This window comes from Harpegnathos saltator, unplaced genomic scaffold (genome assembly GCF_003227715.2).
Source record: "Harpegnathos saltator strain DR-91 unplaced genomic scaffold, Hsal_v8.6 scaffold491, whole genome shotgun sequence".
NCBI classification, from domain to species: domain Eukaryota; kingdom Metazoa; phylum Arthropoda; class Insecta; order Hymenoptera; family Formicidae; genus Harpegnathos; species Harpegnathos saltator.
Window position 1 is genome coordinate 836807 of NW_020230306.1, and position 105758 is coordinate 942564.

A 105758-nucleotide genomic window follows, 5' to 3' on the forward strand; every position below is an offset into this window, starting at 1 on the left:
AGAAGACGAAAGCTGATGGCCCGAGGAACGAAGGCAGCGCGGCGAGGAGAACCCGAAGGATGCAGCGAGGATGATAGCGAACGAGACGAACGAGACGAATAAGAGAGCGCGATCGCGCAAGCGGCAGGGGAAGAGGAGGAGGTGGACGAGAAGAAGGCAGAAGGTGAAGAGGGAGATCGAGCGAGCGAAGGATCGTGGGGTCGTCGTTCCTGCGGATGATGAAGTGGCCCTCTTGTTATCCCTAAATACCACGCGCGGCTCATGAGCAAACAGCGACCGCAGTGAGACTGCCCGCCGGTTAACACCGCCGGTCACTATGGGGGCCCATAAGACCCGCGCCTTAGGGGGGCCGGAGCCCCCACTGGCTTCTAGCACCCTTGTTCAACCCATTATAAACAAGGCCTGTCTGGACCCCAATGCATTATCCCGATATTCCTGCTTCAGCGCCGGATTCGGGACTCGCGCGGCGCCCATCGTCTCCCTCTTCCTCTCTTCCTTTCTCCCTTTCTTTTTCTCTCTATCTCTCACCCTTTCTGCTATCTCTCACTCGCTCTCGCTCTCTCTCTCTCTCTCTCTCTCTCTCTCCCTCTCTCTCTCTCTCTCTCTCTCTCTCTCTCTCTCTCTCTCTCTCTCTCTCTCTCTCTCTCTCTCTCTCTCTCTCTCTCTCTCTCTCTCTCTCTCTCCTTTCTCTCTCTCTCTCTCTCTCTCTCTCTTTCTCTCTCTCTGTTTCTCGTGGCACGTTTCTGCCTTTGACGGGCCAGCTCGTCGAGGAAACTACGCGGAATAATCGACGTCCCGATCACTCTCAAGGCACGGCCTTAATTCGCGATTAAGCGCGGCCACTCGGCGGGATGCAATCGCGATGATTAACACGGGGATATTACAACGAGGTTAATTGACGATTCGTTTTCATATTCGGGTTTAAACGTTTGATTGTACATCATGTTATTATCACTTCACCCGTCATTCATGCAGCAGTCGCACACCAAGAGTACTACGTGCTCTTTCTAAGTTACATATGACGAGTATCAAACGATATTCAACGATATTCAACGATATCCAGTCAAGCGGGAGAAATATGTCAAAAAGGGAAAACGATGATAACGGAGGGGCAAAATAATTTTTTTAAATTTATTATACGTATATGACGTCCTTTGTTTTTATTCACAATTAACGTCATTATTATTATTGTCATTATTATTATTATCATTAATATTTATTAAATGTACTATTTATTTTCCTCGATATCGAGAGAAAGCGGCGAATACGCGCAAAATAGAGGATGAAGATCAGTCGCTCGTAATCCTTTGTCAAAATATGTACAGGGAAAGGTATAATCACGTTAGAGGGATACTTCGACGGCTAAAACGACGACGAATCGATTGCGGTAACTGCTTACAGGAAGACGAGACGATAGAGAAGAAACATCGGACCTGCTAACGTCTCGCTGCAGAGCGAAGCTATCTTTTTCACGTACTCAACTGGCCCCGCGTTAGCAGCCCCGACTAATCGTTGACCTCTCCTGACCCACAATATAGAGAGAGAGAGAGAGAGAGAGAGAAGGGGGGGGGGAAAGAGGCCTGTCCGATATTCACGGAGGGCGCGCGAAGAGCGTTGATTAAATACCGTACTAATTAAATAATTTATTACGGACGCCCGCGCGCCTACGCCCAGTTGATAAACGACGGCCCATTCTTCGAGCCGTGACAGGCCCACGGAATACTCCGCGAGCCTCCAAATGGGATTTTCTTTTTCCTCGACGCGGCAGACAGTGGTTATATCGACGTTTAAGGGATAAGAGATCATCAGCTGGTGGAATTAATTCTTCTCGGGCCGAGACGCGCCTGTTTCAGCCGCGTGCGACTCGATATGACCTTTGTCAGCGAGCCGAGTGTAAAAAATGGACTCGCTTGCGAAAGTCGAATTCCGTTTAGCATCGGAAGCTTTAGCACGAGAATTATTTGCCATTTTTACTTCAAAGCTTGTCTGCATAACGCACGAGCGATCTTTTTAAGTTAACCCGGCTCTTAGGATATTATTAACTATTGACGATGTGTTCATGAGACTCGGCCAAATTGTCTGTCAATCCTTTTTTCAGTGTCGACAAGCAGATGCGACGGGCATGTCGGCTCATTTTTGTCATGTCGATCTTTGATTCGGCTTTGAGCCCAGCTTAGAAACATCGCCCGCAGCGATGTGACAAACAGTGGCTCAGCGAAGAGAAGGATCTTTAAGCAGATGTCTCCTGCTCGAATTGTTCACAAATAAAAGGTAATCGACGATCGAAGGCTTCAGAGAACGAACTCGCGCAGTAACAACGGCAGAAAACGCATTTATTGCACGGAAGTAATAGCTAACTGGCTACTACGATATAAAACCCTTACGTTGTGAATATTTTTTATTTCGAAAATTTAAACTGTTAAAATTAAAAAATCAAGACTTTGTCAATAAGGAATAAAATTTAAAATTGAAATCCAGACTTTTCGCCAGACGGACATGATCTTGTAAAAAGAATGAATATTCGCTCGTGTTATTAACAAAACGACTAAGCAATTTGTCGCGGCTCGACGTTACGCGTGTTCATTGCTCTCGCTTCGCTACAATATAAGCTGCGTCATTTATCGAACAATAAATTAACAATAACGGTGGAGGGAGATCCCGTTTCTGGATTGAATCGTTTCCGGTCGACGCGTGTTTCTCCCCCGTCATATTACCGAGCCATTACTTCTCCATGGGCGACCCAGCGTCCTGAATCACCCCGAGTCGCCAAAGGAGTTACCCTTCGAAGATCACGCGAGAACAAAGTGCACGACAAAAATCACTGATAAATCCACAAGGGAAGAGGCACTTGCTAATAACTGAAAATATCTAAAGCAAAACTGGCAGCGACATATTTTTTTCAAATATCAAAGTCAATCTTTTCTCTGGTAGAGAAATTTCCTTCTGTGATTTAAAAATCATTCGAGTCAAGTTTTCAGGATCCACTGCAAATGTTACAGCACATGCGATATTTCTCATATTTTTGCACATCTTTAGCAGATTTAGAGGTTAGACGAAAGTTTAACAAATCATTAAGATACAAATCGCCCACATACTCGTGACTTTTCGCGTGATTATGTTATCTATGACGTCAGCGAAAAACACAAGGAACACTTTCGCAGGCGGCGCTCGAGAGTCCGCTCACCACCCCGACCGAAAGTCACCCCCGTTGGCGTACGATCCATCCAACGAAACGGGACTCCGCTGGCGATGAAACGGAAGCAGCCTCTGAAGGGGGGCCACACCGGATCAGAACGAATCATTAGTGCCGTCGCGACACAATAGTGCGGCCACGTGGACCCCCAGGAAGTTTAGCACTGCTGCGGAGATTGCGAGACGCGCCGGCGGAGTCCTGCGCTCTCTCCCTGCTTTCCTCTTCTTTTTTTTTTCTTTTCTCCTACGGCGCGTACACGTGATGTCTAAATCCAAGTACCAGCGACCCCGGAACGAAAGCGGATCCGCGACGTTACCGGCAATAATTTACGATTTGTTATTCCGTCCTGACGCTCCTCCACCCTCGGCGCCGCCCTCGCGCCGGATGCGTTCCAGGCTTTTTAGCTGACAAAGAGACGGTGCGTTAAGCATCGCGGAACAGTGTCGTGGAACAAGATCGTGTAGAATTCTCTTGGAGCGATATTCCAAGCTTTCCGAAGCAAAGCAGAGAATTTCCCAAAGCGAAGCACACGGAAGCTCCGAAACGAATCCGAAAATAAATGTTTCAGCCGCATCGATGTAGACTTATCGCGGTAGCGAGGGCGCTTCGAGCGAACAGAGTCGTGAAATAGAATTTTCAGAAACGACTTTCCCGGGAACGGGGCAACCTTCGTAATTTTCTCCATATTAACGGCCGCGATGCCGCCGACAGTGCGTAAACAGCACTTTCCCCGGTGCGCCTCCGTGCTTCTTGACTCCGATCGCGCCCGCGCATCACAGCTTCTAATTCTATTCAGCGCGCCGGTATTCAGCGTCCTGGCGCTACGAAATTCTATGTGCGCGATCATCCCGAGCGCTCACCGAAATAGGAGCGCATTCAGAGGCAGCGTTGGACCGTGAAGGTGGCCGCGCTCGGTGCCTCCATCGCTGGCACCTCGCTCGAGGACGAGACCACCTCGGGGGAGGCTGCTGTGTGGCCAGAAAATATTTTGGTGTCCCATCGACGACGGTGGTTTCGCAACCCCCTGCTCCTGCATCGGCCTCTCCGCCTGCCCCTTGTCCGAGCTTTCCTTCGCGACGCGTCGTCAACGGACAAAAGGGAAAAGAAAGAAAATAAAACACGCTGCGGAAACGCACAATAGCGCGTCGGAGAGTAATCCTCGGATCCTCCACGGTATTGTGGCCGTGCCACTCTGGGAACGATCCCCCCCTTCTTCTCTTGCTCCTCCCTCCCTCCCCCTCCTTCTCTTCCATGCAGCAACCCGCGGAGCTGCATCGCTGGGACAAATTTCACCCCTAAACGCGCAAATAAAGGATAAAGGACGCCAAATTAGTACGGCGAAAGCGGCATAAATCAAAATATTAGAAAGCAGCCGCGTGGATGGAAGCGGTCGGTGCTGGATGAAGGATTTATGGGGTTGGTCCAGTATATACCAGGTCGACGCAAAAGCGAGGGTGCGCCCCTCTACTGCCCAACCTGCCTAACCCCCTCTCTGTCTTTCTCTCTTTCTCACTGCTTCTTTCCCCTCCCTCCCTCTCTCTCTCTCTCTCTCTTTTTCTCTCCTCTCGGTCTCTCCCGCTCGCACTCTCCGGTCCTCCGCACCCTCTGATGCATTCTGCAGCGCGGATCAGCGCGACTTTTGTTTAAAACATGATCTATCGCTTAAATACCTAAAACCGGACTATTTATGGGTCTGCCACCTAGGGAGGTGGGACGTCACCCCGGCAGGACAGTGGCAGGATCCTCCTCTCCTTTTTTACTCCCCTTTTTCGCCAAGAGCGACGCGTCTATGCAGGTGGAATCCCACGCCTTTGAATTCTCTCTCACTAACATGAAACGCTCGTCCTCTCTTTACCTTTCTCTCTCTCTCTCTCTCTCTCTCTCTCTCTCTCTCTCTCTCTCTCTCTCTCTCTCCCTCTCCCTCTTTCTCTCCCTTTCTCTCCACGTTCTCCACCCCCCTCCGATCTCTTTCATCAACGGAGGACTTGGCCGCTTCTCTCCCCCTCGCCCCTCGATCCAACGAAATTTGACACGTTCCCTTTATAACGCCAAATATTCTTTTATCATTTGGACACACTTTCCTGCCGGCGGGACCCTTTCTCTCTCCTTCTCTCTCTTTCCTCGTTTATTCTTCCATCATGGAATCCTTACAAAGGATAGTATCTGCAGTGATAGCAATGACAATATGGATCCTCGATCGGCACAAAGCGGCCAAAGCGTGAATAGATATAATATTTCCTTGGACATGCAAATGTATCGCGCGCAATTACGCGCTTCTGCGCGTTCGCACAATCGGCCCGGCTAATACCGTCCGAATTCGTGGGCCGTGTGTCAATAAAGACGACATTACAATGTAGCACGATCGATAATTCTCCTCGCGACGGAAGAGACGATTTGCTGTGTCCTTAGATTCATCGGTTGAATATTCCCGTTATTCTAATCCGATACACTTGATCGATCGACGAGAATTTTTATTTTTTAATTTTTCTAGCACCGCGTGGTAAACCGGTCGCCGCACTTTGTACGCGTCAGCGTTCGAAGGCAAAAGAGCGGGAAAGAAGGACGCTTGCTCGGACCGGGAACCAGACGCACCTACATTCGTCATTTTCCCGTTTTTCCACGGTCAGATTTTCCGGAGCGATATATGCTCGATTCTCGCGATGCGATAAACACACGAGATGACGAGGGACCGTTGTTTCTGCGCCAAGAAGTGCACGACACGTATATCCTCCTCTCTCTCTCTCTCTCTCTTTGTCTCTCTCTCCCCTTTGCACTTCTCCTCCGTCTCACCTCGAGCGAGACGGGTGAAAAGCGCGCACTTTAGATGGACACGTCGATAGATCCACGGACGGAAGAGAAGGAGCGAGGGAGAGAAGGAGAAAAAGCAGATGAGGATCCACCGCTGAGGTTGTGGCAGCGGGACAAAAAGCCGCGGAGATTCGCAGCGGAGATTCTGTCAACCGCTGGCCGCGGAAACCATGTCCCGAGGAGCATAACTTTCGGCGCACTTAAGTGCTTCCTCGCGCCGGCCTCTTTCCCCGGACGTCGCACCGTGCGTCAAATTACGTTACTCGCTCGCAATTAGTCGATTAATACTAACTGTTTGGTCTCTTTCTCTCTTTCTCTCCTCGCGCGCGTGACACCAGCAAGGTCCAGCGGGAAATGGAACGACGGGGCTCTTTATTTGCCGAAAGAAAATCGCGAACGCGCGGCTCATTGAAATTACACATAGCGAATCGCCGACGACAGGGCTTAGCGTACGTCGATTCGTCGGTATCGCCGAGCAAACGTCGTAAATTAATATCAATTAGACGAAGTTAATTGACGCCCAACAACAGTCTCTTCGGCTCTTCGTCGAAACTCAATTTCAAAGTTTTTCGCGAGATTTTTCGCGAGAGAAGCGACGTGACGAAAGTTCCTAGAGTCGAAATTCTGGCCCCATCCTCGAACTGAACTGTCCAAATCTATGGATTATGAAGAACCATGGAGATTTAACATATATAGAATCTGAAATCCTGCTCGACGCTTCGAAATGATAGAAGACGCGCAATTTGTCATTTGTAAGATTTCAAGAGGGACTCTCTCGGCAAAACTGCAGATTGAACACAGTCAAGATCAGTTGATGGAAGTAGGCTTGGAGAATATGAGATTAGCGTTAAGTGGAACAATGAGGTCAAAAACAGAATGAAAATTTCGAGTCGAATCCTGATGGTTATTTAGACAGAATATTGTTTAAAATAACAGCAGAACTTCGAATCGCCGTTGCCGAGGTGAAACCTTTTTCAGGGAAACGACTAAGATCGCTCTCTTTCACAGATCTTTTCCCGCTTGACGTATCACAAATGCGAATTACGAGAAAAAATTCGCCGGTGTTCGTCGACTGGAAATCGCGATGCTGACGTATCCTCCCCCCGCGCGCGATACCGGAGCGTTCCGGAGTTGGCGGGCGCGCGCGAAAAACAGATCGCGAACAGCAGATTTCGCGACGAATCGTTCGATCATCGCGGTGCAATCGCCGGCGGATCTCGTTTTCAGCCGGCCACCAAGTTCCCGGGCGGGCGAGCGACAACAACAAGCGACGTTTTAGCCGTCGCCGGGGCCCTTACGTAAAGGTACCAGCCGGCGCGCGATACGACGACGCCGATAAGACGTCGGACCACGCATTGTCGCCGGTACGTAATATGCGCGAGCGCGGCGTACTCCGTGAATAATGTATGTAGCTCGCCGTTATCTACGTGGTGACCGGTCGCCATCGACGCGGGATATATAGCGCGATAACAAACGACAGAATCGGACAGCGGCCCGATGTCCTGGGCCACCGTGGAGATAAGCCGCGGAATAGAAAAGATTGGGAGAGAGAGAGAGAGAGAGGAAACGGCGGCGCGAGTGAAAAAAGCGACGAAGGAAAGTGAGAAAGAAGCGAGGAGAGGTGGAGGAAGAGAGACAAAAGTCAGGGAGAAGAAGTCGTGAATGCATTTATGTATCTCGCACGATCGTGATCCATCGATGCTCGTCTCTGTTTTCTACGCTTCTGCTGGAATATGTCTCATCCAGGGCCGCTTCGGCCGAGACTTACTAGAGGCATCGGTCAGTCGTCACAGACGTGCAGCGAGTCGCGACGGAATCGTTAATATTCGGGGATTAATCGCGCACTAGGAAAAATGTATTGTTACGTGAACCAAAATTCTGTTGTAACAACAAAATAATTTGGTTAAAATATGCCCAACAAAACTGTTTAGTTCCTGTAAACAAATATCTTGTTTGATTACGGTTTGTTCGTATAACGTAATACTTTTGTTATAGCAACCAAAAAGCTTTAACTAAATGAATTTTGTTAAAAATACTATAATTCTTTCTTAATATATAAAATCTAAATTTTAGTGCACAGAAAGACAAAATAAGTATCCATTGGGCATTATTTTAGTTTATGTAAAATAATATTTCGTTATTATGTAATTTTTATAGATAAAATAACTAAAATGCTTAATTTTTATATATGAAGTATAAGAACAAAATCATTCGGTCCAGAGAACAAAGCAGAAAAATATATTTAATTGAGACAACTAAATATTTTGTTATATGAAACAAGATATTTGGTTGCTGTTAAAAAATGCCTCAACTAAACAGTTTTGTTAGAGATACTAAATTTTTTTTCCTAGTGCGGTTAACTGGATTTTCTCACTCCGTCGAGATCGCGCGCGCGAGTTGAGACTGTGATCCAGGGAGAACGAGGGGGAGCGCGAATCGAAAGTGATTCTTCGTAGGACTGTGAATAAAAAAATGTAATATTTTGTTGTAGATGGAGAAAAATATAGTCTTATAATTCTGCTACTCCTGTATAAATAGATCGACGTGGCGAATTGTCAGATTTGAAAAATAAGTTCCGACCGCACACACGAGCATTAGAAATCGATCCTGCTCTCTCTCTCTCTCTCTCTCTCTCTCTCTCTCTCTCTCTCTCTCTCTCTCTCTCTCTCTGTGTGTCTTCGTCCTTTTCTTCTCCCCCTTCGTGTTCTTCCCTCCCCTGACCAATATCACGAGTTATCTTCCTCAATCTCTCGCGACTCGGCTTTTTTCCCCGTTCCCATCGCGACGTGCAATCGCGTTTACAAGCCGTGTCGAGGAACCGCGGCATCGATCCGCCCGAGATGTATTCACGAAGACTCGTTTTACGGCGTTGTATAGCCGATCGGCACGAATCTACATTGCGTATCGTCACGCGGACCGTAGAGAGGACAGATCGATTTGGGCGATCGATCGAAAAAAAATTCAGAGCACCGTTCGCGCGAGTCATGCAAGCGGCACTCCGATAAAGATCTGTCGGAACATTATTCGCAACGCCAGCACTACACCGCCACCTCGAAACAGAGGACACCCGAAGGCAGCCGAAGGAAGAAAGAAGAGCGATATATGACGGAAAGAGTGGGCCTCGAAAAGTCCCGGGGAGGGGGTGAATTTCAATTTAATTTCTTCCCGGCCCATTCAAGCTCATTGAAGATAAGCTCAAGTCAACGACTATTTTAGCCCCCCCCCCCCAGCGACCAGCAAATTATTTCATAAGTCATAAAATAAGATGACGTTCCTCACGATCAGAGGACTCTTGGTTTGCGCGAATGACATAAAACGTAAATCGCATTACGCAAGCAAAAAAGTCGAGAACGCGAACGTCGTCGCGCGAAATTAAAACATCCTACGACACCACCCGGACGCACGTCCGAGCCAAAATTGTCCGTAACCGAGTTTCGAGCTCGCGACACGTACGACCGAGCGTATCTTGGTCGTGGCAAAAATCCATTTTTCATCGGACCGGGTGAGCCGACGGGGGAGAGAGGAGGCGCGGAGGCGACGGAGATTATGGGAGAACGTGGTGTTGTTTTACCTGATTCTGACAGAGAGCAGGCGAGAGACAAAAGCGGACAGGTTGATCGCAGACGCGCTGTTCTCGCTTTCCGGTACCGGGAATCCGCCGGCTGCGAGCCGGCGAGTCGGAATGTTTTTTCTTTCTTCCTTTTTTTCTCTCCTTCTGACGGCCGACCGTCCGCCACCCCCTGGCCGCATTATCTGATGCTTGCTCTCATCGCCGAAAGAACAAAACGCAAGTGGTCCTATCCGGCCACCATCGCGATCGTGGTACATGATCTACGCGTCGCTCCCGTTATCTTCCGCCGATCGAGGATACTTACTTATTGCTGGCTCGAGAGAGGGAGAGAGGAAGAAAGAGAGAAGCCTCTTCCACCCCTCGGGACCACGGCTACCATCTTGCCAAGATCGTACAGGCCGACCTTCGTATCACGTCGGGGCTGCGAACCAGCGACAGATATAATGGATGTCGTGCTCGCACGCGACCCGTTGTTCTACATGTGCCGCCATGTTAATCGTTCCGGAGGAAAAAACATCCGTTATTGTAGGCGGCCCTGCTCTTCGTCGGGCCTTATCTCGCCGTACGTCGCGAAAGTCCGAGGAGGGTGGGAAGGACGAGGGACATTTCGTCCGCGTCCTGCATCGTGCAGGAAGACCAAGAAGAAGCAGTTCGCCCGATTTTTCCGCTTGGTATAAATAAAATTATTTGTCGCTCGGTTGGCCCCACCCCCCCCCCCGCCGCTCGACGTAACCGAACATAACGAGGCCGCGAGAACGGCGAACGTTCCTCGCGGCCTCGCGAGCGTTTGATATTTTAATGGTCTGTCTCTCGGAGCGGTGAGATTCGATTAATTTTAATAACACGTCTCGCTCGCGCGCGCGCGCGCGCGCGCGATACCTGCCCCGGACGGTTTTAGCGCGATCGGCACGACGGTGCGACAGGTTGTCTTTCGTGCTTTCCGTCCGCGTCCGCGGATAAAGCAGCGTCACGGCGTGACGCGTGAAACCGGAAAAGCCCGGCTCACGTTGTTACACCCCCCGCTGGAAGAAAAACGATCGTACAGGTGCGACGCTGTGCGTCGGAAATCGCACCTACCACAGAGACCGTGCGCGCCCACGTCGGGGGGGATGCCGTGTGATAACGGTCGTGATAAACGCTTTCTTCGTCCCATTAGCGGATCCGGCTCTCGCTCCGCGATGCATGCGATGCGCGTGCGCGCTCGGGATATTTAGTGCACGCACATTCCTCCTGGCGCGACGCAGGTTGAAGTCGCCCGTCTTCGGATCCGAATATGGCGAATTATATATGTTATTATCCGCAAAGTTTCACGCGTCTTTTATCGTTCCTATCGACTTCGACAGCTGCGACTTCGCCGCGATCGCGGGGACATTCTGACCGAAAAGCGGTCTGATACGTGAAATGTACGATACGACTGATACGTCGTATCACACGTCAGGTGAGAAGTGGGCTGCTTAAAACGCTCGTGTCAGTCCCGCGGCGATCCGGTACCGTTAATAAAATAAATTGAAGCGAATCGCCGGAGGTGGACGTCTGGCGATTAAGTGCATTTCGGCGTGAGGCTGCTCGTGCCTCAGAGCGAGCACGTTTCGAGCCACGACATGACACACGTCGGCTAGGCTGACGACACCGATACGACACCGATACGATCGGGGAAACCGATCCTGCGGCGGCGCCGCCGCGCTGCCGATTGCGATGACAAAAGTGGATTGCCCATTGCCGGCTGGATTCGGGGACGACGGGGGACGACGTCTAATCTTCTCCGTGGGTCAAGCCCCGTGGATCACCGAGGGATCGTGAGAAATCGCGAGGACACCGCGGCGTAGCGAGGGAGGGAGGAAGGGAGATCCACGAGCGAAATGAAGCCCAACGGGATCGGACGAACGCTCCGTCGAATTCCGCGGGCTCGCCATTCTGAGGCGAAACGCTCCGCTTCGCTTCGAGCGGCTGCTGCAGGGGAATTTAACGTGTATACCCGGCTAGTCGCTGGTTTCCGCGAGCCGACAGGTCCGAGAACGGCAGCCTGCCCGGCAACGAAGTAATCTCTCTCTCTCTCTCTCTCTCTCTCTCTCTCTCTCTCTCTCTCGTCTCTAACGATTATTCGTCCGGTGCCGTGCGATCGCGCGGCCAGCGAACGGGACGATCGAGGGAGCACCGTTGCTTCGAACGCGGCGGTTTGTCGCGTTTCAGGCGAGCTAAAGGTCAATCGCGATCGAGTGTCGTTGTCTGAACGCCGTAAATAATTATTCCCGCGACTCGCGCGTTCAGATCGGCTCGAATCGGTCGCGTCGATTTTATCGTGGCGCGACCAGCTGAAATTCCCGCGTCTGACTCCCGTGAGCCCTTTATCCTGATCTGATTGAGTGAGATTATAAATATCTGCTGTTAATCTCACAGACAATTGTCATCCTGAAACTGTTTGCGGCGGTCGGAAGATTGAGAGAAAGAGAGAGGAGAAAGGTCAGGATTTTTTAACAGAAGATATCTCGAAACGCATGTCGAGCGACGCGTGAAATTGTGCGAATTATAACACGCGTGCGTTACTTCGAAAGAATAAACGAGTCGAGCCGACCAAAAAACGAGCGCAGTCGAACGACGGAAAATGTCACTTTCCGCGGAATATCAATCTCCGTTTAAGCGAGCGTACATCGTACGTCAGTCACGACTTTATTTAGCGACCGTTATCTGTCGGGCATTATCTACCGGTCTATTTCAGTGCGACGCGACTTTGCATTCAGTGAGCTTTTCCAGAGCTATTTTTCGTTTGGAAATTTGTGTATTTGTGTAATATTATTTTTCATCCTCATTGCGAGCGGCCAGGTAATCGCGGGAAAGCAAAGATCTTTCGGAATCGAGCGCAGAATGCTCTCCTCCACTTCGGGGTGGCCGGCGAGTCCTCTCGATGTCTTTAAACATGGTGTTGCGGCGACCAGGGTGAAATTTCCGAAATCGGTCTAGGGCTTTTCGTGAGTCTCCACTTGCGGCTAAACGATATTTTACTGGCGCCATGAGGTGCCTTTTAGGATCTTGAAGAGGGACGCGCCTAACCACACCTTAGCCCGGCGAAAGCGTGTTTCGTGTGAAAACGGCGGGCGAGAGATTTAAAAAGCCATCGTATTTGCGTAATCGCAAGTGCAATCACTACGCGTCAATAATCAATTATCAATTGTTACACATAAGCAGTGTGAGTCAGACGCACGTGAAATACAGAAGCGCGTATTCCGAACACGGAAAAATTTTCAAGTTAAAATATGTTAGGAGAAAGTTCTACACGATTATTCTCAAAGCTACCGCTTGCTCGCGAACTGTGTTTACAGAAGATATAAGATTGTTCTATGCAAACGAGTAACGTAAGTCCTAATGATTATTTAAGAAGCTGACGCATTACTAAACATACATTTCGCTAAACAGCGCTTCTTCGGCATAGATAAGATTGATTAATCGGTAAGCGAACGAAGAATATCCCGAAGCGTAAAAAAGGGGTAAAAAGATATATAATTTCTAAGAGTAAATAGATGGTTAAATAATTAGTAGTAAATATATATGCTAAATATATAGTTTGGAGAATAAAAGAAAATATATAGTTTCTAAGTTAAACGTCGCGCGTACAAATATTCACATTCCCAGCACAGTCGCGTTTCTGAAATCGGCCGGCCAGAGGAACCGGATCTCCCGCGGACATTAGAGTGCGTCATACTTTGCGCCATTAATCGGCCACGCCGGATTTCCTCGGTAATAATTCCGTCTCGTTGGCGGGCAACGTCTTAAGCCGAGATTTCATTCGCTTAAGCGCGGCGCCGGAGATCCCCTTAGCCCTTAAACAATAGCCGCGTGTCGCGTCAACTTTCTCATAAATTTCGCCACCCGCCCCGTTCGAACTCCCAGCCGGTGATCCCCACCGGGGTTGTCAAAATCACGTCGACCGGGAGCGGAATTTTCCGCTCGCGGCGAATACCGCGGCGACGTTCAACCGGCGTCGTAGAACCGCGTAGAAGAGCGACACCTCGTTACTACGATTTTCCTGCATCACCTGGCGTCATCGACAGCTCACATTCGTTTTGACCGCGGGAAAATCACGCTGTCTCAAGGTAATGATGAATATTTTGCGAATTCCGCCGCGCTGACCTTTCGTGCCGCTGCGGCATCGCTGCGAGAGAGCGAGTTGATCTTTCACGTTCCTTGCAGGGCGTACTCGAAATGTTGCCGCGGCGCCATGAAAGCACGAGGGAGAACGAAACGCGGAAGAATCGTGAGTGGAGATGCGTTAAGACGAGCCTTACATTACAGCACGCTTCCGACGATGAAGAAAAAGAAAAAAGGGAAAGGGGAGAGATAGAGGAGGACTAAAGTGTTGGTACCGAGAGCGCGGAAAGTGAGAAAAAGGTGGAGAAGGAGGAGAAGGAAGGAGAAGGAAGGAGAAGAAGAAGGTGAAGAAGAAAGAAAAGAAAGAGGAAGAATAGAGGCCCATGAAGAAGATCCAGGTAGATGCTAATGGGCGCCCATTGTTTTTTCCCCACTGTTTTCCTGCTCCAGCATTGTTCTTACAACGGGTCCAGCTCCCCGCTCATCAGTTAACATTGTCCGGGGCATTAGATCGTCCTTGTTCCAAATTCGAGCTGGAGTCGCGCGACCTACCGCTCTCGTGGAATGCAACGGTTCGCCCTCCTCGAAGGATCGCACGATCCTTCAGGAGAGGGAGAGAAAGAGAGAGAAGGAAACATACAGGAGGGAGACTACTGCGGCACGGGGAGAGAACGGGGGGAGTAGGGTTGGTGCATGCGAGACAAAGGTGGAGGGCTCGTGGAACTCGTGTAAACGAGATCACGCGGGTGGCGAACACGGTCGCGGCGAAGACGAGGGGGAGGACACACTTCCGTCTCGTTTGCTCGATCTGTTCGGTCTGTTTAGCTACGCGTGAACAATCGGCCGCGACGCGTAAAACACGCGCAAACGGGCTCGTTTCCATCGCGTGAAAATATTGGGCGTGTTGCTATGCAAATGCGGCCCCATGGACCGACTCGTCGGACTGTCTTGCCGACAAGCGCGCAAACCGAGCGGCGACGACGACGACGACGACGACGACGGCGAGGGTTCGTGAATGTTTCGATTTCGTGCGAGATGTCACGGAATACATATATTGAAATCAAACGCGAAGACGCAGGCGAAAGGAGCTTCTGCTCGCGATGCTCGTAAATGCCCGTTCTTAATACTCGGCCGTTCGTCGCTAGTTGCTCCCGCCCAATTGTGATTTATACAAGAGAAATCCCGTTGGGGATACATATAAGCGATAAATTTCCTCCTCGATTGCTTCATTATTTCGTATATAACGTCCTACCTCTATATCGTATATTTCACCGTCATAGTATTTTTTAACCGTGCCTACGAAATCAGGGAATGTGTTTGATCTCTTCTCTCTTTCTCATGTGCCGTCGGACAAACGCGCGAGCGACAAGCCGGATCGCAATCCCGTTAGCCCCGTGAATAGCGCGAAACGCGATAATCGCGGCCAGCGCTAATTCGCAACGCGCAAGATTGATGCCTTATCTCGAGTCGGACGAGATGAGACTGCCAAAGAAGACGAAGTGGGTTAAGAGGAAGAATGAGAGACCTGAAGGATGGCGAACGCGCCCCGGGCAGCTCCGGACAGCGGGAGGAGAGGACGGTGTAGTTGTCTTTTAAACGGAGCAACGTTACGTTACCCCTGACGAATGGACAGGAGGAGGTGCCGATATCTCAACCGTAATTTATCACCCTGCTAGACCAGCTAGAAAACCGGCGGGCCCCGCCGTTCGTACCCTAACGTGGGCACGGGCCCATAAGGGAGGGAGAACGAGAACGGAAAATAGAGAAAGAGGAGAGACACGAAAAAGGGACCACACGAATGTGCGCTCTCTCTTTCTTTCTTTCTCTCTCGGGCCTCCAAGAGGGCCCCGGGCCAACCCTCATTACCACGCCTCCAGACTTCCTAGTCATTATCTGGTGGTTCCAATACCGAGATCGAATTTCATCAGGAATCTCGACACTGACATTCCACAAAGATAATCACACCCGTTCTCCTCCTCCTCCTCCTCCTCCTCCTCCTCTGCTCGTACGCGCGCGGTCTTTCACGGGACGGAATTTTTTTGCTGCTCGAACAATGCACGAACTTTGCATAATTTCACGGAATTACACGCGTTTTACGCAGCGGCGCGTTCATTAGCGCTCAATCAATCGCCCGTCGCGAGACGTCGAATGGAAAATTAGAGATTTCGTCGCCGATGTACATAGGTGCGACGCTCGTTACTTCCACCTTTCTCCGGTCTGCAGCAGCGTACCGATAAGGACAATATCGCGGTTGTAAAAGCGAGAATAAATGTAAAACATAATGGATAATAATAAATGAAAAATGAGATTCTCATGTTTGTGAAATGCGACATTTGCGACGACATAGCAGTTACCGAGGGAGACAGTGATTCATAGCGGTTTGGCGAACACGTAACGCGCTTTTACACGAACTCTTTTGTGCCGTAGAACGTAGCGGGTCGTCTTCATCATGCGTTACAAAACAGGCCGCTCGCGACCGAACGATGAAAACTTAATCAGCGGTTAGCGCGCGACCTCAATTTTCGGCCGAAAATCCTCGAACGCGCCGATGAAAATTTTCCCCGGGGTGAGTCCCGGAAGGTTCCGCTCGGGGTTGCTTGTAAATAATTAAGGTCCGGCAAAAACAAATATATCGTTTCGCGCAGTGTGATAGATGATGTTGCTTATTCAGCATCCTGGATGAAGAGAAAGAAGAGACCGAGTAGAAGCGGAGACGGCAGTGAGAGATAGGAGAAGAAGAACAGGTAGAGAGAGAAGAGAGAGAAAGGGAGATAGAGACGGAGAAAGAGGTGTGGAAGAGGTCCGTGGCTCGATGGGTTTTTAGGGGCCTTACGCGGACCCATGAGAGGGTTCAAGGGCGTGCTGAACGTGGATGTAGCCGAGGCAAGGAAGGCGAGGCAATTAGGAGGCGCAGCAGGGTGCCAAAATCTCTGCCCTTTTCCTCCTCTTCTCCTAAATCGAACCACCACCTACGCTCAGACTTCCTCCTTCTCTTCGTCCACTTCTTCGACAGGCTGCGCCTACTCGCCGGCTTCGTCCTCGCCGTCGAGGTGTGAATTTCGTCCTGACGACCGTGTCTTTGGCAATTCAAATCATGTTCAGTGACAATTCGTCACATTGATCTCGTGCTTTTGCATTCAATGGGAAATTCAAATTTTTTATAAGATCAGCGCGTCATGAATTATTAGCATTAATTAGGAGAAGCTGGAAACTGCTCTTTTACCGAGCAACTTAATATTATACGATCCGTTATTATTTTATTCTTCTTTCGACTGTGTGATCAATCTTTCACGCGTCGAACATTTTTACAACTGTCAGACTGATTGGCAGGAAACGATTATTTGGAAAAACGAAGGTATTAACGACGAATTGTGCATCGTAAGCATCTAACTTGTTACGCCACTATCGGCGACACGAGCAACCTAAAGTCCAACTCGGTATAGTAGGAAACTATAAGTTTCACCCGGTATAAGTATTGATTTAGCAGACGTTCAGATAGAGTTTGCTCTTTCCTAGCATGGCTAAATTTACTCCGACGGTCAGTAAAATATTTTTCTAAGTTACATAAATTTTTCAGTACGTCCTTTTAGTAATTAAGTAAAAATAACGTTAGATTTATCAAACTGCAATATTGTAATTTTTTATTTAAACTGATCGCCAAATTAAAATGCTGCAGCGTTAATTTTATATCAAAAGACAACAGATTCTGTGTACGAATGTAAGAAGTAAAAAAATATTATAAGAAACATTATTCTTGTCTAAACGATAAATCTAATTTAGATGGCACGAGTCAGAATAAAGTTACGACTTGGTATCTTAGATACGAAAAACTGCGAAGTCGCTGTGTCAATAGCTGGGATTCCAGAGTTGATGCGTTTCTATAACAACAGGTAAAGAGAGTCCGCTAATAAACAGGATCCGCCCTGGAAGGCCGGCTTGTTTCTGTAAAAGAGGCTAGAAGCGCGCTAGAGAGGCGCTAACTCGAACGCGATTTCGGGGATAAAATTTCTACGCGACTAAATCCGGCCGAAAGAACGATGAAAGCAACGATGACTACGAGAACAACGGAACAGTGTCGGATGTGCAATCGGGGTTTGCAGTTTTACAATATACCTTCCGACGTATCTGACGGGATGGAAAGCTACACTTTCGTGAAGAGCCCGAGGGCGATATTGCATATACAGAAGAAATACAGACATCCTTCCGTGTAAGTACAATCTACCAATGATGTATATCGTTGGAAACGAGTGATATCGCTGACGTGACAACGTTATTTGCAAGAGACCTAGCAAGCATCGACAAATTTAATTTTCCATCGTACGCGAAAGATCTCGTCGATACAAATGATATGATTTTTTCAATGAGGGAAAACAAAAGAGATATCAGCAAAGAGAACTCGCCGTACGAATACACTCCTTCATCTCGAGATAATTCTCTTCTCACTCACGAGATAATTCATCTCGTGCAATAACAAAGACACGAAAATCGTCATTGCGCGGAATAGGACGATAAGATTGTGAGTCCATATGCGTGATTAGGTAACCGCGTTTCTTTTTTCACACGTATGCATACATCTCTACGTTATTATTGACGCAACAAGTGCACGATATTCTTGTAAACTTGCTTTGTTTAACGATCTTGCGCAAGCACATCTAACCCTAATCATATCCTGAATTAATGATCCCGAACATCGCACACATGTATATGATACAAATAGCACGTATCGTGTGTATCTCTTTACACGAAGCATGTTTTGCATATTTAATATTGTACCGAGCTCGTAGGAAGGTGTGAACTTTCAACTTTGCCGGTATATGTACGGGATGGTAAAATTAGTCTCATCTTTTCTCCCCCGAATTCTCACCAGTGTGTTCTTTTACATTGTACTTTTAGCAACGTTTCATGTTTCGTATCGGTTTCGTGCGTATCGGTGTTACGAAAATTCGTACAGAAAAGTCGAGGAATTTCGACGCGAACGTAATCTTCAACATGACAACTTCAGCAACGTCCGTCGCTCTCAGTGCCGATATTTTCAAATTCACCAATTCCGTTCCACAATGAGCAACAGCGTTTCGTCGAAGTGTTCGTTTATACATGAAATTGCCAAGACTGGGCTTTAGCAGCGAAGAAAAAAGTATTAATAACTAGAAAAGCGTGTGGTCGCATCGATATTGCAACATCGTCGCTTATTGTCGGTCTATAGATCGCGCTGCTTATAGACGACAAAAGGGAATGACCGCAACGGTTGATTTTATCGCGGACTGTTGTACACGAAAGAGTACAGAGTGTGTGATGCTATGCATTCGGTTCACGCGATTTCCGCTCCTATTGAGGGGGAATACTCGCAACACCAAAGTACCGTACAGTATCGTCAGTTGGAACAACCATTCCATGAAAACACAGCTCGACAACACCCCCGGAGTAATTCTCTCGTGAAGAAATTCCATGGAAATCTGGAATAGCGGCAAATGCGGAGGACGAGACGCCGTGCGAAAAGAAGTAGAAAGAGAGAGAGAGAGAGAGAGAGAGAGAGAGAGAGAGAGAGAGAGAGAACACTCGTGTTGTCCGGAAATCAAGCTAACACGGCGCGGTTGGCTGATTTTGTTACGAAGTGTTACGTCGAGGAATTTTCCAACGAATGAACAGCACCTCTGTGGATGCTTTTCCGCCGTAATTCGCCATGACAATAAGTTCAGCGACATAAAAGTGGCAAATGTCGTGAGAAATGTACACAAAGACGACCTACATGCGCACTATTCACCGTTCTATAAAATCGACACACGGCGCAACCTTGTTAAAGTAACTTTCTGATTGCTCGCTCTTATTTTTAGCATTGACTCCCCTTCTCTCTCCTTCTTTCTCGCGTACTTCATAATACAATAAACCGTGAAAGTTATCGATTAGAATAAAACGACGTAAGAGTTTTATTCGAACGGGTCAATCGATCGTGCATATTAATATTAATAACCGTCCCCACACGTGCGCGCGTGACTACCTCAAATGAGAACGTCAATTCCTTATAAAACAATTCAGAGAGATCGATCACGATGAATCCGCGCGTCATTCGAGGGAATCGCGACGCCGCGCAAAACCGCCCTCGATCTCAGCCGACGAACGAGGGGTAGGAAAAAAAAAAGAAACAGCCGACAAATTCATGCGTATAGGTGTCCCACTTACTTTATCGCACCACCGACAGCGGGAATTCACGTCTTACTGACGTATATAATCGCACGCGACGTTCGACGCGAGACACGTGAAGCCGGGGGAGAATTCTCTCAAGGCTACTCGCACAGCGCATTAATATTAATAATACAAAATCCAGCTACGACTCGACCAACTCGGATTTCTCGAGCAAGCGCGGTCAGCTTGATTGCGCGTACGATTACATTAAAGTAAAAATTAAGTACGTTTCTCGTCAATTCGACGTGGGATCAGTTGAAGCCGCGGGCAGGCGAGCGAGAATCTTTTCCTTCCGTCAGAGAGTCTTCGGGAAAGTATGCGGGCGATCGATTGTACGCAAAAAGCCAACGGCGAGATAACGCACCACGGTAGCATGGGCTACTATTGGCGATCGTAAGCCCGCGGTTTTACGACGGTGTGCTCGCGTAAAAATCGGCCAATCGCGCAATTATGATCATGCAAGGACAAAAAACTGCTTCCTCGCTGGTTATAAATTCGCGCTTGTTATATTTGCCGCGTTTATCATATTTTCGATCTCGACCGGTCGACTCGTTACGAATCAATACTTTCTCGGAATGTATTAAGACAAACTCGACCAATAACAACATCAGCTGGATTTTAACGACAGAGTCTAGTTTGTATATCACACACACTCGTTGACACCGGAGTTGTGCAACCGTGTCGCCTGTGTGAAATTCGTGTAAACGGCAGTCTTTGCGGGATCTTTCTCGAGAACGCCGCGACTCCGCGTCGGCCATTTCCGCTGGCTGGGAATAGAATTTACAGCTGGTTTAATAAACGCTATGCGCGTAAATGTCGGGCGTGATGGTATCAGCGGGTAACACGAGATCACTCTCGCGGATGATCGCGATACTCGTATGACCTCGCGTAAAGTGCGCTGAAGTCACGTCTCTCTCGGAAGTCGACGCGCGATAATACGACGCTACAGTTGTAAATTGATAGAGTTCTATTCGGGGTAAACGATCGCGACGAAGTGTTGCTACATGGAAAACAACAAGCGACACACTCTCTCTCTCTCTCTCTCTCTCTCTCTCTCTCTCTCTCTCTCTCTCTCTCTCTCTCTCTCTCTCTCTCTCTCTCTCTCTCTCTCTCTCTCTCCCCTACCCTCTCGTGCAGTCGCATTTCAAAGTCGAATTTCCATGCGCGATATTTGCATAAGTCGTACACCAACAAAATGCCTTACTCATCTCATAATTCATTTCCCACCTACGTTCTATCGCGTGCGCATACTTACATTAATAAACAACTAACCCGCATACATATCTGCTACCAGACCAAAGCGACCGCCTATGTCCTCGAGAGGGTTAGCATGCCGAGGGATAAGGAACAACAACACGATTGCTCGAGCAACTTTAACCTTTTCCGCCGCTCGTCCGCTACAATTAATTAAGGAGAAGAAAAGAGAGAGAGAGAGAGAGAGAGAGAGAGAGAGAAAGCGAAGAACACACAACGAAGGAGCAAAAAGTCCGAGCACTCACGGTTCGATTCGCGCTTCATTATCAGAAGCGTGAATCAAACCGTGCGGGCGTCGAGCCGAGCCTTCGCAGCGATCCGGCGCGATCAAATGTGTCGTTTCACCTTGAAGGTGTTGCTAAGGTTGGAAGTTCCCCAGGCTGGTTGCTCCCTAGGCGGGTGGCACAGAGAAAGAGAAGGAGAGAGAGACAGAGAGAGAGAGAGAGAGAGAGACAGAGAGAGAGAGACAGAGAGAGAGAGAGAGAGAGAGAGAGGGGGAGGGAAAGAGAGAAAAAGAGAGGAGAGCCCAACACTACACTCACCCTCTGCCAGTGGACTTAGGCATGCGCAACATTCGCGGTGGTCAGCGTTATTGAGTGGCCGGGCGAAAATATACGTGCAACATGACTGCGCTCTATATCGGTCGATTCTAAGGACATTGTCCAGTCTCTGAACCACCCCGCGAGCCGGTCAGTAATGCCGCGGCGACACTCAGCGACGTATCATCACGACGTTTTCCATCCACGAGCTTCCGCGGCCAGCAGAACCGCCGCTTTCGCGCCAATTTCGTACAGTACGTATTTAAGAAGATCGAACAGAGTCGAGCAGTTTTCCGATCGCCGATCGCCGTTGGACGCGCGAGCGAACTCTCGGTGTTTACGCTGCCGCTTGTGTTTTCGCGACAGTTGCTGCGCTTGAGATGCATTTTGCATTAGGCGACAGCTGTGTTATCCACACCGAGCTGTGTCATCCGAAAATCGAGATTGTCAAACTTGTCGAAAAAAAGAGCCGACTATTTTCGCGTCGAATAGACGATTGCAAAAACACTCTTTATGTTGCACCGCACCGTTAACTCGAGCGTCGTGCATTCGAATTTTCCGTCATTCTTGATATTTTGCTACATATTATTGATACTAATCTTTTTTTTATCGGAGTATATCTCCGCAAGCGTGCAGAGAGTATCGCGAGATTGTTGTCCATGTTCCGTAATTGAGCGAGTTTACTCACAATCTGGTCTCGTGACTCCGGTCGGCGAATGAATAATTAAATAAATAATTACGGGCGCTACGCTGTGCGTCTCGGCGGCTCCGCTGCCATATCGACTGTTCTCACTTTGCGAGCGATCGATAAGCGATGACTAGGCGGCAATTACTTCTCCTGTGATTGGCGCAATTATCCGCTTTTGCATAATGTGTGCTGACTTATATACGATCGACGCAAAGTCGGATTAAAGAGAGGACGAAGGAGAGCGAGAATAAGAAAGGTTGAAATTTTAAAGGGTCACCACGCTCGAAAGGCTAAACACGTGCAATCGGGATCGCCAGCGATCGATTCGCCATGTCCGCCATAAGATCGTGCGCCTGAAGAAATCGGGAGGATGCCGGCCGGCATTTCCACTCTGGCGCCGCCGACGGACGTGGGGTCTTTCGACCATGAGGCGAAGAATCCTCCGGCCTTCACGATTCTGCAGAAGGATGGACTGGATTCAAGCCTGCCGCTCCTCCACATCAATGAGGAGGACGAAACGAGCGCGACGCGGCTCACGAAGCTCGAGAACATGAGGAACGATCTCTACAGTCGCCACAGGCGCATCAGCAAATCGAACGATCACCTGGTCCTCGCTAGTCTGCAGTCGAACCAAACGAATCCGCTGCGGAGGAAACATCAGAGCAAGAGCCAGGACAGCCTGAGCGCCGAGGAGAGACCGGCCACGACTAAGAGCAGCATCGCCTTGTCGACGGAGGACTTCAACGAGGTGCTGAATGCCAAACTGAAGAAGATCCAAGAGCAAGCCGAGGCCGATCAGAGCCGCAGGTCTCCGAGGAAATTGATGTCGCAGAAGAAGCCGTTCATCACGACCGTGAAGACCGGTGAATTCCTAATGCCGCCGCCGGAAGTGGCAGCCCTCCTCGGCATCGCGCCCATTGGAAACGACGAGGAAGCGACGACGACGACGACGACGGCGGCGGCGGCGGCGGACGGATGTCCGCTGAAGAGCAAGTTCAAGTCGCTGGTGTCACTGGCCAAAAGGCCGGAAGTACGTCACAGCAGCCACAACGCGAGATGCCCGGCCGCCCTCAAGGCCACCGTGGACTTCTCCCTCGGCATGATGAACGCCACCGCCATCGCCGCCTCGACCTTGGACGAGCGGGTGAGGAGGTTCAAGAGGAGCGAGCCGGCGTAAGTGACGCTGCGTGACGTAGCACGATCACGTTATAGACGGTTGTCCCGCTGTTCAATCGGCATGTCGGTGTCGTGTTGCTTCTTACAGTCGGGGGCAGATCTACTGGCTGACCGATGACGTGGATATATGTATTGTTATATGTTGAATATGTCATATATAACAATATGTTAGGTATGATGGACAGACATGTTACGTGTGTATGAAAAATAAAATAGACGTTATATATAACAATATGTAACATAAGCAACATATAACGTCAATGGGTCCCACGCGCGCGGGACGCGAGCCACGCGGTAATGAGCGACACGGTGGCTAATCCACCACCTTGTTACGCGTCCATTGTTTCCGGAAGACAGGAACGTTCATCTCCTGTACCGCGTGCCTATCCATAGCACTAATTATCCTGTGGGAATGGGAATCCTCTGATTGCTCATTGCTTTCACTGCGTTCGCGGGATTTCGGGTTTGATTGTTATTAATCAAACTCGCTCCCAAGAAGCAGAAATTCTGTCACCTTCCATTGAAACGCCTTCGGGGCTCGCTCATCGTCACGTTAATTCGACCGATTAACGTTCCTCCCCGTGCGTGGAGAAAAGAGAAAGAAACGAAAAACTTCTGTCGTCCTTATTCGTACTTTGAATGCGTTCTTGCCCGTCCGCGAGTCCGCGAATGTGCTCGCGAGATTAAAAGCGCGCGAATAAAGAGGACGAGGCGAGGCACTCGAGGGGAGGACAAGGGCGTATAAGAAGAGCGGGAATTGTTTTTCTAGCAGATTCCCGCAGGCGCCGCGAGCTTTACCGAAAAAGTTGGAACCGATCGAGGGCATGACGAATTCGCTGCCGAAGCTCCGCGGGTAACGAAAACACCTTACAAGTGGCATCACACTTATCACTGGTCCTTAGTTGATAGCAGCTGCTTTCTCCGCTTTTCTCTTTCTTTTTTTCTCTGTTACTTTTTTTCTCGCCGACCCGATTTATTCTCGCGCGCGTGAGGTCGCAGTCGAGTCCCTCCGTGGGCCGTTGTCGCTCCTGGTGCACCGCGTCCACGAATGTCCACGGAAAATTTGGCCGGAGCGGTTTCATATCCTCATACGATAATCTAACTCTCTCTCTCTCTCTCTCTCTCTCTCTCTCTCTCACGTCAAGGTTTGTCTTTCTACCGACACACCGCTAGATATAACTCGATAAGAAAATGTGCACACGTTCCGAACAAAAAAGAAACAATCGATTTTACTCTGTACGGTGATTCCATTGTTATCCTCGACGACAGGACTGTTGATTTCAGATGTGTCAAAACCTACTTGGGCGATTACGTAGAGAAAATCGGACCGCGACGCGTATTGTCGACGACGTCGAAGACGTATTGTCGACGAGAAAACTATTACGCTATTTTTGTTAATATAATAATGTTACTCCTACGATATTGTCGCGATCGTTAACAGGCAAGTTGTCGTGTAGCAAATTCATGCACGTCCCCGTCATAACGTTTCGTTTCTATACAAGTGTGACTGAAACGTACGCCTCGTCGGCGAAACGAACGACAGGCGTATCTCTGTCGTAATTGTAACTTTTGATAAAAATATACTTTAACGATTGGCGGAATGAGCAGAGCGAGAAGGATTTTGTTGCCTCGATCGAAAGTTAAAAATAAACTCACACAGCCACTCAAACGGGGAAGTCTCGACGGCAGTAATTGTTTAATATAATTTAATACAATTTAAGACTTATCCGCGCGAGATTGTGGTAAAAAATGAAGTATATTAAAGACAGGCGTGTGTACATATCACGAAGACCGATTTCATCGCAAAATTTATCGATGCTTGCCCAAGAGCGACAGGTCTCGCAATAGTCACTCGGCTCTGCTGAGCTTCTCTCGGATTTGTTTGCGCGCGTCAAGCAGTGCCGTCGTTATTTTATCGTTTAGTTGACCGTTATTTTGCAGCGATCAACCGGTTCCGTTCAGGAACATCATGTTTGATCACCGCGTGGCTCGTGGAACTACATGTGCTTCCGTACCTGCTCTCGTAAGTGCATACCATGTGCTACTTCCCAAGAGCGCGGCGAGATCCATGGCTGCAGTTTTCTCACAATAATCATATCTACGCAGATCGATGGTGAACAGTCGATCGCAGCGAGGCAAGCGGAAGCGAGACGAAGACACTTGGCGCGGAAGCGTGCTCAAGCTCAAGCTACCAAAGCGCTCGTCATGAGGATCGGCTCGCCGCCGCCGGTTCCCGGCAGGAAGCACGAGCCGGTGCAAACGGAAGTCTTTCTCGAGGAGGTTAATTGAAAGCTTTATCTGTAGAGTCCCGTGCAAAAAGAAAAGGGAAGTTGCCAAGATTCCCCAGAATCTCGCAACTATGCAATCGAACTCTCAATTCTCCTAACACGCTCGTTACGAATTGTACGGTAAATTTTAATCTCGACACGTTACGTATTCAAGCTGGCCGAGAAGCCGGACGAATCCGAGGTAGCCACGCAAACCGACTACTTCTTGGAGAAACCGGTGACGCCGAGGTATTGCGCACCCAAGACTGGTCAGGACGCTTGCACTCAAATCGAACCCGGGGAGGTGTGTTTACACGAAAAGAAACATGGACTGGAATACTAGATTCAAGTGAACTTGTTTTACCGTGACATTTTCAGCTCTTCGACTACGACACCGAGGTTCAACCGATTCTCGAGGTGTTGGTAGGCAAAACCATCGAGCAAGCTCTGATCGAGGTCTTAGAAGAAGAAGAAATCGCCGCTCTCAGGGAGCAGCAAAGGAGATTCCTCGAACTGCGCGATGCCGAGAAAGCTGAAGAGCAACGATTAGCGGAACAGGACAGAAGACTTAGAGAACAGAAGGTGCCGATATCTTTTACTTTGATCTTTTATCGCTTCAAATCCACCGTCGGTTTCTTTTACATTATCATAGATAGACGAACAGTTCTGTATATCTATCGCGGAGGAAAGGTGAAACAGCAAATTCGTTTTCGATCCGCAGGATCGACGTCTGAAACAACAGGAGCAGGCGATGGAGGTCCAACAGGAAACCGAAGAGCGCGTCGCGGCGGCGGTATTGTTAACGGGATACATCGCCGAACTCTTGCCCGCGGTTCTCGAAGGCCTGAAAATGTCTGGCTACCTATTGGACGAGATCAAAGCCGGTTCGTGAGCTCACCAGAAAAACTATCTTTCCAGAATTTGTTGACCGCGAAGGTTCCTGAATTTCCTGAAGTTCCTTTTATTCGCCGAGTCTGTTGGGATTTCGATGGGCTTTGGATATGTTGCAGAGAATTTTGTCAGGAATCGTTTCATAATAATACAATCTTTCTCTTTCTCTCTTTTACGTATTTCTATTCAATCTCAATCTCTTTGGACCTTATATTATTTTTGTTCTAATGAAAACAGAAACTGATAAGAAAAATTATCTTGCTATCTATGAAATGCACTATAAATATTATGCACATACATTATTTATATATGTATATATATATATATATAAAATTTGTATCGTGTCATTTATTATTTTTAAACTGATAAAGACAGAATCAACAAGTAATATCCACTATTTACCTTGTGAGTTTCTGTATTACGCCAACACATTACCAACATGAACGTGTTTCAGATGTCGAGGAAGGTTTCATGCCGTGGTTAATGAAGGAAGTGAAAAAAGAAATGGGTAACATGATTGAAAGCCGAGAATTACTGATGGGTGAGTTGAGAGCAAGTGACAAATTAGCGAAAAAATGTCCATGTCTTTTGCTTTGTCAGACATCATGGGATTTGATTGACACTTATAGAGATCATCAGAGAGATTTTGGAAAACCGCGCACAAACCTATCGGCAACTCGGTGAGGAATATGACGCCTCGAGAGAGAAGAAAGAGAGAGTGGCCGAGGAAAGCGTGGAGGAGGGTGGTGGAGTTGACGACAACTTTGCGAATTATCAGTCACCGACGATCGAAAACCATGACGCGATATAGCGAGGTAAATTAATGCAGAGATCTAATTAATATTGACAAACTGATACAAACTGAAATTAATACAACGTTCACAGCTGCGAAAAGAAAACAAAATTTCTTTAGCGCTCATGGTTTGCGTCAAGCGTAATTGGAAAATGGACGGAGCGAGATCTATAATCCGACAGAGTAACTTTCGTGATCGCTATCACAATTCGATAGGCGTTAATCATGCGCTACGATTGAAAAACGAACGGGCACGCCATAGTTAGCTTTGGATTTAGGGATTCACCTTCGACCAGCACGGGACCAATCTCCGAGCCCGGTGCCTTTTACATTAAGCAGTGTACACAGCTGCGCGACAAATCCATCTCCTCCGCTCGAACCCCATGACAGGTCAGCGCCGCGTTGGCGATCCCCATGGTAAACAGTAACCACCGCAAACGAACGAGAAAGACCCATCAGAAATTAATTATCGATTCTCGAAGTCAGCGCGGCGTAATCTGTCATAAGAAAGAGAGATGCAGCGGAAAAAATAACTTTCGCCGCAGCAATATTTCTCCCGCGAAACAATTTCCTTTTTTCTTTTCTCATATTTCCATAATATACTCAAGTGTTTTTTTTATACGATATCCCTGTTCAATTATTTTTAGAACGTAGTGTTAATAACTTATTTGTCTACAGTTTACAGTCTGGCTTGCGAATGCATAACGCTGCACAACGCTTTCGAGGCGGATTAAGAAGCTGATTACGTTCCAAAATATAACTTGTGGTTTATTTATAGCCAGCTCAAAGAAATCATCCAAATTTAGTACATATGAAATAAATAAAAATATAGAAAATTTTGGTACGCGAAACATATTTCTCCTTGATCTCTACTCTGAATTATTTCCAGTAAATTACAACACACACACACACACACACACACACACACACATACACAACACTACCTTCTAGCAAAACTTCCAGGCAGAAGAATGCTTTCCAGTCTTAGTGAATGATAATTCAACTTTCGTGGATTATCTTCTAATCCACATAGACAAGCTGCCGCAGCTGGCTATACTCTTCCTGAGTCAGAAGTAAAAATATAGCGTCGCTAAAACAGGATTTCCACTTCTCTAATTAGACTACTATTTCAAAGAACAATAAAGATTCAATAGCAGTGTCGAATATCTCTAGTCAAATGAAGCATAACAACAATAAAGATTAATAAAATTTTACAGCAAAATTGCTTGTAATAATACGTAAAAAAAGTATGCCAAAATTAACATCCGTATATCTTTTACACGAATTGCAAGATATGTCTGTCCTTGTCTCTGTCGAAAGATTTCTTTCAATATAAATAGCTTTATATCAATATTGCTAATAGTAGAAACAATTTATAGAAGTATTTTATTTTACCCACTGTAATTTTGAACTTTTTTCGTCGGATTTAATGAAATCGATAAAAAATTGATGTTATGACAATTACAACGAAAATTAAACATTTAACTAGAAATATTTATTAAAGATTATATCTACTCCGGAATTAAAAAGCTCAATTCTTTTTTTCATGTATATTTATCGAAAGAAATATTCTTCTCGAGGTATGGTCATTGGCAATATCTAGGGTCAGTATAAGCCTGGTTTATCTCAAGGGTTGAATTATCTTAACAAATACCGAAGAGAGAGAGAGAGAGAGAGAGAGAAAGAGATAGCATCTGATATCCATTTTTGGGCGCCGGTACACCGCAAAAATAAAAAAAAAACCTGTCCGCTCCAATCAGTATTAGATCGATCATAATAGGATGAGGTTTCACGGTGAATTGAGATCGGCACAGTTTTAAAAAGCCACCCACCCGGTTTAACTCGCCCCTCGCGGCGGCGAGACAGCGGGGTAAGGGAAGGGGACATATTGTATTGGATTAAATTAAGCAAGGGGGGTACGTCCTCGTACCGAGCATTATACGCGCAAAACTTGTGTGCCAAGTGATTCGTGTTTTTCGGCTGGACAGGGATGGCAGCAGCGGGGAGACGCCGACTCACCACGAGGGCTGAAGAGAGGTAAAAGATGTCCGATGCAACGGGACCGATATGCCGCGAGGGATCCAACATTATTTTGTCATGTGACCCGTGTCACCTGCGTCTCCACGTGATTTTTCTCCCTCCAAATGTAGCACGTGCAAATTCGAGGAACTCGCGCTTCAGAAGTGCGCAAAATAAAAAAATACTGATCGACGCGCTCTTCTGAGCAATGTTACCTCATGCACGTGTTACATGACGACTCGTGGAAATGGATATTTGCACGAAAATGTTGTGCGTTGCAAAATTGCAAAATTCGCGCGCGTACTCGCTTTGCTCACCCGCCTAGATGAAAACGAGACGCTGACATAGTTTAATGTTTACCCGTAGACAGTAGTGGATAGTATTGACTCTTAAAATCAAGTAAACAGTTCATAATGGTTAAACACTGGCTTAATCACGGGACACGGGCCGTCAGGGATGGAGGACATGGGGCATACGGCGGTCACGTGTCGTGTTACACGGCACTCGTTTCTGCGGGGCACGGGCAATATGTCGACGGCACGTGCATTGCGGAAGTGCACTTTAACTTCTCTCGCGTAGTACGCGACGTAGAGATATCTCTCTCCGATTCCCTGCGAGTACGTATAAAATGTCTGAATCAGCTCAAATTGAATTTTGCAAGTGTAATCATTGTTTTCTTTCTTCCGCAAGGATACGCTACGTGTGAAAAATTATACAATGCCAATAATGGCTCTGTAAGCTTTCAATATAATTCTGACAACTAGGGACACGACGAGGTGACTTGTACAAAAAATGACGCGTAGAGATTAATGAAGAAAAAAAATGTTAAAGAAAACTTGCTTAGTGCATCTCCGAACGAGCGAGATAAAGGCCGCCAGTGGCGGAACACTCGCGAGAGATATCAATAATACATAAGCTACCGTCTCTCGCGCAAGACAGCATTAGGGAGACTTTCGACACTTGCAGAACCGAGACGAATCACCTTTATGGGCCACCTCCCCGCAAAGGCGACCATAATTCAAGCTTCGCTCCGCAGCGTCTAGCGCGATTGCGTTATGCGGCATAGAGGGACGCGGGACAATGAGATTTGTTCCGTCTCTCCCGTGGTAAAAGGATCCAAGTCCGCGCATCCCCACCATCGGCGCCGCCAATTCAGGCTCGACACGCGCGCGGCGGCATCGCGTCCTCGGGCTTTGAAATGTATGCAAACGCGCACTCGTCGATAACGACGATATAATACAGAAAGTTCATTCGCACGGCGCACGGTTATATTAACCAGGCGTCATTTCCCTCGCGAGTAGCTTTGCATTTTCACGCAGAAATCGAGTGTCTGTTTGTGAGAAACGTAACGAGAGAACATTGCTGTAATGAAATTTAACGTTGTTCTAACGACAATAAAAATAATAACGACGATAATAATATAATAAAATATAATAAAAATATAAGAAATAAATTTATATTATATATATATATATATGTGTGTAATTAACGACGTTTCACACAACAAACTTCATTTCCATAATATCGTACTTGTAAATAACATTTCTTGACCGATGTATCTCCCGCCTACCGACCCAACACCGAAAGGTATTTGCTTGTCGTAATACGTATAAAATTGCAAGTGCAAGTTTCTTAGTTGGACTTAACGATGGCGCGTTCTCCCGCGCAAGAACGACATGCACTTGCGTCTCGTCGTACACCGGCACACCCGGTGCTTGGTGCACAGCACGTACGCTAGTACAAGGCCGGTGGAGGGTGCTTCCGCGTAGGCTTATTTTGAGCATCCCACCGAGGGTGCAACGATAATACGTAGATGATAATCGCGATATTAATATCGCATTGGGAAGCGCACACATGCGTGCAAAGGGCCCATTGGTCACGGCGGAACACTTGCTCGCTTGCTGGCTCGCGGTCGTCTGAATTGCACCCTGATTTTAGAAAGAGACGAAACCAGAGAGGGTACGACCCTCCGCCTGGATGCGGGCGAAAGGCGAAATTTATCAACAAACGGCGGTAAAGGTAGATTTGACGTCACCGGCGTTCCGTTTGTTAAAAGAAATTCGTTATTCGTGGAAATAAATTGTCCAGAGCGTTGTTTTAAGGTTATTTCGCAACTATTTAATATTGACTAAATTGCCTGAAGAATGGTCGAACAAATGTCGTCGATGTATTGCAATATATCGGAGAGATTGGACAAATATCACGTTTGTTCTCGCATTTCTTCGTTCTCTAAGGAGTCTTCCCGATACCTACGCACCCTTTGACTAGGTTGGGACCTTCCGCTCTTCTGTTTACTACCCACGAACTACACAAGGGGCTCGAACACTTGCCGCACACATTTAGGCGCAAAGATTGGGGCACGAGAGAATGGCGGAACACACTCGCGCTCGAGTTTCTAGAGACCAGAGAGGGGTTAGCGTGTAAGGGATGGTGCGGCTTGTGAACACTCGTGTCATTCCCTGGTCCAACCATACATGCGGATGAATCACGTCAGCCATGGAAGAAATTCGCAACCATGCCCCTCTTCTGGTTCCTTGTCAGGGACCAGAATTTGTCGAATTTTCCTTCACAAAGTCGTAAAAGAAAAACATTGTACTTGTTCCCTTAGTATCCTCGTCAAAGTTTACATCTATAAATAATTTCTTGCGTAGATACTCCTAAAAAATTAGGAGCATTTGTCATCTAGTAATGACGAAACTTTCATCAACTTTTCTTGAAAAATAAAAATGATCAAACTACAATAGTTTGTTTGTTCGCTCATGAAATACAAGTTTTTTTTGCAAAATCTACCAACCTGACGTTTTCGTATCAACATTCGACTGGCCACGATCATTTTATCACGTGTGCGATTAATCATGTCGTTGGCGAAAGCGAAAAATGCGTCGCGTTCAGCGGGGAACGTTTTACGCGATAATCCATATAGTACACGACGAAAAAAAGAAAGAGAGAGGGAAATACGCGTTGGCAGGATAATGGCGGGTCGTGCTGGGCGCATCAAGATCACCGAAAGATTAGGCAAATCTGAATGATATCGCGCCCATGTGATCAATGCTCGGACCGTCGGGAAGAATGAACCACTTAATTTCCTAATCAACCGTTGATTCAGATGCACCTTTCGACCGATCCCTCGCACTCGCATGGAGACGTACAGTGGGCCGCAGCTGAGCCAAACAATGTCCTTTCACATGAGGCTTTTATAGCCCCATCGAGCGTACTAAAGTTCGCTCCTGATTGTGTCCTGCCAACCCGCGAATCACACCCGTGTCTTCATCAAGATCGCGTACGCCGGACTACTGACTGATCAACCGAGATCAAGACGCGCGACGTCGTCTTCATTTAAATGAACTACATCATTGCATAGACGACGATTCATCATATGTGAAGAAACACAAGTAAAACGTATGAAATCGATTTTTTAAAAGTCTTTTATAGTTGCGTTAACTTTTGGAGGAAATTATTTTTAATATAGGAAAATGCATATATGTGTGTGTGTATACAAAAGTGAGAGTATGTAAAATAAATTTAGATATTTTTTTAATATTAATATATTAATATATTACAATATTAATATATTACATTATATATTAATATTAATATATATTTAATATCAACTAACAAAGTGGAAGATGGATTTTAAAAATCCATTTGGAGTTAAATACTAATACTTGTATGCGTCTTACATCTGTTGGCTGGTAAAACACTTCTTATGTACGACCTTAGAATTCGTTTACATGGCACTATGTATTTATTGTGACACCAAATACTAGACGATAGGCGCTAATTTCGTTGTTGGTTCTCGCTAATCCCTCCAAGCGGAGATATGACGATCGCGAATATACTTCTACTTCTAGTCACTAAGAGATCTCGAAGCTATGTAAGCGTGTAACGTTCCAACTGTATTTAATTGTTATAAAGTTCAACATCTCGCAGCGAGTTTCCGACATTAAAGAGTGTCAATATCTTCGTGATATATTCACATTGATACATTATGTGATACGTTTCATAGAACCAAAAATGCATTATGAAAAAGTTACATACATGAGAAAAATTAAAAAAGAAAAAAAAAACATTTCACTTGATTCCCCATTATAAAATGTGCTAACTCTCCCTTCACGAATCAAAGAATCTATTCCATATTTTTCACTCATGTTTTACTTGTGTCTTTTCCTCAGGATTACTTTTCTCTTTATCGATTAGCAAATGCTGTACACATCTGATAAAGGAGCAAATGAAGAAGCAAAAGCAAGAATCATAGTAATGTCATTCGAGTTTACGGTTATCAAAATACTTATTCGTTTAAGACAACCGCACACATATCTTAATTATAACAATTAATCCCTAAATCTGTGTTAAAATCTACAGAATCCATATTTGTTTTAACCGACCTACAAAGAGATGGCGCAATATTACTTTTCTAGCTGGTGCACAATAAAGGATGCACCTTACTACAGCACGTGGCGAATCCCCAACAACTACCCCAAGTCTGCTCCTCCCACTCTGCATGGTTGGGCCGCCACAGCGGCCCGACTCTTTGAATACAATTACGTTTCACAGGGTAGTGGAAGACTTGCGCAGAAGAGTGGTACTGGCATATTCTTCATCCGGTAGCCAATTTGATCTAGACACGACACACAGTTCGTACTTGGAGCATACACGATATGCAACTCTACATCGATTGACAACTTGATCTCTCATCGTGATCTCCTGATTGTTCAATGCAAACTTACCGGAGATAAATTTTGAACACGAATGAATTTGAACAGTCGTTCGGTTTTCGTGCAAGCGAATCGTGAGTTTCGAATTTCATCTCGCGGCGACAAAGATACAAAAGGTGTTCCAGCGGTGGAAAGTTTTACAGTTTAACTTTTATCTCACCAATGTTACCAACGTGGTCGAGGAAACGTCATTTCTCTGGCATAATCCTGGGAAACTTCCCCGAAGAGAAGTCTAAAGCCAAGAAAAGCAGAGAGAATGACTCCACGAAAGACGTTTGTGCGCAAACAATCCCTACTCCGAGGATGTACCCTGTGGTATCGCAGAACGCGCTGATAAGAATTGAGGAAGCAATCGACGTGCCGGGAGGATACACTAACTTCGTATCATCTAACACGTGTACGACGACAACCGTTCGAGCCGCTGGAAATCTTAGCAAAAACTCTTCGACAGAAGTCATCGATGTCAATACATTAACACAAAGAAGCATCTCCGTCGCTAAACACGTATGTGGCAAAAATATTTACGTCTCTCTCTCTCTCTCTCTCTCTCTTTCTCTCTCTCTCTCTCTCTCTCTCTCTCTCTCTCTCTCTCTCTCTCTCTCTCTCTCCCCTCTCCCCCCCCCCCTCTCTCTCTCTCTCGTAAGCTTAAACATGAACTCTGATTTATTTTAATTTAACTCTTCAGTTGTGTAATATAAATTATGTATTATATGCATATATTATCGTACATGCATAGATTCTCGGATCGCAAAAGAGTACATATGATGACTGTATGTCTAAAAATGTTATTTTATTTGGAATAAAAATTAAATTTTATTGCACATTAAACGAACATTACATGAAAAATATACTTTCCTCTACAAAAAATATCTCATTTATAAAAGATATTTATTAATTTATAAAAGTATTTCTTTGTGTGAAATGGGGTAACTCCCGCGAGTGCACAAGAGTATGAGATAACTTTACACAAAAAGATTATTCTTTTGTCGTTTTAATCAAAAATTTATATCTATCAAAAACTAATCAAAAACTTCAGGTTGAGATCGCAGAAACTGGAGGTCGACTCTATTGCATCGATGGATGTACGAGTACACTTTGCTGGCTGAAAACAATCGATATCGCACAAGATATCTCCACATGTAACGTTAAACTCATAAGTACTAAGGAAGGAATATCCTTAAAAACTATTAGAAGCATAAAGGCGGGGGAGTCGTTACAAATGTGGTTTACCGAAGAGACTCTGCTCATGTTGAACATACCCTTTCTACTGCCGATGAATATTCGAAGTAAGTTCAAAGTTACAAAACTCAAATAGCTTCTCTCGTAGCTTCTCGACCGTACAAATTATTAATTTTACAATCCTTCGCCAATCTCCTGGCGGCTATTGAAAGATATTTCCTCACGATTTTCTAACAATCCCACAGTAAGTATTAATTTTAAAGATAATACTTTTATTAATCCTAATCTTGAAACTAACTGATGTCAAACGTTTATAGGTAACAAGAGCTACGTATGTCACATTTGCGGCAAAATTTTCGAGTATCCGAATCCGCTGAAGCTACATATAGCGCTGAATTGCAATCGACTGGACAAGACTCACATTTGGACATTCCTGACGAAGGGACTCGCCGTTTTGGAATCTTCAAAAGTGTGCCTAACTAACAATCTGTATCCATCAACGAGCTTCACGTTCGAGCTGTCGTCGACTAACCCGACGATGACGTTGCCGATTAACGTGCCCTCACCGATCCTCGCAGGAACTATGTATACCGGAATGCCGTTGAGAAACGATTCACCGTGTTCAAATCAACTCTCACCCCTGTCTTTGAGCCAGCTCTCTTCGAGCTCATCCTCCACCGAAGTCTCACCCAGTTCGTTGGACCGGATGGCGCCTGTCGAAGAATTGGCATCGAGACATTCCGCCTTCAAGCCTTATGTGCCTCAAGAACAGATACGCAGGAGCCGATTGACGTCTTACAATATGCATCTAGCCACGATGACGTCCTTGGAAAGCGATGCACTTGCTGTGGATATGGAGACGATCGTCAGTAATGCAGGAAAGTCCAAAGAAGGTCATCGTTGTATCTACTGCGGCAAACTCTATTCTAGAAAGTACGGACTGAAGATACACATCAGAACACACACCGGTTACAAGCCGTTGAAATGCCCGTTCTGCGAGCGCGCTTTTGGAGACCCTAGCAATCTCAACAAGCACGTCAGACTGCATACAGACGGCGACACCCCCTACAAGTGCAGTATATGCAGCAAGATAATGGTCAGAAGGAGAGACTTGGAAAGACACTTGAGATCAAGGCATCAACGGGAGCAAGCTGATAACGCTTCGGAGGACTGCCTACCAACGTAATCAACATGCAAGCACTGAATTTGTGTTGACGTTTAGGTGAACCGAACGACGAATTTGTAACATAGCACAATAATGTTAAAGAATGTTTAATGTTATCAACTTAGGGGCAAAAAAAGTTGCATCATCTCTTTACCGTTGGTCTCTTAATTAAGCGCTTTAGATATAAGATAAGAATAATTTTCTAGAAATTTTCCAAAGAAAAAGCTGTTGAGACTAGGAAAACGATTTTTCTTTGTATAAAAGTTATTTTGTAAAATATATTGTTATTATAATATATATTACAATATTATTATATTATAGATTATGTATTATATATAATATATTATAATATGTCTATATAATATAATAATAAAATTGTTATCTTCTGAAAATATACAATCTCCTAATTATAATGATAAATTCAGGCAAATTTAACCATAATTTCTATTAACAACTACCACCGTTCTCAACTATTAGTTCTGATTATTTTTTCTCACTATTTCCAACTTGTTCAAATTCCATTTTACAGCACTTTCTTCCATGTTATGATATGATAATAATAATAATAATAATGTTATAATACGTTACCTTACTTGGAACACACAATATGTGTGTAAACATGTCGATTACGACAAGTAGAAATAATAATTGACAATTCGCTCGAGAAATATATTCTGTTCTCGAATTAAAATGACAATTGTTGCCAAACATGTATATACAAAGATATTCATTCCATTTACAGAGTTAGTATTCTCAAAACTCAAGATATGCCTCGTGTATATCACACTTGTGCGAATATATATTTCATAATAGAAATACCAATTTTTCGAAGCCAATTATGTCGATGTAATATTTGCTTAAGCCAATTTTACAAAATTTAATACGGCGAGCTTTCCGTTATAAATTCCATTAAATACGACTGTTTGCATGTTCGAATTCTCGATTGTTCGAAATACCCCGGAACCGATTATGTACTAACTTATGTACTGTCTTATGAAATATACACACATATATATATCCTACGAGATATACATATATTTAATATTCGCACAAGTAACTATATAATTAATCATGCAATAATTGTAAATGAATTCACTCACTGATCGTTGTATCACTCTTACCACCTCTCATCAAATATGTCTCGGTAAATGCTCGTTAGTGAATGACCGTTAACGAATATCCCTTAGCAAGTATCGTTGGAAAATACTAGAAAAGAGATGATAGAAACGATAAATTGAAAATGATTCAAGCACTGGATTTTAAAACATATAAATATTGGTAATAATGTCTTATTTCTTACAGATTAAACCGTTGAACATCCAGATTCTTTTTGCCGTACGTTGCACATCGTTTTCATATCTGCGCCATTTTGCATTAACTACGATTCAATACAAATAAGTGTCCCTTTCAACCACGCTTCGTGCTCTTTTATATCGTATGTTTCTCTCTTTCTCTTCTTAGCGTATAAACGTACTTGTCTCCTTCTAAGTGCAGAAAATCAGAAAAAGTGTAGTTGGTGAGATTATTCGTTCCAAATACATTGTCTTCATCGTCACGATTTTTCTCGTCTCCTCATCGCCTTGCATCGTCTCCTTTTTATCAAATCTTAAATTCATACTCGCGTTTACTCATTAAATAAATTTTAGGATGCAATATAACGAAACAGAAAATAAAATATAATAAAATAACGCCGTGACGCTAGCGACATCTCCGAGTATGATTCGCACTTCTCTGTCGACTGCACGTCGATAGCTACGTGCCACTGTCGTTTCTGTCGAAAAGTCGAAGTGGTGGTGCGATATTTATAGGATTTTAAACGCTTATACGGATAATTGCAAACGGTGAGCATGACAATTTTATTGTGCTCAAAAAATGTAAGAGATCACGGTGCAAAAACTCAAGTCTGCTTAATCAAACAGTCATTGAACACCGAGAACTGAAAGACCGGGTTATATATGTGTGTTTCATACTTGTGATGTAACAGCTTCAGCAATGTCACTGTGAACACGAGGGGAATGTATTTCTGAAAGAAATTAATTGTTTTCAGTGCAAAATCACTTTCGAAATGGCCACGATCGCTCGTACCTTGCGTCCTTACTTGAGGTGCATTCGCAGTCAAAAAAGAACCTATGCAGATGCTGCTGCTGCCAGTGATCAAATGAAATTTACTTTTGCTGGCGCTAATCAGGTAATAACATGATGAAATAGAAATTTATAGCTAGTACTGTAATTATAAGAGTTAATTAATTTGTCCTTTCCTGATATCAGGTATTTTATGACAAAGCTGCGATTCGTCAGGTCGATGTCCCTTCCTTCTCAGGTTCTTTTGGTATTCTACCAAAGCATGTACCTACTCTGGCAGTATTGAAGCCTGGAGTAGTTACAGTTTATGAAGAAAGTGGCACAGCTAAAAAGATTTTTGTGTCATCTGGTTCTGTTACCATAAATGAGGACAACAGTGTACAGGTATATACTAGTTACTTTATGAACACAAAATGAAAACTAGATTCTGAAATGATATATTATTTTTCTGCAGATTCTAGCAGAAGAAGCTCATCCAGTAGAAGATCTCGATAATGCAGCAGCAAAAGATATTCTTAGCAAAGCACAACAACAACTCTCATCGGCCTCGTCGGACAAGGATAAAGCCGAAGCAACTATTGCAATTGAAGTCGCAGAAGCTCTTGTGCAAGCTTCACAATAAATTGTTAAAAATATAATATGGAATTATATACGTATACATTTCTCACCACAGTCTTAGAAAGAGGCATGTGTTCAGTATACTCTTCTCATAACTGTTGTGTAACAGTATAATAATAATAAAAATATGTTAAGTTACATACTTGATTGTATCAGAAACAGGTCACGAAGTCTGTTTTTATCATAAATTCTTTATTAGTGTTGGTTAATTTTTTCGTTAACAACATAATAAATACGCTGCCATTTACAAGCTATTTAGGTACATCGATTTTATTGCAGTTTGCAAGTACTTGTAACAGCCATAAAAATTTCCACGCTAAAAATTGTTAAAAATTAATATTTCTCCAATCTACTTTTAATAACAATAACGCTGCGTCAAACACTGAATTCTAAATAAAGCCTAAAACGTAATAACCGTTACTTTTGTAACGTGAATACTTTGGATGTTTTATATATAATTAGCGTTTCTCAATTAACCCACGGAATATCAAATTACTTTTTAGATATGCGCACTAGCAAAAGTATTTTTTTTTTTGCGTGAATGTCACAAGAGCAAAAACATAACATAATATTCCTAGGGTCAACACCGTCCTTCGAAAACAAACGCATTCGTCTGGATGATGTGCAATAAATAAAATTCTTAATGATATGTAACTATATATATATATATCATTTTTGGTATTCACAAATTACAATTAAAAATTATCGTTAATATGCTGTACATATTTTTAATTCCTTTGCAATTAGTATCTTCGCTAAATTAAGTTTGCAATAATACTACAAACCAAACGTATATGAAAGAAACAGCATATGTATTTGTGACTCAAATATCAAAAGAATACTATCTATCTGGTTTTGCTGCACAAGTGTGAAACTTGATATAATAGTTATAAAACATCATTTGTTTATGTCAAAATATCTTTATATAAAAATAATTGTGCGTATCGTACATCTTTTTCTCTCGTACTTTTAACGTTGGCTATCGACAATTTCCTTCATGTTACATCTGTATGTGAACGTTTCGAAATTGCGATTATGTTTATTATTACAAATTGTGCAAAAATAAATTTTGCATTTATAAATTTTGTATATATATATTATATATATAAATTGTTCTTTATAAAAAAAGTCTACAAACATGTTTGGCACAAAATATATATCGCATGTGTAGAATCTCCATCCTGGAATTCTAACGGATATAGCACATATATGTACAGTCATATATTCTCATATATATATATATTCCTTGTCCTAAAAATATAATACATTTGGAAGGCAAAAGTTGCGCACTCTCTCTCTCTCTCTCTCTCTCTAGGCAAATTTAAAGCTACCGATGTGTAGTCTATAACAAATCACAAATCTTTGCGAGCGTTAACGTGTGTACAGCATTATTTTCTTACGTGACTAGTTAATGAAGAAGAATTTGCGATTCATTGATTCCTGGCCAATTTACACTTCATCAAAGACGGCAGCAACCTTTCCCTACAGCACGTAGCGCTGCTAGTGCTTTTGCAACAATTGCGACTAAATACTTTCTGTAGCTGCTGCAGCGTTTTCAAGCAAATTACAACACAGCAAGAGTCACAACCGGCGGAGCAGGAACATCCACTTCCTAAGGAAGACACGAAGTCGTCTACGATCTTAAACGTCGTATCTTTTCTCGTAACCTCCGCGACGGTAGGGCTGTTCGTGCAATTTTGACAATTCTGTAGATTGTCGCACTTACAGTCGACACATTTGCATATATCAGCGTCCGCCGTGATCTCCTGCAGGACGTTTCTATCCTTCTTGTTTTTCGTCTCATCCGTCCTCTGCTCGTAATCGGCGGCTTCCTGGCACTGTACCATCTCGGTATTTGCCGAGATATGTTCTATGTTCACCGCGTCGATATTTTTCAAATTCTCCGTAGACGGTAACTGAGCCTCTATTTCTAGCGGATACGGCTCTGGGCCTACTAGATCAACCAGTGAATGGACCGCGGTTGGGAAGGCGTTCAATTCCGACCAAGACTGAGTCCTCAACGCGGGCGCGGTCGCGAGCGCCATCACGTCGATCCAAGGCGACGGTAACTCCTCCTCCGTCGCGATCGCCAGCTCGACAGCTTCCGACTGCGTGCTCGTGATAACGTCCTCGCACAGATCGTGCGACACCGTGCTGAGCGACTCATTCTGCAACGTCGCGTCGTTGATGAAAGAGAGAGCCTCTATTCCACTGTCGAAGAGGTTGACTCCATTCGAGGAACTTATGATATCGGGGATATGACTAGTAATACAATTGGCACTATATAACGCGTTACTGTCGTCGGCTATACTATGCGCGCGGTCTACATCGAATACATCGTCGGCGACGGTGGTGATGGGCTTGTTCTTATACTGCTTCATATCACTGGCAAAGTCCGTCCCGTCGGAAATGTGCGCCATCGCGTTCTGCAAGCCGTCCTGCATGATCTTCTGCTCTAAATTGATCGGAACAGGCCGATCTTGCCTGTCTATACTGTCGCCGCGCGCTTCTGGCAACGAAGCAGACTCGTACTGACGATCCCGACGGCCGCCAGCCATGTCCGCCAGGTTGTCATGTTGCGCATTCGACTCTGTCATTTGACTGAATACTTTAAATTCGTTATAATTCCCGTTATTATTGAAGGCATCAACCGCGTGTTCGTTGAAGTTGGCTAGAACGATATCCGTCGCGAGAAGCGCGACTTCCTCGGTGGTTCTGCTTGAGTCTTCCATATCTTTGGTAGAAATATAATCGAGCTTCCCGTCCAACTTGCGACTGTTCATAATCTCTAGCATCACATCGGTGGGAGTTGCTTGTCTCGCTGCTGCACTCTCCGGGGACGCATATGGCATGTTCCCATTACCATCTCGCGCGAGATCCGCAGATATCGGCACGACAGCGTATGACGGTATAGTGGTGTCATTCGCGCTAACTTTCACGAGTTTCAGTTCCAATTGTGTCTGTTTGTTCCGCTCCTCAGTCGCGTCGTCACCTCCGCTGTCTTTGTGCTTCTATGTCATAAGATTAGAGAAATAAGTATTTATATACGATTAACACGAGGCAATGTTCTACCGCCGCTACTCACCGTTTCGTTGTTCGCAGTTTTATTGTGTGTTTTAATGTGGCTCTTTAGGCTGTGCGGAGTAGTGAAACATCGTTTGCAATTATCGAAAGTACAGACATACGGCCGTTCACCCGTATGCGTCCTCTTGTGCGTTTTCAAGTGGTGCGAAGCGGTAAAGGCCTTGCCGCAACCCTTCTCTCTGCATCTTAAAGTAAATAAAGAATAAGAAAGATAAATCCTAGATACTTGCAGGTCATACCGAATAGCACATGTGAAATGGCGTTTAAAGGCGAATTAGCCGAGTTTTACGATCCCGTTTCTTTCCTTTCCATTTACGTAATGTGTTTGCAAAATAACGACTTGTACCTAACATCTTTTTACACTTTTCTCTTTAAATATCATAGAAAGTACCGGGGACGAACATACTTGTACGGTCTTTCTTGAGTATGAGTACGTATATGTTTCTTGAGATCGCTTAGAGTAGTGAAGAATTTAACGCATCCAGTCTCTTCGCAGTTGAATGTGTTGCCACTGTGGAGTCTTTGGTGAGCTCTCAGTCTGTAAAGGGTATTGAATGCTTTCTTGCAGCCTTTGTGATTGCACTCGAACGGTTTTACTTTCGTGTGTACCCTAACGTGGATCTTTAGGCTGTAGGACGTGAGAAAGGCCTTGCCGCAACTCGGCTCTGCGCATTTAAATCGATACTCGCCTGAAAGTTTTGAGAATTCCCTCCACATAAAATGATTGCAGGGCTACCTATCTCTTGCAGTATCTGAAAGCCATGCAGGTCGAAGCGTTCCCTTTATACCGCAGCATTGACGACTTGATAATATCAATTTTCAAGTAGCACCGAGAGAATATGTAATATGTAAATGCGTAAACGAGATAAGCATATACATATCCTGTGTACTTTTTTTTATTGCTAGCGACATCGACACGCGCGTGATAATAAGGTCTATTAGACTTACCTGTGTCTTTCTATCCACTGAATATGCAAACATAAGAGCACGTGTTAGTATTGCATATAGAACAAATTGCATGTATTGGACAAGCACAACGTGCAAAGCATGATGATTTTCTTAATGATATAGGCCAAACAGGCTTACGGACGAGTCAGCCAACAAAAACAAACAAATCAAAGTTCTTTGCCAAAATGAATGCACTAAACAAGACAAAAGATCTTAAAAATATGAAATATAACTGGAAATTAATTGCAAGAGTTACAAAAAATTGAGTATATGTCATGATCATTTTTATAAGAAATGTTGTAGAAACATTTCAGATGATGAGAAATACATGATTAGAGACAGTGTATCTTGTCATAATAATATTCCCTGGTATTTTGCCATGTATTTGAAAAATCATCAAAAAATATGTACCTGTCTTTGACAAAAAAATAATCTGGAATCTCACCTTTGTGTGTTTTCATGTGAGTACGCAAATTCCCGATGGTACTATACGTCCTGCTGCAGCCTTCGTATTGGCAATTATAGCGATTGATATGTTTTTGATTGCCATCCAAATCCATGCTTTCAATCATGATAGTTGCATGAGGATTCGCACGATCTTCAGATAATATATCATCTTGTCCCGGATGGATTCGCATGTAAACTTCATGTGGGCTGATTGTGTGATGAATGTACCTATAAGTACACATATTTCTTTGTTTATAAACTTGTAGCAGATTATTTTCAAACTACATTAATTTTCATGTATTTCACAGTTTAAACATTTATTCAATTTTTTTGTTGATTTGTATTTTTAATTTAAATAATACAAAGTGAACGTCTCAACATTATATACTTGCTTTATTATTTCTGACAGTCTCATAATTTCATTCGTAGATGAAATAGCACATAGGCACAAACATGCCAATTTTACAACTAAAATTAAGTATGCGGTAGCAGCTATGAATAATACACTTGCTCAACTTAAACTGCTATATGTGGATAATGCTGAAACTAAATTTATAACAAACAGAGTATCTACAGTCACAAAAATAATAGTATCCTCACTACATATCTGATACTTCTCCATAATGAAAATAAAATATATGGCAAAAGTTTATAACTCATTGTCTACCGAAATGTTAATTTACAACACGCAGCAAACACAAAATTGCATCTTGTAATTGTGTAACAATACGCACGCACGCACGCGCGCGCGCACACACACACACACGCACGCACGAGGTATAACTTATCTCGAAATTGTCATGTAGCAATCGCGAAACGTATCAACAACAACAGTCAACAATGCACCAGTGACGTGGACATTGACATACACTGGCTCATTCATGCGCCAATTTTTTTTTCTTCAAACGATCCAAGAAATTTAAGGCTCTTATTTCAAAACACCTTATAGCCTTATATGGAGGGGAGAAAGAATAGCGACGAGCGAAGGAAATATTGAGTGTGCGATTTAATTGTCGGTCTCGTCGTGACAGACACCGTACCGAGCAAGCGCAGTCGGAGCACGATGATGCAGAGAGACGAGACGATCGGCCGACAAAATTTGCGAGGAAATCTCACCCGGTCGTGTTGTCATCGGGTAGCCTCTCACTGATAGCAGCATCATCGTCGGAGTACCTCTCGTAATCGAACACCGCGCTCTGCTCGTAGACCTTCTCGAAGCTCGACAGATCCAGAGTTTCATCCAGGCAATCCTGCAAGTCGTGCGTCACGAGGATGCTGTCGAAATTGCTGTCGATACCATCCGCATTCTCCTCCTCCTTCGAGTCCTCCTGAAGCCTCTCACTCTTCCACGTCGCCATATTTTTTCTCCCAAGTTGCGAAAACAATTCATGCGACGGGCTCTGCCTGCACTCTGACATAAGCTGCTATCTGCATCGCAACTGATACGATAGATCTCTGCCGAATGCACGTTGCCGACGTGAGAAAAGAAGCGAGACGCCGCAACCGCTGTCAGAGAGAAAGCTGAGAGCGTCCAACACGGCATTTTCTGCGACACCGACTTCCCGCACTGGGAAGGGATGCCATCTGCATCTATTTTGAGAAGGGAACTACATCCACTTTCAGGTCTTGGTGGTAAAATCTGCATGTAGTGGAAGTCCGTGCTACATCCACTTTCAGACGGTTTATGTCCGTGCTGCAACCACAGTTGCCATGGTTTTTATGCCAGACTATGCTCGGAGGTCTAAAACGAGCAGGGGGGAGGGGGCAGCAGCAGGAAAAATAAAAGTACGTATTAAATATTAAATCTTCGAATACATGTTGCCGTATCAAAGTCTCCTGTATAATAAACGATTTGACAGGTCTGGAGACGCAAGATGTATCGTTGCCCGCGCTCCGTTCCCTTCGTCCTGCTTCACAATTCAGCATCCCGTCCGCTCCAGACATCCGCTCGTGGCGACTGACAATGGCCGTCGGTGAGCATTCGATTCGCTCGGAGGAGCACGTGTTAATTAACGCGACGAGACTCCGATTATAAATATCCCGCGAGTCGACGAAATATCTGAACTTTAAAAAAAAGCATCAAAGAAAATCACGTTGATGTTGTACCAGGATGAAATCACCCACCCTGGTATATATTTTTTTATTTTCGAAATAAAAAAAGCCAAACGAATGCAATTAAATGTTATTTATTATCATTGAACATTAAATGAAAAGTAGAAGAGTTATTGTCCGCAGCGGATAATCTAACATCAAATAAGTACGAGACAAAATTCGCATGGGATGAAATTCCACTCTTTAACGCTACCATGACTTTTAATTATTCTCCGAAAACGGTGTCACAACAACTTTGACGCTCTGTACAATTAGTTGCTAACACATTTTCTAATCGTATGCATTCCTCTTTAATTAACATAAAGCTACTTAAGGATGTCCGATGCTTCGACAGAGTAATTTTCTTTATTTGCAGTAATCAATAAATAGTAAATCAATGTCGCGTACAGTTGAAAGGTCTCCTCGCATTCCCCTCGTCGTTCCGGAACTTTCGAGAAAAGAAGAGACGCCCAAGGGCAAGTCTCTCTTGCTTCAACCGCCGCCGAGGCCCGCAATGTTTACATCGCGGGCCGATTGTGTTGATCGGCTCGCGAGCGACGACACTTTTTGCCCTTCGTATTATAATACTCGTGCGCCTCGCGTATTCGACCTTATTCCATCAGCAGCAGCCGTGCGCGACGCGCTCGTCACTTCCGTCTCGTATAATTGAAAGAAATGTATCTCGTCGATCCTCGAGATACTCAATCGGCATCGCGTCGCCATCGCGTTGATTAACCGCACGGTCGAATCACGAGTATCGGCATTAGAAGCGTGAGCGAATGAGATTCGGAGGACTCCAGCAGCCGGGAAGCAGGACGCCGATAGCGATACTCCACGTTTCCAGGTATGTGGAATCATTTATTATGCGGGAGGTCTCCGATAACGAGAGCGGACGTTTGACGAATTTTCCGGGAATAAGAAGTCGAAATTTCGCGCTCGGCATTCACAATCCGTCATCATCCGACTAATAATCATGACTTTATGAATCTGCAATTATTCTCGTCAATCTCTGTCTGTCTATCTATTTATTTATTGCGTTATTGTATACAAGAGATATTGATCCAGACAGAGACGGATAACGGTCGATGAACGCGGATCTCTAATTCATCATGTTCTCAATCAAACATTCTGAATAATTCCCAACTGTGTGAGTATACCGGTCTTGTGTAGAATGTTCAACGTCATACCGCTTCTTAGATTGCGATCTTTTATGTTTTCGGTCAGCGCTTCTTTCGAGTCTATTTACTCTCGTTACGGGATCTAAATTTAAATGTCCATTCGTAAAAGAGTATTTTCGAGACCACACAACTTTGTTGTCTCCGCTTCTTGTTGTCATCTTTTTTCGTCAGCTCTTTCAAGAGCTCCAAGTCCTATCTAGACTTTCAATGTCAATAAAGAAAAAAAAACCGTAGCGAATATTCTCCACTCATCCCGACCAAACATTCTTTCTCTACCGCAACTTACCAACCAAGAACGCTAAATTTTTGTTCCAGACGTTGCAGGAAGCAAGTCCGGCGGACGCGAATGCCGCACCGGAAGATCCGGTTCGGGCCAAGCAGAGTCGGTCGGAAGGTAAAGTTTACAAGTTTCCTACACATCTGTGTTCAACCCTTTACGATCTTTGTCTTTGCAACTCGTTCCTCATTAGCTCTCTTGAAAACTTGAAGTCTCATTTAAATTTTCAATGTTGGAACAAAAATATAAAGATAAAAATTCCGTATCAAAATATATCCGTATTTTCGATCCGTCCCGATCAAAGATATTCTCTCTCTACCGCAGATTATTAACTGGGAAAATTACTTTTCTGTTTCAGTTGTTGCGGAAAGTAACAACAATCCGGCAGATGCGGATGCCGTACCGGAGGATCCGGTTCGGGCCAAGCAGAGTCGGTCGGAAGGTAAAGTTTACAAGTTTCCTACACATCTGTGTTCAACCCTTTACGATCTTTGTCTTTGCAACTCGTTCCTCATTAGCTCTCTTGAAAACTTGAAGTCTCATTTAAATTTTCAATGTTGGAACAAAAATATAAAGATAAAAATTCCGTATCAAAATATATCCGTATTTTCGATCCGTCCCGATCAAAGATATTCTCTCTCTACCGCAGATTATTAACTGGGAAAATTACTTTTCTGTTTCAGTTGTTGCGGAAAGCAACAGCAATCCGGCGTACGCGGATGCCGCATCGGAGGATCCGATTCGGGCCAAGCAGAGTCGGCTTGAAGGTAAGTTTACAAGTTTACTATAGTCCTCTGTTTGATCCTTGGCGATCTAGAGCTGGGATATAATTTCCGGCTCGACTTGAATTACGATCGCAGAGGGTAAACTACTCTTTTACTCGCCCGCACTCGGTGGTCACATCTGATGAGCGAATGTGAATTTTTTGTTACAGAGTTGAAGCGGAACGTGGCCGGCTCTGACTGCAAGTCGTTTCGGTGAGTAAATACAAAATGAAAAGAGAAACAAAATTCCGCATGACGGATGTGGGACTATGGGAGATAAAATATCGTTCGAGTCAATGCGAATTGCAAATAGATTCTTGCATGTGTGTGTTTGTGACGTTGAATAAAATACATTGCTCGAAACAATCAGGGGATTACTTAATCGATAGCCTGCATTACATACGAGATTGAAAATACCGAATGATTCTCTCTCGATGTTCAGTCATCTGAATAAAAGATATTCATATCTACAAACGCGATACCGTCATCAGTTACTTTATTTTCATTTTTCAAGTGGGCCGCAGAATTATTTAACGACAATTATTTGACAATATTCAATTATCCGTGTAAAATATATTCATACGCATAAATGCCGAGACCGTTGGCTACTTTTCTTTTATTTGCAAAACAGGCTGTAGAATTATTTGTCCTTTCATCACGATCCCTATTGTCTCGAGTAGCGTATAATGCGCGCAGAAATTGCGCCAACGCACGCCGAGCTTGAGGTATCCTCGCTCACGTGCCTTTGAATATCGCGGTATTCCGTAATATACGCGTTTTTATCCTCGCTGCTAACAAAGAAAGCTTAAATTCTCAAGTATCGCCAAAGTCTCGCGAACGTAAGCTTCGTCGTGACGGAACTATCATGCGTGAAAACTTTGCCCCGCTCTCTCTCTCTCTCTCTCTCTCTCTCTCTTTGCGCTCCCTCGGAGTGACCGGTTTCTAATTGTTTAATCTTTCCTCGCAAATATTCTCGTAAATATCGATACTCCCGCATTTTCGCGACTTTTCAGACGCGATCGCGATGCCGTAAAAATCCGTTGGACGAGTCGATAAATTTGTACACGGTTCTTACTCCTCGCCGATCGAGTTTATAGAGCCCGTTTCGCAGCGCGTAGAAAGTTTTCACCGATGTCGACGTAAAACGTTCGTTAATTAATCGCAAATATCGCCGCTCTCATATAAGTATCGACCGCGTCGCGGAAGTGTGGCGAAAGTGTAGCAATCAACGTGAGACACGCTGCGAAGTGGATGCTGCGCGACATGGAGAGCGGCAGCGGACATGGACGGACATTGGTGGATCTGGTTGGATGCAACGGGACATCATCAATATCATCATCGGTGAGCGTTTGACTCAATGCTCGCAGAGAGCTCTTTTATTATTACATTGTGCATGCCGCAAATTTGCATTGACTTTTGTAACGAAAAATATATTCCATGAATTATTGCCATATATTATTGCTATATATTATTGCCATATATTGTTGCCATATATTATTGCCACATATTGCCATGTATCATCGCCATATATTATGGCCACTTGAAATCGCGCGAGCAATCGAGAAAACAGTGAATTTGCCGATAATCGCAAAGGCGCGCGGCAGACGTCACGGACGGATGCCAGCAACCCGTCGTCTCAGGGCTGCTCGATAACAATGCTGTTGCTGCAATTGAACTTTAAATCACAGCGGCTCCCGGTCGCAGGAAACTGTCTATCGCGGACTAACCCCTCGAGCGGAATGTTCCCGAGAAGCGCTCTTGACATAAACGCTGGTTATAAGCGAACTTGCCTCGTTAGGGCCTCGTCGCGGTATCGTTGTCGCGGAAAATAAGGAAGAAACGCGTCCCACTAGTTCACGCTAGGGAAAAGATTCATGATCGCTGCCCTGAGCAGCTGCAACGCTTCTCCAATCATCTATGTCGGCGCTCTCCTACTCCTCAGATTTCTGTCATTAATAACTCGATAATTATTACGAATCTCGCAAAACCGGTATGAGACTTTTATGTTTGTCTCAACCCAATCTACCCTCACACTTCGGGTTGGCAGCTAATTTTGTAGGACACTTTGTAGGATCTTCATGATATTAATCATACACAATGTCAATTCTTTTTTTTTTGCACATGTTAACATGTTATAAACGTGTAACAATGTGCGAGACCGTGCTTGTCAATTACGCTATTGTGATTGTAGCACGGACATAAACCGCCTGAAAGTGGATGTAGCACGGATTGCCACCACCACCAGGTGGCAGGTTTTACCGCCGTCTGACGTCGAAAGTGAATGTAGTATCGTAGTTGCCCTCTCAATATAGATGCAGATGGCGCCCTTTCCCAGTGCGGAAAGTCGGTGTCGCCGAAAACACCGTGTTGTTGGCCGCTCTCACGTTCCTCTCTGCCGCTGTAAGATTTTCGCGCCGACGCGTTGCGCTCTCTATCGTCGTTTCTTCTTACAAAATCTCGAAGCAAGTCTCGTACGTAATTGCACATGCTGTTGTTGCAGGTAATTTTTACGATAATTACAGTAATCAATTAAGAATGATAGCGAATTAATTTTCGACTTCTTTTATTCGATTTTATTTCTGCCCGAGCACTATCGTCTTATCTTGTATGCTTCGGAATTGTTGGGATAACGCGTTATTGAGGGCAATACATTCCGCCCGCGTAATATCATTTCTTCAAATACACTTTCTGTTTATTTTATATGTATTTAACAATATTTCGTTGATCGCGTTGGCGAGAGATATATTTGTTATAAAAACATTTTTACTATCGCTCACACAGACTTTCAGAAGATTTTTCGGGAATATATTGAACGTGTGAAACGTTTATAAATGTCTCTAAATGTTTTTGGTTATGTCACGAGGTAAGAATGGCTACCTTCTCTTCTGTGCTCGAACGACAAGAAATAAAATGTCGGAAATTAAAAAGTTACGACGGAGAAATGAGTTGCTGCGAACTTCTGTTGAAAGAAACTTTGCTCCGAATCACCTCAGAGGTCCACTTTAAGATTTCTCAAGAATCCTAAAACATCCTGTATACTCTCTCTGAGCTCATAGCGCAAAGAAAACTTTATCCATCCATTCAGAGAAAGTATCTTGAGATTTGCAGAAAAGTTAATTTACAGGAGATTCCATACATTCGTCTTGTTTTTTTTTTTGTACATCGCACTGCCACATTAATTTTTCGTTGAATTACGGGACTCTGGGTCGCGAAATGTGTGCGATCTGGAAATAATAATTGAACATGTCGATTGCTAAAATTCACTAGCCATATCGCGATAACACTCACGCAACAAACATATTACTGACCTACCTTTCAGTAGAAGTTCATACTCACGATGACCTTGTTGGTAGCCTAAACTCTCTGTGATTGAAGGCACGTTCTGATAATACGATCGATACGCCATTATTAATCTAAAAATAATCGCAGAATTCTTCAGCTACTAATGAATAATAACAGTTCCGATAGAATTTTTTTTCGTCGGCCAAGCAGCAATTGTGGTATCCGTTCGCATCTACAGACACGAATCACGTGAAGTTTGTTAAAAGTCCGGATTCACTCTTCGACGATGAAATGTATAAAAATTGAGATACAAACTTGAAAGTCTCTGTGAGCGGTAGTAAAAATTTTGTCAGATACATTTCTCTCTGGCGTTATTAATAATTACGACCGACAATAACGATTAGCTGATTGTTGCTTTTATTTTCAACTTGAGAATTTTTTCAGCATATGTGTTTAAAAGTTACGTTGAAATTTCGCGTCAGCGCGGTAACATAATACTTCATTCAACGAGTATACACTTTTTTTCTTTTTACATACCCGCTGTTTAGGTATGTAGAACGGGGGCGTGGATCGTTATCGCGCGAGAAACAGAGAAATGAGGTTGCTTAAAATTAACATGTAGATTTGTCCAACGTTATCTTTAATACATCGCAATGTAGGATTTTATTACTTTGAAGGCCTAGATCGCCAATCATTAATAAGAAAGATAGTATCACGTCTTTCTCACAAGGAAAAAAATGGCAATGCATCATACTTCATGCACCGCATAAAAATTTCTCACAATTGATCATTCGACTGCGATATTAACCAGAAATCTCATTCTTCTTGTTTTTATACATTCCTTCTTTCTCGATTCCTTCGGATGTTTCTCTCATCGACCATCACGTATTCTGCACAAGACCTTGTCAAATTATTAAATTAATGTTAAAGTATTAAATAAATGAAAAAGAAACGTCATTTTATGAAAGGAGAATCAAATTTACCGAAGGGGATTCGTAGAACGGCGAGAAAGAATTTCAAGTTTAACGAGCCTCTTCGGCCTCCGGTCTCCGAAACATTCAGTAGAAGAGTAACGTATTTTCATCAGCTCGCGGGAACCATAATGATCCGCGCTACACCCACTGTTTATCTATGCCACATATCACAGATGGAGGAGTTAAGTGACATTCTGTTTGTTCGACGTCACGATGCTCTATTTTGAGGGGGCCGCGTTACGCTCCGCACACCTCGATATCAAGTTACAATGTAACACGCATAGTTTTCACATATGGAAAGCCTCCTTGTGAAATTAGTACTTGCTAATTACTGCTCGCCAATTAGTACTCGCGTCTCTCATTAACGTTGTAAACTCTTCTCGTACACGGAGGCGCACTCCACGCGTGCGATACACGAGCCGCGTCCGTCACACGGCAGAAATAAAATCGAAATCGATCGAAACACACACGTACACCGTCTCTCCCTTTTCGTATCTTGAACTCGCTTCTTTCGCTATTCCATATCTTTCTGCAGGAAAAAGATGACAGCGCCTGATGACGACTTACTCGTGACTCGGCTCTATCGTTGCATCGCCGCCGCTCACACGGTCTGTATAAACTGATATAATTCTTTGCTTTTGTTTTATTACGTTATTCCACGGATCGTCAATCTCAGAGCAGTTAACAGCATCTGACCGGCGACGACGGTGCGCCGTGCTGCCAAGAACTCTAATGGTCTCTCGCACTCGTCGTCGTTTCTGCAACGATTATGTCGATCAGTTTTTCATCGTGTTTTCCCGCGAGTGTGGACAGTAGTTGGCTGAGGAAGAGAGGAGAGGTGCCGTCGCGATGAAAGGCGGTGAACGGTGATGACCGACCGGAACGTTATTTCGCCGTGCCGTCAGTTTTTGAACGTGAGACGTACTCGGCGACGTCCAGTTCGATATTAATTGCTCTTTTTTCTTTCTCCCGCGCGCGCGCGCGCGTTACGTTAATATTTACACCGTCGCCGGTGGATTGATATCGGTGCGTAAGACACCGGAAGTGTCATGCGTCAGCACGCGCACACACATATACACACACGTGTACGTACACGTGACACACATATCATTCTCCATTTATCTTAGCGACATCGCCGTTAAAGCCGCTCCAAGTGGAAGAACTTAGTTTGCGGCCCGACAGTAGAACGGTCGCGTCGACGGCGGACGCGATGCCGCGTATAATCGCAAAAAGCACTCAGAGCAGTTAGAGCAGTCTCCCATGATTCGCAATTATTCGGCAATTTGGACCCTCCGTTTGACGGATCGGGCTCGTCGCTTGGCTCGAACTTCGACAGCGAAGTGCTGTAATTTAGGACGGACCACTTTTGATCGCGACGCGAGTGTTATCGGCGTGAGAATTGTTTCGGGCCCGTTTCAGTATTCGCTCCGGTGGAGGAAAGACGACAAGCGGTAGCAAGCTTCGGTGCCTACCTTCGCATTTTTACAAAGCTCTTCGCAAAGGTAGTCGTTTAATTCTGCGGAGCCCGCACGCGTCTCACTCGTCCTTGGCATTTACATTCATATTGCAAATGTATGCGCTTCTCAGTCAGCGTATAAACGTATCCTGCCTTATTTCTCTCCTACCTCATATATGAAACACCACACATTGAACACTGCTGCATTCCGCTGCGCTGAGAGTCAAGATCGCGCGTCCGCATTTTTACAACTTTCGATCGGCTGTCTCATTTTTAATACGTAAAATACGCGGGATGTTTCGCTCGGCGAATTTTTGCGGCGCATGTACGCTCGTCAGACCTTCGCATTGTTTGAATTAGCGTGCGCTGCAAAGTCCTTGTTATGTTGTGACGTGATCCCCCTTCGACCCCGTTTTGTTGAGTTTTGCGTCTCTTCTACTACACGTGCTTCAAGAATCTCATTAGAAGCAAAATAAAGACGTACCAGACGACACACTAGAAGAAGAAGCATTTAAATAAAAACAACCGGCACAGAGGTCGCACTCGCGAACTTCGCGATTTCCCCGACGATAGCGTGTTGCCGTGTCGCGAGTTCTCCTGTCGCAATCGATCTCTCTTTCTTCTTTTCTCCTCTCGCACGAGAAGGCGGACGAAAAAATTTCTCCGTTTTCCATTTATATCTCTCTCTCTCTCTCTCTCTCTCTCTCTCTCTCGGCTCTCTCGGCTCTCTCGGCTCTCTCGGCCCGCCAAGATTGATGGCATGATGGTGACTCTGAGTGACGTACGACCGCTCTTGCACATCGCAAGATTTTTCGGATGCGGGTTCTATGTAGTCGGCGAGGACGATATCGTGCCGATGAGGCACGGCGCCGTTTACACGGCATCGTTCGCGTTGTTCTATACGGCCGTTTGCGTGATGAATTTTTACATACTCTCGAAAGAGGACGTGCTAGGGCCGCGACTGCTGGCGCTCACCATTGCGAGAACCGGCCTCTCGTACACTTGCGTCATGACCGACATCGCGTTGACCTTCTGGTCAAGCTGGAAAGTGCGTGCCGCACTCTCGCAATTACGCATCTTCGACCGAGCCACCAGGTACAAGGAGCACGTCAAGTCTGACACGGTGCGTTACGTCTGTTGGGTCCTGCCGTTCGTCATCATGGTGTTTTGGTCGATTGCCGGATATCTGACGTTTCGGTGAGTACCGATGCTCTTAGCGGCGGAAGAAAGAAGGAGGATAGTTGACGACACGTCGCACGATCTTGAACAATAGTGAAAAGCATACACTTGGATTGCAACGTCCTTTTCTAATGCTGTAATACCTGTGGCTGGACAAGATTCCGATTCTTTTGTCTTTTAATACAATCAGCAGTTTTATTGCCAACATAAAGAAGTGTTATTTCCTGTTGTGTTCGCTTTCTTCTTGTTGCTTCGTAGATCCGCATGTAACTTCCGCTCTCGAAACTTCCGGAACACCACTGAAATTTTGAGCGCGAAGTCAAGGCTGGAGGATATTAAAATATCCAGACATCCTCTTTGTATGATTTAAAGGAAAAGTTTTCAATGCAAGTATCGCTCTTGTGTAATAATGGAGAAATTCATTCTGTTACAAAATTTAAATACAAGAAAGCTAATTAACACTTCACTTTCCGACGTAATTCCAACTTCCCAGTCTTTTTTTCGTTTTTTTTTCTTTTTTTTGTTGAAGAGATATATATCGGAGAGTAGCAAAGATGATTTCATCGTCATTTTCACAGCTTTGTTTGTTGTCGCAGTTGTGAGCCCAAAGATCCACTATTCAACGGTCTAACTTACACTTTCATCAACACTACGCTGTCGATGCAGCTATTGAGATTCATCAGCCTGTCGTTCCTTCTACGTGAGAGATTTCGTCAACTTTGTGAAATATTGCTGCTGCCCGAAGGTGAGTCGACCGCAAAAAGCGATGGCAAAGAGTGATACGTTTCTTGCGTTTCGCGCTAGTTCGTGCGTCAACGACTAATTTATTGATGAGCATTCTCTCGGGCATCGTTAAGCCGCTCTCGCGGGATTACTAAAGGAAATTGCGAAAAAAGAAATCTCAAAAATTTATTTAGAATATATTTGCTTCAAATATTATTCAAATAAATGACACATATGATAAATATTTACACAAAATATTTCTCTTCTCATCGATTTCTCGTGCTGCCTGGTGCTCGGGAGAGATTTAAGAATGTCCAATCACCGCTCTTTCAAAAGCAATCCCTTCGATCATTCCCGCGAGATTTTCCTTTCCTCCCTTTGTGCGTACATTTGTCCTCACCTGTTATTATTAACGTTTCCTTCCCCTCTCGCGCCGTACCCCGACACGCTTGTTTTCCCACGCAGCTTGCCTGATGAAGGCAGGATAACTGCGTGAATCGTAGCGTTCTATATATAAATAACTCATCATCATTGACCTACCAGATTTTTATTGCGAACTAGAATCTTTGAGCCGACTTCAAAAGACACCCTGAGAGTTATCACGTGTTGTCTTGTCGACGCCACATTGTGACATTAAAGGAAAAGAAATCGAGTAAAGAGAACCGTGTGTTACGAAAATTTTGTCGCGACCACTGCTGTCGAGTCGCAAATCGAGCGGAAATCAAGTAGGATTTAAAGATTCTAATTGAATCGAAATTAAATCGACGGCTAAGCGTGTCGACGAAACTGAAACGTTCTTGTACACCAGTTCTTCCAATTACCAAGAGAGATCTGTTTTACATCAATTAGAAATAGCAAAATTATGCCGAAAGGATCAAGACAGCAGCTTCGCGCAAGCTTCAATTGAAATTCAATTTGAACTATTTCGTTGAATCTTCTCTTACAGCGTACGTTGCGATCCATAATGAGTCTTACGAAAATACAGCCCGAGCAAACAGTCGCCAACAATATATGATCCTTTGAGTGGCGCCTCTCGCTTTCTAACGCTCCAATTAAAAGTGCCAGGGGAATTTTCGTGACAATGACGAATCGAAGGGAGGGTACATGACAAATGTAACATAATGGCTACATTATTATTCCGTGACCATTACCGTAACTCTACTCGATCAGCGCTCGATCAAACACGCGCTATTGGCACGCGAGCGCGGATTTTGCGCGGAGTCGCGAGGATCGTCTCTGGCTTATGCGATACCGCGTGTTTAAAATAGACGGCAAAATCATGGTGGTGGATCGATCGGCCCGGCAGCTGCGCTTGCAGGAAGTGTGGTGGCTGCACTCGTGCCTCGCCAACGCCACGGAGCTGATAAATTCCGTATACGCGGTGCAGCTTCTGCTGTGGATCGCCGGTGGGGCCTTCAACACCCTAACGCGCCTTTACACGATGAACGAGCACAACTCATTGTCGATCTTCCTCATCGCGAGGGAGATAATGATGGTGTCCGCTTGCGCGACGAATCTTCTGCTCATTACCACCGTCTGTCACTCGATCGCGGCGCAGGTACGTCGTACCATCCCGTGGAAGGATTCACCACCTGATTGACCACGTGATTGATCGTTTTCACTTTTTTTCTCAAAGGCAAACCGTGTTGGGAAGATTGCCTTCTCGCCGTCATCGGCCATTGTCGCGAAACGCAACCTTGCGCAGGTAAAGTGGCGAGTTCCAACAATTGTCCTTCCATCGATTTTGCCCATTCGCGTTCATTCTGATTTTAACATATCAGCTATCTCTCTCTCTCTCTCTCTCTCTCTCTCTTTCTCATCCCTCAGCCTCCTTCTCCGTCGCTTCTGCCAATTTTGCGGAGAATAACGATTTAATCAAAATTTCAAGCTATTACTCGAAAGACAGAGGATACGCGCGGTGTTCACAGTGTAGCGTCCGACCCACCGCCGAAGGATCGATTACAAGACCAAGTACAATCAGCGGAGAACTATGTGGCCAACAATTCACCTACCGATACATTCATTAAACCCGCTACTTGATTAAACTGAAATCGATTAAATCGAATCAACAGCTACTATCGCCGACGTGTTTGCTGACGATATTGACAATTGTTTTTCTCTCTTTCCATCTTTTTTTCTTTTTGTGTATTCAATCGACTAAGTGAAACGGCCGACAGTCGTAATTAACTGCGGCAATATTATTGTGCGCGCCGTCTCCGGTATGTTGTTGTCCCTAGCTCGTTATCGCGTAATCAAATGTCATTTCCGTCGAAGTAATTACATCGAGTGTACTTCCTTACTGTTTCCGTTTCTCCCGACTGTGCGATTCTAATACGTGGGAGGTGTCATACGGAGAGAAACTTATTTACCGCTTGCTCCTTTTCTCCAAGCTCCGCAAATGTTTACAGACGGCACCACTTACATTATATCCTCGAATACTTGTCTCTCAAATCGAAAAGATCTAAAACAAATAATACGATAGTAAAGGACGGTGAGAGGCGATTATATGGGTCTCGTTTGTATTTATTTACACAAACGTATTATATGTACATTGTGTCTCAAAGAAATATTGGATTGGCAACTAAGTGATCGCGGATTTTAAATAAGAATGAAAATTCAAAATTTTTAATTTGCCTTTTTAAATTTTTTTCAATGCATGTATGCGATACATTGAGCTTCTCTGCAATATCACGTGTTGTGCTATGACGATCTGAATCGTTAATGGCCTTGATATGGGTCTCATCGACTTCAACTGGACGGCCAGATCGTTGAGCATTTTTCAATGAAAAATCACCAGAACGAAATCTGGCAAACCAATTTTGACACTGCCTTTCTTTCAAGGCTTCATTCCCATATACGGCACTTAACTTCTTGTGTGCTTGCGATGCGTTCTTGCCTTTTCGGAAATAATACAATAAAATATGTCTGAAGTGCGCACTGAAGTCTTGCTCTTCCATTTTTAAATTGGGATAAAAACAAAACTGAACAACTAATCGATATAATTTTTGTACTAAATGAAAGGTAGAAGTCCAAACGATAAGAAAAAAATATAGGTTAGGTACTTTGAACACGTTAACGAAACAAAAGAAAGTGTAAAATCCATCTGTCGACAAAATCCGCAATCACTTAGTTGCCAACCCGATAGTTTCACAATCTGTCAATTGAAGATCCGCAATATCATGAAATTGAACGAAGCGACGAGAGTCGCTTCTATCTCTGCCGGCTGATTCTCTCTTTCTTTTCTTGAAATACGTCACACCGCGTCTTCAGCGCGAGGCTAATAAGCGACCCTCGAACAATTACAGGATTGCAGCGTGGACGCTGCAACGTACTTTCAGCTGCATCAGCTGCATTTCTTCGCCGCTGCCGGACTCATACGCATCGATCTTCCTCTGCTTCTGTCGGTGAGTCGCGGCGAGAATGGAATGCAGGAAAATAGATCCCCCCGCCGAAATACCGGAGGCATTTGTGCGTCGCAGTAGAGATAGGGAACGGTAAAGCGTCACGAGGACGCCATGGAGAGCGTTTCGAGAGAGCAATCTATATTATTTCAATCTTGATAAGGGACGCGACGCGACGCGACGCGCCGGCGTCACTTTGAAACGAGGTAACCTATTATTTAGTCGGGCGCGCGCCGCCTTATTGCAAGACAGCGGAACTCGTTATCAGCGCTCAAGTAATTATCTAGACTTCCGAGAGACGCGTTTACTCACCGCGTAATTCTCCTCGTTATCTTACCGAGGCGCAGTCGGAAGCAACGCTAATTCCAGTCTCGCTTTTTATTAATTATCACGTTAAATTCCCCGGTCCCGAAATCTCGCCTCGACTCGCGTTGTGCATAGCAAGTCGCGAAATCGATCCGAAAATCTCGGCGACTCTCAATTGGGGGGGGGGGGGGGTCGAATCCTCTCTCGACGTAGATCAGTCGCGCGAGTTCATCTTCGCAACTTCTTTCCTTCACGCCTTCGCAGATAGCCTCCGGTATCACCACGTACCTGGTGATCCTTCACACGGCCAACAACTAACGTAATCTCTGTGATTGAGAGGCTCATCGTTGCACTCGCGCGACCAGCCGTTCGTTTGATCGATCGACCGATCGATCGATCAGCCGGGCGCCCCGCTAATTCCATAAGCTCGTGCGGACCGAAGCGCGCCGCCGGAAAAGAGCAGGCGTCCACGACGACGTTCACGCGGAAGATAAAGAATTGTGCATGTATGTATGTATGGGGACTACGTTTTCGTCTCGTCGCTGTCGATTAATCTTTGACATCAAACGCTGCAGATGGGAACGCTGGAGGGAACGAGCGTCCGTCTGTAATAGAATACACATGAAATTCGGCCGGTCTTTTGCGAGAAAACACAACGTGCGGCAACACGAGCCTTGAGCGCGTCGTAGTGATCGAGAACGAACAATGGATGCCGGATAAAAAAGAGAAAAGAGACAGGAGAGAAAGAGGGAGAGAGAAAGAACGAGAGAGAGAGAGAGAAAGGAAAAATTTGGACATTGTTACTTGCCTCGCTGCCTTTGTGAGAGTCGCGTAGTTAGTGATTTGGAGGGACAATGGCAATAATCGCGGGGCATCCCAGCGTATCGCGGCGAGGATGGTGGCCAAACTCGGCTGGCTCGAGTTGGCAGAGGTGGCTAATTTCAGGACACGAGGGGGGAGTGCGTTGCGCTTTGTGTCGCGAAAGCTCGTGAAAACTCTCCGGGAAAACCTGTAAAATGTAGCATGGCGATGCGGAAAAGTACTCGGCGGCGGCAGATTTGCCTGCGTTCTTTTGTGTTCTGCTTGCGAGCGCTCGACAAACAGCGTCGGCGCGGGAAGAGACAGACATTCGATTTATTTGAAGGAAGGAAGGAAGGATTCGCGCACCCCCAGCGATCAATCTCGCTGACAGCCGGCGTAATACCGGCGTGCGTTGAACGGGGAAGTCCGGGTGGAAAGTCCCGATCGTCATTTGAGATTACAACGGACCCTCTGCGGCGCGTACGAAGATTCAATTCGACGGACTCCGGTCCGACGAGTGGTAAGGATCGGTGTATCTTTTTTGCGTATGTCTGTGTGTGTGTGTGTGTGTGTGTGTGACGAGTGGTGTTTTCATGAAACAGGATTGTAAATTTAAATACCGTAGAGAACCGTGGGGCGCCGGTGGCGGAATTGCGGAATCATACCAGCGGCGTTTATCTTGGAGCGCGAGTAAATAGACGGAAAGCAGAGGATCGCATTCCGGATCGAACAACGTCGAACGCTTCCGAATTCTTCGTTTGCCGCCGATGTCGGCGGATATCTAATTAGAGAGCAAGCGGATCGGATCGGTCGGATGTTAATTCTACGAAAGTCCACGCCTCCTTCGGTAACAGGTAACAAATATTGTTGACTGTAGTCAACAATATGTTCAGCTCTTTCATACTCGTCGACGCGCAGTTTCCTATTCGGAAACCTCGCCGAGCCTGTAATTTTTCCGTTGCTAGTTCTCTGTCGGAAGTTTTCCGCCGTTTTCCGCCGAATCGCGCACTGTGTTATTCTTGCAGAAATCCTCTCTCTCTCTCTCTCTCTCTCTCTCTCTCTCTCTCTCTCTCTCTCTCTCTCTCTCTCTCTCTTTCTTCTCTATACTTAAGCTTCATAAGTCGCGTACAAACCATCTATTAAATTAGACCACGCTGATTGAATATTACATGTGCCACGCGCGCGAAAGTTGTAATTGAGAAAGTTCCGGCAGGAATATTCGCAATCATTGATATTAATTACCCCGCGGAAAGAAGAAGCGAAAAGAACAAGTTCGTCGTGCTACTGCGAACTTTCCGTTTGCCAGCCGAGCGAGTCTTCCGCGCGAGTTTATTACGCGAGCGTCGCAATTTATTTCACCGAGCGCAGGTACGCATCTTCAAATTTATTCCGGAATGATTACTGAAATTTGCCATCTTTTTAATATATTTCATCACGGACGCGCCGACGACAGGCTTCTGAAGCGTTTGCGGTGCGACGGCGACCGCAACCGCGCTGTTTCGGCGTCGTCCGCCGAAATCCAACGCGCGATTCCCATTTGGAGCAGCCGGCGCGTGCGGAGGCGGATGAAACGACCAGGGGATGCAGGACGCAAGCGCGCGCTGCGATCCGTCAACGTGCGCGCGAGCGGGGCTCACGTCGCCTCTAAGACCGGCGGCGGGAGCTGCGATTCTTCCCATCAGTTCGCCGTAGACCCGCATCCGCAACTTTTCGGCCGCAAGCGGCCTGCGCGACCCAGCGAGAGAGAGAGAGAGACAGAGAGAGAGAGAGAGAGAGAAAGAGAGAGAGAACTCTCTCTCCAACCCCTCGACCTCGTGCGGGCTCGAATCGCGCTCGATCACAGTTCACTACGCTTCGGGACGACAGCTCGCCGAGTATGCACGTCGCGAGCGGATCGGCAAGAGAGACACGAACACGTGGATAGTACGAGAGGCAGAGTCGGGGGTGATTGTGAAGATTGATTCGCAAGGATTCGATCAGCGATATGGTGATGTTGTAACATTGTGTGTATCTGTATGTATATCCCGCTGCGGGGGACGCGCGGATTTCGATGCACGGTGATCGGCGACTGTCATGGCGCAAATTGATCTCGCCCGATTGATCCGATCGATTTTGTTCTCGTGTCGTCGGCGGCGCAAAGACTCGAGAGCGCAATAATTCCGGTGAGTTCGAACTTCAATTACTGCGCCTACACACGAATTCGAGTTTCCCTTCTCTCTCTCTCTCTCTCTCTCTCTCTCTCTCTCTTTTTTATTCTCTTTCTGTCTCTCCCTTTATTTTTTTGCGCTCATCCCGGACGTTGAAACGCGCGATAACTGACACGTGTGTTTCGCGACATCGACAAATTATACTCGCCGGGATTAAAACGATTTTAATCTGCCAGTCTGCGCAAATTTGCGCAATTTTGATTATTACAATGGCGTGTAACAGTCTCGATAAAACGTCATCTCTTTTCCTCTCTGCCCTTCTGTCTCTCTCTCTCTCTCTATCTCTCTCTCTCTCTCTCTCTCTCTCTCTCTCTTGATAACAATTGACGAGGGTTTTAATTCCCGACGGAAGTATTAATCTGGATTTGCTGTGACCGTTATTATTTTTTTTTCGCAAATCCAGATTACACACCAAAATAAAATGGAGGCTCACGGTGACGTAACTTGTCACATCTTTCGATAACTTTAAAAATATCGCTAAAAATATCGGAAGAAAGGGAGAGAAAGAAATACAGCGTATTATATACAGGGTGTTTCAAAAAGTATAAGGTAGTTGCAGTGATATTCTTGTCATCAAGACAAACCAGAAAGTTCCCACAGACATCGTGTCCAAAACGCTTGGTCAGAAAGTTAATATCGAGTCAAGATTAAAAGAATAAATTTCGATGTTAATGTGATATGGAATTTTTTATTTACTGTTTACAAGGAATTAAACAACATCAACTGCCGCGATGATTAATATTCATATACACGCTCGTATTCACGTTCATATAAATATTCAGTGGTCCGTTTCAAAAACTCTCGGCTCGAAATATGTTCCTCCGACTCTGAAAACTCCCGAAATTCCCAGGGAATTAAGCATAATTAACTTCGGCGTTTCCAAATCGTCCTAACGTTATGCTAATGTTTGTTAATGTCGATCGGCAGCGTCGTCGAAAGACGGAACAAAGCCCCGTCGACACTCAGCGTCACCTTCAACACTAACACGTGGACGAGAAATATAGGCCAATCTTCAGCTACCTATTAATCCGCGATTAAGTCAATAAGAACCCAAGAAAGAGAGAGAGAGAGAGAGAGAGAGAGAGAAAGAGAAAGAGAAAGAGGGAGAGAGTACCTTTCCGCCTCTCCCGAGTGCACTAGCTCTAGCACGATGTTTTAGGAATGACGGAATCATCGGCACGATTCATCGACGTGTTTCGTTAAGACATTATTATCGCCGACCGAGAAATGTTTACTGCCGTTTGACGTTTGTGACGTCTCTTCGTAATCTTATTAATGTCTCTCTGACGGCTGACGGTGACGCGTCAAATATGCGTGTCACGCACTCACCTATACTCGAGCTCAAGCGATTTAATCTCGATCGTATTCGCGCTGTCCTATTATATCGACAACGTTCAGCTCACAATAGCGTCGCCGGCGGCAATCTCGCGACTCGCGAGCACTGCGAGGTAGATTTCGAAAGAATCCGTTTGGAGATTCATCTCGGGCCCGGGAGACGTCGATCGCGTGTCGTCTCGACGACGACGTCGCGACGTCGCTCCTGATGGAGGCGAATGTAAAAGACAGACAGATGAAATGAGAAAATGGAGAAAAAAACGAAGTTTCGCGCCGGGAATCCCCCCCTTCTCTCGATTGCATACGAAGGACCTGTCCGCTTTTCCGTCTGCCGTCGTTATTCCCGTGCCGCGTCTCGCGAAGGGACCAGCGCCTCCTGCTGAAATCGCGACGCTCTCACACGCACGTACGCGCGCCATATTAAGCTCGTATTCAACATATTTCGGTGTTCCGCGGCAGATCGTTCTTTCTCGCAGCGCTCGTATCCACTTACGCGTTCACGGTATCAGTGCGCGCTTAATTGGACCGCGACGAAAACATCTCTTTGCCTCCGTCGTGGCGAAAGATGAGACATGTTTATTATTCACTAATTATAGCCCGCGGCCAACCGCGAGATCCAGCTGATAGCTTTGTAATCTCATCCCCGTGCCTGCGCACACCTTCGCGATTGCCTCGCTTTCATCCTACGACGACGACATGTCGACGTAATGCGACCGAAAAGCAAACGATTTAACGATCCGTCGCGGGAGCACACACACACACACTCTCTCTCTCTCTCTCTCTCTCTCTCTCTCTCTTTCTCTGTCGTTCGGCTACTATAAGCTCCGTGAGTTTGGATTTCCGCGATTCCGCTACGTGGACTTCTATCGGTTCTGAAATTCCAAGATCACAACGAGGCTCCGTCGTCCCTCTTGTCTTGTTTTTCCCTGATCAAAAATTGAACACGCTAAATTTACTTCTGCTTCAAGCATCGAGTAAAAGCCGCTCGCAAGGAGAGGAACACGCCCCTGCGCCTTTCCGCGCAGTTGAATTACACCGGGCAAGAGGAGTAACGGAGGAAACGGCCGTTTCGTGCGCGACTTCTTCCGCGGCTTTCCCTCTGGCCTCTTTTCCACAACGTTGCTCACATGTACCCGGCCAGACCAGCCGACTGCATCAGCTGGCTGCTATTGCAACATCGTTTCCGAGCGTTGCGCTTTCGTTGTTGATTCAAAACTCAGGGCAAGGTACATTTCGTACATGCTCGAGGGAGGAAGTCCTTTCACCGCTCACGTAGCCGAGAGGTGAAGTACGTCAGCTGAGGCTGCTGTACCCCGTCTTGAGATCGGTCTGAGAGAGAGAGAGAGAGAGAGAGAGAGAGAGAGAGAGAGGAAGAGAGAGAGAGAAAGGACTCCGTAACAATGAGGATGAACGCGATCGGTGTCGCGTCGCCAAACGCGTCGGCGGTGGCTGCAACTTCGCCGAAGATTGAGCTCGCCTACGACAACGGGTCGTTCTCGTCGATCTCCTACAACGACAGCGTGAAGATGGACCTCAGCGAGATACTATGGGATCTTTACGACAAGTTCAACGGCGAGACTAACTATCTGCTGATCATCCTCTACGTGCCGGTAATAGCGATCGCCGTGACGGCCAATATACTTGTGATCGCGGTGGTCTTCAAGTACCATTACATGAGGAGGTACGTATATTAGAAGAGAAGATCAAACAGGTTGAATAGAACGCAATTTCAGAGTCGCGTGCAAGCAATTAACTAGCCCCTATTTTTGCAGCGAAATTTTCAGGTTTATTTTATTTCTCGTATGTTTAGAGACACACTTCAAAATTTCGTGTGTCAGCGAGCAATCACATTGTGCTGATGCCTAGTCCTTCGTTTTGATTTGTCTCCTGAAAACAAGTCGAGCATTCTTCATACCGCAATATATGTAAATAAAGTCAACCCGACCCGAGATGGATGAAATTTTCGATAGTTGAAGGAATACATAATATCTAACGTCACGCACATCAAACTACTTTCCAGTCTCGGCTAATTGGTTTAAATTCCTACGCCGGTCTGTCTTGATTTTCGTCGGACTTTGTCGCACGACGTGATTGGCGTGACAATAAATTTGCATAATCCTGAAACTGAGTTCTCCTGCCATCCGAATTTTCGTCAGTTCGTCAGTCGTGCAATCGCGACATCTGTCTGTGCGCACAAAGTCTCGGAATAATTCCCGATGTTCCCTCAGCGATTGCACGCTAGAATGTAGAATGTGATTATAGAAGTCACTTAACGTCTCAAACGTTAGCAACAATTAATTAATTACGAATGTTGTCTGTACTTTCGTCGGTATTCTGCTATCTGCGGATGCTGATACAACTTCCGCGCGAGTGCATGATACGATTAATCAAGCGTGACATTCGCGTGCGCATATTGCGCGTTATTACGGTGACGCTTCGGTAGAGACGCGGTCCAGGCTTACGGTATTTCCAACGTCACTTTGTGAAACTGACTCCATTGCGGCCCGACGTGCGCGGGACAATAATTCGAAACTTGCAGACGGCTCGATATCTCCTCGGTTACCTGAAATTCGCTAAAGAATTCCGACAACGCGAACGCTCCAAGTTATCCGGGAGAGACTCTCTCTCGGCCGAACACTCGGATGCGAAGACTCGCGACGTCCAAGTTTGGCGAGAGACTTCATCGCCGACTTTGTCGCAGTGTCGAAAGTTGCGGAAAAGGCATGTTAATAAACGACCAGCTGTTATATTCAGCCGCTTCGAAGGTTGTACGTTTCACAAAGGACGGTTTTCCTAACAAAACTCGAGTAGGAAGTTTCTAATGACAATCGGCCATGTTGGTCCGTAAAGTTTCAAAAACACAGTGCAATATATCAAACGACATGACTCGAAATATTCAGCGTCGAGGTATTTACTGAATTACAATGCTCACACGTTTTTAATCCTTAATTATCCACGCGAAATGCGAAGTGACGAAAGTGACATCGTTAGGAAGAAAGCGGGAAAGAAAGCGAGCGATAGAGAGAGAGAGAGAGAGAGAGAGAGAGAGAGAGAGAGAGAGAGAGAGAGAGAGCAAATTGGAATTTCCAAGATAATGGACACCGGAGATATACAAACTACCTGCAGAGACAACAGAGATGCACTCGAAAACACCGCAGCCGCGGATCGAAAGCGCTCGGAGCGTAGAGAAATTCTAAATGCGATAAACATTCCCCGCAACGTTTCGGCCTTTTCTCGGTACGTGCAGTCTCGTGCGCACGACGCTTATTTTGCGGTATACGTGTGCGCGCGTATAAAACGGAAAGAAAAAGCAACGGCTACGGCCGAACAATAAAACACCGCGATACTGAATAAAGCATGATTCCAGCTTGATCGTGACGTAGCGTGATGCTACATATCACGCACACCTGAGGCGAGATACAATTCGGGATTCGCCGCGTAGAATCGCTCAGTATTCGAGCTGAAATTCACGACGCGAATCCATCGCGCGGCGGTCACGTCGAGGAATAATCACTGAGAGTAATCGCTTGAGGAAATGCAGTCCGCGGCATTTGCGCTCCTGACTGATCTCCGCGAACTTGGGAATTGCTCGCGCAATGTCCTCGTTAGAGACTCGCAGCTCTCGCGGGTCGCGGGAGAAGAATAGCGGGCGAGCAAATTTGCTCGCGAGGACTTTGTCCACTCGCGGACGCGCGACGATCTGCGCGTCACGCGCGATCGCGTATTGGCATTATCCGAGTAAATCGGCCTTCCGGATATCGCTCTCTGCCGCTGATATAATTCCACGTGTCGCCCCGTACCGGAGATTATTATTCCGTGCGGGAGACACGGGTGCTTCTAATGAATTACCGCAGAATTATTGCGTAAACCTGAGGTATCCGGTGCGCTTAGGAACTTGCTTAGGAACTTGCGCTCCTAAAATTCGGGATTTGTAATCCCCGTCTTCTCTCTCAAGCCCGCTCTGTCGACCCGGTCCCCCGGGGTAAGCCCCCCGGGGTGTATCGACAAGTTTGTCCAACAACAAAAAAATTACCACGGTAAACATATTGCACAAACACACCTCCGGATGGATGCGCGAACGTATGATGTAGCTCGATGGGGGCTTATCGAGAACCGTCGCAAATTTACGGTAAGGCTTATGTGCGAGGGATAGCACAGTATTTTGTCGCCCACGGATGATGTTGCGTATAATACACGTACTCGTTCCTCGTCAATATATCTCATCTCGCCTCGTGACATTTCCTTGCGTAAATATTTACGGGATAATGCAAAATATCATGCATATCTTATGCACGATGAAGAGAGATCAATAAATGGTTATCTGAATGGAAGGATTACAGGGTATCGCACGTAATGCAGCTTTGCGCTGTTTGCGCTTGGTTTTTCCACTTGGTCGTGCAGAATTGCAAATTCCTTCCTCGGGACGAAGATGTCAATGAATCGAAGAATACCAACGTTGGTGGTCACGTTGGAGAAACAAGAGAGAATTTTGTAAGTAAAATTTCTCTTATTTTGGATGCAACACGAAGCAGTCGCCAATTCATCGGCGTTTGTATCTTCGCTCTGCACGAGCATTTGCAATTCTACACGATTAATTCCGGCATCCACCTTAACTTGGACCGATCGCGAATAGCTTATTCTTTTTTCGCATTTTCAAGCGTCGGTCGATCAATATTCCAATGGAAAATTTCGAGATGTATCTGGAAACATTCTCCCGCGGCATGAACTTTCGCGCAGCATTTAATTCGCGGCTTTCAAATAAACCCGCGAAGAATTTCCCTGTTTCTTATGTCGCGGCAAGACAAATCAGAATCTCTTAGCGTTCGGTCACATTTCGCGGATACTTCGTTCGACGTTTGCGTCTGAGATGTCGCTAGAGTCACAGAAGCCGACCTTTCAGCCGGATTATCTTGGCGAGCGCATAGAGATCCAGATCTCGACGGATTGTAATAAAAAGTAGCGAGCGATAATAAAAACGGCGCGAGACGCCGGCTAAATAGTTACGACCGTATGTACACGGCTATCGTGTTTACTCGGGCGGGAAGTACGAGAACGAAGTAGAGCGGGATCCTACGTGACAAAAATGCAGGCAAACATCAGCCGGGCGGACGCGTTTGTACGGGATTGCCTTAATGGAGGTACGCGCGGAATGGAACTTTTCGGATAAAACACACGACTATGCGGGCTTGCGAATAGTATCCGAGAGACCTCGGGCGTCGTCGCGAGAGAGAGAGAGAGAGAGAGAGAGAGAGAGGATCCGCTAACACACATCCCTAATGCTTCATATCTTCTTCCCACTTAATGCTCCTTCTTTTTCTTCTTCTTATTCCGCTGCGAAAAATCGCCGCGAGAGGCGAGCGAACCAGTGTAATTCATAATGGGATACTTCCGCGACGTAATCCCCTCGTGATCTCGCGTTAGATTCACAAAGAACGAAGACTGCGAGGATCGCAGCCGGCGCTCGGCGTGACTTTGCAAATCAACGGTAGTATCGATTTCTCTCCCTCGCAGATACGACCACGTTCTTTCCTCGTTCGGCTCTATTTTCCATATAGCGTGCATGCATCGCGTGCATACGCGACAACGAGAAGATTAATAGCCACCGATTAATTACGGGAAAAGAACGCAATCCCGCTGGAGGTAAATCACGCGACGCGACGCGTGCGCGTCGGTCTATGAAGGCAATGTTGGAGCCGAGCGGACAGGACATTTTCGCAAATTACACGCGGACGATTCAGTGAGATGCTTGACGGCCTCCGAACACATAAACGCTGATTAGCCGCGGCCAGTCGTCGTTCCGCTCGTGCTTGCAACTCGGGCTTGCAGGATGATATTGCCGGCGCTACAAGCAGGATCAAACAGTCAGTCGGTGATTATGACCTTGAGTGCCTCGCGAGCAGGAGGTCAGGCAAATTAGATCCCTGAGGAGATCGCGACTGAGGCGGAATGACTCGCGCGCTATCCTCGCCTAGCGTCGGCCTAGAACGCTTTCACGTCGAGCCATCGATCGGCAGCCGAGCCGATTGATTGCGGAGCATCGCGACTTCCGAGCGATTATTTGCATATAACGTTCGGTTATTATATTCGTGTTTGATCGCGGGTCGCGCTCGCGCCGGGACAAACCTCAAGTCCATAATTGTTTCTGTGCAAACAGGCCCGACAATGTCACGCGCGCGGCACACACGGTGATGCGTGCGTTGCTTGCCTAGTAACTTGTTTATTTACAGAGCGCCGATAACGATACATATAGCGGATAACGCGGTCTCGCGCCGCGTCAAATCGTGTCGATCACCGTGCGATCGTCCTCCGCGAATAAAAATCACTGTTTATACCTCGCGAACGTACGCGGCGTTTATGTTGACACACATGTTGTGTCGTAAATATCTCATTAATTGGATAGATGCACGACATATGTCGGTGTCTCCATGACGATCGCGATGAACGCACGCCGCATCGCGCGCTCCATGTGCGCGTGGCGCGCAATATCTTTCCGCGGGAGTTAACGAAATTAGTCGGAGCGTAAACTTTTGTAAACGTATGACCTGCCGCTCCATACCGGATGACTTTAAAAACTATCCTTTTTTGAATATCTCTCTCTCTCTCTCTCTCTCTCTCTCTCTCGCTCGTTCGCTCGCTCGCTCGCTCTTCACATGGGCAGCAATCGCGGGTATATTTGAGCGAGCGGATGTTTACATCGTGAATAAATATTTCTCTGTCGTTCTACATGCAAAAATTATCAATTTATCGCTCATACCTTTTTCATCGAAATTCATTTTTTCACATTTTGCATTTGTTTATATATATTTGCCGCGATGAAATGTGCAGATTGCGCGGCATTTCGCGGCGGATATCCCGCGAATTGTAGTAGAAAACTGATTGGGAACCTGAGAGGAGACCACAGAGAGGGTGCGCACGGTCAGGGGGAGGAGTTCGATGAATTTCACAAAAGAAAAACTGCGGTAGCTCGTTTCGCGCTCGCTCCATTATCTGGCAAAAATTCCGAAGGAACATATCGGAGGATGCTCGAATATTTAACACCGTGCCGGCGCTCGCCAAGGGAGCCAGCTTAATCTCCGCGGTTCAAGAAGTTCGCCGTGGCCCCGATTAACAGGAGGGCAAGGGGCAGAGAAGTTAGGAGGAGAAAACGCGATTAACGCACCTAACGAAGAAGAATGTATTTCGGCGCGGGGTCTACGTAACTGCTCAGACATTTTACGAAGGAGCGCGAGGCTGCGTATATACACCCCGCAGGCCGCTTATTTCCGATCGCAGTGCGGCGCAGCGTGTAAATAAACGTGCGGCGAGCCGTTCATAATGGACGAGCGCAACGCGGGTGGGCGGTGGCGATGCCGCGGATCCGCGGATTATTTTTCGTCCCGGAATTATCGCTCCCTCGCGTGGCAAGTGCACGCCGACGAGAACCGCGTGGCACCGCTGCAAGATTACAATGAGCGGCGCGAACTGTCACGTGTGCGAGCTCCTTCGTCTCGTCGCATCAATTCGCCTGTCGACCTGTGTCGTCGTTATCTCGTCTCCGGGAAAGGCTCACTCTAACGGCGTCACCGAATTTTCCATCTTTATCGTTTCGTGCAACGAGGATTACGAAATCAAACAAAGCGAGAGAGAGAGAGAGAGAGAGAGAGAGAGAAGAGGGGGGAGAAAGAATGATTCAGCGTCCGGTGGAGGGACGATTGTCGTTTGCGCGGAGTGATTTACGACGCTCTGCTTTGTAAAGAAAAAAAGAAAAAGAATGAAAAGCAGATCTGGCTGAATTGACCGAAATGACATGGAAATTTGTTTCGTGATTTCATTGTGCCATCATAATCGCCAGCGTAGACGTCCTTTCGCAGCCTTTATTACTCTCCGAAATTGCAGAGAGCGATCCTCTTTTCGACAAACTCTCACTAATCGTCTTATGGTATTTCAGCTGTGTAATTAATTATCAACAAAGTAAGCCGGATCGGCATTCTTTACCAACGGTGAAACGTATTCGTTAAGAGCGGAACTTTTGTAGAAAATAACGAATGACCCGCCGAGCTCTCCTCGTCTCGTCGTCGTCGCCGTAAGAAATCGAATGAGATCCTTGAAACTGTGTCAACGAATCGACAGAACGGTCGCACTGGTGACAAGAGAGAGAGAGAGAGAGAAAGAGGGGGGGAGGGGGGCGAAAGCGTAGGTGCTCGGTATTCAGAGATCACGCTTTGCTCTCGAGACTTCGCTAACTGACAATGATGTTTGTGCATCCGATGAGTTAGTACTTGCGCAATGTAACGAGAAACTGTTCCCAGACTGCTCCGACGTCAATAATATCGATATCGACGACCGTGGAACCCGCGACGAAAGAAAGAGAGAAGGTACCTATCTCCGCCTTCAACGTGAAGTTCTGCGTGCCTAGCGTGCCTTTCTTCGGCGAGTTGACGACCAACATTTTACCGCGAAAAAGCGGCACGTCTAATCCGAGCGAGCAACCTAACGAGAAATCCGTCTAGACGACGAGGCTATTACACTCGACGCACAATAAAAGCGGTCGTGACATTCGACACATGTATTTATAAAAAAAAAGAAAGGAAAAAAAAGGAGAAGGCGGCGGAACGAAGTTTATTTCCCGCGAGCGTATATGACGGAGCATCTCGTGGGAAAATTGCTTGTTGATTTATTGATCGCACACGTTGGCCGTCGGTCGCATGATGTTTTTACAAAGAAATTATAAAGCGAAAATCCCCACACGAATACGCGCGTGTTACGAAATAAAACATTTTACACTCGATATATGATGTTATCGCGATCAAGTCGGGGGTATCGCGGGGCGGGAGAAAATCCAATAATCGCGATAGTTTCGGTCTCGCTAGATGCGCTTGAGTTTACGGTTCATTATTATCATCGATATTTCGAGAGAATTAAAACAAATGGAGCCGGAGACGCGCTGCCCGAGAGCAGATTCCGAATTGTGCTTGCAGATGAGACGCGGATCATCTCGGACGAGCGAATTAATTAACTTCCTTCCCGTTTCTTTTGCAGCGTGACCAACTACTTCGTGGTGAATCTCTCCGTCGCTGATTTGCTGGTTACCATAATATGCATGCCGGTGGCTGTCAGCCAAGCGAAGTCGATCGTGTGGAGTCACGGTGAACTCATGTGTAAACTTTCTTCTTATCTGCAAGGTAAGTATTTTCAGCCAAGTTAGAAACCACACCCTTCTCCCCGAAACCAATCACCTCTTACCAACCGCGACGCGTACGATCGCGCGCTTCACCGATCTCTCTCCTTGTATCGTCACGCACACACTTTATCGGGTCTTGACTGTTTTCACCGCTTCATTTTTGTGCATAAAAAGAGGATATTGTTGCAATAAAACAAAGGTTTTGAATAATGCCTGTTTTCATCGCTTGTTGCAGTTAAACGGTATTTCTGCTCGCAGTAACTTCACTGTTTCATATTTTGCGAAATATTTTTTTATAGAAAGCGGCACAAAAGAGAGAAAAATGAAAGATGGAAAAGAGACGAGAAATAGGGAAAAAAAAAAAAGAGAGAGAGAGAGAGAGAGAATGAGGAAAAGGGGAGAAAAAATATCTGCTCAACAGAAACTTCACAGCTGATGAATTTTATCGTTTATAACTTGGCGATCGATCGGCCGCGATTACCGCGCCGAATGTTTAGCAGGCAGCCCGAGAATCTACGTAAGCAACTCGATTATGCATCGTTCTACGGCGCTAATAGGTTTCTGTTTTGCAGAATAATGAGTTTTAATAGCGTTCGCCAGCATCAGCGCGAGCGCCTTCCTTCAGCGCCCGCTGCAAGAAAAAGAAAAGCCGTGGTTGTTTCTCATCTAAAATAGACATATCCGGTCTTCATCTTGCGCTCTTGTGCCGCGACGTGGCGCGCAAACGAGTTACGCGCGCTTCTGTTTTCCCAACAGCATTCACAAGCGTGTCTCCCTTCGAGACTCGAAAAGTCCGTTCGGCTCGCTCGGCTCGCACTGCCCTTCGGTTCAGACGCGCAGCTATTCGGATAATTTAACTGGGCGCAACCCAGTAACCAGAGGTTACAGAGAGAGAAAACAAAAAAATAGCTCGCGAAATAAATTCCCCGTGGCACCGATATGTCCTCCTTTTTGCACTGCGCGGGAACGCGTGTACGCGCGATTACATGTGTGTCACATTTATCCTTTCAATCACTACTTGTGTATCCTGATATCTGCAACATGGCACGCGCGTATTATTACCACTTCAACCAGCCGAGAGAGCTATCGTTTTCATCGTGCATGCAAGCTCGAATGCGACGGGGTAAAGGAGCACGAGTGACGGATCGGGGGAGGGCGGAGGGTGAAAGAGAGAAACTGACGAAGATAATGATCCGAAAGTACTCCGCTGTGAAAGCAGCTTTCGCATTAGCAATGTGCGACAACTGAAATTATAACGCGCGCCGCGCGCGGCGTGCATTATATTGGGTTGGCAACTAAGTGATTGCGGATTTTGTCGACAGATGGATTTTACACTTTCTTTTGTTTCGTTAACGTGTTCAAAGTACCTAACCTATGTTTTTTTCCTATTGTTTGGACTTCTACCTTTCATTTGGTACAAGAATTATATCGATTAGTTGTTTAGTTTTGTTTTTATCCCAATTTAAAAATGGAAGAGCAAGACTTCAGTGCGCACTTCAGACATATTTTAATGTATTATTTCCGAAAAGGCAAGAACGCATCGCAAGCACACAAGAAGTTATGTGCCGTATATGAGAATGAAAGCCTTGAAAGAAAGGCAGTGTCAAAATTGGTTTGCCGGATTTTGTTCTGGTGATTTTTCATTGAAAAATGCTCAACGATCTGGCCGTCCAGTTGAAGTCGATGAGACCCATATCAAGACCCATTATCGATTCAGATCGTCATAGCACAACACGTGATATTGCAGAGAAGCTCAATGTATCGCATACATGCATTGAAAAAGATTTAAAAAAGCAAATTTAAAATTTTGAATTTTCATTCTTATTTAAAATCCGCAATCACTTAGTTGCCAACCCAATACATGAAGCGGGAAGAATATTGACCGCATAAAACGGTGATCGTACAAATTTTATATCACTGTGCTCGCGCGCGCAATTGTAACGCAGCTTTCGATGCTTTTATCGCGCGTATACGATCGAGCGGGTAATTAAAATTCTTTCGTTTCTCCTTCTTTTCTCGTTTCTTTTTCTTTTTTTTTTCACACTAATAGCTCGGGCGTGCTTCCGTCGGTGGAAGCGAGGAAGAAGGAAGGCGCGAGACCGATAAACTCCAAATGTGCTTTCGCGTTATCGCTTTTGCTCACTTTGATCGCGCTCGCAAAATGCAGCCGTGACAACAAGAGGAAATAATGGGATTTAAACTGGGCTTTATTTAATACGACCTTGCTTTTTCTGCTTTTTCTTGTACGTCCCAATCGCGAAAAGGGAAAGAGAGGGAGATTTTAAAATGCAGAAGCTTGATCGATCCGCACGTTCTGTCGAAGCACATCTGTGCGACGCGCTTTTCCTTCAATAATTTCCATTTTTCAACGAGCGAACGCGTAACATCGCACGCACCGGTGTGCTGTTAAAATTCCTTTATAAAGTCAGTGCCGATCTCGGACGGAATACTCGCTCAACAGAGGTATGAAGTGATGTAATGCGTGTGAATATAACTTTGCACGTCAACCGAGTCAGTCCCGTTGTAACGAGACTCTTTGAAAGCGCCAAAATCAAAATAGTCGGGCGCACTGCGCCACCGTGTGCCATCTTGATCAAAAGCTCGTGGAATTCTCGTAGTAAATCATATGTGAAAATACCATTCTCTTCGTTACTTCGTCGCTCGCTAAGCTAAGCGAGATTGCGCATAACGGTAGACAACGGTTGTCAACAATTTTACATTTTTCATAAGCAAACACGTTGTGAGGTCGCTTGGTGCGTACAGAACGTCGTTTCCGACTCACAGCACGTCCGTTGTTGTTCCAGTCGTAATTTCATAGATATCCCGCGAGAGATAGATAGATGGATTATGAAGTTATACATAATAATGTTGAATCGCGAGAAAGAGTAATTAAGACGAATGTGGGGCTTTAGAGTTTCAACGCGGATTAAGAGCTTTCGTTAACCCGACGGAGAATAATCGACCCGCGCGCGGCGCGGCGCGGCGCGGCGCGGCGCGGCGCGGCGCGCGAGTGATTTTAAATTAAATTTAACTGAATTCGGTTAAAGAGCGAAGCGCGGGAGTCTCCGCGCCTATCCCAGTCACAATCCGCCAGTCAACAGTTCGCCTTCGTTCGGCTCGAGTGAATTTTCAAGCTCGTTTCGAGAAAGAGAACCTCTCCCCCGGAAATTTAGAGAGCAGCTGAGAGAGAGAGAGAGAGAGAGAGAGAGAGAGAGAGAGAGCGAGAGAGTATAAGCGCGACGGCGAGTAAAATCTTGGATAAATAATCGATTTCGGACTAATCGCGGTTTACTTACGGCGCCTGGACTCGAGTTAAACAGGAGTTCCTCCTTGTGATTTTCCCCGGATGGCGGTGTTTCCGCAGTCGGATGAATTTCGAGCGTGCTCTCACCGTTCGCGTGAACGTGTTCGCTCGTCTTGCGCGCGTGTTGAATTGAACATAAAGAATCGCCGGATGTTTGCAGGTGTCGCCGTTGCCGCCTCGGTGTTCACCATCACGGCGATGAGCATCGACAGGTACCTGGCGATAAGGAGTCCCATGGCGTTCCGTCGTGTATTCAATCGCAAGAGCACCATGCTCGTTATCGTCACCCTCTGGCTAGTGGCCCTGGGTATCTTCGCGCCCGTCCTCAAAGGGGTGAGTAAATCTCGATTCCGAGTCGACGTGGGCATTGAGAGCCGCGTGTTAATTGACGGACGTATCGCAGCTCGGCACAAAGGGCGAATATCGAATAACCGCGTCCGCGGGATCCCTCGTTCTTCGTTAGCGCAGAAATTTCATCACTCCTCGCTCCGATACGCTCTCGATGCTCGATTTTAGATTCGGCCCGCGGTCGAAACGACGAAACGGTTCAAGTGTAAATATACAAAGTAACAACGCGACGGGAAATACGCGCGGGATGAGTCTCGCCGGACGTCAGAGCTCCGCGAGCTGTAATCCGTTCTTCGACCTCGCTGATCCCCTAATTTTCGGGCGGATACGAGTCAATTATTCGTGCGTCACACCTCCGACTCGCGTGCATCTTTCCCCGTATACTCCGCCCACCCAAATTACTCAACGCTCGTCGGAACAACAATCGCGCCCATGCAATTCTATTTGTGATTTGGACTCTCGGTTAGCCGCAGTCCGATCTTGTGTCTCGAATTGTCTTCAGCGTCTCGATTGTTCGCTCGTAGCATAGTGAGAGACTTCTCCTCGAGACAGACTCAGGCAACAGACAGATCGGCCTGTAATTTGCCGTCCCGAGTTTCTCGCCAATAGCGAGCAATCCGAGCCGATCGGATAAAAAATGGACTGATATTTGGACCTCGTCTGATATCAAAGAAATATATGCAAACGCGAGTTCCGATAAGACGGCGGGTTTGCACCGCAAACCCGAGTGTGTTATTTTGAGTTTGTTATTATAAGCTGAAGCTTCCTTTATAAGCGTACTCTGTCGTCTTAAATCACGTCGTTTAACGCGCGTTTAAACGCGTTTCAAGTGATATCGAAATGCATCAAATGACGCGATTTCAGACGACAAGAAACGCGTGAAGAAAAAGCTCCAGCTTGTACGTGTCAAAATAACACACTCGGGTTTGCAGTGCGGTCGCGATATTTTCGCCGCGCTCGACGTGGCGCACGAGTCGGTAAACAATCAAGCACCATCGCGCGTCCTGATCGCGAGGATGGATTTACGAGGAGAGCTGCGGATTTGTATCCTTCGGCCAAAGAATAGACGCGCGCGCTCGCGAATCAAGGCACGTCGATGTTCCCGCGGGAGTAGCGTGAAATCGTAAACGCGACCCCCTGCCAGACGGTGCGTTATCACCCCGTCGGGGCGTATTTATCCTGCCGCATGTAAATCCTCGGCCAGAAGCCCACGGCCGGAGAGAGACGCGTTTGTCCCCGCGAGAGGTGCGCGCATTTGTAGTCGGCCGACGCGCGTCAGCGCTTTATGACGAAATGATGGCCGCAATAAACGTCCTACGTAAATATACGCACACGAGCTTTTCGCACAGAGAAACTTCCGTTCCGCCGGTAACGCGGTAATCGCGCGCGTAAGCGGAAGCTCAAACGGCGATCAAAGGAGGCCCCTCGGCAAAAGTCCGCAACTTTGAAGGATCAGGACGACAGGTTTATCGGCCGACTCCGCGGCACAATCCGCGCGAGCTTGCGCGGGATGCTCGAGAATCTAGAGTGATAGAGATAGAGAGCGAGAGAGAGAAAGAGAGCGAGAGAGCGAGAGAGAGAGAGAGAGAGAGAGAGAGAGAGAGAGAGAGATAAAGAGATAGAGAGAGGGAGAGGGGGGGGAGGAGGAGAGATAGAGCCGAACAACCAAGTGTATCGCGCCCGGTAACGCAAATAACGGATTAGTAAGCATTCCGGGGCCCCGCGCGCTTCGCAAATAGAGCTTAGATTAAACTAATTCCAACGAGCGGGGAAATGCATACAGTGCAGAATTGGAAACGACGTGCGCGCACGGGGGATCGACGTCGTCGCGCGTACCAGGCCCAAGTTGCCCGGTGACCTGGCCGATTCGCGCGCATTAATACCGCCCTTTCGCACAAAGCCTGCGTCCGTCCGTGCTCGCAGCGGTATTTCCATTTTTCCATAACAATCGGCCGATATGTCCGTGGCTCATTGCACACGCGTCGGCTCATTTCAATTGACTGGCGATCGCTCGAACATAAAGCGCGTCACTGCGAATGTAAACAGGTTAAACCGTGCGCGCGCTCACTCACTCCTTCACTTCCCTGCGAGCTTCGAACATTGATTGCTTTTCACGCGAGAGAAATGTTGTCCCATACTCCATGCATGCCAACATGCAGATTCGGATTAGGGAAAGAGAAGGGGAGGAGGGAGGGGGGGGGGGAAATGTCGAGGAAAATGTCGAAAGTCTTCCTCCGTCGGTCTCTCTCGTCTCGTCTCGTTTATATTTGAAAGCGCTCGAAATAGCGAGCCGCTCTCAAAGCTCAGCTTTTCGCGCGTCTCTATCTCTTCCTTTCTCTCCGCTTCCTCTCGTCTTGGATAAATTCAACCTTTCTGGTTTACCAACAGCCTCTCGTTTCCCCGCGAAATTAATTTGCTCGCTTACGGAGTCTCTCGACACTCCGCCACCATCAATCTCGATTAAGACTCGAAGCTGCTTGGTGCGGTCGAGAATACGAGAGGCAAGAAAGAGTCGCGATCCAAATCCCCGAGGACGATGAATATTACACGTGTGTGAAGAGTAGGGCGCGCGCGCGAGTGTCTGTGTGTGTGTGTGTGTGTGTGTGTGTGTGTGTGTGTGTGTGTGTGCGTGTGTATGTCTGTGTGTCTGTGTGGGCGAAGATGGCGCGATATCACTCGGGTGAGTGGGTCGATTGTTAAACAATGATGCGTCGGAAAAGCTGCTAAGTGCTGTCTGTTTGAGGACTATAAAGGCTCGTCGGGGTTATCTCTTTACCAAAAAGGGTGCGATAAGTACCCTCCTTCCCCGCCGATCCCTCCTCTCTCTCTCTCTCTCTCTCTCTCTCTCTCTCTCTCTCTCTCTCTCTCTCTCTCTCTCTCTCTCTCTCTCTCGTTTAATTTGTTTGAAGATTTACATTAGCATTTTGAAGCGCTTAATTGATCAAGGTTACGCGCGTTCAATGGAACAAATAACCCGGCGCGGTGTTTGCGAAAGCGTGATGCATGCAATCCGTTCGACGGGCAAAATTAACGCTGCTAGTAAAAGAGAGATTGTTAATTCCTCGCTTTTCTCTGTTCGTCACTTTTTTTCACCGCTATTTTTGTTAGAGCATCGAGGACGTGAAATGCAAGCGGTAAAACGTGCAACAACAAAGTGACAGAGAGCGGGGGACGATATACCGACATTAATGTTGACAGATGTTCTTGTAATTGCACAAAGAGATGTTCCCGATAATGAGCGAAGAATGAAGCGCGCGCGCGTGCGCGCGTCGCCAACCCCGAATCCATCGCGCCGCAGCGGTGGAACGATCCAAAATTGGTGTCAAATTCGAGAAGATTGAAATGAATAGCGGCCGACCGGCCAGCCGCAGATCCATTAGTTAAATTAGTCACGTGCATATTGTCCGGGGCGGGGTTATTGGCGAGCCTACATGCCAATCAATTTGCCATCTACTTAGCGCCTTGACGCGTTCACCGCCGAAGCGAATTCGAAGAAGCGGGCGTTAAGGGAGCAAGCACTTTTAATTTTCAGATTACCACCGTTCCCGACTCGATCTATTTTCTTCATATTCTCGAGACCGTAAAAATTTCTTCTTTCTATTACAAATATTCGCGCGGTCTGACGAGTGACGTCACAGCCGCCTGTCGCCGACGTGTTAATACCGGAGCGATCGAAGGTCGGCAATCACTCCGAAAGGGAGATCCCCGCCCGCGCTTCGAGAGAGGCGCTCGGAAATTGCACGAATTCTCACGAGTTCGATTCGTCGTACCGCGGACAAGCGAAACTATATCTCGCGAAAGTTCGTTTTTTAAAGGGAAATCGAGTGCATGGTCACAAAGCCCGCTCGCAAACCGTATTACGAATTGATTCCCTCTTTTTGTCTCTCCCTCTCGCCGCAGATGACTCTCCACAGTCCGGGCAGCGAACTCGTCAACATCACTTTCCAAGGCGCCTGGGCGATAAGGGGCAATTTCTCGCACGACTCCTCGCGCTCGTCGCGGATGCCGCCGGCCTTCTACATCTGCTCGGAGGACTTTAGGCCCTTGGGCATCCGGCCGCATCTCTTCGGCACCGCGTGCTTCGTCCTTGTTTACGCTGTTCCGGGTAAGGTGATTATGATTAATAACAGGGTCGCGGTCGCGCGCGACGGCTGACCTTCGCGCGGCCGTCGCGAGAAAAACGAGCCGTGTCACGTCTCGCCTTGGGCGAGTTTCAGGCACGAGGGGAGCGGATCGAGATCCGTCCGCGTCGGCCACGAAGTTACAGCCGGCCGATAACAACACAAGCCCCCCGCTCGGTCGCGTGTCGCTTGTACGTGTCACTGTCGCCAGAAATTTTCCGGATTCCCGAGAGATTCGAGTCGTTTTTAATTTAACGACCGGCAGAATCCCGGAAAATGTTCGCGCTCCTCAGTCTCGCTCTTCTGCCGTAGCATTTATCGAAGGAATTTCTTAATATCTCAAGTCGTCTCTCGCGCGAAGACGCGAGAATTTCGCTTGTCACTTTCCGCAAACCCGACTACCGTCTAATTCACTTGCTTCGCTCGTGCCTAGAAAAAAGTATGCACCCTCGGTCGAGCAAGGGCGACCACACTGAGAATTCGTCGCTGATTGATTCAGAGGTGGTGACAGGGCTGCGCGTGACGTGGCCGCTAAATGTCCTTAGCGGGCTCACTCATTGCTGCACGCGCTGGCCGTGCCCGCGACATTCTTCGTCCTTCGTGTTCTCTCTTCTCTGGCCTGTTTCATCCTTTTTTTTTTTTAAGCTGCAACATCGAACTCCGTATAATAAAAGGTTTGTTTTTTTATTGCTGAACTTCTGGCTGCACTAAGTTGCACTTATTCTCTTCTTCTCTCCCTTTCACTGACCTATCCTAGATATATATATATATATCTATTTCTTTTTATGTTCCCTGAGTGTACACTAGTTCAGCGATAAAAAACAGACCTAATTTCGGCTCCGAGCCGCGCGTTCAATAAGGAGTCGGATAAAGAGAATACCGGGAGGAAGATCGCGTCGAAGTCGACGATCGCTTCCCGCGACATTTCCGGCGCGATATTATGCCGGAAGATGCTATGCAGAATTTATTCAGCCTGAAATCGAATCGATATACTCATGTACAGTTATAAGATGTAGACTCGAACAGTAAGAAATCGTCACTTTGCCGGACGTACGCGAACGCGGCCGGCTTAATGCGACGGCAAACTTCAGTCTTGACAGTAATATACCGACGTGTTAATTGCGCCGTCTTACTTTCGCGCGCCAGCCGATCAGCCATTTATCTTCGTTGTTACGTGTCGCTCTTGCTCCGTCCACCCCTTACGACGCGCGTTTCTCTCTTAATCTTCTTTTTTTCTTCCCGGCTTCTGCCTGTCGCGTGTCCGGCGAGCCAGGCTTCATCGTGATACTGGCCTACTCGATGATGGGTCGCACCCTGTGCTCCAGAAAACCGCCCTTCGACTGCGACAGCGTCGAGGGAAGCGCCAGCTCGCAGCAGGTTAGATCGAATTGCCCAAGGCATAACATGCGACGTCCATTAGCGGCGGTTTAAACTGCGAAAAGTTCTGCACGCGACATTCTATGTGTCGCTTTATTCGCTCGGAAGCAGAGAAAGAGAAAGCGAGAGAGGGAGAGAGAGAGAGAGGGAGTAGTAGTATTGTTTATTGGCAACGTAGTTCCCTCAAGTGCTGTTTCAAGTACGTTACAATAACAAAATGAAATGAAATAAAATAAGTGAGATATAAGCGAGAATAACGCGCGCATTCTGTGAGGGAGGGAGGGAGGGAGGGAGGGAGGGAGAGGGAAAATGCATGGATGCAATGCAATTTGATTCGCATTATCGGCGATCGCGTTCACTTGTAACTCGTTTTTTGCGCGCAACATGTCAATGCAGCGCGCCGCGCTGCGGACGGAGATCGATGTTAATACTGTCGAGCGGCAAACACAGAAGTTCCGTGCGCGAACGCGGCGGAGTCAATCGCACGACGAATCAATCGATCGCGCGAAAGCTCGTAAGAAGAACGTGACTGTGTCTAATTGAATCGCGCCGTCCCATATACTTTATGACAGAAATCCCGCGTCGGACTGTTCCCGAGTACCGTTCCAATAATCGTCGAGCCCGGCGAGCCGATAATAGCAATTCGACGACGGAAATTTGGCATCTATCTGCGGTGTTATTCCCTCTCTCGCTTGCCGATCTCGTTCGCGTTTCGCCTCTGCGACGGGATGAATCTCATTTGTACGTCCCACGTCGGACGCCGCCGCAGTCATTACAATCGCGACGGCAAAAATACCGCGCGCTGAAAGCGCGCTGTGACGGCGGCCACGTTAATTTAATTCTCATTGGAAATGGCCGTGTCTCACTTGCAATTTTGCCATTAAAACGCTCGAACGGCGAGCTCATTTTCTCCGCAGCCGATTAAAATTAGAAGCGTAATCACGACCGATTCGAGGCGTTCCTCCTCTCTCGCCCGCGCTTTGACCTTAATGAGACAGCATAATGCAGGAATGATGAGAGCAATTTGTAATTTGGCTTACGGACTACAATTCAAACTACTACTGCCGCCGCCGCGTCGCGTCGCGTCGCGTTTGAACGCAACGAGCTCGTGTCGCGATGGGACGATGAGAAGCAGAAGGAAGAGGAAGTGAAGGAGGAAGAGAAAACCTGCATGTAACGAAATCACCCTCCCTTTCCACACTTTTCCACGCGCCACTGGTTTCAATTCCTTCGCCAGGTGCCTCGCAGCCACGCGCTCGCTCGCCAATGGCGCAGCTACGCGATAAATTAGTTACAAATAAACCGCGACGGAACGCGCCGCGAACTTCGTGAAATTGTTCCCCCCGTACGATTGCTCCCCGCCTCGCCGAATGACGCCGTCGCGCAATTTCCGCGGCGAGATACGCGCCCCGAAGAATAGACGTGTATACACGAGCGCGCTCTCATGGGCTGGCGACCTATTCTCCCGTAAATAACATCCAACAACGTAATTCCGAGGCGCGAAACGACCTTTGCCACGCGCGAAACTATCCCGATCCGATAACGCGCCCGCGAGAGGCAGAGAAAGAGGGAGGAGGTAGCGGGGCAATATTTCGAGACACTTCGATGTCGGTTCGAACAACTTCTCAACGGCGATTTCTTGCCGGGGAAACTAATCGGAATTGTCTCGAGGAATGTCGGCGTGTGTTTGCTCGATAAAACCCCGAATCGATCGGACGACGCTCGGCCGCGCGGCCGGCCGGCCGTTTCTCGATTTCTTCCCGCGGGGACAGCCATCGGGCAGAGCTATCTATGTTAATACCAGCGGAATTCATTGGGTGTACGATCGCAGTTCCAATCTAAATCTAGTAGAGCGCGCAGTTGCCTTCCTTCTGTTCTGCAGAGCTTCCGATTGGTACGCGAGAGGAGGCGAATCGCCTGGATATTGCTGCTCCTCGCCGTGCTCTTCGCTCTCTGCTGGCTCCCCTACAACGTGCTCAGACTGCTGGTGGATCTCGGCGCCGTCGGTGAGTACGATCTTGTAAGAACGTCGCTTAGATCTAAAGCACCTCGCGAGTCCCCACGTATCGCGCGTAACGCTTCCTTCGAGATCGAGATATCCATGTCGGGCGTGCGCGCGCTTGAAATATCCTGCCCGCTCTTTCTCTCTCTCTCTCTCTCTCTCTCTCTCTTTCTCTCTCTCTCTCTCTCTCTCTCTCTCTCTCTCTCTCTCGCGCGCGCGTGTCTACGTGTCTACACGTCGTTGCGAAAAACCGGCGCACATCCCGGAGATCGCCGTCTCTCTCGAGACGCACGATCGAGGTACTTGCGTCGACTACGATGCTTTTACGCAGGTCAGCATTCTTATTCCTCTTTTTATTTCGCTTAACTTGGTCGCTAGCAAAGGACGAGGCATCAGCGAATTGCGGGCTGATTTAGCTGAATTTAACACATGACAATAGAGAAATAATGTCGAAAATATCACGCTACTAAGAATACATGCAAGTACGGCGAATCGTTCGGTCGCTTTAGAGCGAAAAGAATGTAGAAAAGCTTTCTGAGAGCGCACTGACTCTCAGGAGGAGGAAGCGAGTTGAAGTATTTTACAGCTGCGCATGAGAAAGCTGCGCGGAATTTTGCTAATTCGCGACGAGGTAATGACAAACGATGTCTCGCGAGAGGATTCTGCACGTAAATCCGTGCGGAAATGCGGGAGATTTCGAGGATAGATGAGAGAGCAAATATTGGAGATGATGTAAACAACACGAGAGAATGAAGTGCTAAGAGGTAATTATTTTTAAAACATGATACTACAAGGCAATCGGAGCAACCTTCTCGCCGAGCAGCCTTCCTCTTTAATTTGCAGCGAAATTGAATAGAAATGAAAGTAAGTAAACCTTAACATGCGGTAGAATTGGGACGCTAGCATTTTCTAACCGTTCCCATTTGTTGCTAGCCCATTTGTTGCTAGTGAACGTAACGAGATTAAAACTATCGCGATGATTATGACGGATTACTGTCTCGACACATCCTTCCCGTGAGCAAACCATGCGATCCATCAATAAATAATATGCGCGATTAGAAAATTCCAATGACGCGGTGCATCACGTCCATCCAGGTCGTCGCGTCGATTCGTGCACATTCGGTCCGCCCAGTCATTTGCAATCATTCGTCATCTACGATCGTCTTCTGAGCGTTCGGTTTCGTCGCCTCGCCACAGCATTTCCCTCAGCCTCGTTTGTCTTTCTTACACGAGTAAAGTATCAATTATGTCTTTTTAACGGGATTTTAACGAGCGAGCTCGTCCTTCAGTCCGTCGTCCGGAGCGTAGCTATCGATTGCGCGAGGCGTAATAAAGCGTAATAAAATAAAGAGAATAGGGATAGGAACTGAAGGAGATTGGTTTCTCCGCGGACTAGTTAGCGGAAATTTCATCGAGTTAACGAGCCGATATAAAGTGAATATGTCACTTTGACAGGTGTTGAGCGAGAGGAGAGGAGATGTTGCCCTGATAAAAGCTTCCCCCGAAATTACTCGAGCGAACCGAAAGTTCCGCGAGTCGACGACGACGACGTTGACAATTTAGCAGCATCTGTTGCTTAGATACGCGAGAGCGACTAGTCCGCTGCACGCTGAACGACTATTCGCAAAGCGGACGTGCGCTATAACGACTGCAACGTGTCAATCTCCGAGACAGAGACGCGCGACGGGGAGGACGTGACTCGACGCGTCATATACATCTTATCCAGCGTGATGTACATCTGCGATTTGCTGCGCGCGATAGGCTACAAAATTTGGTAGCGCAAAAGTGAGGAAATTTACATTCGGTAACGAATGATCCGGCGCCGACGAACTTTTCGGACTGCGAGCGAGCGAACGACACGATGATGATGCACTCGCGAATGAAAATTGCATTTCCGAATTGGATCGCGTGAACGTGAAATGGGACGACGGTATCTTCCCGCGAGCTTTGAAGTTCCAGCAGGTCTTATCGAATTTCGCTTATAGAGTTTAATCTAAATTCGGAAACGTCACGGAATTCGTTCCCTCAATTTACCGAGACCGTGACGCTCCTTTCTGAGCGAACGATGCGCACTGAGTTGCCGAGTTCTCCACATTGACGATGTAACGCGCTACCCGTTTTAAGCCCTTGTGTGCGAATGCTCTTGCGAAAATCGCTGCCGTGAAAACTCTCTCCTCTCCTCCTCTCACCCCCCCCCTCCCTCCTGCCCCCCCCCCGCCCCCTGTCGCCGCCGTTACACCGCGGGAGCGCTCGGTCTTCTGTAAACGACGTTCCCAACGTTCCTTCGTTCTGTCTTCCATTATACGATCCATCGCGATTCTCTCTCTGCGAATGAGATTGTTGCTAGCATTTTATCCCGCGCGTAGCAGCAATATCCTGCTCGTAATCAGATTTTACACATCACCGGCGAAAAGTATCGACGCGGGCCGAATTCATTATTCACTCGAGATAATTGACTAGCGGCATCGCGGGCTTGCGAGAAGCGATACAGCGGCGGTCCTGGGAGAGATTCAAGTACGTATCAGCTATATCAAGTGCATATATGATTTAAAAATTGCGGTCAAGTGAGAAGGAAAAAAAGAAACGGGTGAATGTTGCATCAACGTAGACTCAACGCGATTGCCTGCATACAGAAATCTCGATATTAGCGCCGTGATAAATTTCAGCCAGAATTCACCGGGGTCACAATGCGCCCGTTTGTGCTATCACGTGCAATAATTTCTCGATACACACTCAGTGATTAATAATTAAAGCGTTACGGTGTTAACAGCGGCAACAATGCCAGCAATTTGTTCCACATACAAGAGTACACAGACAGGATATTTATTTACGGTACTCCCGCACACAATAACGCTGTTTTCTCAACTATGAGCGAATATTGGTTGCATTTCGCTTTAATTTGTATATCGTTTTAATCGATCATTAATAAATGGCACGATGATTAGCAAATAACCGAGTTGCTCATTAGTCGTTAACTCGAATATCGAAGATGTTTGATTTTCGTCATAATCAGTGTCTTTGTCTTTGTCGACATGATAATTCGAATTAAAAAATTTAAAAATATTTAAAAATATTTCCACGTTTTCTTGTGACAGAAGAAAGAAGGCTACAGTCAAGCTATTTACGATAAAATCTTGACATTTTCTAAACCGAAAGTCGCTGGGCCGGCCTTCCAGTCGTTCGTGGATTTGCGTACACGGAGGGAATTTTTTCTCATAGATGTTAACATTTACTAACAGTTATTAATACACTGGGAAGAAAAATACAATATTAACTTTTTCAGCTAGGATATACTCGTATCATTGAAGGCGGAGAAAATTGAAGGCGGAAATTGGTGGAATTGCGAGAAATTATTTCGCGTGTGGTATATTCATATTGCAAAGCTAATAAGATTCCCGGGCAAATTATTAAGTAATTGTTGCAATATATAGATTTCTGGACTTCGGTATGAATATATTCCCGCTGCGCGACACGCTGTGGTATTGGCCGATCAAAATTTTCGCGTGCACACATACATTATGGCGGCGAATATGTCACTTCGACAATTTGACATACCATATCGTATCGCATCGCATCGTATCACAAGTGATCCTCGAACAACGCAGATAATCGTTTCCGCGTTATTCGACATTCAGGATTCATTCAATTTTCCGGAGGAGACCCGGCGTGTCTGGATGTGCAAAGAGAATTTTCCTGAAAGAATATTACCGTCCTCCGGGAGATATTAATTTCTTCTGAAAGATATTAAACATTTTTACATGTTGAGAGAGCCATAGCACGCTAGCTTCTCCAGCCGAGACATCCTCATGTTATTCAAAGCGCTCGAAGGTAATATAGCAAACTACTTTGCGTCTGATGTAAATAATTTCCATCTCGTAAAAAATATCCGATGATCAGATGACCAAACCACGCATTCTGAATACATGCATACCAGACCTTGGTCCCTTCGCGTGCCTTCGCGTCCACGTGCATCGCCCTTAACCGAGTGTCGCTCGAACTTCATCGCCAGCGCAAGCACCCCGCGTCGGTCGAGGATTGTTCGCGCTTGAAGTGCCGCGTTACTCGAGGTATGTCTGCGCACGCAGATAATACAATGGCAACGACAGCTCCGGAAGAGCTTAGGGTGAGCTTCAGAGCCTGGTAAGAGAAGATATCGAGGTCTCTCATCGTCGAGCGTCGGCCGGTTCGGCTCGCTCGTCCTCCAGACGGACCGGAGCGCCGTCGCGCCGACCGCGAGAATTCGCGTCTTCATCGGGAATTCCTCCGCGACGCATTGTCCGTCGCGAGAATTCTTCCCCGCTGCCCACACGTCCGTCCGCCATGCGTGTATTCGCGCTGCGTGCCCGATGTCGCGTCGCGGCGCAACGTGACGCCGCGCGACTCGACGGCGTTTTAATTAATTTTAATGAATTCCCCGCGTGCACGGGGACCGCTTCATCGGAGAACGCTGCAGACAAAGAGACCGCCGGTAATTGTTCGCAGAAGGAGGAAGATCGATAACGGACGCGCTCTCATACTGCTTGTTCCTGGGACACGCGAACAGCGCCCTGAATCCCGTGGTGTACTGCTTCATGACGCGCAACTTTCGTCGCAGCGTCTCCGAGATCCTGCGTCGCAGCTCCCATGGCCTGGCGCGCCGTAAACCCCGTCGCAAAGTAAGTGCTCAATGTCTCGTTACACAGCCATGTCCGTCCGTCTCCGTTCGTTACACACGGGGTGTCCGGAAATTCAAGACTCGCCAGTCCTGCGCGCAGGTGGACCAGGTCTCAGGTCCAGGAGAGAGCTCCTCGAGCGATTTGCGAGCGTCCACGTGAGATCCCGAGACGTCGATGAGAGAGAGAGAGAGAGAGAGAGAGAGAGAGAGAGAGAGAGGAGAGAGGCCGATCAGTCCGCCGTCGAAATTTCACTCGTGGCTGTTCGCGAAATGCCAGAGGAGGCTCTCCGTCTGAACATTCTCGGACACCTTGTGCAACACGCGTAATGAATCGCGGCAACAGCGGCTCATAAAGGCGCGACGGAGCAGCCGGGCGAGTTGCGACGTCGAGGCCGTCGCTAGGCGAATCCATCAGGACACGCACTAGGGCGCTCCCGCCGGCGCGGCGGGAAGAACGGCATGAAAAAGCCGCTCCCGTGGGAGTGCCGAGTGTAGTTCGATGGGTATAAAACGGCGCCGGCACTCTCGTCGCGGCGGCCGCCGCTCTTGCGATATTGCCTGATCGTCGAACGCAAGCTAAAGCTAACGCAAGCCCGTCCCATAACGCCCGAGAAATAACGATCGCGCCGACGAACGGGATTGCTTATGTAGCTCGACATGGGCTGCTCACGTCAAACGGCGACAATGACGATGACGACGACGACGACGACGACGACGACACTGTTGTCGCGAGAGATCTCCGTTGTCGTGTCTATAAATTTGCAGATTTATTTACGGGCTCAGATTACAAGAACAATTCGCCCGTGAATCCTTTAAACCTGTCGTATTGTCCGTGTTACAATAGTTGGTGCAAGGACGAGAGGAGGAGGGGAGGGAGCACGTGTTAACAGCGCGATCGTGTTCCGGAACGGTGAAATTTACAGCTTGCTCCGCCGGACTACGCACACACACATACACAAACGATCCATTACGCGCGTTGTATGTTTGGCACACGTAACAACTCGATGATCGAGCACCGAGCGCGAATCCTTTCTCTTCTTTTACATCCCGTTAGAACAATCCGTAATAACCGCGATGGAACAGGGCTCGTTTTGCCCGGTGGCGGTGACATATCCGCGGTGTTAACAGGTAAAACCGCAATTATCGCCGGCGGTGAGCACCATCTGTCGCGCATGAAAATCTCTCCGCGTCGTTGAAGCGAAATTCCGAACGGATTATAACAACGCAAACGCGACACGAGCTTTGCACGCTCCGTCGCATCATCCACGAGCGATTGTCGTTGCGACGTGCCACGTACGGAGACGACCGGGAGAGCCCCGGCCGCTAATTTCCGTCGAAATACACTTGACCGTTTCCTCCGTCGTTTCAAGAGGCGAGACTGAAACGTTTTCTCTTTCGTTGGCGTGCGGATTGTCCGCGAGCGGCACCGAGCCGCACTTTTCGTGTTTTCAGCTCGGGCTGCGCTCGATGATACCGTCTACCGCTTAATACGCCTTCGATTTAATTAAACTTTCGATTTAATTAATTCGTTTAAATTCTCCGCTCGTCGATTCCCCGCCGCGCGAGTGGCGGCAGCAATTTTCCTATTCTCTCCTCGTATAGCTTTTTCTGCCCCGCCGAAACTCGTGGGGTCTCCCTCGTCTTTCTCGATTTCCTCCATCGCGGTGCCAAATTAATTATACGATTGTCGAGACTATTTGAGGGGAAACCAAGAGAGAGGAGGAGGAAGGGGGGGAGAGAGAGAGAGAGAGAGAGAGAGTGCAATTAATTAAACACTAAACAACAGTACAAGAGCGATGAAGAAAACAAGTGTGAGCGGGTCTCTTACTCGAGACTTTAGTGCGAAGGACCTGAAGTGTAAACGGCGATATGAATTATACAGTAATATTACATCGGTCTCTTCCCAGCCGCGTACAGTGATCTGCGACAATGAATCCAAGTTCCGGGAGGGGGGAAGGAGACTGCGTCGCGAGTTAATGCGATTCGCATTCAGTGCGTCACAATTAAGCGGGAATAAGGACGGATACGAAGCGCCCCGAGATCAACGGGTTTCTCGCGCTGCACTCGGCGCATTAATTGTTTAACCGAGTATATAACGAATATCTCTCTCGCGTCAACCGCACCGTCGTCCTCGTCGTCTCGCAAGGCTCTTCACTCCGAGCACGCTAATAAGCACATTCTCGTTTCCGCGGCATTACCGCTTGTCTGCAGCTTGCACATCCTCACGTGACAATAAGCAGCGCTGTTTATCGCGGTACGCCGGGTGGATTCGCAGGATCGCGAGTGTCCGCCGGACGAATGCATTGCTGCTCCACGAGAAAAGTATTTCCCGATCGCGTCTCGTCGGAAAAACGAGGGGAATTCTCGCGCTCGCGTCGGCCAACTTCTAATTGATCTCAGCGCGACGATCTTAAACTTATAATTGGGGGATAACGAGTCGTGCGTGCAGAGAAATGCTGCACGCATTCAGTTGCCTGTTTTAACTGTTTCGCGGGTTTATATTTCCGTTTATATTCATATTTTGTTTATATTTCATCCTCATTTTATATTTCATCCTCAGTTTATATTTTAAAAATTTACATATAAATCTATTATGAGTTCATTACAAACACCAAATTCATTCGAAATACATTCTAGATTGTAGTAAGTTTAACATTTTAATCAAGAATATTAAATTAAACCTGCGGCTTACTATTTATAGAGAATATAAGTTGCAGAATATATATTCTTGTGAAAAGAAAAATTCTTTTTTTCAATGACAATTGGGAAGACACGATAATGAACTTTTCTCATTACCTCTGATGATTATACGTTAAGACTTCTTTTAAACTAATGTGACGTTCCATTATGTTTGAAACACTCACCTTTTTCGACTTTCGCCATGATCCATGAATGAACGATTAAATTTTATGCTTTTTATTTTTGCTGTATTTATTTATATTTTACGTACGTTTCACTTGTTTTCGCAGATTTTATCTATGCATTTGTTTATTTCGTCCCTTTATTCAGTTATTTATTTTTATTTCTATATTTATGGCTTTACCTTGCCTGTCTCTCCTCTTTTCACACCAACTCATCGCTCATTTACTATGCATGTATTTACGTCCTATACAGATTACTTGTGCCGACACCATCTACTTATTTTTCTCTTTCTGTCCTCCGGCCGCGATTTTCGTTATTATAAAAGAGGGAAAGTGAACCGCCTAATTTCTTTTTTAGCAGTGAAATAAAATTTTTTTCGGCGTGGATCATCCGCACGTATTGTTCCAACGAATGTTTGCACCGACCAGAGGTCCCTTTCGTGTTCGTGCCTTTTTTGTTCCGCTCGTTCGGAAAACATTCTTCGAGCATCGGAACTCGGTCGAAAGCAGTTTTTGACAGGTAATACATAGTCATGCTCTGTTTTAATACAGCGACGACGTAGTTCGTCCTTGTAAACCCTGATTGTTATTGGAGGAAATATGTCCTCGGCTTTTCCCCAACGATTTTCCCGATAAATTTCCATCGCAGAGACACTGACGGCAATCAGAAATTCAATAACAAGGATGTTCCGATCTATGCTGCGCAGCATAGATCGGAACATCCTTACGTTTCTCCTTCGTGGTTCCGCGGCGACTTTACACGAGCATTTACGATGAAACGGATTTCAAAAAAAATTGCTCTTCGTTCCATTCATATAAATTTACGCTCATTTATTGCAACGCGTGACGCGAAGCTATATCTGTTTTGCTTGTCGTAAAAATAAAGTGCGTTTTCGTGAAAAAATACTCGCGTCTCGCGATAACGCCTCTGAAGAAGGTCCTCTGACTTTTACGAGACCTTTATTCCAGCATTCTGTCCTGAAAAAATTCCACGAGGAGGCACGTCCATCTAGGCGACAGTAAACATAAAAAATTTACAAATATCGCGTCGCCGGGGAGATCGGTAATGCGAAGTAATCGGCACTCAACGAGCGAATAGGCACTCAAACTTCGCGAGGACATGATGTGGAACCTGGGACACGATCGATCTGCGTTCGGTGTCGTATTTGCATCGGATCTATGAATAAGAACGTAGACGTTGGTCGGAAATAAAATGCAAAGTCGCGATGGTAAACGATGTAGGTTAAGGATATCTCGCGCGTTGTACTTAACCTCCCGGTTGTCGCGGCTTCTCAAACAGACCAATTAAGAAATTGCACTGAACAAAGAAACAGATATTCATCCGCTGCATCCTTTTGCCGGAGTAATTTCAGGGAGAAGAGAAAACTGTCGCTACTATGGCACGCTTATTCAGCGTGTTTTCTATTTACCGAGTGCGTGCAAAATCGTAACTATCGTTATCGCGTACAGCAAAATAATAAAATTGATAAGCGACGCTCGATGTGATATAATATTATTCATGTATTAAAATTTGCATTACTGCGAACAAATCAGGAGACAAGCGTAATAAAGTGCAAAATGCAATAAAACGTAAGTGTGTGCGTTAAATTTTCGCACGGTTTCTCTCGTAGTAAAATTTAATAGCGATTGCTGATTAAAATTCAATAGAGCCGATATTGTGATTAAATCATCGGTCTCGGCCGAGTTTTAATCGTTCGCCCTCGGGTGTAGGTAGGTTGGATTCGACAAAGCTTCAATATAATCCGTCACAAAGTATCGAGTATGAATCTCTTACGTATTTTAGTAGCGCTCGCGGCTGTGAAGTTTCCTACGTTGCATAAGTAATATGTATAATAACGATCCTTATAACATCCGGTGTAATCTTGGAACAATCGAGAGCGCACGGTTTTCCACTTTTATAGCTTGTTAAATGCATTATTCAAAAGCTTATCGACACCTCGATATGTTCGTTCAGTTTGAATCGCTGAAATATCCATCCTATTCTGAGCTCTTCTCCGCATTGACATTGACAGAGTGTATCAAGGATTATCCACTAGTATCGAAAATTACAAGGCGAGATGCGAACATTAAGAATTAAATAAAAGCTTCGAAATAACAAGAATGATTATTTTTGCGATTTTTTTTTTTAAATTAGAACAAAGGGAGGTGAGATACGATGATCGCGAGCTAGCAGCTATTTTCGTCGTGCGGAGAAGAATGCGGCTATTTAAAAAATTCCCCACGTAAAGCCGCAATTAACACAGCCACACTAGCACATGACGGTTTTAACTCAATTTTAACACTTTTTCGCGCCTCTTCCTTTGTGGAGTGCCAATTAGAATTTCTGCCACGGAGGATCTTCTTCCCAATGTGAAATAAATCACCGAGGTACCGCGATGCCGCTTTCAAAGTGGCGTTCTCACATTTGCGAGTCCTCTTATTCACTCGAAGCCAGATTAGACCAGCTGAAAACAGATTCAACCTGCCTTCCTTCAAACTACAGAACTATGCACTACGCGGGAGAAATTTCAGAGCGGAATTTTAAATATTTATATTATGCAACAATATGTGTGTGTGTGTGTGTGTGTGTGCATACACACACACTATATATCCTCTCTCTAAAGAAATTAATTTATTCATACCCTAATATCGCGAAAAAGAAATAGGAAGAGAAGAAGAGAAGCGGAGAGAATGAGGGAGAGCCGTGCTGTGCGCAGCTAAATTCAGAATGTTTTTATTACATGTCTTACATCCCTCGAGTGTTTAGTCTCACCTTCTCCGGTTTATACTCGCTCTTGCCATACTTTGTGCAGTATTACGTACACGCGCGCGTGTCTATATCGAGCCTATTTGCGAAGACTTGTACTTCCTGGCGCTTTACGTCCGCTTACGCGCATTTCTTCCCGAGCTGCGCGTCGTCCGGCCGTTTATAGTGAGCGACGATATTCAAATTACTTCCTGAAAGCTTTACTACTCGTGTATCTTTTAACGTCGATATGTACATTGACGCTTTATTGTACGGAGAATACACACGTTCCTGCTGTACGTCCACAAGCGCGCTGGCAAATACCGTCCCGTCGTCGGGGCGATGTCCGGGAAAAAGCCGATGTATTTCGCGTATATTCGGAAGAGCGAAAGAAACAGCCAAGCCGCCGAACAAACATCATATCGCGCGAGCGAAAGCGTGATATTTGTATCCGCACACGCACATTTCGCGAATTTCATTGAGCCGTTGCTATTATAGCCGTGGCTCGAATTATTTACTTTATTCCGCGCGCGCCGCGATATTGCGTATTCAAATTTTACACACCCAACCTTACCCGACTGGTGCTGCACGATTAATTATGAATATCGCCCAGCCCGCTGAGCAATATTCATTATCTCGGAGTCTTTTGATGAAATCACTCGATGATTCAATCATTCGCGATGAGTATCAACGATGGAAGAGAAATCCTTTCGCTCTTTTATTTCGCCCTTCCGAACTCGCACGGCGAATTAAAGGCGCCGCAACGTTATCTTTTCTCTTCGCGCGCGATTCGCCGCGCGTAAAAATTGCACGGGAAAGGTACGAACGCGTATTTCGTGGGGGATTAAATTTTCGTTTTATGTGAATTGGATCCGCGCAGGATTGGGGGACAAAGTTTCTCGGCGCACCGTGAAAACACCACGGTGCCGAATGAAGTCCCTTAACTCCGCTAAAGTTGAAAATTTGCGATTTACGGCCACGGCTGAAAAAGTCTCGCCGCTGCTGCGCGCTGGCCGACTTCTCCAGCAAGCGAGGAGACGTAGCAGAAAAACAAAAGGGGCAAAAAAATGCCTACACCGTTCCGGCCAGTGAACGAACGCCTGCGCTGAAACTCACAATTGCGCGAGGTAAGAAGCGGAAATAACGGCTCGCGATAAAGAGGCACATAATTCCCGTGTACTCGCAATCAGACAGACAGAAAAAAGACAGACAGAGAGATATCGCGTCCATTTCACGCGAATAACCCGAGATCTCGGGATTCGCTTCGCAATCTTAGCGTTAGTGGGCAGGATCTCACATACGCGCATACGCGCGCTTGCAGTCCTCTCGGGATAAGAAACGTTCCCCATTGGATGAATAATTCTGCGCGAATAAAACTGCCAGAAAATCGCGGAGATATTCCCGGGCCGATTTTCACGTGACGGAGCGTCAGGGCCGAGGCCGAGGCATGCCGGCCTGAATTGTCGGGCGCGAAACGCGCACAGGTATTCATTTCGGCCGCTGTTAAATGTCGAAACGCGAGACGCCAAATAAATGGCGCGAACGTGCGCAACTAACGCAATTCCGAGCCCGACGAGTCGGTCGGCGTCATTAATGCGCGCGGGCTGCGTTTTTCCGCAGATTATTAATCGCACATTCATACATGCGTGACGGCGACACGGGCATGCTCCGAAATAAATTGCGACGGGCGAAAAAAAAGCTCGGAGCTTTGCCGCCATCATCGGAAACACGACGCGTCCCGTTAGCGAGTCGCACCTCGCGAGATCATTTACTTGTCCGGGAAAAAAAACACGCCAGTGTGTTCGTGCATATCCACCTGCGAGATCCACGTGCGTTCGCATGTGTTTACGGGAGGAATCACCACCCCGGGTCAAGCCCAGGTTGCCACGTGCACTTCCCGATATCGATTACCCAAAAACAGTCGGCCGGTGCGTCTCTCTCTCTCTCTCTCTCTCTCTCTCTCTCTCTCTCTCTCTCTCTCTCTCTCTCTCTCTCTCTCTCTCTCTCTCTCTCTCTCTCTCTCTCTCTCTCGCCGATTGGAATTTATATGGCCGAGGAGGTGAACCGCTCTCCGCGCTTGTCTGCAATTTACGAGCAGATTACGAGGGACCAGCGATTACGCCGAATGACGCCCCAATATGAATTCTTCGCGCGAGCGTGAGCGAAATTATAGTGCGTGCGTGACGAAAATCGCGCGACGCGGATGTCGCGGCGTGATCGCGAGATCGATGCCCGCAGGGCGGGCTTTTAAGCGAGGCCTCGTCGTCGACCAGCCGGTGCAGCCACTTTCAATCTCAACGAGCTCAGTCAAATTAGAATTCGCCCCCCTGGAAGAAATCTCCGATCTAAACCCGTAACTAATCGACGAAGACTCGCTTCTTGCCTCGAACGGTGGACAACGCGTGTAATGTGCGAGAGAGAGAGAGAGAGAGAGAGAGAGAGAGAGAGAGAAAGAGAGAGAGAGAGAGAGAGAGATCGGTTATTGCATTATGCAGGACCAGTGTATGATGTCCACTTGCGTAAACAGATTAAGATAACAGGATTATAACAGCTCGGCGCGGCTGATATATACGATATGGTCGACGCATTTCATATTGCATTACCGTTTGCACGCTGCCGTAGGTCGAATTCGATGCCTCGATTGGTTCGATCAATCGGCCCGACGTAATAATAGCACATGGAAGTTGCACAATTTTTTCATTTCGATTAACGAGTTGTAACTATCAAAACCGTTCTCCCGCTGCTTTCCACGCCGGAACATCACCGACCGAACCGCGATAAGTTTTCGCACGCTCACACGCAGTCGAAGCGCACAACGAGAACGCGAATGAAACAAAAATTGAACTACAATTTACCCTTACATATTACAAAAAAAAAAAACAGGAGATTAAACTCTGCGCACAATGCGGTCTCTCTTCCACTCGAGACTAAATCGCAATCGCGCGTTTAATCGCAGATTAATGCCCCAGCTCGAGAAATCTATCTCGGTCGACTTTTCAATATATTATAAGACTAATTGACGGCCGCGATTAGCACAGGGACAGTCCGAGTTTCAAAATGCAATGTGTTGCACGTCGCTGCGACTCTTCTGCGATATGGAAATATCGGCGAGCGGCGGATCGTTCGATGCAAACCACGGTCCGATTACAATGATGATTGCGCGTCGCTCTTTGCTCTTTTTGTGAAGTTAGCACATTTTTTCAATTTCGGTTCTTTGGTATTAAGGGGACTGGAGGGTCAGATTGCTGCCAAAAAATCGTGCCAAAAGTTTTTGCCAATATTCTCCGATGAACTGAATAAATGTGCGAAAATGAAAAGTTTAGGTATATTTATGCAACATGTGAAGAGTAGAAAAATTTTGTTTATTAACAAATACTCATATAAATATACGATATATATATAGCTGAAATATATTCTCCTCTTTTTTTTCAAGTTGTCGTTTTTGCAGTAATATCTCGGCCCTCGGTGGTCCGATCAGAGCGAATTTTAGCTAGAAATCTTAAGGAGGCTTATCATTATCCGGTGAAACGCTATAAAAAAAAATTGAACAAAATTAACAAAATGGCAGCTATTATTAGGAAAAAATTCAAATTTTTCTGTCCTTTTACAATAAAAAAAATAATATCTCGAAATGAAATATTTTGACGGAGTTGTCCATGGTTCACCTGATAGCCAGACGAACAAATATTATTGCTTTAAAATTTCAAATCGAAAATGAAGCTCAGTCTCGGAGAAACCACTGCAAAAGGTGGAACAATAAAATTTCGAGAAAAACGCGTTTAAAATTTAAGTGGATATTTATATGAATATTTGTTAATGAACAAAATTTTTCTACTCTTCATATGTTATATAAATATATCAAAAATTTTCATTCTTGTTCACATTTATTCAGTTCGCCACAAAATATTATCGAATACAAGCACGATTTTTCAGTAATCTGAGTCCTCCAGTCCCCTTAAGAATACGGGATACTTTCTTTTATTTTTATCAGGAACTGTAGAACTATGAAAAATGTTACTGGATCTAACGTTGTTTTTTAATAATTTTTAAAACGTCGTGCTAACTTCACAGACACCGCGCGGCACACCGGACCGTCATCATACGCTTTAGCGTTGCAGTCGGAGTTACGTGTGCAATTTTCAGGCTCACGCGCGATACAGTCAGGTGGAAAATCGCGAGAAGCCCCGGCGAACTATACGTACCTGCGCTTCGGAGATTTTGTTTCGGAGCGCTGTTTAAATTATACTTTAATAATAATAGCAAATGAATACGCGATGACCGGCGCTCTCGAAAGCTTCGAACGTCCGTATCTCGGCGGAAAGTCAACGCGGGAACGTGAAACAAATGCCATTCTTCTCGGCGGTTCGCACCTCGCGCGTATGCGAGCTCGCGTGCTCTTGCTGTGACGAGTGGCGAGCCCGTGTGGTCATCACGACACGTGATACGCGCTGTGCAGAGGTGTTGTTGGAGTATATATATATTCCAGAGCATCGGAAGTTTTCGGCGTAGAAGATAGGAAACCTCGCGCGTCTCTCTCTCGTTCGAGAAATTCGGCGCAGGTAATTCCGTATGTAATCTATTATCTTTCCCGTGCGGTACGCGCGCGATTTCAAGATTAATGCCGACCATTACGCGAAAAATTCGCTCTCGCGATTGGCGAATGCTCGAATTCAAGAATGCTAATATCGGACCCGAATTATCATTCGAGTATAATCTAATACCGAACCCAATATCGGCTGGGCAATAACGCGCTGATATCGAAAATTGCATATAGAGCAAAATTCTGGCCGTAAAGTCCCATACGGTGGGTAATCTTGACGTGAAAACACGCGTGCGAGCAAATGAATATACGCGACCTGAAATCGACGAAAAGTCAATTGGACGATCAAACTTAACGAAGGAATTCTCCCGCAATTTCAGCAGCGGACGCGGTATATCCCTTCGCAATAACACCACTTCGAGACGAAACTTCGTGAACGAATTAGACGATCAAGCGTCGGACGTGATTTCGTGCTATCAGAGACTCGTCGTGAGCTCGCCGTGGGGTGATCGATGGCGGAGACTTGACAATCCTTCCTTCGCGTTTCCGAAGCAAGCATGCCGTTATCGAGTTAATCTCTAAATTTACATCCACAATGTGCACAAAACCTCAGCGGCACTTGCGCGCATTTTTTCAAGTAACACAAAAGCACGAGGGGGATCGCTCTCCGCAATCTTACCGCCGGCTCGGCGGGCTCGTTCGAGCCGCCGATGAAATTGCCGCCAGCCGTTCAGCCCCCTCGCGCGCATGCGAGAACTAGAGAGCCTCATAGGACGAGAGTGGCAAACTGATCACGTGACCAGGTCTCGGTTGATTCGATGGAGGCACAAAGCCTTCCTGACCAATTAGAATATCGATATAGCAAGCACGACAGAAGGTCGTCTTTACATACAGTGAGTTTTTAAAGCAGTTTGACGTACATCCGTCAATCATTAGAGGAGGTTACGACGAGAGTCGCACACGAAGATATTCTCCTACGAATTAATACCAGCAATCAGAATCAGATATTCGTAAGTAATAAGTATTAATTGCGAAAGAATATCTGTCGCTTCGATTTACATAGAATGGAAGAATCGTAATATATATTATTTACATAATTTTCTGCCTTGTGCATAGGCATATAAAATGCCTGCTGGACTGCTTTCAAAACTCAACCAACCTGTCGTCTTGCTCGATATCGATATTTCGATTGGTCCAGAAGACTCTATGCCTCCATCGAATCAGCAGAGACCTGCTCACGTGATCAGTCTGCCACTCTCTCCCTATGAGGCTCTCTCTAGCTTAGGGAACCGCTAAGAGCTAAAAGGTCGATCGCTCTCCTTGACAATGTTGCAGAGCGTGATGATCGATGACGCTTGCGGCGGTTGTAGCGTGCCGGGCGCACGTCGCGGCCTGTTGCGCCAACGGAACATGCTGCCCGGCTGCGGCTGCGGCATCCCCATGGGCGGCCATCACGCCGTGCTGGCGTTGCGCCGCACCGCCACGTCCAGCAGCGGCTACGACAGCTTCTACAGCCGGCACAGTCCGCACCGCCGCTGCTACATGCTGAGAAGCATCCGCGACGTGCCGCAGGCGACAGCGGCGGCGGCGGCGGCGGCGGCTGCGGCGGCGGCGGTCGCCGCCGACCCGCCGGCGAACGTCGCCAACGGCGGCGGCGGAGGCGGCGGCAGCGGCGGAGGCGGCGACCGGGAGCCGCCGGTCGCGCCGGAGTACGAGAAGAACAACGCCCTCGAGAGCAGCCAGCCGCGTCCGAGCACCCTGTGCACCACGGACGAGCAGCGACGATGTCCTTGAACTTGGAACTCGGGAATCTCCTCGACGTGTGTTTCTACGTTGTACGACGATTGTAATCTCGCCAGATGTCTGTATAGCCGGGGCTACTTTTCGGGGCTACGACTTTGTCACACGATAAGGATCACATTTTTACGATACTAGTCGGATTCAACTCACATCAGGTACACACCCTTCCGAGGTAGGAAGGGACCTCGGGCTCGCTCGACGTAGCTCGACGTAAGTCAAGCGTTAAGTTCGCATCAGACCAGCACTTGTTTCCGCGGATATCGATGAGAGCAGAATCTCTGAGTTTAAGTCTTGGTCTGAATAGAGTTTCTACCTGGATTAAAGTCTCGTCGACGTCGCTGGAAACAGGCACGAAGGCGGTAGACGTAATCGGGGGTTTTCGTTAAGGATCGTCTCCATCATCGCCCATTCTCGGATGTATCCCGATCGCTTCATCGGCCACTGAAGAGGTGACCCTTGGTTAACATGTTAATCCCGTGTTTAAAGAAAGGACACTCTGAGGCCTGTAAAATGGCTGATGGGTTTTACCGCGAGCTCCGAAGACTGAGAAACCGCGAATTCAGCAAGATCGGGAGTCAACGTTGAAATCGGTCGATTCCAATCTCCGTTCCGCAATCTTCAATCCCCGATAACCTCCAGTCCGATACGAGCTTTACAGTTGTGTTCCCCTTTCGTCCGTCGGTCCGTGAACAATCCTGCTGGAGGGTGCCCTCGGTTTTTTCATATCGCCGGGTTCATATAGGGAGTATTTCTCGACGGTTTGTAGGGGCCGTGTATAAATATAAAAGTAGCCGATAAACTCCTTGCCTGCGAGCCCAAAGTCCGCCAGCTTGAAAGTACCGAATGCGGCCAATGCGGAACCGCGGCACGGCGTGCTTAAAGCCGCGTCCAAAGCCGGCTTGTGTTCGGAGGGGGGAGGAGGAGGGCGGATTCAATTTGTGAAAGTGCTCGCACTTTTACGGGCGCTCTGTCAGCCGAGACATTTCCACGTATTCGGACGCGGTTGTGACGGCCGCGAACAATGGACCGGAAGCCAGTCGAGCGCCGACCGCGCAACGAACGTGAAAGACAAAATAAACGGACCAACAGGAGAATCGCAAAACAAACAGCACGCGCTCACCGCGTATCGATGCTTATTGAGGTTCAATTGATCAGAGTGACAGGAAGCGGCGGGAGGGAGAGGAAGTGCGTTCCGGGGAAGAAGAGTTGCCAGCTATAAGATTTCCGACGGGACTAAAACGAGGAACGCGAGCGACGCAACCGCCGAATTTTCCCCCACCGGGGACTCTCTCTTCTTCTTTTTTTCTTTTTCCTTCTCCTCGTTCTGAATGGAGTGATCTTTCCGGGATTGCTTGTTCTCACATTTCACACCGCAGATCCGACGCAGGCGATCGTCGAGGATCGTCGATTCCTGTGCGAGGGAGTAATTTCGACTTGACGCCGAGCATTCAGAGATCCCTCTCGCTTTCGACCGCGACGAGCGGGAAAATTCCACGCGATTGAACCACCGACGTGCGTTTTCCTACCGAGAGTACCGAGTGGAGTGTGTGTGTGTGTGTGTGTGTGTGCGCGCATGTACAACACTCAGCCCCGGGCTCGGTTGACACACATGTTTCCCGACGAAGTCGCGGCGCTCCGGATTGCCTCAATTGTCGAGAGGCAACGTTGACTCGTTCATGCGGTAATTGATTACGACAGGAGCCGAATTGACGGTGTAAGTACCAGTTTTGGTTATACTCTTGTCTGATAGATAAGAGTGCGATGAAGATATTAAAACGCGCCTCTCTCTCAAGTCCTCCGTTACACGCCTCGTATCGCCGGATGTCACACATGTCGTCTGTCACTTCGGCTGCTGTCATGGCCGATTACCGCGTCAGCCACGTTTCTCAATCAATCGCGACAACCTGGAGCGCTGCAACTGAGAAAAATAATTGGTCGAGAGTTTCGGGACTCATCCCTCTCGCCCAATTTTCCCATTGGACCGGACGGATTCGCGTCCGCGAAGTTCAAGCAAAAAATTACGGACGATCCTTCCGAAATTCTCAATAGACGCGTGTCCTGTCCCATCTGGAAAAATTATTGCATAAAGCTCGCGTCCGGCTAACTTGGAGGGTTCGGATCGCAAATAAGAAAAACCAGTTGACACTAGTCAGACGCAATTTTTACGCGAATATTCTCCTAGTTGGAGGAAGATGTGCATCTCTTCGTCGAGCCAATACTGCATCTTTTTTTGGGATCTCCCCGCGATCGTGCTCGGGTCACATTTAAATCAGACGTGGGTGTATGTGTATGTGTGTACTACTACTACGTACACATCTTGTCGATATTTGCGAATGACGACTCGGCGATCAGCCTGTATTGACACTGACATCTGTCGCAGTGATAACGCGAACGCGAGAAGGAAATATCGTGAAATACCGCCGAAAGGAGCGTCGAGAGAAGCGGAAATTCTCCTTTTAACAAGCTGTCCGCTCCAGCATTGTGCGATAGTTTTCCCCCCTTTTCCTACTTTTTTCAACAATGGCGTCCGTTAATATTCAGATCGACGAGTACGCGTCGATCGCACATCGCTGCGTTGTACCGCTCTGTCTTTTTCTCTCTTTCTTTTTCCCCTCTCTCTCTCTCTCTCTCTCTCTCTCTCTCTCTCTCTCTCTCTCTCCCTCCCTCCCTCCCTCTCCCTCTCCCTCTCTTTCTCTTGCCGACGTGTGTGTATCGCTAATTGCGAATTATATTTTCTATCTTGCGCGAATAGTTCGCGAGAGGACGACATTCGTATCGACTCGATATCAAGGGAGAGCTTCTTATTGTTAGACGGCGCAATGGCCGACCGTTGTAACGCTTCAGCTAGCGAGAATCGAAGGGACAGCCCTGCGTATATATACGTGTATTTATTGGGCCGCTAATACATATACACACACACATATATATATATATATAAATGGCGACACACTAACTAATTAATCGCGGCTCGGAGAAGCAGCGACTGGAAGGAAGGGAATCTCGCGAAGGGACAAGTCGAAGGGCCGCGAAATAAGGAGGATCGACACGCCGGCGACGGTCTGGCGGTCGTTATCGTTAATAGCGAGACAGCTAACCGCTTCAACCCCAGGTAGATCAATTTTCCACGTACATGGGTTATTAAAGAAACCCGCCCGACAATGCCTCGCGTGTGACCACGATTGCGTGTGTGTGTGTATGTACGCGCGCGCGTTGTAAATATTTGTTCGTCGCAAACGAGCGCGTTCTCCTCGTGACGCGGGCGTGACGGACACGAGAAGCGACATCTTTCAATTAACTTGGACCTGAAATTTTCCCTAAGTCGTGGAGCATTAACGAGAGGCCTCCGACGCGCGAGGCGCGCGGACTTTGACCGTTCTTCGTCGCCGAGAAGAGATCGATACACACGTCGAGAGGATGCGTGGGACATTGTTCGCGACCGTTGTGCTGCGGCATTCACAGACGCATGTAAATCATATCTCTACGTGTTATTTTCAATAATAAAAGGAGAAAGAAAGATGCGCTCGCCATCATTGGATCAAGTGCGCCGACTCTCTGGACCGATTACTCTTCTCCGATTACGCACCCCGTGAGAAGCACGTCAGCGCGAAAACAGTTCGGACAGTGTTCGAAGAATTTATTCTTGAGAACCTGCCCCCTTCATGTCCACTCGTAGACGAGGTACGTGGCTTCATTGCCCGACGGATTAACGGGCGATGTCGAGGCGACGAACGAAGAACCCGGAAATTCGACTACGGGCAAATCCGGTCGCTGCAGTAATTTAAGCCGCGCCAAGTGACCGATGTCGAGATTATTCTATCGCTAATAACTTTGCTAGACGGAGATTCGGCTCTCGGTTTTTCAGCGCGACGCGCAATCGCCGAGTCGAGCGGAGTTGGGCTTTACATTTGGGACGAAAAAATGTTAGCTGGCCAAAGCGACCGGCGGCGGATTAATAAAGAAAATTAATCAACCGTCACGTACGCAATTATGAATAATTTAGTCGATCGATGAAATTTGTTTTTTATCAGCGTGCAATCAAATTAAAATAGTCGACTGGATCACGCGCTCATCAAGGTGAATGTCCCAATTTGCAACAAGTGCACGCGTTTTCCGCGATAAATCAGCTAATACGGGTTCACATTTATAGGCGTGTGTTTTCACTCTAAATTTAATGTATTATCGATTCGCAACGAGTTGCGAGTAGAATTTAAAGTCACAGTAAACATTGGAACATCATTACAATTACAAGCGTGCCGACTGACGCCTCAAACGGTTATGCACTCGCCAGAAATACAAATAAACTAAAGTCCCTCCCCGTAAATTCGAAAAAAATATATCACAATCAGAGGAACGATCAAGCTGCCCCGCGAAATCGACCTTTGCGCGCACCTTTTGACCATTCAACGCAAATATTACCGGCTCATTAATCATTTTCACGGAGCAGTTGCTCGGTGGCTGATCGGCTGGGCCTCACCTTAGATTCACGCCGCGTGGAAAAACGCGACGGCAAGGCAGGGTTGAGGGCGAGAGAGCGAAAGGAGGTCGAGCAATTTTCGCGCCCGCAGCCCGCAGATCCGAGAACCCGCAACAGTTTCGCCGAGAAACAGGACCTGCCCCTAGGACAGAAGGCGACGGGGTCGCCGGGGAGAGGCCGAAACACGGATGCGCGTCGTTTATCGCATGAATATTTAGCTCAGGATTCCGCCCACGGTCCTCCGTCCTCGGCATGCATGGGCGACAGGAAAGGTGGACCGCGGCGTGTGGGTCTTTTCTGCGCGTTCCCGGCGCTTTCACGCGCCGCTGTCGACCTCGATTTGCGACTCGCTGAATCCAACGACGGCGTCGTTACGGGACGTGGAGGCGGACGACGACAACAACGACGGGAGGAAAATCCACCGGCCGGGAAAGACGCAATCCGGTCAGACCGCGTCCGATAAAGTTCGTGCGCGCCAGCGCGGGTCCGGCCGCAGGATTCTCGCAGTTTCGTGTAAGTAGTCCTTTATGTATGAGGCTTGTAGCAAATGGATCCGCGGAAATACCGTCGAATCTTACCTTCCCTCCGCCGTCTCACACCCTCCCTCCCTCTTTCCCTCTGAGGGCGAGTGCACGTCGCTTCAGCACTCGGTAAGTCTATTTCTCGAGTTCGAGTGCGAATCGCACGGAGAGGCAGC

General features: G+C 46.6%; 6 protein-coding genes and 1 long non-coding RNA gene across 13 annotated transcripts; 5 read left to right on the plus strand and 2 right to left on the minus strand.

The window, feature by feature from the left end:
- The first annotated feature begins 21670 nt into the window (after positions 1-21670).
- On the plus strand, positions 21671-28295 carry Rsph3 (Radial spoke head protein 3). Of its 5 annotated transcripts, none has more exons than XM_025302459.1 (11): positions 21671-21882; positions 22588-23489; positions 24262-24345; positions 25434-25515; positions 25599-25772; positions 25935-26063; positions 26138-26341; positions 26481-26643; positions 27105-27191; positions 27280-27465; positions 28122-28295. In XM_025302459.1, exons 2-10 carry the CDS (start codon positions 22687-22689, stop codon positions 27459-27461), a joined length of 1908 nt encoding a protein of 635 aa, XP_025158244.1. In that variant the 5' UTR covers positions 21671-21882; positions 22588-22686; the 3' UTR covers positions 27462-27465; positions 28122-28295. The 5 variants fall into 5 exon arrangements, with proteins under 5 accessions (XP_025158244.1, XP_025158245.1, XP_011141843.2 ...); XM_025302460.1 differs by having other exon boundaries at positions 27536-28143; XM_011143541.3 differs by having other exon boundaries at positions 27280-28143.
- A 5783-nt stretch (positions 28296-34078) lies between these two features.
- On the plus strand, positions 34079-36703 carry Prdm13 (PR/SET domain 13). The gene is made up of 3 exons (XM_011143539.2): positions 34079-34681; positions 35214-35463; positions 35674-36703. The coding sequence occupies exons 1-3, from the start codon at positions 34340-34342 to the stop codon at positions 36540-36542; spliced, it is 1461 nt and encodes a 486-aa protein (XP_011141841.1). The 5' UTR covers positions 34079-34339; the 3' UTR covers positions 36543-36703.
- On the minus strand, positions 36067-37900 carry LOC105184640 (uncharacterized). Its single transcript, XR_849893.2, has 3 exons — positions 37822-37900; positions 37622-37727; positions 36067-36201 (listed from the first exon to the last, which is right to left on the minus strand). It is a non-coding gene; the product is annotated as an uncharacterized LOC105184640 (long non-coding RNA).
- A 269-nt stretch (positions 37901-38169) lies between these two features.
- ATPsyndelta (ATP synthase, delta subunit) lies at positions 38170-39240 on the plus strand. 2 transcript variants are annotated; one of them, XM_011143537.3, is made up of 4 exons: positions 38170-38362; positions 38569-38709; positions 38790-38987; positions 39058-39240. In XM_011143537.3, the coding sequence occupies exons 2-4, from the start codon at positions 38587-38589 to the stop codon at positions 39223-39225; spliced, it is 489 nt and encodes a 162-aa protein (XP_011141839.1). In that variant the 5' UTR covers positions 38170-38362; positions 38569-38586; the 3' UTR covers positions 39226-39240. The 2 variants fall into 2 exon arrangements, with proteins under 2 accessions (XP_011141839.1, XP_011141840.1); XM_011143538.3 differs by having other exon boundaries at positions 38241-38478.
- A 152-nt stretch (positions 39241-39392) lies between these two features.
- Positions 39393-45118, minus strand: LOC105184637 (uncharacterized). Of its 2 annotated transcripts, none has more exons than XM_011143535.3 (5): positions 44817-45118; positions 43699-43928; positions 42712-42994; positions 42307-42490; positions 39393-42232 (listed from the first exon to the last, which is right to left on the minus strand). In XM_011143535.3, the coding sequence occupies exons 1-5, from the start codon at positions 45116-45118 to the stop codon at positions 40652-40654; spliced, it is 2580 nt and encodes an 859-aa protein (XP_011141837.1). In that variant the 3' UTR covers positions 39393-40651. The 2 variants fall into 2 exon arrangements, with proteins under 2 accessions (XP_011141837.1, XP_011141838.1); XM_011143536.3 differs by lacking the exon at positions 44817-45118 and adding an exon at positions 43254-43270 and having other exon boundaries at positions 42712-43057; positions 43699-43813.
- Positions 45119-54467: 9349 nt separating this feature from the next.
- Positions 54468-59683, plus strand: LOC105184699 (uncharacterized). The gene is made up of 6 exons (XM_011143636.2): positions 54468-54919; positions 55498-55646; positions 56893-57182; positions 57261-57334; positions 58938-59028; positions 59596-59683. The coding sequence occupies exons 1-6, from the start codon at positions 54483-54485 to the stop codon at positions 59647-59649; spliced, it is 1095 nt and encodes a 364-aa protein (XP_011141938.2). The 5' UTR covers positions 54468-54482; the 3' UTR covers positions 59650-59683.
- A 2107-nt stretch (positions 59684-61790) lies between these two features.
- LOC105184698 (orexin receptor type 1-like) lies at positions 61791-100581 on the plus strand. The gene is made up of 9 exons (XM_025302434.1): positions 61791-62135; positions 64643-65355; positions 72693-72835; positions 76299-76471; positions 80387-80591; positions 81881-81984; positions 83867-83990; positions 88469-88641; positions 100123-100581. Exons 2-9 carry the CDS (start codon positions 65075-65077, stop codon positions 100579-100581), a joined length of 1662 nt encoding a protein of 553 aa, XP_025158219.1. The 5' UTR covers positions 61791-62135; positions 64643-65074.
- The last annotated feature ends 5177 nt before the right edge of the window (positions 100582-105758 follow it).

Coding starts and splice junctions, on each gene's coding strand:
- Rsph3 (XM_025302459.1), top strand. CDS start 22,687: ATGCCGGCCGGCATTTCCACTCTGGCGCCGCCGACGGACGTGGGGTCT. Junction 26,342..26,480: donor GAAGACTTAGAGAACAGAAG/GTGCCGATATCT, acceptor TTCGATCCGCAG/GATCGACGTCTGAAACAACA. Junction 26,644..27,104: donor ATTGGACGAGATCAAAGCCG/GTTCGTGAGCTC, acceptor AACGTGTTTCAG/ATGTCGAGGAAGGTTTCATG.
- Prdm13 (XM_011143539.2), top strand. CDS start 34,340: ATGTTACCAACGTGGTCGAGGAAACGTCATTTCTCTGGCATAATCCTG. Junction 34,682..35,213: donor GCATCTCCGTCGCTAAACAC/GTATGTGGCAAA, acceptor CAAAAACTTCAG/GTTGAGATCGCAGAAACTGG. Junction 35,464..35,673: donor ACTGCCGATGAATATTCGAA/GTAAGTTCAAAG, acceptor AAACGTTTATAG/GTAACAAGAGCTACGTATGT.
- ATPsyndelta (XM_011143537.3), top strand. CDS start 38,587: ATGGCCACGATCGCTCGTACCTTGCGTCCTTACTTGAGGTGCATTCGC. Junction 38,710..38,789: donor CTTTTGCTGGCGCTAATCAG/GTAATAACATGA, acceptor TCCTGATATCAG/GTATTTTATGACAAAGCTGC. Junction 38,988..39,057: donor ATGAGGACAACAGTGTACAG/GTATATACTAGT, acceptor ATTTTTCTGCAG/ATTCTAGCAGAAGAAGCTCA.
- LOC105184637 (XM_011143535.3), bottom strand. CDS start 45,118: ATGTCAGAGTGCAGGCAGAGCCCGTCGCATGAATTGTTTTCGCAACTT. Junction 42,995..43,698: donor TCACATGAAAACACACAAAG/GTGAGATTCCAG, acceptor CAAAACTTTCAG/GCGAGTATCGATTTAAATGC. Junction 42,233..42,306: donor AAACTGCGAACAACGAAACG/GTGAGTAGCGGC, acceptor CTTATGACATAG/AAGCACAAAGACAGCGGAGG.
- LOC105184699 (XM_011143636.2), top strand. CDS start 54,483: ATGATGGTGACTCTGAGTGACGTACGACCGCTCTTGCACATCGCAAGA. Junction 57,183..57,260: donor GTCACTCGATCGCGGCGCAG/GTACGTCGTACC, acceptor TTTTTCTCAAAG/GCAAACCGTGTTGGGAAGAT. Junction 57,335..58,937: donor CGCAACCTTGCGCAGGTAAA/GTGGCGAGTTCC, acceptor ACAGGATTGCAG/CGTGGACGCTGCAACGTACT.
- LOC105184698 (XM_025302434.1), top strand. CDS start 65,075: ATGAGGATGAACGCGATCGGTGTCGCGTCGCCAAACGCGTCGGCGGTG. Junction 65,356..72,692: donor AAGTACCATTACATGAGGAG/GTACGTATATTA, acceptor TTTCTTTTGCAG/CGTGACCAACTACTTCGTGG. Junction 88,642..100,122: donor GCCGTAAACCCCGTCGCAAA/GTAAGTGCTCAA, acceptor ACAATGTTGCAG/AGCGTGATGATCGATGACGC.